The following is a 144,179-nucleotide window of genomic DNA, read 5'->3' as shown; positions in this document are numbered from 1 at the left end:
GTAAGTTTCAAACAATTAAAGAAAGCTTTGCATCAGTTAATTCCAGATATGTCAAATTAGTTGCTGTTTTTAAAGTGGGACTTTATTGAGTATTTGAGTGTAGTCCTACTCCGTGGGGAATAATCACAAAGCTCTGAGTTTGCAGTCTGGCAGCAGCCAGCATCTGAAAGAGGACCGATTGAGGAATACATTTTCACAATCTCTTAATCAAATGACAAAAAAAAAAGACTTTACTGTGAATATTATCAAGTCTTTATCATACATTTCCATCCTTTGCAACAAAATAAAACATGCTACAAACTCATTTCAAATAAATAAATGACTGAAATACAAATTAAAAGGCTATAGCACTATGTTATCTTAAATGACTCTACAATGTTAGGGTTTGAGTTTTAGTATGGCTTTGTCTGGTTTATAAAAAAATATCAAGATATTCTGATTAAATTGGTCCTAATAACAAATAGCAGCCCTAGAGTTATCCTGTCTGCTAATAGTTGGTAGGTCATTCGAAGCCACTGACAAACGGGACTTTAAACCATGCTAGCAACTTTAACTGTACTTTATTTACACAAATACATTCCTGTCATGGTGATACTTGTTAAATCTGGAGACATTGCATCACATTTATAGGTAGTATAAACCGACTTCTTTGGGCCAAGTCAAACAAAGGGCGAACATGTGTTTTGAAGGATAAAGCAATTGTGTGGGTTCATAGATTTAACAAAAGATCATGTTTTTATGCTTCTGGATAGTTACCCAGATCAATCACAATAATGTGCTCACAGCTCTATTTATTGAGCTGTAAATGTGTGAGGATGCAAAAGAATTAATTGTAGCGTACAAGAGCAGATACTGATGTCTTTCAAGTATTAACATACAGACAACACACACGCACCAATACCTGTAAATGTTTATCTGCTCCAATCTGGCTTTGAACTGATATAAGCTTAATTCAGTGTCTTAATAAGGTGCGTATGGAGACAAAACATTGTATATCCTCTGGATTTACAAAGTGAAGCATTCAGACTCACATCTGGAACACATCTGGATGACATTAACCACTTGCCCTAACACCCCCAGCTCAGTCCCCATCTCTATTACCCTCACATTACCTGCCTCAACCGGCAAAACATGGTCCTCACAGGACGAGCAGTGCACTAGGGTACACCCTTCAGGATACAATCGGATTGAGTTCTTTGTTTTACTCTTAGCAAGCTGGCATTATATTAACAACAAAAAAATTGTTGTTTTCATAGCCCAAACAAAGCTAAAAGGTACAAAGTCTGGAGTCAAATTATAAATGGAAAAGAATGTCTGATTTGGTTGATTTTGTGTTTGCTCTTGGAAACGTTTGTGCCCTTGAAAGAAAAGCTGGTATTTATTTATTCATGAGTTTGTGTCAAATAAAGTATATCACAAAGCAGGATACAAATGCATATTAAAAAGATTTATTATTTAAAAAATCAGTTTTAGTCCCACATAAACAAAAAGAACCCCCTAACTATTATATGCAAATGTCCAGTTCACATAAATGCAATGAAAATTAACTGACTTTAGTATTCTGTGACATTTTGCAACTGCAACTGCAAGAGCTGATGTTGATATAATTTGTGTTAAAAATAAACAATTTCAAAGTCAGTTTTGCCTAATATGTGGTTTAAACCTTTTATAACAAGTACTGTCATCAAAACTATCAAAGTTTTAGCATGCTTACAGATTTTAAGCACAACATAGACTTTTTTTTTTTTACCCCTCCAGGGGATCTTTTTGTGGGCTCCAGTGTCCCTTATATGATAGTAGGCCGACAGGAAACGGGGAAGGAGAGGGGGGAAGACATGTGGCAAACGTCGCCGGGTCCGGGAGTCGAACCCGCAACGACGACTCAAGGCCTCCAAATACGGGTCGCGCTAACCGCTACGCCACCACGGCACACCCAAACATAGACTTTTTATAGGTTTTGTATATATATTTTTTTCCCCAAATGGATCATGGATCTTTGTGTTTTGTTCACACACTTTTTTAAAGGTTTTGTTGACACTTGTTTATCAGTGTTAACAAAACACAGGAAAGTGGGTTATGAGAGAGAGGGAAAATCAAAGGTCATTGGGCCGGGAATCGAACCCATGACAGCCACGTGGAGAATCAACGCCTCCATACATTGCTTACACTTTACCTCTGTGCCACTGTCACACACAGGTTTTGTGTATATTCTGTGGGGAAAAAACAATGTTTTATATAACCTTCTTTTTTTTTAAGAAAAGGAGTAAATTTTTTGAGTTTTGAGTTAGAAAAATTAAGACAATTGCCCTAAAGTCATAAATCCAAGTAGATATTCTGCAGGTTTTACACCAACCCTTAATGTAGAATTAAATAGGGCTGCCATTCATTTAAAATGTATTGATAGACACCATAAAAAACTCTTTTAGCAAGATTTGCATGTCTTTCTAAAAGAGCAAGACATTCCAGATGAGTTCCTTCTGTTGCTCCTCTTTATTTTCGGATTCACATCGCAAACCATAAAACTTACCCGGGGAGAGGTGTGAAAACCACAATGTAATTATTCCAATTAACATGAGCTCAGCAAACCTGCACTTGACCATAAGTGTGAGGTTTTTCACATCAGGAGACTGTTTCTAGAAGCCCACAGTATTGATGTAAAGGCAGATCCAGCGCTGTGGGTTAATCACCTGTGATGTAGTTTCTTATGAATGTTTACAGAAGATTCAAATTCACTCACAAAAAATCACTAATTGCTTGCTGTTTATTAAAAACAAAAAAGGGATTTTCTTTTAAACACAAGACACTGAGAGGCAGGTGAGTAATAATAGTCTCCTGTCTGCTGAACTGTAATCTAGAAGAACCGCTAAGGAACAGCAGTCATCTGCTATGACTTTGTGGTACTTTTGTATGTTCTACTGTGCAATGTTTATGATAAATGCAGGTCAATTACAGATTATTTTCAGTGTTAGAACACTCCTCATGCCTTTGTGTTATTTATTAAATAGTTTAAATTTTATGATACCATAACACCCTGAAAGACACATTCCTCTGCATTAGAAAAAATGCACATATTTTCACTGTTTGTTTCAGCAGAAAATACAAACACTTCTGTGATCAATGTGTCATGTAATGAGGACCGATTGTTTCCAGGTCCAGATTCAGTAGAGAATATGTCTCAGTAAACAAAGAATTTGTACAGAGTGGTGGGGCTTTACATCAGTGTTGTCAAATGATAAAAATTAACTGTGTACAAATTAATGTAGAATTGTGAAATAAAGGGCGTGCTGTGGTGGCGTAGGGGATAGTGCGACCCACGTTAGGAGGTCTTGAGTCCTCGATGCTGCCGTCACGGGTTCGATTCCCATGGGTCTGTGTGTCTTCCCTCTTTCCTGTCAGCCTACTTTCATATAAGGGACACAAAAGACCCCTGGAGGGGAAAACAGCAAAAAAAGAATTGTGAAAGAAAAATGTACATTTTAACTTTTACTTACGAATAAAAACCTGAAATTTGTAGTCTGCAAATTTGTACTTAGAGCTTTTGTTTCAATAATATGTAGAAGAAATTATAGGTGAACATGTATTCCCACCAGCTTTCTACATGGAAAGGCTAACATGTTCATCAATTATTTGTAGATCTGATTGGAATCAAATCAGACAAGAAATCATTTATGAATATCAGCTTTCAACAACTGCCACAACATTTTTAAGATTAAAATTCAATGCCATTCCTCTTTCGTGGATTGTTCAGGGTCAAGCTCAACATCTGCACTAAGGCTTAGTCTAAATAAGAACTGCCTTCATGTTTTCTTTCCAAATTAAATGATATCTCTTTGTCTATGTCAGCAACCCTCACTGACAAGAGGGAAACAGAATTAATATCAATAACAGCTCCCAACCAAGGAACTTGGAGGAAGCGCATCCTTGCATTCTCCAGAGATCCCTCTTGATAGTATGCCTGGATCTGAAGAAGAAAAAATGTTCAATTTGGCTTATGAAGGATATTACTTTCACCCTTCTGATCTTCATAAATGCTTTCACAGACACTGTAAACACAGAACTTGGCCTGGGCTGCACTTCAGTTTACAAAATGAATAGCAATACCTGCACCTTTACTCTCATGGGGAGAACTAAAGTTCAATTATATTTGCAGAACTTGGAGCCTTTTCTGTGGTGTAATTATAGGTGTAAGAAAATTATCATGAACTCCTTCCAGCAGATATTTGCTGATAAGGCTTCATATACTTTGGCAGTTTTGAGACTCCTGTTGACATTTTCTCAGCTGTTCAGGGAATTTCATTGTGAATAACTGAATAAGCAGCGTCTCAACACTGCTATGATTAAGTATATTTATTTAAGTGAAACTTGCTGTAGCCCATTTCAGAATGTGCTCTGCATGTTGAAAATAGTAAATAAATGACCTAGATTACTGCTTTTGATGCCACGGATCATTAAGTTCAGACAGTTTGCTCAGTAGCAGCCAACAAATCAAAGCAGAAATGTTTTAATGAACGCAATCAAGTGGGAAGACACTAGCTGCTATAAATCCTGATGGCAGCCTTTGTGATCTTGCTCACTGGAGAGCGTCTGTGTGTGGACTCAAAACAGTAAAATATGATTTAATGGAAATGCAGCTATTTTCATTGTGTGTAGTTACATTCCAGACTAACCACAGTTGTAGGAGCTTAGCTGAAATTTGAGGTATAAAAAAATACTTCTTCCCCTTCTGTGGTTCAGCATTTGTCATTACAATGGGGGAATAGCCAAGACTGGCTCCCTTGTGTAATCTGACCTTTTTATCTTCTGTGTTTAAATCAAATGTGGCTTGACTCTCTGTGTTAATTCACCAACGGCTTATGATTTTTGATTTCTTCATTGTGGAAGGTCTTTGGACAGTTTCTGAAATAAGTATCAAGGATTACTGTATTGTATTTTTTGACAAGTCTTTGCTATGACGTGTTTCTCAGTTGCAACTGATAATCTACTTTTAAAAAGTCAGAAACAATTGTTCTGCAAGTTGAGTCCAAGGCAGATTTACGGACTTACGCTCACGGGCAACTTTATCTGGCAAATCACCCTATTTCATGGCAACAACCAAATGCCATGTTGTTGCCTCAAATAAATTAAGAAATTTAAACTTGATGATGGCATCTTGCTGAAGCTCAGCCCCAGCATCTGAAGGCAACAGAAGGAGGATCAAAGTGATTTTGTGCCATGACTGCAGGTGCCAGAATATAATGGTGTGGATGATTTTCTCAATACAGTTTGACCCCAGTTTCAGGAAGAATAGTGTTTGTCTTTGAAAGTTCACAATTGCAGGCTGTTGCTTGCTTAATTCATGATTTATGAGTAACAAGAACACCTCAAAAAGGAGATTATTTTAAAGGTTTGTGCTCTGACAATAGGGAATTGACCCATGTGGTTTCTGAGTGAAGGATGTTTTCTTTTGGTCATATTATCAATACAAATGATTTCTATGTTCCTCATTATGCAGATGACACCCAGATTTATTAATTTATGCAACACAGAAAATGTTAGAGAAGTTTTCTTTTCTTTTCATGATTTTATAAGTTGAGTCACTCATAAATTCCTAAAAACCTGTGACATTTTTTTAAACCAGTAACGTTTAAAGATTTTTTTGATTTGACAGAAACACTAATTTAAGTCTCTTTATTTTGTGTGTGTTTTTTAAATGCATCTGATTTACTTATTAAAAACTGTCTTTTTAACATTTCATCCTTGAATGTTTTTGTCAAATGATGGGATTCATGTTTTCCATTGAAACATGCTTCTGTCTTAAGTGTGTTTGCTTTTCCTTCTGTTTTGAAAATTGCTTGCAAGCCCTGTAGAGTTTTCTTATTTCTTGTGTTTTCTTTGCTCTAAACGCAACTTTAAGTTGCACTTCTGGGATATGAGTTGAACTGACCTAATGACCATCACAGCTGACAACTGTATACAGTAGAAAACTTAGACACTGGATCCTCCCAATTTTAGACAATAGCTCCAACGATGCAGGAAATTGTTGACTTGAATGTGTTGCCTTCAAAAAGGGACAGACTTTGGCAGAAGGAAGAGGAATTGTGGTTATCTTCAAGTGGATGACCAGAAAAAGACTGTGCTACATTTGGAGTTTTTCTTCCTTGCTACTCCTCCATCTAAACCAATGCAAACAGCCTCTTCCAGAAATAGACTATGACCAGGTTCCATGTCACAGCAACAAAGCTCTAGTTTGTTTCCCCTGAAGAGCTCTGATCTAAAACATTTGTACGAATTCAAACCTGTCATTTTTTGTCCTGGGATTATATTTTGTTTTCTGCTTTATAATTTTTTATGGCATGTTTTTCAGACTTAGTTAAAAGCTATCTCAATGTGTCAAGACATTCCTAAACAGTCTGCAGTTTACAAAAAAAAACTCAGGAAGAGGATGCTTGTTTGACCTGAGGATGTGAAATCAGGAAAGAGCAGATAATAAGCTAGCCGGGAAAAAGAAATCTTTATCGTCACAGGACGTTGCACAAAAGCATGTGTTGCTGCACGTTTGACCAGGTAATTGGAAAATCATATTTCCACTCCTCTTTCTATTTGCTTTTAATTATATTCAAAACCAAAAAATGTGCTAAAAGTTGTAAAACTTGAGAATAATTCAGAATCCTGCCATTTTTATATCGCCTAACATGCACAGTTATAAGTAGTTGTTTGCTTAGCTGTAGTTTGTATTTTTAAATCTATATAAGCCTGTTATGTTTCTGTCCTAAAATCCCTGAAGGACTATTCTTTTTGTTCATAGCATTTACCAGATTTAATAATCAAAACATAATATAAAAAAAAAACATTCATCAAGTCACTTAGGCATAACCATTTGTGAAAGAGAATGTCTTAATTTTAAGTCTGCAAGGTAGGGCAAGGTCTCCAATGGTAAAATAAACACTTGGAAAAAATGAGTAAAGGTTGAGTCATAGGATATTAAATATGCTGCTTAGAAAGAGATTGACTCTGTTAATAATTCCCTGGTCTGGGAAGAAAATAACTTAGCTAGTAAAGGTCTTGACAAGCCATAAGAAGGTCTCCATTTGTGATTAACCACTGATAATAGCTCCTCCTGTGTGGTCAAGCTAGATTTGGTTGAATCCCTGTGTGAGAAGAGGCCATATGAGGTACTACAGGTGTCCAATAATTTCACTTAACCTTCACAAGAAGGATTATGACAAAAAACAAACAAACAATCAATTCAGAATCTGTTTTTGATAACAGTGAATGAAATAAACTATGGGCGGGGTGGGCGAAGATGAACATCGTAATTTTTAAACGTGACAGAAAATGAAAAATACTCAAAAGACTTTGTCTAGGTATGTCCCAACCGTTCAGTGCCGAAACAAAAGGTCTCCGTGTTCCTCCCATCAGTGATGGGGGAGGGAGGGTGACTTGGAAAACATGTTGGCACAGTGGCTGCTCTGTTTCTCACCCTCCCACTCCCCAAACACTGTCTCACTCAGGCACTGTGTGGAGAGTCAGCAAGATCAAAATCAGCTCAGGAAAGCAAGGGGTCTCTCCTAAACCAACAGCAGCTGGCAGGACAGAGGAGTGTTTCCTAAACAGGAGTATAGGTTAAAAAATACACAGCTCAGCATATTTCACAGCATCCTCCACCTGGTGATATGTACCATGTTATGTAGCTTTTACTAGCAATGTCCTGATCTGGGTTTTACTTTGTTCTGATATTGATCCAAGCCATTTTAGGAATAGCATTTGCCAATATTGTGTCCTTGATATTTTATTAAAATCAGTTCTATGTTTATACTGTTACATATGATATAATGACAGACCATTTTATTGTGAATATGGTGAATTGTAGCATGTTCAAGATGCTGCAGTATTGAGCAGCAAGAAAGGATCCATCTGTTACAGTGTAATAAGTAATTGTAGTGAATAGTGACACTTTAAATTACATATAAAAAGAAAGAAAGAAATGGAATAAATTGACAAACCCAGATGCAGTTTTCTGAAAATGTGAAGTTTTTGTGCAGATTATGTTTTATAAAAGTAACTCAAACATTAGAAATCAACAGATTTTCCTCCAGTCTCATTCTGGGCAGCATACTCTGCAAAAGCCCTGTCCATGTTTGCATTGCAGATGCCTCAGTGAGTTTGTTGCTAATGTAGCTTGACATCTGTGTGTGTGTGTGTGTGTGTCTGTGTTTGTTCTCATCTCAGGGTGGCCAAATGAACTGTTTAGCCTGAAGACCAAAGATCATAGGCCCTGATTCAACAGCAAGGGAGAGAGTGAAAGGACCGAGACCACTGCAGCCTCGCTTTGCATTATGAGTCGCAATTGAAGAATTTCTTTAGGGTTCCATTTTGTGGTGAGTTTCATTTTTAAACTGAACTCTAATGTGTAAATAGGTTTGCTTTTGCTGTGGAATTCTTGCCATGGTTTTTAGTTCATTAGTCGACCGGATTACACATGGTTTACAAATGTGGTTTTGTGTTTAAAGTCCTTTATTTTCCAGAATACATCAACAAATAAGGCTGAGTGTAATATAATTTCCAGCAATAGCTAAATAATGAGAGCGATCAAGCACTGAAGTTCTCAGAGTTTTTAATTAAGAGTTGAAAGCAAACGCAAACACTTGGTTTGTGCAATTCAAGGACATTTGATTGACGCATCGGTATTAAGACATGTGGTTTGACTTGAAGCTCTGTTACTCAAACATTTTTTTTTAAGTATAAAAAATTGCATTTATTTTTTACTAAGGAATAAATTCAAGGCTCCCTTTTGAAAAAATACAGAAAGTCAAAATTTTGATTAGAAAAATTTATGGTTTGCCACCTTCCCAAAACCTGAAAATCCAGTATGGATGCTGAAAGTTTAAAACAGACAGCAACACTAAAATCAGATTTTATTTGCATCTTAGAGGCTTTGTACCTGATTAAATCAGTGTGGTTTTGTTGTTGCTGTTGTTCAACAGCATTGCAGCTTCTGCACACATCAACGTCAAGTAGCAGTACAGAATGAACCAAGACTCAGCATGTAAAACTGTGCAACCCAGATAATGTTTCAATATATAAAATGCAATGAAAAATATTATATATAATGAATGTTATTTATTATTACTGAGTACAACATTTGGAAAATCCAAGCGGATCTCCGAGTTTTAGTGTCATTTCCAGATCAGTGTTCTGACCTCAGATACTAAAAAAAACTCCCCACCAGCAGTTCACTTTTACAGTAATCTTTTGACTGATTTCGGTTTAATGCAGAGATCAATATGTTTCAACAACTCATCCCTTTAAGCTGCGTCTATATATTAGTGCCTCATAGCAGTCAATTAGCTTTGTTTTTTATGTGGTAAATACTCAACAAACTATCTTCGAAATACAAGTCAGTTTGAGGTGACTGTCTGGTAACCTTCATGGAGCAAGATTATGATGTAATCAGGTCAGAAAACTTTGCAAAATGGTGAAGTTTCTGAGAAAATCCAGTCAGCACCACAGTGCTACTGAGTGAAGAAATCAAGGAATAGATCCACTTTCAAAATGATGATAAACAATGATGGTGAATATAACAAACATTGTGGTTTTGAAAGGACAAAATGTACTTCCTTCAAAACACCAGACCAGGATTGCTGGACATTAACATTTGTGCATCAAAAGAGAATGAACCTTCACGACTCCATGGCTTCTTTGTGAATCTTTTTCTTTAGGAGTGAAGACTTCCTAAAGAGTGTTAAAAGTCATGAGAGCACGTAATGAATGGAGACAAACACAATAGAGCTCGCCAGACTGAAAGGCTGGCAGGAAGGATAGACCACTTGAATGTCAGGGACACAACCTCCAAACAATACAACATTTTCATTTCAAATTCATCTTGGAGTCTTATCTGATCCATAGGAGGTCTGTCTGACCACTTGGAAGAATGAACTTTACCTGATTTACTATGTTTTGAAAGTCATTGAATCTTTTGTACATTTTGTCCCACTACAGTCATAAATTTTACTGTATTTTGGGGGAAAATTAAGTGCTAGGCCAACACAAAGTAATGCATAATAGTGAGGCAGAAAAAAGATTAAATTATTTATTTTCTTTGTTATTAAAAAGATGATGGAAGCCACACTGTTTTCTCTCCATTTTAAAGTTATGCACTTCTTTGTGCATAAAATTTGATGAAATGCAGTGAAGTCTGTTCTTGTAACTGGAAAAGTTCAAGGTGCATGAATACTTTCACAAGGCATTGAATAAGAGTCATGGTTCAGAGACAATTTTTCTAAATATATTACAATGATCCCACACGAAGCCACAGAGAAGCTTTTGTTGAAGACTTGGAGGTCTCACACCACCCACCCCCAAGAAGTCGTGGGTTTGCATTTAGGCATTGAACAGAATTCAGATCTAGGGAAAGAGGGAATAGGAAATCATCTGAAGGAGTCCAGGTGATTTAATTCAGATTATATTACAGATTCAGGATAAATATGTTGTGTTTTATGTTTGTTGTTCTTCAGGTTTGAAAAACTGAAGACAAAAACAAAATGGACGTTAAGAAAAAAGAAATGGATCTCCTTAGCAACAGCATTGCAGCTTTTGCACACATCAAAGGTAAGTCACAGTACAGAACATGGAAGCAAAGTTCACTTTACCTGGGAAATCATGACTTGTATGTGTCTCCTCTGCAGCCAATCCGGAGAGCTTTGGGCTTTACTTTGTCCTCGGAGTGTGTTTCGGCCTGGTGTTGACCCTCTGCCTCTTGGTGATCCGCATATCCTGTAAGCCACGGACCAAGATCGCTCCCCCCACGCCTGAAAAGAACCCCTTAAAAGACGTCAGCGTGGAAGACGAGGAAAGCGATGATGATGAGGATGAGGAAGGGGAAGAAGGAGAGGCCTCTGTTCCATTGCCCATCACAGAAATCCCTGTTGGGAATCATACCAGCCAGTCAGACGGCACCCTGAGTGTGAACGTTTTTACTTCAGCTGAGGAGCTGGAGCGTGCACAGAGGCTGGAGGAGAGAGAACGGATCATCCGCGAGATCTGGAGGAATGGCCAGCCTGATATCCTGGGGACGGGAACAGGAACTATTGGAAGAGTGCACTACTACTAATGCACAGAATGCTTCCAGGAAACCTGAGTTTGTGATGGAGTAGACATAAAAACCTTTGGGCCTGGTGTCCTTTCAACTTGAGAGCTTCTTTTTGATCCAAAGTGACTTGTGGGACATAAAAATATCAGTGCCAAATTTGAGGTATTTTGCTTTGACAAAGCTGAACTTTGAGATATTGCACTTCTTATGTAGCATTATGCATTAGTGTCAACTGACTATACATATTTGAACTGAAAGGTGTCTTAATGGCCTCTGTGGAAATCAAGTGGAATGAATGGAGGAACGGAAGGATTTGTGGAGGTATCAAGCTGTAAATATACAAGAGGGAATATAGATACTGAACATGTGAATGTTTTCTCTCAGTTCATATATTCCTAAAGAGGCCATTGATACTAAATTCACACCAGATGTCAGGAACATAAGTAATCCCAACATAAAATGAAATTCAAACTAATTAGTCCATAAATTCCTCTTTTACATACTCTGATACTCTGTTTTTCACTGGATTTTCAATGGATTTTAATTGGGTTCAAGTTTGGTGATTTAAGTTTTTCAAGTGATATGAAGTTCCACTTGTCCAAACATGTTTGGACAATCAGAGTGCTATGTTTTGGTCTCATGTGGCCAGATTCTTTTCTCCCAAGGTTTCATTGTGTTTTACAGATGATCCACAGCAAATTTTAAATGAGCTTCAGGATTTTATTTCAATAATGGAGCCTAGCGCACTTAGTCTATATGAAAGTCATGACTGTTGGGTGCGTTACTTGTAGGTTTCATGTGAAATTTGTGCTTGCTAATTGCTGGTGTTTCTGAAGTTCTTTGTTAGTGGTCCAACTCTCCTGAGTATTTCAGCGACACTTCAGGCATTAACCTTCCAAGGACCACTTGGTCATGTATGTCTTATACTGAAATTATGTTCCTTCCACTTTGGGATTATGGTCCAAAGAGTCCACTGTGGAACATTAAAAAGTTTATAAATATATCTGCAACCAATAGCATCAGTTTGTTTTGCAACAGTTGGGTTACAAAAGTCTTGAGAGAGCTCTTTGCCCTTGTCCATCATGGCATCCTTGGTAATGAGAAACCTTTTTTTAATCGACAACACCAGCAGGACATTAACTGCCACTGTTAGAAATTATAGTTTATTCTGTATGCTTGCACTTTCACTGGTTTCCTGGCTGTCTGTGGCTCTGTGCAGCTTCTTTTCCTCCTTTTCAAGGTTAATTTCCCATTTCATTCCATTTTATTACACATAACTTAATTTGCAGACTTATTTGTTTGGCTTTCCTTTTGTATATAAATTACTTCGGTGGCAAATGACATCTGGTGTCAATTCAATGGCATGCTAAAAGGACCCTTAAAAACACTTACTGAGAAAATTGTTAACATGATCAATACTTATTTTCCCACTGTATTTGGTGCTTAATGTTAAAACAGCAGGTTTGCATATATTAAGCAAAACAATGCAACAATAAAAAATGTAGTTTTTCTCTCCTAAGCTGTTGTTTTTGATATATTTAAAACATATTTAGTAATTGAGAGGCAATTTTAAACAAAAAATGTGAAAACTTGTGACTTTGACCCACAAGCACAACTAAATAAAATCAGCAAGACACATACATTCAATCTGCCTTGTATCAAGGTTTCTGGCTGTTGGTGCAACTTTGGGCCCCAACTGAGCACTGTTTTTATACCACAGCTTACTTGAGTATTGTGCCGACCATTTCCATACCTATATGACCACAGCAACTTATCCTCTGATGATTACCTCCAGTAGGATGATGCACCAAGTCACAAATCTCAACTGGTTTCACATGACAAGAAGTTCACTGCTTCACCACATCGTAAACCAACGGAGCACCTTTGAGATGTGGCAGAAGATTTGCACCAGCCTACAAATCTGCAGTAACTTTACAATGCTAATTGTACAAATTTCTGATGACTATTTATAACACCTTGTTGAATCTATGCCACAAAAAAATGCTGACGGGTTTCAACCTAGGACTGATGAGGTGTTGTCCCCCAAAGTGGTTCATGCGTGTAGATAGTTGTAAAGACTTTATTCCACCTTGAAGGATCAATTCAGATTTTTGAAGTTGGGTTCTATTGAAGGATCATGACCAGTCAATATCTTGCCATGCAAAACTAGAGCCATGTCAAGACAAAAGCAAACCCTTCCAACGTCACATTTGCATAAGACGGCTATTTATATAAAAGTCTATAACTAGTCATATGAAGAAACATGGTAGTTCATGGGCAGCAATAATTCCCCAGTATAAAATACTTCTTAAAAAATAAAACATGTAAAACATAGTCTTTCAGAGTAACTGATGAAAAGCTAAAACACTGTAAAAATCAGGAAATCAGCAAAACACAAGAAATCAAAGACAGCAATACTTCCAACTTAAAGTTCAAATTTACAGTTTAAATTTGTGAATTTTAAATTTGTGAAACACAAGTTTAAAAACATTCTTTCTTAGGTCGGGTGTTGGTTTTGTGAGATACATGAATGTCACTTGAACACAAAGCAGAAAACCTTTCATTCTCCTGTTGGAATTGAGCCACAGAAGTTCTTCGCCTCGGGGAAAAAACGGTATTGGCTGTTTAATGAAAACAACTTTATGTAATTAATGTCTGAGATTTTCTTAGATGCTTGTAAGCTGTTAGAAGTGCTTGATAGAGGTTGGTCCAGATGTACACCTAGATAAGATGTAGATAAGAATTACAAGTAATTAATGACTTCTGGGAGACAATACCTTTATGTTTAATTTGTATTATTTTGTCATTGTTTTTGAATCATATATAAAAACCTTGTTTCACAGTTTTGGTTTTGTTTTTTTACAGAGATTGAATGGGTCCTTTCAGTATATTATTGTGTATATGCCTGCTTCCAAGGCATGAAACAGCATGACTTCAGTGGCACTAGAATATTCTGGTTTTGTGTTAAACGGTCCAAAGTTGTTTTAAAAAAAAGAAAAGAGAGAAATTTGCTTTCCAACAATCAGATTAAAACAGTGTGCTGACCAGGTTGGTTTATTTTGGGTTTATGGGTTTTTTTATAATGTTTGACTGCTCACTCTGCTGTCTGTTTAGCTCAGCATGTCTTTGTCTACTCTTCTGTTCTTGGTGCCAATAAACGATTTTAACTCTTATGCTAAAGTTTATGGAAAGCTTGATTACTGCTCCTGCCTCATACCACTCGACAGTTTCTTTTAATGCATCCTACAAAATAAGTGTTGATAATAAGATAGTGCTGATCACATGATTGACAAATAGATTTTTAAATTTCTTATGCTGGTGCTCATTCTGAAGTTCAGCTCCTGATTACACATTCACAACTGATCACTGGTACAAGAGCCACTGAGTTCATGTTCGTGATTGCTCAGTCTGACACACCCAATCCAGGTCAGCCACAAACAAAGATGATGCTCTGTAAATTTTCCTTTTGTTGTAGCTTGTGAACAGCCCACACATTGTTTCAACACAATGACTTGTGTCAAGCTCTGTAATGTGGTTTTGGGAGGAGTGGGTTATTATCATTCACATGATAATAACCCACTGATGTTCTGAGCTTGGTGGATCCAGGGAATCATGAGGTCAGAACTCTGAAGGCCATTATCACTGAAATGTGACGAATCTGTCCCACGTGAGCAGAAATGATGTAAACTGATGAAACAGCCAATAGACTTGCAGAACCCAGATGATTTGCCCACACTGAACGAATGTTTGCACACAGTTAATCTTCAATGATTTATTGACTTCCAGGAAATGGATTCATGAAGTGTTGGCTCAGCAGCAAAGCCTTGCAAAGAGACTCGTTCACTAAATAATCAGTATATGGTATTTATCAATGTTCTTTCTCTCTGCCATATTGATAGAAGAAAAATGTTTTGTTCTTGCATGAAAACACTGCATGAGTTCTTGTTGTGAATAGGGCATAGTCAAGAACCCGCCTCTAGTCATCCACAAAGTATAGACTGTGCTGAAGGAGCTGCAGAGCTCAGGTTAGCCTTATTGTTCCCTCTTTTGAGGTCTTTCATGTTAGTTTACTGGCATTAATAATGCAGTAAACTAGAGTAGTTTCTATTTTTTATGTAAACATACTTCTAAATTATGTTCTGAATACAAAAGCTATTTCATGTACAATTGCAGCTTGAATTGATTTTTATTTTCTAAATATCTGAAATATTTTACATTTCATCACTGTTTAAGCACCTCCTATAAAGACCATTGCAGTTGTTTAAAATTCCGCCAATGCACCCTGCTCAACTGTCATCCTTGGGGACTTTCAGTATTTCTCAGACAGAGCCAAATATGTGTAAGCTGTTTACTGTGATTTATTGGTGTCCCTGTTGGCTGAACAGCATTCCTTATTGCTGGGAATGTAAAACCGCTTAGAAACTGGTGAAATGTAAACTCCAGGGAGAATAGAGTTTCATAGAAATTTTACTTTTTCTACACATCAACCTTCACAAATATCAGCAAAAAAGGAGCCTTGCAATGATCTAGTCTTTGATTGCAATTGTATAATCTCATGAAAACTCAGCATTTATTGTGAGTATTTAGTTGGGGGAAAAGATCCATGCTGAGGTACAATTGCATTTGACCAAGTACTATAAGTGCCACAGGTTAGTACACTCTTAACCATTTCTAATGTTCAATAAAACTGAAGCTCTCAAGTTGATCATTGTCTAAAACCTTTACTTTGTTAATTTAATGAGATGTAAATATGACTCAAAGAAGATTTCTTTGGTTGATCTAAGTCCAAAATGGCTATAAGAAATCAGTCACCTATTATGTGTCCATATCTACAGTCAGAGCAATACAAAATGCAATAGAGCTGAAACTGACAGAATACACTGAGTAGTTAAGTTAACGCAAGTTAATCTTGTAGCCTCTAAAAGTGAAGAGGATGGGCATCATGGATTTACAGAAATCTTCTTTAGCAACCATTAGATCTCATACACACATTTCTTAAACTTGGAAAAAAATGTTCTCAAACAAATTAATGGGAGATGTGTTGCAAGAAAATAACATTTTAATTACTTTTTAAAAATTTTTTTGTGGTTTTCATCTTTCATAGAGGCAAACAAAGGTACAGTGGTCCTTCCAACTGATCCGCATTTATACTAATTTTCTCCAGGTCTTGTGTGAAAGGAATATGCAGCAAACAATCAACTGTCAACATGGGCTTTAAGAACAGTCTGTTCCTGTGGGCATTTTAGATGTGGTCTGCATCTGATAAGCTCCAGGTGTTGTCCATATGTGCTTAACTTTAGGCAGAGGGTCTTACTTATTGGAGCACAATCATTTCTACCGTTTGGAGCCAAAACCATATCTTTAAAACTTGTGGTGAAGCTGCTTTGGTCCAACTCTGATGTTAGGAAAACATTTTTCCCCATGCTGTTATGGGTGAAAAAAAGAGAAAATCTTAATATTTCTCCTAAAGTTGGAGCTAAAGGTATGACTCACTGATTTATTTTTTCAGAGTCATAAATTGTCTTTTCTCACTAGTCAAAGTTGCAAACCTCCAAAGATCATTTGCCACAGCTTTAGTTTTCAGTCTGTGACAAGATTTAACTCAGCTACACATCCTCTCATGTTACTATGATTTTTTTTTTTTTTTTTTTTGAAAGAATGGTTACCGCTGCAAAATCGTTGCTGTCAATCCGACATTTACTCTGAAGGTCAAAGATTCAGTTTATTGGAACAATTGACTTAGCCTGCCCTCTAGTGGATTTATGCAACATTGCATAGTTGCTTTCTGATATTTCACATAAGAAGCCATTAACTAGAAACACAACATGCCTTTGGCAGTCGTCACACATTTTGAAAAGATTAGACAATTATACTAACCTACTAGTTTTTGTTTAATGACTAAATGATCGGGGATCACAAACTAAACGGACCCTGCAGTATGTTAGACCAACAACTTGAGCCGAATCAAACTCTCGCGGAAACTCTCGCGAGGGCGGCAGTTCAAACGGACACATACACCAGTAGGTGTCCTCAGACAAGAACGGGTTATATTTCACTACAAGATAAATTTAAAAATTACATCTCACTTGTCCTTTGACAGACAAGTGAAGGTTTGAATAGCGTTGACTATATTATTTTTTAAGTATTTACTGAAGATGAATTTGGTTTCTGTCTGAAAAATCAATGTTATGTTTAGACTGAACTCACAAACAGACATTAAGGATTTATCATAAATAATCTATGGAAATTACCTTTGGCATGTGAATTATTTCGTTTATTTTTTACTATGTTTTTTGTCTCAAATATCCGATCTGTCCAATTGTAATTAGGTGATAGTTTACTATTCCCACTATTGCTGTGTATTTATATTGTGTACTAGCTTTAATGGCTATATTTTCAAATTACTTGTACGGGTCAAAAAATGTAAACAGGCAAATGTAAATATTAAAATGCAAACACAGACAAGGAAAATTATAAATCACATAGTTTTGTTTTTGTTTTAAATGCTTTATGGTGCTTATCTAAGGTCTGTTTTAGCTACTGCATATCTGTTGCATTCATCCAACATCTGCCCTGTTAGTGTTGAATGGTAAAAATAAGTAATAATAAAAAAAATAATCATCCAGTTCTCACCCAACTGTCCTTCAGAGCATTTCTATACTTACACAGAGTAGATGAAGTTTCTTTTTGCTGCTTCAATTAAAGTTCATCATGAAGACAATATGATCAAATTTAGTCTGAGAATATTTTTTAATTCCTCAAAACGTGATGCATCTTCTCTTTTAAAGTGTCACATACCTTTAAAATAAAGTACAGCCATGTGAGTTGACTTTTGTTGTCAAGTAGCCTAATAATTTTGCATTTTAGTTTTGGTAAAATGTTCACCCACATTTTCTCAGAAAACATTAAGCATGCTTGAAAAGTTTGAAATTATCCAAGAACAAAAAGTCTTGACAGAGCTAAGCACTCAAAGGCACAGAAAAAAACCTTTAAAAAATAAAAAACGTTATTGAAACATGCCAACAATTACAGAACTTCCCTGTCTCTGTAATTCTCCCAAATTTTAGGATTTTTTAAATTTATTTCTTCTATGTTGCATGCTATAATTATAACAAAAATGAGTGTGGGATTGTTCTGTCACTCTACTAACATATAGAATCACTTATTCCATGGAGAGCTGTAGCTGTGATACATTTTAAACTGAGATGCTGTTTTGCTTTAGTAGTAGCAAGTGAGAACACAAAGACAGGAATGATGACTTTGGTTAGGACAAGTTATAGCTTGAAAGCAAAGCTTTCAAGCCATATGATGTTCTCTTCAAACACAGGAAGTGTGTAACTTTCACAGAGCTAAAACACTTGAAGCTTAGCAGAGACGTTTGAACGGGTGGATCATAATCAAACAGAAGCATTGACTTGTTTACTTAAAATCTGGTCATCCAGTAGGGTAGTGGTTGGTTTTATTTGTGCATTAAAAAAATATTTTAAAACCCTTAAATATTTCTTTTAATGAAGGGTTTAGAACTCTCTTTCTTCACAGATGGTTATAAGCAAAAGTTATTCAACAGTTAGAGTTTTAGAGAACTTAAAACAAAATGACTGAAAATGAAGAAATTCAACCAATCCTATTTACTCAACGCTCTCCCTTCACTGTGCTCCATCCGTGAACCAGGTAAATGGAAAAAAGTATCATCTCCCTTCCTGGGTCTGTTAAGTTTTGACAGCAGTATTTGTTTTATTAACATTCACAATATTTCATTTTTTATGTACAGCTGCATATATTACAAATTTCACAGAGGTATTAAAAGTAGCCTACAGTAAAAAAAAATAGCAGATGCGACAGCCAAAACAGGACATCTAAAAACATTTCTTCCAAGTAAAACCCTTAAAGGACCATCAGTTATGATTTGCAGCATTCAGATGTGTAAATTATCAGCACGTTGTTTCAAAGTCTCTTTGTGAATACTGTCCTTTCGGTCCAGAACAAGTGAGCTTATCCATTACCCCTCAACAACAGTTTCCAGTCTAGACATCACATGTATATTTTCAGTTTAAATGTGTTCACACAATTTCCTTTACTTGGTCTCAGTAGAAAAACAAAACGAACAACAACATTGTTGTAGTCCAAAGGAAGTTCCCAGTGTCTAACAAAGTTCTCAATCAGCATCTGAATTTAATGCTTTGTCTTCAACCTGTTCACTTCCTCCTGCATAAAGAAAATTAGTTAGTTGGAAAATTACAGTTACCTCTAACCACAACTTCTGCATTTTCTTTTCTTGTGGTGACCAGCGAGAAACAGACTGGAGCAAAATATGCCAACTATGCCTTACTGACCTGCAAAGCCTGTCGCTTATTTCTTTCCTCCTTCAGTTCTTCTTTCACTTCCTGCATGTCTCGTCTTGTTGAAAAGGACAGAAACAAAGATTATTGATGTGGAAAGGTCTAAACGGGTTGACTACATAACAATGACGGATCTCGCTTTGCTGAAGATGTTTTGACTTATGAAGAAAGAGCAGATTGTCGATTATCTTTGAACACTTTTCTTTTTAAACAAAATTTTATGTAAGGAGCATGAAAACTACTCACTCTTGTCGGGTTTGCAGCAGCTCCAAAGCCATCCTCAGCTCTTTGATCTCTGCTTGCAGGCTTGCCACAGTTGGTTCTTCGTCTTTATGGTTTGCAGTTTTATTGCCTCCAACCGCTTTTGGAAAAGCTGGTCGAACTGGAAGCGGAATTTTAACTGGAAGCTCAGGCTTCACATGAACCACTGAGGGTTGTTCTGATACCTTTAAAGATACAAGGGGATTCTTATGACAGTGTAAAGATATAGGAACTGTGTTTATGTTATTTAAATACTGAGATAACGTCAAAAGCCCACTGACAAGGCATTACGAAATATAGAGATGGGGTGAAGCCCAAATAAAGCATCAGAATGAGAAAGAGAGGGCATTTAATAGGCAGGTTGAGCATTTCAGAATCTGCCGATATGCAAGACCAAGAGAAAATTTACACTGAACATCATTTGAAAACATCTATTAAACTGAAGACAATTTCCATCCATATGTCACCACAGTGTCGACATCTTTCATAATGGCGACAACCAGCAAGATAATGCACCATGTCACAAATTTTAAATAGTCTCTGACTAGTTCTCTGTTCTCTGTACTCCAAAGTCACCAGATCTCATTAAAGTAGCATTTTGGTACATGGAGGAAGGAGAGATTTGCTCTAAACTTACACATAGATTCTGATGCTCTGTTGGTTTGAGGGGTGCTAAATGTGTCACTGACCAAGTAGTAAGCGGAAGACTGATATGGTCAGAACCTGCTCACGAGTCAGCATGTTTGACTATTAGTAAAGCATTTTATTATCTACATATACTATGACTAATACTTGGGCAACATTTGAAACAATAAACTGAAGATAATCCCACCTACCCAAGCAAAACAGTTGCTTTTTAAGTCTAGTGTTAAAATTAAAGTGTGTGCAAATTGTAGTGAGCCTGAGTGTATAAAGACAGAACATGAAGATGCAAAATGTGCAGATGCTTGAAGAGTGTAGGAAGAAAAGTCTCAAACTGGTTGGATTTAATGTTCAAATATTCAGAATCCACGTCAGTAAATGTTACACACCTTTTGCAAGACAGGCAGTTTGTCAGTGTGGGACATTTTTGCTGATGGTTCTGAATCCGTCTGGTCTGTCGCATTCTGCAAGAGAGAATTAATGCAAAATTCACTCTCATACTTTGCAATCGTAACGAGGCGTGTCGACTGAGTAACCAACTTGAAATCCAAGCGATAGTTCAGAGAATTGTTTTGTTCATTTCCCAGAATTAATTTTCTACCCACAGAGCTCGTGCTTGAACTTGTCGCTCTAAGCTATGAGAATGTTGGCAGCTCATGAAAAGTTGAAGAAAAGACAGCTATTACTGTTCTAATCATACCTTGACTCAATTTTTATTTTTATCAATATTAAATGTTTGTATGAGAATCCCAAAGATAAGCTGGACTGTAAAAGACAACTTGTCCAGTAGAGAAATTTAGAAAACCTTTTCTAGCAAAACAGTCCCTCAAAAAAAAAAACATGTATATCCATGTATAACTACTGACTTTATAAGATGTATAAAATCAGTATACAAAATGGCTGGTAGTCATGCACTCTTCAAATCTGGTCTTTATGAAGGACTGAAAAGAAGAAAACTATTTTGCATTTTGCCACCAGCCATGTTGAGGATACTGCAAACATGTGGAAAAAGGTGCTCAGGTCAAATGAGACCAAAATTAAACTAGTTGGTCTAATTTCAAAACCCAATGTGTAGAGGAGAACTAACTCTGCACAGGGGAAACATGATGGTGGCATTTTATGGTATAGGAGATGTTTTGCCAGCTTAAGGACAGAGAAAACAGTCAATATTGACGAGCTAAACACATGACCATGTTGAAAGACAAAATGAATGGTTCAGGTCAAAGCTTTAATGTACTGGAATGTCTGAAAGTGCAGACTTAAAATAAATTTAGAATCCACAATATTTACATATTTTTGAACAGATTCTGTCCAGTATGACTAAAAAAAAGAAAAGAAAAAAATAATGGAATGGGCATCAATGTCAGTCTCTAGCTATAATTCCAGTGAAAGGTGTCTCTATGAAGTGTATTGAGTGGGATACCTGTAACTCAAGACTTTTACTTGAAAACCATTTATTTAAAATCCATTTATTCAAATGGCTTATTTTCACAACAAATATTCTGATTTGGAACCAGTTAGCTTTCCATTAGTGCCACAGGATGACATTAAAAAAAAAACCTCATAAATGGTAACATATTGTTCATCATCACTGATACGTTAAGAAAGGTGATAATATTAATGGAATGTTTTTGCATCTGTACAATTTGTCTAATATGGAACTCACTTGTAATGTGGCACTCAGGTTTGTTGGTGGCCTCCTTTGTGGAGGCTTGGCTCTATTAGCGGTGGGATGAGTCAGCTTTTCAGTTTGCACATCCATCCCATCAAACTGGTCGACCGCCTCCTCTTCTGGCTGCTTTTGTGAGATGGGAACTGCATCCCCATTGGTGCTACTGAATACAGTAGATAAAGATTTAAATAGTCAGGTTTTGTTTGTATATTCAAAGGTTTAAATATAAAGTCTGAAATAATAAAGAGGACAAAAATGTTCACAACGTCATCATGTTTTCAAAGGAAAACCAAACTAACTTGAAAGACATTGTTTTTGCAATCTGCAGGTGCAGAGCATATCAGCTGAGGTTCAAAGTGCATCTTGCTTATTCTTGCACATCTTGCTCATGTGGTTCAGATTCACTGTATGCATGTGGTTAAGTTTCTCTGCAGGCATGAAATAATTGCTACTCAACTTATCTGATCCTTAAGCTCGTAGATTCATCTGATCAGATATTAAAAATAATTCCTCCAGAATGTACAGACATTAAATGATAGTCAGAAAATACTAGAGGATTCTTAAAGAAATAAAATGATGTATTTTTGTGATGGTTTCCTCATAACGTCTTCAAGGCAGAACTAGTTTTCTTTTGAGTTCAGCATGTGTGCCTGTTGTGTTTTGTTCAGGAAACAGGAAATGAGCCGTTCTCATCTGTTTAGGTCTGATTTGACTCAGCTGTGTTTCCACTGAGCCACTAAATGGCAAGCATCCTGGCATTCTTCTGTAAGGACTCCAAGGCAACTGGTGGTGGCCACCAAAAACCTGCAATGGGATCTAAAAGCAGGGACTCTGGTGCCAGACCAAAGAGCAGAATGGCTTACTGACATTTCCTAAAATGCCAATTGTGCTGCGGGGAGGCTGAAAACAACTAGCTATTTTTTTCTGCAGAAAGTCTCCAGCAGCTTAGCACTGAAATTAGCAATGGAAGAGAATGACTTCTGTGTTACTTACACTGGTAAAAGCTTGTGAGGTTTTTCTTTGACGGGCGGCGGAGAGGGTTTGATTATTGGCAGCTTTATTTTGGTTGGAGGATTGCTTCTCAAGTCTTTCTTCTCCGGCTTATCATCTGTAAAAAGACATATTGTAATTGATCTATCAAAAATCATGTGGGCTAATCCTATATTAGCTGAATTTTCAGTCACATGTACCTTTTGTATTTGTTTGATCATTTTTATCCATTGCAGTTGCTTCTTTTTTTGCTGGAAAAATAAAAATAAAACCCATTAATTTACCTGGAAGGACTCAAATATCAACACTGCAGATCTGAGCTGAGATTCAACATTGGGCAGAATTTAATTTTGATTTTCCTACAATACACTTTCTTTGAAAACTATTCCCTATTTAAAATCATTTTGTTGCTAGCAGTTATTTCAAAAGTATTTCTCTGCCAGCAGCCAACTTCCCAGGTGTGTTTTTGCTGTGCATGCACAAGCAGATTTGGAGGACAGCATTGCAACGGAGCCAACATTTTCAGCAAAGAGGTCACAGAATGCTGCATAGTGTTTCCCCATTCTTCCTGTGAGTTAACTGCTTTAATACTGTAAATGTCTGAGTTGCTAAAAGTCAGCATGAGAATTGTCACTTTTATAGGACAGGAAACCACAGGGCAAGTACCTTGCAATCCAGGCTTAACCCCCCTTCACACACATACACACACCATCGAAGCTATGCACTGTTAACCTTGAAATAACTATAGTGATGGTATCTGAAAACTTTCTAAATATGTATCATTGATTCCCTATTTTTCCCTTTGGTGAATAAGATTATCAAACAAGGCACACCATGTCACATCAGTATGATGTGAATCTTACCTCGATGGTAAGATTATCAGGTTGTGCACTGCCTCCCTCTTGAAGATTCTCTACTTTTTGGGTTTTCTTTTGTTTTGGCAACTATTTTTGTAATGCACTCAGGTGTTATACTATAGGGAAGACTTATTTTCACGAGTACAACCAATATAACTGAGAAGATTTTCTGAATGATTGACTCCATTTATTTATTTATTTTTTAAAATCAAATCAAATTTTATTTGTACAGCACATTTCAGCAGCAAGGCATTTCAAAGTGCTTTACATCATATCAAACACAGAAACACAACGCAACATAGAATCAACAATCAAAACACGACATTAAGTCAGGTTCCATCAATAAATTTGCAATTGATTGCGTTTCAAATACAATCCTAGACAGGTGGGTTTTTAGTCGAGTTTGCATCCATAAAAGGTTTACCTGTTACACTCCTACTGTGTTATATGGAACAAAATACCTATTGCTATTTTTATTCCCACTCACGCTCACAATCACACAGTTTAAAACGATGTAGACAGCATTTTAATGGGCTTCTGGCACAAGGCTCCGTACACCTCTTTCACGGAATTTCGAGCAGGGACTCCGCCGTCCCTCACGGATTTTTGTGCAATTCTATGGTACCTGTTAGTGTCTAGAATTTACAGGGTTTCCGTTACGCGCAATGACCCTCAGTCACTCGCCGTCTTTTCTTAACCAATGAGAACATGCTAAACATTTAGAAGAAAGTCCCCATTGATACCTGGAGAAAAATCTATGCCATTCACATAAGAAAAGGGATTTAATTTTTTTGTAAGTATTAGTTTGTAATTAATGGTGTTAAAATAATTTGGCGCATAATTTGGTTTTCAAGCTCGTCTCAATTTGAGGTCTGTGGCTGGACATGAAAATTGCTGTTCATCGAAATTTGACAGAGCTTGAGTTACTTTGTAAAAAAGGTAAAGAAATAAGATATGTAGCACTGGTAGATATATACGCGAAAAGAGTTGCAGCACGCTTTTCAAAAAATAAATTGCTAAGAAAATGGACAATGCATCCTCTGTTTTACACTCCACAGTTATACACTCACTATTTTGTTTCAAATACTCAACTACACCCCTTAAAAGAATTGCATTCTGGGTAGTGAGCCACATCACCCGCCACTTATACAAAGTATCAGAAATTATCAATCTAAAAGAGAAGAATAAGTTTCAAAAGAAAATATGTCACAACTATTATAATAAATGAGCTATCAAATTGTTAAGTGTGCAAGAACTGGAGGTGAGAACTTAATCACAGGCCTGGATCTATAATGTTAATCTCAAAAGCACAAAAACTGCTGAGCATGACCAAATTATGCTTCATTACAGATAGAACAGTTGAAATAAAAAGCGGACGACTGCACAGTTTTAAGACAAAAGCCCTACCTTGGTTGCTCAGAGCATTGTGCCACATTTCCCTCTCAAGCAAGTCATCCACAGAGCAGTAGTGGCTCAAACGCTGGTTCTAGCTGGATGTAAAAATCTCTGTGACAGAGCTCTAGTCTCCCCCTCCACCCCCTTATTTCCTCCAAGACTCCTGAACTGTGACACGTGATCAGTTTAACCATCCCCCAACCTTACTACAGTCTGAGACATCCTGTGAAATTGTGATACCACCTTGCAAGGTATGAAATTATGATGACATATTAAGAAGTTAGTTGGTAAAACAACTCAGTAACATGCCTCCTAGCAACTGTTTTAGAGAAGATGTCTCCTTTGAATGTGCTACCACAGGAAAAAGTTTTGTAAACAAACATCCTTTTTGATCATGTGCAACTTGTGCTTCAGACCACAGTCTTCAGTTAAATGACACATCCTGCTTTGAGGTACCTTGTGATCCAGTTTGTAGATGAGCTTATTTGAATGTGTCTGACTGTGCTCTCATTACTTGGTTGAACTCACTAAACATGAAATAAAATAATACCCATATAACCTGTTTAAATAAATCAAGTTTGAACATTTTAAAACATTTTTCCACCACAGACTATAATACATTTAATTGGAACTTTGTAGGCTAGACAATTATGTTGTTCATATTTGTGAAATGGAACAAAATGCATGTTTTTCAGAAAATCTGAGCATGGTTTGCTTACATATTGTTGTCAAGTCTATACACAAAGTTTTGCTGCAATTTCAGTACCAAGTCTTTTTGGGTACTTCTCTTCAAACTTTGCACATCAAGAGGCAGATTTTTTTTCCCCTCATTCATGTTTGCAGAGTAGTTCTAGGTTAGTCAGACTGAATTGCGATCATCTGTGAGCAAGAAATCCCAACTATTTCCACATGATCATTTAGATTTAGGATTCTGACTAGACCATTTGAACACCTAAATATGATTTGATCCAAACCATGTTACTGTAGCTTTAGCTTTATATTCAACAACTCTGGTTGTTCTGCTGGAAGGTGAACACCAGTCTTAAGTCTTATGAAGACATAGTTTTGTTCATCTTCTCATCAACACTGAGCAACTCCCCTGTCCCTGCAGAAGAAAATCATCCCCACACTGTGATCCTTATAAGATCATGTTTCTTCATAAGGATGGTATGTTAAAGTTTTTCCTCCGTGTGTAGCATTTTGCATGTAGGTCTGAAAGTTATTTTGCCGTCATCTAATCTGGGTATCCTATTCCACATGTCTGCTGGGGCCTCCCCACATGGATTATGGTAAATTGGAAATGGAACCTTTTCTAGCTTTCTTCCAATAAGAACTTTCTTCTTGTTACTTTTCCACAAAAGTAAGATAAGTGCTGCACATGTCTAATATCTCTGCAGCTCCTCCAAAGTTTTTTTTTCTGTTTTTGACTGGTTCTCTGATTAATGCCTACCTTAATCAACCCATCTGTTTAGACAGAAAACCATGGATTGGCAGGTCTGTAGTAGCTATTTTGTGTTGTTTACCAGATAAATTCAAATAAAATGCATTGAGGTTTTTGTTTGAAATTCTACAAAGTATTCTTAGAAAGCTTAAAGGTTATGAATACTTCTTCAAAAATAAAATAGGGTTTTTGATATCTGATGAATTAATTGTTGGAAGAAAAGTTTATAGATGATTCCAAATAGGAAAGATCCAGATCAGCACAGAGAGCAACATCTTCAAACTTGCACCACTAAGTTTCTCTGCACATTTATAAAACATCATCTCCTAGGAGAATAAAGGAATGCAATAATTACTTTAGTCAGGACTTGTTCTACAGTCCTGACAAACTGTGGCTCTTGCTTCCAAGTTTAACATCTGCTCAGAAAACAGTTCAACCAAGTCCAAAAGAATAAGCCCACAGTCAGACCAAAATATTCAAAAATATTAACGCCAACTCTCCAAAAAAGTGTCAAACCTCATCTGCTGTTTTGCAGCAGAGTTCTATCAGAACAGAAAACATGCTGTTCTCTTACCTGGGAGTTTTATAGTGTTTCCTCGTACAGGTGGTTGGTTTGTGATTCCAGACTAGAAGATAAGAAACAGAAACTTAAAACGGGGTTACTTCTGCATCTTTTAGTTTATTAGAAGCAGCTGCACAGTTTTTCCGCAGTGGGAATTTCCAGTGAGTAAGTGCAAAGACGAGCCTGAGTCATAATGGGCTGCAGTCCTGCTAAAGCAACTCAATGGATGAAAATAAAGAGATTATGCACCAATTGCAAACAATAAAACGTATTACTATTAAACATGTCCATGGTTTCATGCTGATACAACAGGATGTTTTAAGCCCTTCTGGCTAGACGAGGTAAAAAAATAAATAAATAAAATAATCCACACCAGCTGTGATCTGTTTGCTGTGGTGGTGTGTTCACTCACTTGCAGAATGTCTTTTGGTGGTAAAATCATGACAAAGTTGTCAGGAAAGAAGCCGTGGCGGCCGTTCAGCTCCCCCTCCCACCAGCCATCATCTTCCGTTTCCTTTAGAACAAGATTAAAGTGACACATTAAAGCCCCAATGTCCTTGGGGAGGTTAAATCGCTGAACACAAGAGTCCCAAAAGGTCAAACAAAATACAACTTCCTTATTATTTTATGAGACGGGGAAAAAATCTACTTTGCTAACTGCTTTGTGTCAATAAGTGTGTTCTGAGAAATCAGTTCCAGTTGTCTATATAATCTAAAACCCGATCTAAATCTGTGTAAGGGCCCTGTTTTTTTGTTTTTTGTTTGTTTTTTTTAAACAACATTACATACTATAATATTTCTTGGTATTTAAGATGTCAGATTGGCTCTTGCTCTGGCTGACTCACGTGAGTGTCCTGAACTAAATTAAAGTTGCTCTGCACCATTATCCATTTGGAAACAGTGAAATTATAGGACTGCACTATAATTTCACTGTTGCCAACTGCTGTATGATTAGCCAAGCAAAAGACAATTGTCTGGTTGCTTTAGAGAATCATAAATAACAAAACTACGATAAGCTCCTTATTAAGTCCAGGAAATCAAAATGTTAATTTTCGTAAATTACATAGATTTTAATGCGTTAAAAATTTTAATATACTTTTACGGAATTTTTTTGTTTTATTTTTTTACATACAAAAGTCCCAAGCTGAAATCTGTTTATTGTGTTTCAGAGAGGCCTTTAAATCTGATGCCCAAGTTACATCCATAAACAATGGCAATGTACAACAAAGCTGCCTTTCTTGGCACACTGGGGATTAAGTTTTGCTTCGAAAAATGATAGGACACTGGAAAAGACTATTGTCGTGTGCAAGTTGTGCAAAACGGAGTAAGTGTATCATAGAAGATATTCAGGCCTAAAATACTATCTCAATGCTGGACATGTTGCAGCAAGCATAGATGTTGCCAGCGCTGATGTCAGTATCCACAACAATTTCTTAATAAGTATTTTTTTTCAGAGAAGTTGCATAAAAAAAATCTGAGATTCCTGAAACTCTTACTCCTGAAAACTTAATAGATATAACAGTACTTTTCACTAATCTGGGGCATAAATAGCCTAAATAACAAATATCTGTTTTTGAGCTCAGATGGTAAACTATTCAAAAATTTAGCAGTAAAAAGGGTTTTGAATTGTTTATTTGACTTTTGATTAAATACTATTAAATAAAGACCTATTAGCTTGATTAAAAATTTTAATCAAGTCCCACCACATTTTGTTGATAAAATTTTAAACAACAGCACTGTCTCCTCTTCTCTCAATGATTTCACATTATACTCTGGCAAACATAGTGATACACCAGTACCACCATTATAAAACAAGTCCCACAAATGTGGGCAAACACTTTTCTCTGTTTAGGAAATAACATTTCTTGTTGCTTCTCATCATTAGACCCATGTCATTGATGGATGGCCACTAAATAGTGGAGTGGAAACACTTTGACAGTCTTATGAGTTTTGTCACCATGGGAATGCTGAATAATATAAGTGAGAAACAGAAAATAAAAAAAATAAAAGTATCTGGAAGTATTTTGTGTCTTCACATAAAGACGACATTCACTCTTTATGGAACAAGTCTGTAATAAAATTAAAAAAATTAATAAAAAAAAGAGAAAAAAAACACTTCCCAACATGTGTATGCTTTTCCATATTTGGTCACATAGCAACCACAAACTTAAATATATTCTCCTCTATTTTATATGAAAGAAAACACAAAGTAGCACCCTTCTGTAAAGTGTGTGTGCATGTGTATTTATTAAATAATTTATTACACAGAATTATATTGAAACCTACAAAGACTTGTTTACTTGTCTTTACCTCATCACAACTTCAGTCTGCAATGTTTTCCTTTTTTATATAACGGTTCCTGTAAATTTTTGTAAAATTTTTAGAAGAATTGCCAAAAATATGAAAGTACTTCAGTTATGAAAGGTTACAACCTAAAATGATTTCAGTAAGTAAAAAGTCTTAACACCTGCTTATTAAAACAGAAACTGTTTTTATCACTACAATTTTAAACTTGGTGTTGTTTTGCTTTATCTTATTTGTCTCATCACAAGCTTGTCCCCCGCCTGGGTGTGAAGATGCCATGTTGATTTCCTTGAGAAAGAAAAAACTGGTTTTTCCTGTTCAACATGACAAGTGATGATAAACACAGCAGCTCCCACAAAGGAAGCTACATTGCAAGGAAGGGGGGGACTGCAGGTACACCGTGTGAGACATTCTGCGAGGAAAAGGACACAACATTCAAACCTTGTTCAGTATGACTACAACGTCCCCTTTCTTCAGTTCCAACTCATCTGCTGCTGTGGCCTTATAGTCAAACATAACCTGGCAATGCTCCACACCTTGGAGAGAAACACGAGAGATAACATGATCACAAATCTAGGAAGCTGAGAATTATTTTAATCATGTGACAGGAAATGACGGCTTCAACAGAGATGACTGATTCCACCCGCTCCCGGAATCATGACAATAACAGTTCAGGCAGTAAATGTTGGTGACTAACTGATGATAAAGGTCATAAACCTTCAACCTCTCTGATATTTCACTCTGTTTTCTATTCTGACAAATAAAGGCATGACTCCACCTAGATCACACATGAGTGAAGTCATTGTCAAAGTTGGTGTCTGACTAAAAATAACCTGTTGAGCTGCTTTCAAATGGTGTTTAAAATAGAAAGCGTGTTAGCCACGTTTATGGACAAAAAAGCCTTCAGGAAGCTGGGAAGATTTAAGAAGGGTAGGAACTCACGGTTCTTTGCCTTGTTTCTCACACTGGCTCGCTGGGATGTCTTTATAGGAAAAGAAGGAATATAATAATTAACAGAATGACAGTTCACAAATGTTTGAGTGATCTTATTTGTGGTAGACATACCTCTTTATTAAACACAGCCTCTGACAGTTTAGGCCTGGCCTTGGCCTCGTTTTGCTTTGCGTCTGTTGGAAAAATATTGAAATTAGATTGGGAGCATACGTTAAAAGAAAAATCATAGTAAATTGTTCTACTACAAACCTTTGGGAGAAACAAAAATTTCTTTGACAAAATTTGATGGAAATGCTCCCATTTTGCCATTTTTCCGGCCCATCCACCATCCATCTTCAATCTGTCATTTAAAAAGAGGAAGAAAGGGAACAGGTAAATGTTTTTGATCAATCTTACATACCCACATTGATGATAAATATCTTGTGTGCATTCCAGAGATTAAAATCTGTCCTAGCAGGTTTGTCTGATGATTCCCAGAATTGATTTGTACAGATTAAGTTTGTAAATGTAAAAAAATGCTTTTGACTTAAGAATACAAAGTATGAACTTTTAAAGCTGTTACAATACAAATACATAATTTCTTATGTTATAATCAGTATAGAATTGCAAATAAATTTAATAGACATACATTGAGCTATTTTAATACATTGAATCTATCACTTTTCAATCTTAATTATTGCCACTTCATTGTTAAAGGATTTACTTATTTACATGCAGCACTTTTGGACTTTCATAGAGAAAATAATTGACTGCTGAATACCAGTGACATTTGACACACCATTTAAAGGTTTCATAAAACCATAAAACCTGTTAGGATTTTGCTTTAGGAACTCACTTGATGATTGTTCTTTTTCTGGGCAGCTAAACAATAATTAAAGAGTTGCAGAATGTTTTATCCACTTAAAAATATCTTTCAGCAAAGGCAGGCTGGGCTTACAGCCTAAATGAGTCACGATAGTAGACATAAAATATCAGTATACTGTACCTCTCTGAGGATCTCCAAGGTTTCACCAACTACCAGCTCCAACTCGTCTTCATTTTGGGCATTGTATGCATAGGCGACCTCACATTTCCTGGTCTGAACCACGTTCTTTGCTGAAAGAATAAATACATAAATAAACAAGAAGCCACATCAGTAATCATAGATTAATTTTAAAAATAACCCTTCAAAGTTGCGGCTTGTTTTCATCTCCTCCATCCTTCTCTATACAGTGTGCTGTAGTTAGCCTTTGTGTGAGCGGTTGTGGCTGCATGTATTTACAGATGGCTTACTATCCTCTCGGTATGACTCTCTTCACCGCAGCAACCACAGTGTTTAACACGTCTTTTTTTAGATTACAAAAGACAAAACTAAACAGCTTTACTGCTTTTTCATCTTGGTTTATTTTAAGTTGACTGGTGTACAAACTTAGACAACTGGCATATTTTGGAAAATCAATAAAATCTTTCAAAACTGTCCGAAAGGGATAGTTTGGATGTTAAGTTAGGTTTTGTCAAATTATCACTAATATTTCCACTAGATGCCACAGAGGGCTTGTAGTAAAGGCAATAAATCCTTGTTTTAGAATATTTTAGTATTTAAAACAATCTGAAGTGAAACACAAGCTATACTAGTTAATATCAAATATCTACACTTGACCATTGTAAAGTTTGTAGTTTTCTCTGCTGAACGTCTGTGTCACCATTAGTGCCTGAGGCGGTCGGGTTTGTCTGTCAGCCTGGTCAGCTAATTGTCAGTAGGCTACTCCTAGGTAGTTTCCAAACAAAGAGATTTGTAACAGCACAGGAATGCTCCATCCTCAATGCTTTTGCATTTGACTGACTAGTCTCAGTAAACTAGGTGGATAAATACAGTCAGAAGCCTTAACGACTGATCTGTTTGACTAAACCCGCTGGGTGGTAATTCGAAAAACAAAAATTAGGTCACCTGGAGCTCTGCTATCAACTTCAATCAACAGTACAAATAACTTCAATTGTTTGATTCACTATGAAATCAAAAATGAAAGCAGAACATCTTGTTTTGGCAGCATGAAAATGCTTAACCAAGAGTAAATTTGGATTAAGCAAATATTGCATTTCTTTCAATATGTTAAGCTTTTTTTGTCATTTGACAAAACAGAAGGGGAAGACACATGCTACCTGAACACACCAGAGAAGTGATACAGTCATAGGTCCTAATTTTCATGCTTCAAAACAAGGATATTGGGCATATCTGTGTTTTTATTGCAATATCTTTCATTTTTAAAACATTTTGTTTGTAACTCAATGTTAGTAAAATAGATCAAAAGGTTAAAAAAGCAAAGTATAAAACTTAAAGTCAAAAAAAGCCATAGATGCTTTCAGAATCACTAAAAAAAATCAAAAGTACTTTACAGAGTACTTTTTAGATACAGAGCTTTCTTGTTTCTTGTTGAGGGGCAGACAGATCAGAGGAGAAACTTTGATTTTGGTTTGACTATTTAAAAAATATTTAAAACAATAAAGCCGTAAGTAAACAACAAATTGAGCTTTTTTCTTATATTTGGATGCCCTCTTTGCTTCACCCTGGACATCATTTTCAATTTCTAAGTAAAAAGTTCTTGAGATGGGTCTCAATGCTACTGACAAAAAGCAGGATTTTTAAAATTGCTCCTTGTTAAAAAAAAATAAACATTTAGATGTTTTTTTAATGTTCTACTTTATTTTTGTCCTGTCATGAAGATATTTATGGAACAATGCTTATTGTGTGTACAGAATAAATACACAACTATTGTGGTATTGTAAGCTTAATTAGGTGATTGTTAGGAATGTGAAACACTGCTAGAGTGTCTCATATTGATCATTCCAAATGTAAAAGACAAACATACAAATTTTAATTTACTGCTCATCTGTTTTTGACCATAGCAAATATATGTAGACATATAATTTTAAAGGGAAAATCAATTAACCATTTTCTATTTTTCTCATTTTTAAGTGTTTACAAGAAAAAAGTAGAAAAGTTTTATCTTATACGTTTTCTGATGCTTCGTGGTTCCCTCATGCTGTCTCCCATCAAATAGACAGGTATATCCTGCATTAGAAAAGACAAAAATGAAATATTTAGTACATGTGCAGTTAAAATCACATGCACACAAAATGACAGTTCCCAGTGACTCAACATACTTTAGCAAAGGTTGCTGGGAAAATGCCTCTCTTCCCCCTCAGCTCTCCTTGAAGCCATCCATCTTCGTTGGCCTTGGTGACGTTTGTGACCACTTCGCCCATCTTCACTGTTAGCTCGTCACTCATGGTGGCCTCAAAGTCGACCAGCACCAGCACCTCTGTAGAGACTTCACAAATGGGGCAGAAAATTAGAGGCGTCTCACAATGGCTGGGGCCTCACAACTGATACGTCCTGACACTTCAATATCTAGACAAACCTCTTTAAGCACTCGAGGTTACACAGGAGTCACTGTGGAGTAGTTGACAGAATTTGTAGGCTTCTACTTTTTTACTTGCAAAACTCACTTTTAATGTTAGTATTCTCCAGCAGCATTAACAAAATTTTATGGCAAATGACACATTTAAATACTAAAACATATCAGTGAGAATGATCTTTGGTATGAAGCTTTAAGAAACGGCAAAAACAAACAAGTACATTGAGGTAATGCAATGAGGTGTAGTGACATTTACCTACAGTTTAAAGACTTTAGTTTCACTTGCAAGTCAAATTAAAGTACTTATCTTTTATGAGCAATATTCCTAAAAGGCACAAAGCAACTTCATTCTTTCATTCCTCAACTGTGGTCTTCCATGCTTAAGGTTCCACCCATCCCCCAGGAAAAGCAATCCACAAACTATTAAAAAATATATGAAATGCCATCGGTATAATGGCAAAACTGACTCACCCATATTGTCTTTTTGTTGTTCTCCTTGAGACTGAACTGTATAAATCCTTCACAAAGCAGCAGCTAAGCAAAAGCAGAACCGAAAGGTTGTGGTTCTGGTGTCTGACTGAGATAAATGGAACTCCAGGCCCTTCTTCCGCGTTGTCAAACATTAACATTGAGCAACTTATCCTGAGGCCAGTCATGACAAGTCAGCAGCAAGGAGTAGGACGGCTTTCACATGGGGCTGTACTGGAGGAGAAAAGATAAGACAAACAGGTACAACTGGTTTACAGTAAAAAAAATAAAAAGACAGAAGTCATATGGGCTCCATTCAATGCATGACAATAACTTGTCTAGGGCATCTAAAATTTTAAGGCCATGAAAGAATAGGTTCTTGTATTTTACTCAACTTTCAGATAAAATTAAATGAATTCAGGTGGGATAGCATTTAACTAGGTGCTGAAGCAACACTGCAATGCATGAGATGACATAAAATTGTTTTTCAAAGTATGTTTTAGTTTTCTTATAAAACCTCATCAATCTCAATAAACAGATTTTGAGACTTGTACTTCCTTCTTTGATTGTCTGAAGACAAAGCCTAGATTCCCTAGTTTGAAAAAATCTACTTCAAACATATCTGTATAAACTGCCTGTAGTTGAGAAGCAACAACTGTTTCTCCAATTGATGATCCTTTTGATCATTGGTATTGTATCACAATTACTAAAACTGGAAAACTGCCACTTCTCTGGCTTTTATAGGTGTGGCCACACCTGTTGATGATCATCTAATCAAATGCTTCAATTAGCTCCACCTGGTCGCTGCTTCCCTTTACTGTGAATGAGAGCGTGTCACGTTTGACCATTTACTTGCTCTAATTGTGTTTTTTCAGGTCAGTTAGAAAAGGGATTGCCAGGATATTAATTCTTGCCCAAGTAACCTTCTTATTCACACAGGCAGGGTTTCCAAAATGCCCAAGATTTTAATGTATTAGGAACTTGCTAAGTGATGTAGAAAACAACTGCATGCTATATGTCAACATTTTACTTGAATGATCTTATTTTATTCATTTAGAAATTGTTTCAAAAACTGAGCTGTTGTAGCTGTAAATACATGTGGTAAACATTTGAAATGAATATGTGGTTTTATTATATAGAATTATGACATATTTGCAACTTTATGAAAACCTACGGAGCCCCTAAGGGGACATGGAGAGAAAAAAAAAAGGCAAGAAATCCCGACTTATTATCTCGAGATCCCGACTTATTATCTCGAGATCCCGAGATCCCGACTTATTATCTCGAGATCCCGACTTATCATCCCGACTTATTATCTCGAGATCCCGACTTATTATCTCGAGATCCCGACTTATTATCTCGAGATCCCGAGATCCCGACTTATTATCTCGAGATCCCGACTTATCATCCCGACTTATTATCTCGAGATCCCGACTTATTATCTCGAGATCCCGACTTATTATCTCGAGATCCCGACTTATTATCTCGAGATCCCGACTTATTATCCCGACTTATTATCTCGAGATCCCGACATCAGTACATAACGACCTAATCACAGTCGTTATGTAGATCTGTGGGGGTAGATATATAGATTTTTATTTCGAGCTTGGGCTTGAGTATAAACACATTAAATCAGCGCTTGACAGCAGACATGGATTTAGTATTAGTGAGAGACATCTGAAGAGAGTTTTCAGAGCGCGGGGACTCATTCGGCGCAAGTCCTTTTCCGACTTGGCAGTTTTGATAGAATTCATTAATAACCAGCTACAGTCCTCTGGACAGCTTCACGGTTACCGATGGATGTACGCTAAATTGCATGTGCATGATATCCTCCTCTGGGACATCTCTGGACCGCAGAAAATGATATAAGTCGTCCTCCATAATCAATGTAGACACACTCCCCCACGTTTACCGCATAAAAACATGCCTTTCCCCCCAAAAAAAGTAACTCGCGATTTTTCAGAAATGTCGGGATCTCGAGATAATAAGTCGGGATCTCGAGATAATAAGTCGGGATCTCGAGATAATAAGTCGGGATTTCTTTCCTTTTTTTTTTCTCTCCATGTCCCCTTAGGGGCTCCGTACCTTAGGGGCTCCGTAAAAACCACTTTAATCATGAGAATGGGTAGAATTTTGAACTCTTTTTCCAGCTGTGCTCAGGGTTGTAGTTGACAGTTCTTTTTATTGTTGTCCAAAACCTACAAGTGGTAAACATTTGTGAAATCGAGCAAAAAGAAGCTGAGAATGGTGCTGAAAGTTACCAAAGAATGATGAGTTTATGTTTGAAATACCAAACTCACTCCATAACATAATATAAACTGAACACAAATGTGAAATGTGAGAACAAAGTCTGCAGCTGCAGACATGAGATCATAAAGTGAAGATTTGCATGGCAATTTCTCCAGCGAGGAAGAAAAAGTCAGAAGAAAAGTCAACTGAGATCAGCACAAACTGGCAACCTTTGGGGAGATTTAAAAGCGTTCTGTTATAAGCCATCAATACTCTAATTCTGAAAACTAAAGTTCTGGCTGCATTTTGATAGCTGGTTTTGACTAGCATTGTTGCACAGATGTGCAACAGCATAATTGGGCATGTTTTTTCCATTAAAAATAGCCAGAAAAGCCGACATCACACTATCGAGTCATGCAGGGACTGTGCAAGTCACATTTTTCCAGGTAATGTCTATTTTGCTGCTTTATTCTGCTTCAAGGTTGACTTAAAGCAGTCTGCATACCTCAACGGACATTTTGCACTAATAAAGTACACAAAAAGTAAAAACCTTAGATAACTGATCAAATTTATGTTTGGAAACAACTCTGGCTGCGGGTTTCTGTCTGTTTACCCTCTGGTTATGTCCTGAACTGAGTTGTCCTATTTCCAGTTGTTTAAAACTCCATGAGCAAAAAACCCACACCACATTTATTCTTCATCATTCACACTAATTTTTCAGAATACTTTAATATGTATTTTTCTATGTAAAATGTATTTATGTTGTTCTTTCTTTAGTAATAGACTGCTAAAATAAACAACTCACATTGAGAGCAATTCATTGTAAGGTATTTAATGAATTAAATTTAGAGGGTTAAAATTTTAGATAGTCTTTAGCAATATGTCATCAGGCCTTATGATAGTCTTTCAAAGAATCAATTGAAGAAAATTTTTATAAATTCTATTAAATGTTGTTCCTTGGAAGATTTTTTTATTTAAATTGATAAAGGCTTGCTTTATAAGCTCACTTTAATAAGCCAAGTCAGCAAACTCACTTAGGTAATCAGTCTCTTTAATTTAGAACCACAGAGGAAAAAAAACACATTGAAAACCAGAAAAAACTGTAATATTATTTAACAAGATCACCTTTAACCATCAAACTGTCATCTAAATCAGTTGGCCTGTAACATACATGTAAGACCGGTGAATTTTATCCTAAACTTAAAAAAGACACAATCCACAGAACTAATACATTCATTCAAGCACTGAGCATTTTTTTTTGTTTGTTACAAACTACAGACAGGACAAATTCACTTGCTTTAATCATATTTAAGTGAGCAAAGTTCACGCAAATTACATATCTGGATATTATAGATTCAATGGACATTCACAAACCATAGAAATATATGAAAGACTTAAGTAATAAAAACTATTTTCTCTATTCCCATCATATTAAAAAGCCAGTCTTCCCAGTTAAATAAACTGGAATTAATTTGCCTATTTTGCAAATCCAAAGTGTTTAAGATCAACCAAAAACAAACTGTAAAGAAATATTTGAAACCATTATTTTCATGGTAAATGTTCAGTACTCCAAGAAAGACTGGTGTAACATTGGTTGGATGTTTTGCCTTGATACTGTGCTATTTAAGCTTTAACCCTGCACAGTTTGGTCCCATTGTCAGATCAGGGTCACATGATGTTCATCTCTGGTTATTTGCAAACAAGATGGGTTTTTTTATCATGATGAAAGTACTGGCAGTGTAATATTTCCTCCTAAATCATGTGCTTCTATTTTTACAAAGACTTATTTGATTAAATTGTACAAGCAATAAAAAAAGCAATGAAGATTTCATTGGCCTGAATGAGAAATGAAATCTTGCAACAAAAAAAGGCGGCATGAAAGAACTCACAAACTATAAATTTAAATGTAATGTTTATAAGAAACCTTCTTAAACAGTGCTACCAATAGTCACAAAGTGCAACCTGAAATAGGAGATGTTAAATGTTTAGTGAAAGCAGGGTATCCTGCTGTCTTAAAATATTTTAATCAGCATCAATTAATCCATTCTAGCTGATGCATATATGGATTCCACACAATTGATTATTCATCTTCTACAGATTTCTCCATCGTTCAAGACTGTCCATTGATTTCTTCCACTTTGTGGTCCTGATCTGCCTCTTTGTTAACAGCCCATCTCGCACTAATTGTACAAGCATTGCCAGTGGGTTTGCGGATGATGAATCGTGTCCTTCCAGGAGGAACAGTTCCCCGACCTTGCTCTTGGTTTTCTACCCACGTAGCTTCATTGCCTCTCTTGTCATGCTACAAAAGTTAGGAAGCAAAGAAGATATCACAAAGAGATATGAGTGATAAAAATAGAGAAGAAACTGGAAGGATGAAGAAGAAACAGAATAATCTTTACCATAAAGTATGTTTTGCTTTTGGGGCTGAACTTGGAGTTCCAGTCTTCATTTTTTGTGTTTATTGCCATGTTCACTTGGTCACTGTGCGAGCTGTTTCCCTGATGGCTGCTTTTGTTCCAGTTCCTTCTTTGGATTTGGATTTTCTGGAGTTAACAAAAAAAAAAGATGAAATCTGGGCAAATGCTGAGCAACAGCCACCCACTAGCCAGTTCATTAGATACACCTTGCTAATCCCAGCTGAGCCTTTAGAATTATAATTTTATTAATGCGATTGGTGTAGACTCTTGAGTTTCTCCACTTGCTTTGTAGTATTGACATCTTTAAATCTGGTTACTGCGGAGGCTGTTGGAGCAAAATAAACTGATTTTGCATATAAAAGAAACTATCTTAAGATAATTTGAGGCTTGTGATGTGGATTATCCTGCTGGCTTCAGAAGATGGGTAGACTCCAGCCATAACAAGACTGATGTGCATTTGAATAATTCCCGCAATGTACCAAGACAATATCCTCCCATACAATTATACCTTCACCACCATGATTCATGAATAACATGCTTTCATGATATTTACTCCAAATTTCGATCATACACCAATTGTTGCCTCTTTGAGAAAGCAATGTGAATTCTGTTACTGTCCATTTTTTGTGAGCCTATTTAAATTGGAGCTCTGTTTCCTGCTGTTACCTGCCAGGAGTTGCAATGGTTGAGTTCTTCTCCTGCTATTGCATTTTGCAGCATACCTTGGTTGGTGCAAGTGGCTACAACTTTTATTGCCTTCTTCTCTAGAATCAGTTGAACTCTTGAAATCAACAATACATTTTCATCCACACAACTGGATATTGTCTCTTTCCTATACCATTTCCTGTAACCTAAAGAGATTGATATACATGAAAATCCCTGCAGATCAGTAGGGCTTAAACCAGTCAATCTGGCATCAAAAGCACAATGTGTTTAATATCCCTTAAAATCCCTGTCTTTTCCATTCTGATGATCAGTTTTAAATTCTGCAAGTAACACTCACTACATCTAATTGATTAAATGCATTGAGTTACTGTCCTGTGATTGGCTGACTTGTTCTTTGAGTTACAAAGAAATGAAATGGTTGGTATTGAGACAATAATTGAAGCCATGCTGCTAAATAAACTCACAAATTCTTCTTGTGCTCGTGCTACTTCCATTGTTCCGGGTGGTTCCCTCTGTCCAAGCCGTGCCTTGCTAAAGATTTCATCTTTAGACTCTAAATTCCCATGCATTAAATCTTCATCATTCTGACAATTGGAGGATGAGGAAGAGGAGGATGAGCTGGAGCGAGAGCGTTTCCTGACACTTTTTCTGCAGAAAGAAGTAAAAAATCCACAAATTCATGAAATGTCGCCTACATGACCAGAATTAAACAACTCTAAAATACAAGGTATCTGCACATACTTTGATGTCTTTTGGTATTTTGAGCAATTTTCCTCTGATTTCTCTTGACCAAAATCTTGGGAATCTCCTGTAACTCTGTCATGCATGGAATATTTTTTACGACGCTCTATGTCCAAACGAAGATCCATTGGGTCACCCTTCAGTTTTTCCCCACCGTCCTGGGCAAATCAAAACAGAGAACAGAACGTCGTGGACAGACTTTGGATTAGCAAGATAATTGTCTTTCTGTTGTCAGTCAATGGGTTGTGCACTAAGTCGTGAGAAAAAGGGGGAGGGAGGAATGCATCATTCACACACAGATGACCTGAATAAGACCAAGCCGCTTCAGAATCAAACTACCAACAAGTGCTGGGTCCAATCAGTAGGAGTACTTATTTTAGCAGCTTTTGACTTGACATGTTCAGTATATTGTGGAAATCAGCTGGAAAAGGGTTAAGATTTGTCTCAGATACACAGTCCATTACCTTTTCAAATCAACTTGTTTCTAGTCAAAGTTTTTTGTGCTTTTATGAATCTTGAGCCATCAAATAGCACCAGTATATCTTCCACACTTCACTCGCCTTACATATTTCACTGTGCTTCCTGATGTTGATTGCCACATTCAAAGTGCTTTGAGAGCAAGTTGTCTGATAAATTTCCTGGTTTAAACAAACTTCACTTTATTTAAATTTGGCTTTCATACTGATACAATGAACTAACAACATTGCTTGTATGGAAGGTGGGGTTTAAATGTAAATGACTGGTTCTGCAGTGTTTCACGAGTCATTTTGCAGAAATACAACCTAAGCATGAATCCAAATAAATACAACTCTGTTCATTATAATAGTGATTAATTTTGACCCAATTTATTCACAATAAGTCAGGCTCTGTTTGTGGTTCTGTTTAAGCCAATAAAAATAAGTCCAAGAAAACACTGTACTCTTTATGCCAATTCAACCTATTTGATCCAATTAGAAAACATAATACTCTAAAAGTTTATGTAAGCTTTAGGAAATCCCACAGTGTAAATGCACAACTCATACAAAACCTGTTCAATTTGTTTTTCCAACTAAAGTAGTTCATGTTTACCCTAGCAATGTTTGCATTTCCCATTTGCAAGCTGACTCAATGTGTCAGAGCACATTGAAAAGGAAATTGTAATCAATCATGTGGAACCAAGTGCAGTTACATTAAGTGGTTACAGTACTTTGCAAAAGTTTCAACTACAAACTACAGTGTATTTTATTGTGACCAAACACAAATGATCACAAAATGGAAGTGGAAAGATAAATGGCACGTGCTTTAAGACCTGTTTTTACAAATATTAAGCTGAAAAGTGTAGCATGCATTTGTATTCAGCACCCTTTATCCTTATATTCCTAAATAGAATTCCCACTAGAAGCACTAACCCTAACCCTAACCCTTAATCTTAGCATGAAAATAGATGCTGTGTAAAAGGTTTGAGTGTTTAGAACTAAATGCATGGGTTAGGGGCTATGCTCTGCTTTAATGACACCAGAATGTTTTGAAGGACTTACTAAATTCTATGAGTGGAGAAAAACAAACATCCTGACTATATCACCTTCACCCTAAGATATGATGGTGGCAGCATCATGCTGTTGAAGTGCCTTTTCTACAGCAGGAGCAGGGAAGCTGGTATTGTTGGAGAGATTTATGTGGATATATGCACGGAAATCTTTAAAGAAAACTGGTTAATCTGCAAAGTCTTGGGTGGATCATCACCTACAATAATGTTAAAACAAAGCCAGAGCCACAATGATATGGTTAATCCAAAAACATGTTAGTTTTATAAGAAAGGTGTAGATCTGAATCTAATTTAAAATCTGTTGCAGGATCAATTGATGTTTAGACAGAAAATCTAAAGTCTCTGGGTGTGCAAAGTTGTTAAAGATATATCCCAAAAACCAGCAGCTGTAATTGCATCTAAATGCTACATACTTAGCAGGACAGATAAATGCATGAAACATTTTCACATTTGTACTTGTAAAAAAAAGAAATAAAACAATTCCTAGATCATTTTCATTCCACTTCACAATTATGCACTACTTTGTTTTGGTCATTCACATAAAAATCAAATGAAATACATTGAAGGTTTGAAGTTTTAATGCAAAAACTTGTGGAGAAGGTGAAAGGATACGAGTACTTTTGCAATACACTGTAATGTTGGTTATTTTAGTTTCTCTTTTGTTATTGTTAATATTTTTTTCATTATTTTTTAGAGCATACTTACAAAGACATTTCTTAAGAGTCCCTTGGACAGGCTTTGGCACGTCCATTCCTGACCATATTGCTTTATTAGCCTCAGTCAAGCTTGTGCCCACAATACAAACAAATCACCATGTGAGGTGATACAACAAACAAAAAGGCCAAAGTGCCTTTTTTTCATTTTTTTTAGACTTTGACCATCTTCCCTCATGGAAAGCCAGGGGCTTCAGGAGGGTGCAGTCTAAAGGCATCTGGCTTCTCGCTTGTCTGCTGCAGTTTTTCCAACAAATGTCATACAGCAAAGTGTTCAGTCACCTTGTAAGTCCCATCCTCTGAGCTTTTCATCGCCTCGAAAAGCTGAGGGTGTTTCTTAAAAGCACTTGGTGAAACATCAATCCGCCTGTGGGAAAGAATCACAGTTAAGGCCAAAAAAAACAAGATGGCATGTGGTCGACACTAGAATAGCCACGAAATAAACAGCAAGTTATGCTAGACCAAGAAAGCAACATAAAATGGAATAAAGAGAAAAAGAATTGTCAGAAAACAAAACTGACGTCCACCAAGTGTGAGAACAAAAAAAGACAAAAATCCATGAAAGTCTGTTGATTATCAGATAGGAAAGATGAAAGAAATACCTGACAGCTGTTAAAAGAGGACGTGAAGCCACAGCACACTGAAGGTGAGAGGGTCACTCAATAGGCGACTCTACCTGTGTATCTCTGGGCTTTTTCTTGGCTTCATCATTTCCTTCTCTGCTGCTTGCCTTTGGTACAAGGTGAATCGCTCGTTTAGAGTCATGCCAGAAGACGGAAAGTGCTGGGCTGAGAGGGTAAAGGTTCAAACAGAAGAGGCTATGGGTATTTATTTCAATTCACTTCTCATATAGTGCCAGTTCACAACAAGGCAAGACAAGAAAGTTAAATCAAAATCAACTCAATTCATTCCAGTGTAATCCAATCACATAGATTCCAATGCCTTTCAACCCAATCCATTATGGCTGTATGGGTTTATAAAGTTGTGATGGGTAATGCAGCTTGTACTGTGTGTCCAGATAAGTCTCCTAAGTAGATTTTTCAACAAAGACCATTGCTGTTTTATGTTCCTTTTAAATATGTTACAGTATTCTTATCTCATTGTTGCTTCATCATGTTCTGAACTTCAATGACTCAAGTAAAATTCTGAAAAAATGGAGCCCATTTATTTTTATTACTTCAAAATTCATACCAGCTGTAGAAACTGTGATAAAATATAGAGCAGACATGTGACTCACCCTTGATGTGGTGAACAATGGTGACAATGTGCTGAGCAAACAGCTCAGATGGGCTTCTCTGTGACTGAGTAGCCTGAACGTGTTGAAAGATGGAGCGAAACTCCTGATGCTTTTTCGATGACTGCACCAAGTCCTGAGACAACTGGCGCTCTTCAGCTAAAATATCTGAAGAGCTGAAATGACAACAGCGCAGTCTATCAGTGCTGTTCTCTATGACAAGGCAGCCCAATGCATCTGACTACAACAGTCTCCAAAAAAAGGAACTGTGAGTAAAGGTTAAATAAAAAAATATATAAGCAATTCAAAATGCAAATGAAAACATTTTTAATCTTTAATTTCAAATCATTATTTTATAGGTTCTTTCACCATTTGTATGATAATTATAGAGGTTTGTGAAGTTACTGGGTATAAGAAAAACTCCCCAAAGTATACTGACCTTTCAGAATGGAACATTGCCATCACTTTTGAGATATACATATGTATTTTTATTAAAAGTCTTCCTTATATATAGTAATTATCCATAACGTTATCACCATCTGCCAAACCATGAGCTGGTTCCTAGGTTGTTGTTACTAAAACAGACCTGACTCATTAGGTTATGGGCTCTACTAAATCCCTGAAAGTGGTCTGACATCAATATATTAATAGCAGATCCTTTAAGTTCACTGCAGACCAGGAACAGCACAAGAGCTACATTTTTGTCACTGCTCTGATCCAGTCATCTAGCCTTCACAATTTGACCCTTGTAACACCCATTCAAAACCATATGCATTTCCATTTTTTCCTACTTTTGACACATCGAGTTTGGCGACAAAGTGTTCACTAGTTGCCACTCAGTAATAGGTGCCACAAGGAGACAGTCATTTTCACTCCCCCTGCCAGTGGTCATAATGTTATGCCTACACAATTTATTTGCATGGGATAGTTACAACAACTAGAATAACCACAACCCTTTTATCAAATTGGCTTACCTGCAGTTCACGTCTCTGACTGAAACCATTTAAATTTCAAACCATGGCAAAGAGATCAGTTGTTCAGAGAGAATAAACATTCATCAGTCAAACACATAATACTTGAATCTGTTTATGGACACTCACCTTATAGGGTCATCTCTTAGAAAATCCATTCTTACATTGCACTTTGGTTCCTGTTTTCTTAATATAAGAGGCTTGTCCTCTCCTCTGACCAAAAACAACTCTCTGTCAGAATTTTGACTCAGTGGTGTTTCAGGACACTGAAAAGAGGGAGATTTGGCTGTCTTCCATATTTTAAAGCTCATTTCTGAAGACAGGTCCTTGAAATCTCTTGCTGGCTCACATTTACCAAGTGCAGCAGCAGTGGCTTCTGATTTATCCAGTTTTCCACTGAGATACATCTCCCTTACCATGGCATCAACCTCTGTTTGCCCAAACTGTGCACAAGCTGCATTTTGCCACTTTTCAAAGAATTTTTGGGCTGAATGAGAGGCCTTGCTCTTTGGCTTTGAAGCCTCATCTCCATTTTGCCACTCTTTCTGGAGTGACTTTAAAGGTGGCCTGATGATGATATTATCATCCTCGTCTTCCAACTCAGCAGACAAAAATGGGGAGGCCTTCAAAAAGCTTCTCAGGGACATTTCCCTGTCAGTGTCCTCCTTGCGTTGTTTTGGGAAAGAGTCAGAGGAAACTACTGAAGCTTTCCCATTTGATTTTCCTTTTTCATTATCCACATCACTGGCTTCTTTGACTTTGCCATTTTCCCAAGCAGATTTAGATTTTTTGGTGTGCTCCTCCAAAAACCTAAGGAATAAAAGAGATAAAACGTTGCATGCAAGAAAAAACTCAATTAAATTAGTAGAAAAGTATGCATTTGATATATGGAACAAAACCAGGTTAAATGAAACATTAAAATGCTTTAACCTCATCAAACAATGCAATCTGTTGCAAGTTTGAAGACGGAACAAAATAAATTTGTGTGATTATGCAGAAAACTTAAAAGATGAGCCTTACTTCTTAAAAGCAATGGAGAGGGCCGTTTTATCTCCATCCAGGTATTCCTCAGTGGTGAAGAAGTCAAAGCTGGAAAGCATGGGATTAAGACCTTCATTAGAGGCCTTTCTGACTGTGGAGGAACCTGATGCCACCTCCGTCATAGGAGAGCCATTCCTGGTGTCATTTGTGATTTTGATGGGACTTGGTTGATTAACAGTTTGGTTGCTTTGCCCAACATTAGCTTCAGTGTTGACAAGGGGACTGCTTCTCTTTGGACTACTGCAGTCTGTCAGGCTGTGCCAGGTCCTCTCAGCTTTCCCACAGCCTGCACCTTCTCTAGCATCTCCTGCCAATAACCCAACATGCTCCACTGGCTCGTCATCTCCCCCTCCTCCTTTTTGGACTTCCTTGGAAGCCAGATGCTTCTCCTTGACATCTTTGGTGTTTTGATTATTCAGCAGCGAGGCGGCCCTACGTTTCGGAGAGGAGGAGTGTGACGAGGAAGAAGAATGCTGTGAGTGTCTGGACAAGGGAGAGGACGATCTATCAGATTGCTGAGAGTGACCCTGAGGGGGACTTCCTGAGCGTTTTTGCACATTGTGTGATCGCCCTCTTGAATGATTGAACTGCTGTTGCTGCTGGTGCTGCTGCTGCTGCTGCTGCTGTTGATACTGCTGCTGTTTTTGAGGGTACTGCTTGAAATTTTTCCAGTACGGACGAAAGTTATTGTTGTTGTAGCCACCACCCCCACGGTGGTAGCGTCCACGGTTAAAGTGGCCCCTTCCTCGACCCCTAAAATTGTAGGGCCTCCGGAAGCCACGGTGATACCCTCTGAACTCTCTGTTGTTCTGGTACGCCCTTGGATATTTCTTCTCCCGGTTGTGAAATGGAGAATGAGATCTTGACCGAGACCTAGAGCTATGAAGAAGTATAGAGAAAAGACAGCATGTGGTAATTTAAAAAAAGCTATAGTTAGAAACATTTTTCTCATGATAAAGATTTTGAACTCTTTGACTAAACAGATTGGACAGATGGGTATACTGGGAGTATTTTCCCAGCTAGGTTTGGATTCACTTATCACAGTAGTCAAGAAAAATAGCTGCTCTGTTGATCAAAATGAACCAGCACTCTTTAAAAAACAAGAATTTCTGTCATGCTGTTCCAAAGTTTTACTGTCATGTAAATTGCCATATAAATTGACACGTTCAATTTGCAAGAGTTATCTGTATCATAAATTAGCATAGCACTGCCCATACCCTACATATTGCTATTAGCTCCTGATCAGATGAATGAAAAAAAAACAAAAAAAACCTCCTGTACTTTTCCACAACCTACACAAAGTACACATTTTGAAAATACTTCTGTCCCGAAATGAATAGTCGTGGTGCTGGAACAAATGGAGCGCAACCAATTAATCTTATAAAGGAAATGCTGTTGCTAAGCCAAAATTGGTAAGCAAAACTCCAAATATAGCAAAATATGATCAAGTATTTATCTTGGTACACATGAAATATGAAAAAAAAAACCTGTCAGCAAGATAGCAGCTTGTTTTGGGTCAATAATTATTGAATACCATTAAAAAGTACTGGTTCCATTGGCATTTTATTTCTTATGACATTGAACTTATTGTTTTCTGTATTTTTAAACTTGTTTTGATGATGGCATCTTTTGCAGTGCTGCAAAAAATAGCATTATTTTTGAGTTACCGCAGAATAAGAGGCATATTTTTCCATTCTGCATAAGAGAATATGTCTCTATTCAGCCGACTGCAGGCTTTGATGGCCTGTCTAATTAACAACCTATCTAATCTAAGGTTTATCTATTGCGCTTTTCTAGTCGTGACTGACCACTGAAAGTGCTCTACAAGGACCACACTAACTTAATTGTACTCACACACATAAACACATTTATACACCGATATATGGCTTGGTAATCAACTTGTGGTTAAGAGTCTTTCCCAGGGGCTCAGATTACAAAACGATTACTCTTCTTTTTGAGCGACAGTCACCTGCAATGTAACTGAATGATCGTATGTAATGGGCATCACACTTTTGAGTGTGCAAAGAGTCAGCCAAAATCTGTAAATTCAGATTATTCACACAGCACCAGCTCCTAACAGATATTATCATAAAAAGGAGCTCTGTTGTAAAGCTGGTTAGTGAGGTTTTATCTTTATGAATTCAGTCTATACCATAACCTGGAGTTGATGCAAACAGACGTGTTGCTCTGACATGTTGGGTTGTTTTTCAGAAATCCTTGTTTTTATTTTACCATAAACATTCTATTCTTAGGGTAGTTAAAGTTTAAGTTTGCTTGAAGAGTGGAAAATTAGATATTTTTTATTTATAGTTCTTACAGAAATCCAACTTAACAAAATTATGCATTAGCACATCAAAGCTTGATATTTATAAAGTGGATACTGCTGACCGACACATCCGTACTCTTAAGGACAACAGCTTTGACAGAAAATGAGTAAAATTAGTCAAATAACAGCTTTAACAGGCTCAAGATGTTTATCATTGGCATGAAAACATAAACACCTTTCCTAAAACTTTAAACTGCAGGATGTACTTAAAATGTGTTGTGTCTACCTGCTGTGCGTCAGCTAAAAGTTATAAAACACATGTTGGTACATAGCATCTGTGTTTTCATGTTGAGAGAAGGTCCAATAGGAGAGAGGCAAAATTCCTCTAAGAAATGCTGCCAAGCCTGGCATGACCACAAGGGGGCTCTGCTGCATTTCCAAATGTGGGGCACACAAACCTGAGGCTTTAACACAGTTTTGGACTTATGATTCTATACCTTTCTTGATATCCTAAAGCAGTCATTTTATGCAAAACATGCTTTTTTGAGATGAAACAACTTTTTTACTCTATATCCGCAACTTTCTAGTTGTATATTTTAGACTATGAAAGTTGCACATTTTACACAGACAGCAGTTTTCTTTAGTGACTCAGAGATTAATCAGCAGAATTTTTTTGTAACCTTTTTATGCCGCTGGAATTGGAAATGACAGCCAAGCATTCAATGCTAAAGAGTTATAATAAGTAAAATCTTACTGAAATTCATCTAAGTCCAAATAAACGCATGCAAGATACAATGTCAAAATGGGCAGGGAAAGCAGATCCACAGAACATGCAAATACATTCTGAATCCATATAATCTGTAAAAGCATATAACTCACCCTGCATGTTTTGTCATTGCAATAGATAGCGAAAGAGAGAAGGCAGCACTCTGAGCAGTACTGCACACTTTACAAGCTACAGATACTCTGGACAGCTGTGGTGGAGCACAGCAGAGTCACATGGACCGTATAAAAGCAGAAAAAAAAAAAAAAAAAACTACTTGAATCCTTGTTTGACTCTATGTGTGCCACTCATAGGCTCCTCAAGTTTTAAAATGTTATTAGGAAAGAATGATTTTTCCACCAAAACTTCTCATGTTTTCTGGATCTTCTTAATGCTTCAAGTTAGTGACGCCCCTACTTGGTCGCTGACTGAAGTGATGGTGTTTAGTATATAAAATTGCTAGAGGTGAGAGTTCATAGTGGAGAGTCTTTTGCCAGCTTGTGAAAATATTTTCACCACACATTTTTTCACACAAAACCCTCTAGTTTAAATGTTTTTTGAACCTGTGGGGGTTTATATATATATATAAACACAGATATTTCAAAAGAATATTTGTTTATGTATGTATTAGTGTTAATTCTGTAAATATTTAACTTCATCCATCCATTTTCAGTTCCTGTTTGTTAAAGCTTATTTGCACATGTGCTATGGTGGCTTGAAGTAGAATAAAGCATGAGATTCCTTCCATGTCTCTTCTTTAGGCTAATTTTAATACAAGCTGCAGCGCTGCCAGGAAATTAGCAACCCTGCCTTTTTATTGCAGTGCCACAGACATTCTGCCAGAAACAGCAAATACATCAGTGAAGGTTCACAGCTTCTTCCAGGCACACACAGCTCACCCTCTTGACTGGGCTTCACTGCTCTCTCTGCTCAGGGAGCACAGACAAACACCAGCTTTTAAATTTAAAGCTTGACAAATATTGAGATTATTCCATCAGTTTAAGTAACTTGCAGATGATTTTCAAAGTCATGCCAGTGTAGCTGGGCCTGACTAAGGGCTTCTATCAGCAGCTAGACTCACTCTTAAATATTAATTTCCTCTTGCTCTGTTCATATTGGAGTCGTGCTCTGAAAATACTCTAAGAAAGTAGGGTCTTGCATGAAAGAAATTCAATATCCGGATAACAAGAAAAGCTACAAATTCAAATCATTTTGCCATTATTACATAAATTACAACAGAATATAAAACTTTAAGCACATAAAAGGTAAAGACGGCATCAGAAAATTTAGTGCACACTTTTTGTGATTCTTTTTCTTAAAATTACACTTAAATCAGTGCATTCTTCATTCATGTATTTAAATGTAATGGTTGTTCTTCACCAGGTCATAATATGTTAAAGCCAATAGCGTGTCAGCACATTCAACAATCACGAAAAAAAAAAGTATATGACCTTCACCACAAAGGTGAAGTATATGACCTTTCATACACAACAGTGACCTTTCATACCTGTACCGGTGCTTCCTGGACCGGGAACGACTTCTGGACTGTGATGACGAACGGGACCTTGATCGGGACCTCGAACGGCTCCGAGATCTCGACATGGATCTTGTCGACCTGGACATCACTGTGATCAAGCTGTCACACAGAAAGATGGTGAAGAAATCAGGACACTCTTTAAATAAAATATCTGTAGAGTTAATTTAAAAGGCCTCTTCACATCTGAAGTTGCAGCAAAAAGAAAATAAAGCATTTCTGAAGATTAAATTTCTTAAACAAAACTTTCAATCATCCAGGTTGCATGTAAAAAGCATGATCTGAAGTCCATGTTGAGCAGCTGTGATGAAGGAAGAAGGCAGTATGTCGAGCAGATCAAACAGAGGCGGTTTTATTTAGTTGCTGATCATTTGCATAGAGGGCCGTCTCCTGTCAGTCATCTGACTCCTTATATTGTTAGTCTACAAAACTTGGAATATGACACGCTGCATGGATTTTGCATCATTTACATTCATTTAATGTTTATATATTTGAATTAGATCTCTCCAGCCTGCCCACTTGTATTGACACTGTAAATTGCCCATTTCTAAAATACTGGTTCAAAATTATAAAAGAATAGAAATATACCTTCGTGTCCCACAGTGGGGAGATTCTGATGTAACAGATGTAACACGTAGGATCACACCAAAGAAAAAGCATTAAACTAACTATATAAACAAAATTGAGAAAAATCCACTGTACAAAATTGCAACATAAATACAGTGCAATTATCAGGAATAACACACACAGATAAAAGGAACAAGAAACTGAGTAGGATCGTCTTTTTAAGTACATGTGTATTTGTGCATTAAAAACACCAGATTACTTAAAATATATTAATATAAAAACAGAGCATTCAAAGAGATGTGCAAATACCAACAGAAATGCTATTTAAAATAAGTACATTTGTGCAAATAACCAGTTTATTTCTTCACCAGTGAATCAGTGAAAGGTATGGCTAGTTAAATGTTTGCAGATGTGGTAAGCTGTTTTGCACAGATGTATGAAAGGAAGTAATGCAAATTACTGTACATTTAAATGTCAAAGTGACAGTTGACAGAATGGGGATAAAGAGGGCTAATATGGTGTTTTGTTTAGCTCATCAGATTAGGTTAAGCTTTACTTTTAAACTCAGGCCTGACAAGGCCACAGGTAAATGTTTAACAGTCCCTTCACCACACCAGTGGACAAGCATTATTTGGTAATGCCAAGTGGTTTCCTGTTAGTTAATAATATGTTATTTAGATATCAGAGAGCAGTTTTCCTGAACTTGCATGCTCTAAGCAAACAGGTCTGTACAAACTTTTCACTATAAAGTTTTATCTCATGGCTTCCCTTTAAGACCCCAAAATTGTAATTTAGTACAGCAAGACTTTCTATTTCTTGCAAATGTCCATGGGGCATTTAATGTTAGGAACAATTGAGAGTACATGCAAGCCAGGGATCAAATAATTGATCTCTTCTTATTAGAGCCATCTTCAGGGATTTTGGAGGGAGGATATTGCAGAATACACGTGATGGGGAATTTAAGCGCATCACGCACAATTGCATGGTGGTCCTGCTGTGCATTCTTGTTACTATTTAGGTAAAGAACTGAAATGGTTCTGTTGTCTCCTGCCTCAAGCTCATGCTCAGTGAATATTCTACTCCTGTTGTATGTTGAGGTTTGTTGTTTTTGGCTCTAGAAGAGCAATTTCCTGCAGAAGAGCCTCAACAGACCGTTTCTTTAGCCAACTGCAGAATTCAAGACAGGCGGTCAGATGTGGCCCTTTGCATTATGAATGGCCAATTTCCAAATTTATGCATTTCTATCTGACAAAGAGGTACATCAGCAATTTATCTTTTATGGACTCCTGTGCATATAATTGTTTTAGGAGGGTCATCATCATTTGGTCTGTTTTAAGCAATTTCACCCTTTGCTATCACCCCTTTTTATACCATTTATATGCCACTAATCAAAAAGTGCTCTCGTAAACAAATACGCATGAGCAATCTGCCCTGTACTAAATTGTGAAACACTTTAGAGTCTACTCTAAGGGAAACTTCACATTTATTTATCTATACATCTTTAATTCTGTCAGACTGAGCCTTGCCATGCTTTTGGAAAATGTAATGAAATAATTTAACAATATCTCATTTTGTGCCATTCAGTAACAAATATTTCTTCACTTACCCCTAAACCTAGTAACTGGTTGTGGCACCTTTAGATATATCATCTGTTTTTAAGCATTACTATCACTAGCAATTGTTTATCAATCTAGAAGTGTTGCTACACTCTTCTTTGTAGAATGTCTTTAATTCAGCCAGAATGAAGAATTTCAGAACTTGAATGACCTGTTTAAGCTTAAACTTCAGCATTTCAGAGAAACTCAGTCATCTCTTGAGGAAAGCGTAGAGCCCATATATATCCATCGTTTTCTCTTATACAATCTTTATTTATTTGTTTAATTCAAATAGACAAAAGTAAAATCAAGAAAGAAAAAAAAAAATAAAAGTTTAAAACAAGTTATCATTCCCAAGTGACATGCAATTTTATAAATTCTGCTCGAAAAGGAGCAGGTAGACGATATAAGATCTTATGATGTCCTGCCCCTTTCATACTCATCAACTTATAATCAATCAAATGTTGAAACACAAAAAAGACATTGTGGAAATTACTTCCACCTTACATGATATTTAAATCTTACATTCTCATCTTTAGATGTACAATTATTTAAATTAATTGTAATTAATTAATTAATTACAATTTTTATATCATCAATAGCATTTATGGACTTTAAAACGCTCATCCTATAGAACATATTTTCCAATGAGCTCCTTTTTAAACAGTTTTTTGAGCTGGTTTATATGTGAACTTTTTTTTTACCCCTCCAGAGGGTCTTTTTGTGGGCTCTAGTGTCCCTTATATGAAAGTAGGCTGACAGGAAAGGAGGAAGGAGAGGGAAAGACATGCGGTAAATGTCACCGGGTCCGGGAGTCGAACCCGCAACGGCAGCGTGGAGGACTCAAGGCCTCCAAACATGGGTCGCGCTATCCCCTACGCTATCACGGCACGCCCCTATGTGACATTTTTTAACTCATCATTCAATCCATTCCATACATCTACTCCACACACCGATAAACAAAAACTATTTTTGGTTGTTCTAATACATTGTTTTTTAAAATCTCCTTCTCTTCTAAAATTATAATATACAAGATCATTTAGGTTGCAGGAACTGCATGTCCCAGTACTGAAGAAGAAGCAAGCTAACAGGCATGTTAGGATGCACATAATGTGGTGTGATTAGAGATGGGAGCTGGTTGATGGAGATGCTAACCAGGTGAGGCAAAGAGAAGAATTATGACACTGCTGTAATTTTCTTAATTGAAAAAAAGCTTTTTAAAATATTCCAATTGTCAATTGTCCAAACTCATCAACATTTTAGACTATGGGAAGCATCACTTTTAAACTGCAGTAAATTATCCAGTGTCAGCTGACTTAAGAATTTTCAAAGGGATGTAAAGATAAAATCCCAGGTATTACCTCTGGGTACTGATCAAGTCCCTTTAGGAAGGATAGAACCAGAGTCCAATCATTAAAAAAAACAACAACACACAATTTCAAATCGCTACTGCTATTTAACTGAAGTCAAGGCCAATTTCATGTTACACAGATGGCAAACTGCAATACAAGTCATGATCATAATAATTGTTCTTACAAATTTGGATTTCCCCTGATAACTTGGATATTTTTTCACCGTATTTTCCAAAGTTCACAATTCAAAAGAGACTGTATTGACTGCTGTAGCTAATGAGCAAAGTCTGATTCTTAACCTGTTCTGCATACTAACAGTCAGCATAGAACAGAGCTGTAGAAGCGTTTGAATTTTTTCAGGGACTGTAAGCAAACTACAGATAGTCCACTTGTACAACTTTTATAACCTAACATAACCATTTTCTCACTTGTCAACTCTATCTAATTGTGTGGAAGCTTGATCAACTTGATTATACTAATTGAAGTATTAGCAACAGGTTTCAAAACATCTGTCAGCCAGTGCTTCAGTCCGACAGCTCCATTGATAACAGGCTGCAGCTGCCTTGGTGCTCCTCCCTGTGTGGTCGGCAGCCTGGTCACTAAGATTTTAGGCCGTGGAGAGCTTTGGTCTTTCATCAGTCACAATTTCTTTTTCAGACACCAATAAGCACACTGACATAGAATTACTTCAGTTATTTGTATTATATGTCTGAGAATCATTCATTGAGGATCATTTTTTTAATTTAAGCACATATTTTTTTTCCCATATCCAAACTCAGATCTTATCACAATGTTGTCCCTTTCCCAGTATCATTTGTTTGTTGAAGAAAAAGCACAAGTGGAATTTGAATGTCAAGTTCTTAATCCTGGTGTTTATTTCTAAATTTGTCATTAACACTATAAAAACATAGAAGGAAGATACAGCCACATGCAAATGCAAAAAAGGAACAAATAACTTTAGAGGAACAAGGTGTGAAACTAGAAAAGCAGGTCTAAAACACAGAGTGGCTAAGCAATGAGCAATCAGGGATGTCATATCTGAAGAAAAGTCAAACAGAGTTGTTTTCTGCAAGATACACTAACACACATTCATACAGTTAATTAGGACTCCCCTCAGAGAAGACAAGAACAGCTGTATAATCCCCATCAGCTGTTTATTTCATGTAAGGGCAAAAACAGCTCTGATCAACAATGACACTGCAACCCGATACGCCTCTCAAAGTGTTTGAGGAGAAATGCTCCACTCAATCAGCCAGCCTATCATTAAGACTGGGATGCCAAAGTGGCAGCTGGAATCACATTTGCTATCTATATGTGCCCCTGAGACACCCTGCTCCCTTTTTCAGAAAAGCCGCAGCAACTGTCACTGGCACAATGTTTAGCTGTTGAAATGTAGCAGACTCTCTTTGTATTCCCTGAAGATGCTTCAGTACATGCTGGAGCTGTTAATAAATAACAAAGCCTCTGGCAGGATTGCATGTGGCACAGTATCATTCCCTTGGCTGGAAATTAATGATATTCTGAGAACAGCTGACATTCTCTTTTCTTCAGGGAGTTACAGTAGCTTCAAGATAGACAACTGGAAGATCAACAGGCGTGTCACTCAAAATAAAAAGAAGTCAGAATTTTCCTTTACCTCAGCAACATTTAGATTGCAGTGAGACAAGTGGATCTTTTACAATCTATTTTCACTTTTATGACAATAATCAAGAGTTAACAGCTACATAGTTTTTTTTAAAGCCCTGTTGAGTGTAACAGAGGCATCCTTACACTGACATACCCCTAAGCTGTCTGTCAGCACCACATTTGCAGATCTCTTCTGCACAGAAGGTGGAGCTCATCGGCTGAAGGTCCAATCTATTTTGGTCTGTGAGGAAAAGTCTGTCAAATTTATGACTTCTATATGTTTCTAAAGCACACTCAGTTGTTTGCTTTCATGTGGCTTGGTCTCTTTTCATAATGCCAGATACACATCATAGTTATTTGTGGTTGTTTAGGAGTGGCATAATTGGCGTATTTAACCAAATTCTTTCACCCTAAAGGAGATAATGTGTTCTGTTAAGAAAGGCTTGCAACTATAAATAAAAAAAGAAAAGGGGATGTAAAATTTTTCTCTAAAATAGCTGTTTGCATCAGTCATCATTTCCTATAAGATACTAATATCAAGTTCTCTCTGAGGTCGTTGGTTAATTTGGTTATTTAAAAAAAAATCACAAGACAACACATAAAAGAGGAGAAAAAGCATGCATGTTTTTTTCAAAAACTGCAAGAAATTAAGCCTTTTACTGACTGATGCCAATTTTTTGTTTTCTATTTAAGGATGGTAACAAAATTGCCACATCTTGCTAAAATCCAATATGCTGATCAAGAAAGAAATTCCAACCTCCAATGAATTCACTGGTACATTGTTAAAGAACAGCACAAACATGGTGAATACTATAGTAGTAATACTTCTACCAGTTTCCCTTTCAAGAGGAAATATTCCATATGCGCTTCCAAGGTGCATACATGGGAAAAATAACTTAAATGAGTTGTGCCATTTCAATGAGCCAGGCACACCCTTTCATAGTGCCTTTGTGTGTACTTTAAATGCAGATGATGTTTGCCAAAGAGGATCAACCTCAAGACCATATCCTGCTGCCTAAGGATGAGTAAAGCTTTCAAATGTTTTCCTCCAGAAGCAGATTCAGCATGGACACGAGGAAACCCAAGAAGATGAGCATTTTATGCCATTTTTGGCTGTCTTGGTTAAGGATTTAAACTGTTCACTGTAGGGGGAGGAAAAACTTATTGAAGCCTGTAATCACAACATTCTTTACTGGGCTAACCACCAAGAACAGCAGCCATGTAACTAGTTAAAATAAACAGCCCATTTTCTTGAAGCTCTCAACTGCATCCTCAAGTGATCAGGCTGTGGAAACTGCTGAATGAATCGTATTAGGGGGCATGCCAAAACCTATAAATGGTTTAAAACGCCTCAAAAATTCTTCTTTGGGGCATTTTAAAGCCAGGGAGGCTAATTATTGCCACAACACCCTGTCATAACCTGTACATAAAATAAACATACTCTGCTAAGGTAGATTCAACTTTTTGTTGTTTCAGTTGTCCCAAAAATCTAACATCCCAAAATATACTGACAAAAATTCATCAAGTGACTGCCTTGCATGAATAATAAAAATATAATGCGATATCTATTTTTAGAGTAAAGCCTATTATTTAACAATACATAATATATATATATATATATTTTACTTTCGTTAAGGAAAGAACAGAAAATTCCACCTACCGGTCGGCGTTTTATCGGTCTGCACCCGCCGCCTCACATTCAGTCCTCCTGGTGTAAATGGTAGAATGGTGGAAATGTGTAAAAAACCAGTTTCTGTCCGTCTCTGGGCGAGTTTGTGCTCCTGAAACCAACTTCTGAGTGTGTCTGACTCGGCTGAGGTCTGCGGTGCTCAAAGAAAAAAGGGGGTGTGACAGTGACAGCTCCTTGCTGCTCGTAGGTTCGTGTTTCCTTCCGCCTTACCCGCTCTTTACCTCCGTCTGACCGCCTTTCTTTCACTGGCGTGGCGCAAACAGCACAGCGGCCACGAGCGTAAGCCACGAGCTCACAATAGATCGGTCCTTTTAAATAAGACAAGTACATAAAAGTAAACCAGAAAACCACAGAAAGAATGTAGGCAATTCAATATGAAAAGAGAGACTGAATAAATAGGTTTATTACACACTTGAAATGCCTCAAGCTTTTATTTACGTTCATTTTTATGATTCTGCGTGACAGCTGTTGAAAACCCAAAACTCAGGTTCCCTAATGAATATTAAATAAGACTGATATGAACAATGATTCTGGATACAAAAAAGTCATATGACTATCACAATAGAGAAGGCTGGTGACTTTACAGTGTCCATAAGTCACCAAGCACTCCACAAGGTAAGGCTGTTAAATAAGCAGGCTGCACATAATGTTGTGCCCCCATACATTTGTTTGAAAATTGAATGAATGAGTGAGTGAGTCAATCAGTCACTGCATAGAGTCAGCGCTTCAATAAAATCATAAAATACTTTAAAACAATTATACAATGACTGTTCCATCCATTCATTTTATATACCTACTTATCCTTGGCTGTATGGACGAAGGCTGTCCAGAGGTCATTGGGGAAGAGGTGGAGTACACCCTGGACAGATCAGACTGTTGGTTTTCATTAAAAATAGGAACGCAACTTCTGCATTTAAGATCGAGGTGGAAAGCCAAGAAATTTAAGATACTAGAGATAGGCATTGTAATGTTTCTATAATCAGCGATGATTTTACGTAGCCTCTGCATCCACTGAGTTTTACTAAATCCAAAATAGGTCTACTAGGAAATTTGAGAGCTCTGCATGCTGATTTCCTTTTCCAGTTGGACTTAGCACCTGTCTACACTTCCAGAAGTACCAGTTCCATGGTTCATAACCATGGTATCATTGTGCTTGACTGGACAGTAAACTATAATCTGTAGAGTGTTATCAAGAGAAAGATGAAACAGAAGACCCGACAAGGCAGAGGGCTCAAGACTGCAATTAGCACTCTGGGCTCCTTTAACATTTCAACAGTACCACAGAAGTAGCACCATGCAGAGATGCAGTAAAATTAGTAAGAAAAGACACTGAAATGATGTGAGCCCAGGTATCTGGGGGTACCCACAGCCATAATGCTAGTTGCATGTACAGTAACTGTAGCCCTTTGCTTCATAAGCAGCTGAATTGAGAAATTACCATGAGTTGAAGCACCAAACCATTAATTTTACTGGAATGTTGTAAAATTTGCAACAAAGATTTCTGAACTTTTGACAAAATTAATTATCATTGAAAATGTCTACATGTTGTATGGTTTTTAAATGCGTCTTCCATTATACTTTTTACAGCAGAGAGGAATTCTGTCATTCTTGAAAATGAATGACCAGAATGAAAATAACTGTAAAAACTGTCAAACGGCAACAAGATTCTGTTTGGATAGCTAAATTCCAGCACTACCACAGAACCTAATGTTCACACAAAAAAAGTTAGTGATGTCTCCAGCTTGAAGTTTAATTCATGAAATGAAGATTTAAAATACTGAGACAAAATTGCCATGCATCTGGAGTCATAAACTCTCTCCTTATTTTGGTTCAGACATGGCAAAACCAAGAAATTGCAGCTGAAGCTAATTATTTAACCCGCAGAAAAACTGACTGGAGAGAGCTGACCATCAGCCATTGTTGCTTCAGTGGTCTGGCTGTTAACTTTCATGGAGTTCATGCATGTTCTTCTATTTTTGTAGGAAAGCATACATTTAATCCTTAAAACCATGACAATATTTTTACCTGTTTATAATTATTTAGAATGAATATTCCCTTTTCTGCTTAGATGTGACATGAACAGTAAATAGAATATAGCAAACTTATTTGAATGGCTAAGCTGGGCAGTTGTTTCCTACACGAAAGGCAGGTGAAAAGAGTCTTCCTCTGTCTAGTGAACATTTGCAATGGAAATCAGTTTCTTTCATGGGCTTTGTGCAGTGGTTGACGTTTGACAAGATATATGTCCTGCTAAATCTACTTATTCAAAGTCAATCTTCCTGGGAAAAAGTACTGAAAGAAATTAGAAAGCATTTTTTTCAGTTAGAGGACAGACAGTGGTGTTATATTACAGAGTATACAGCTGTACTGGCTAAGTTTTTCCAATTAAACAGAGAAAAAAAAATCCCAGTTCTAAAGTCCTTACACAGACTCAGAAAATAGATTTTAAAATACTTCTGTTATTTCATAAATCAATGAATGACTTACCACCAAATTACATTTAAGACCTGTAAGTATTTTAAAATCTATTCTCTGAGCCTGTGTAAGGACTTTAGAACTGGGATTTTTTTTCTGTGTGTCCACTTTCCAAACCTCTCAGATCTTCTGGTCTTAGTCTGCTCTGCATCCCCAGAACCAGAACTAAACATGGGGAACCAGCATTTAGCTTTGTATGCTCCTCTAGTCTGTAACTAACTTTCAGAAATCTGCAAAACAGCCGAAACACTGAACTCCTTTAAATCAAAGCTAGCCGGCCACCAGTTTAGAGTTACCTTAATTTCAACATAACCCAAATATCATTATATTTGATGTATAATTTATGACAATTATTTTTGACCATTTTGATGATATTTGCCAAAATGTAATTGCTTGTTTCATGATTGGTTACTGTGTGATGTTTACATTGTGTAAAATACTTTTCCTATAACTATTATAGTTACTAAAAACCTGGAGATCAAAGCCACATTCGTAATTGCCAAATTAACCAGACTTTCTCCATTTAGATTTGCAGATTGAAATGTTAGATATTGAACAACTTTACTAGATTTGAAAGAACAATAAAAAAAAGGGTGGTTCCTGTCTATGGTTATTACATATGACCTTTATTTGAACCAAAAATTTATGAGACCAATTTTTGTGATTATTTTGGTGGAATACTTCAAACACTTTAATGGTTGTAAAAATACACAGGAACATAAATGGCTCATCTAAGCTCATGGTGTACTCTGTAAATTTTGCACTCAGTTTTTCCTTTTAGTAACACAATCTGTCATAAATTTTGCTGTCCCCCTGAAGTTTAAGGAAACAAATCAACATAAATTGGTAACCATATAAAGAGTATCAGTTACAAGCTGCAGTATTGTATATTGGAGATCAAAATCATGCAAAATATAATCATGCATATTAGAAGAGTTACGCTTTTAACTCCCAGCTTCTTCCTGTTCAGCACAAAAGTACACAGTTCAGTACTTCTAGGAAACTAATACAAAAAAAAATCCACCGGAATTGTCCAGCAATGAGATGAGAAAAGATGCAAAGTTGAGCATTAGTTAGAGGGAGTTACAGGTATTAATGGCCTGTCTCAGATATACTTCAGCCTTTATTTTTTAACTTTTTGTCCCATTACAACCACAAACTTTTATTTATTTAATTGGGTTTTATATCATAGAGGGTTTAAAGAGGTGCACAGTTGTGACATGAAAGGGAAAGGATAAATGAGTTTCAAAATCTGAAAAGTGTGGAATGCATTTGTATTCATTCTCCAACCACCAGATCAATACATTTGTTGAACAATACATTTGTATTTTGTGTGTGGGTCAAAAAGTCTTAGAAATATCTTAATATCCAACAATGCTTTTAACAGCTTTCATTGTTGGTGTTTGTTCATAAATGTTTTCTAACAGCTGTATTTATACTGTAATTTAATTACACACCGAGGAAAACAAACATATGCTACACATCACACTTTTCAAATTTAGTTAAGAAAAATGTAAACTATGTATGTATTTTGCATCTCATTTACTAGTATCCTTTACTTTGTGTTTATCATATAACATGTCCTTGAAATAATACTTTTGTAGATTGTGGTTGTAATGTTGTAATGTGACTAAAAGTTAAAGGAATATTTATACTATAGGTCCTGCATATACCTGAAACATTTAAATGTCTCTGCATTGAAACTAAGCACATTCCTTTCATGCAACCCCTTGTTAATGTCTGCTGAAAGCCTGACATGGGATGGTTCTGCTTTGGAACATGCCTTTTGCCTTCTTCCCATCCATCTCTCACGTAACTCTGCATCATATCGCTGTTGTCAAGACACCGGCTGGGCTATTTTGGGTAATCCCTTTGACACCACTTTCTCCCTCTGTGCCTGGATAAAGGAGTTCAGAGTGCCCCCACTTTTATAACCTCCCCACCTGTTGAGCTATCTGTCTCATTGCTAGCATGCCTGAACACACAGACCTTCAACACTGGTTCTAACAACTGCACTTTAAATCCCCTGAGGTGAAGGACTGTGGAAGATCAACAGTAATGTGTTACTTATACACTTTTGAAGGCAACACAAAATATTTTACTTTACCTATGCTGGATGTGTTTATTTATTTAACTTTGGAATCATTTCATTGAACATAATATATACTGACTGAGGAAAATCACTATGACAAACTATTCTTTGCAAGTTTTCCAGTCACTGCAAAAACACAAAATCTCACCAAGTATTTTGTCTGGTTTCAAGTGCAAATATCTTGGTACACTTGAAATAAGATAAGCTAACTCAAAAGAAACTTTTAAGCAAGACACAGAAGCTTGCGTCAGCTTTTTTAAATTGACCTTAAGGAATTATTGACTTAAAACAAGCTCCTGTATCTTGCTGAAAAGTTGCTTATAAGTTAGTTTTTTCTAATTTCAAGTGTACTAAGATATTTGCACTAGAAACTTAAAAACTAAACCAAAAATACATTTTGTGTTTTTGCGATGCAGGATTACCTGATGAACTCATTTGTGATTTCATCAAATACAGTGAAAAACATCTTGTACATTTGCTGCTATTTATTTAGGATACAATTTGACAATGTAAAAAGCAACTCCATGACCCAAGCAATGCTGTTTGGATAACTAAAGAAAAAAGATCTTTCAGAATATCCCATAATTGGATTACCATATGGTTTCTTTTGTGTGCTGCATATAATGTCAAGGCTATTGAGAATACAGAGCCTGGTTCAGAATTCCAGAACAGGATGAATCCGTGTTAAATCCCACATTAGTTCCAAACTCAGTTGTACCTCAGTCTGCATGTACTGTAAAACCTGTAAATCACCCTCCTTCTCCTGCAAAACACATTTTCACTAAAGCTTGTTTTAGGTTAAAAGGTCCAATAAAGGGGCCAGACCTCCTGTAAAAGAAAAAGAGGGAAAATTTTGCTTTTTATTTTTTGTGAAAGAGTTCTGGAGTTCAAATGTGAATCACTGTTTGGATCTACTTGAGACAGAGACATTTAAAGTGGAGTAAATATTGTTTTATGTTTCTAAGCAAATGTTCAAATACACACAGTAAAAAATCAGAATAAAATGTCATTGGAAAATATTGCGCAGCATTATTTTTTGATGGTAAAACATTTTTTATGTTTAGTAATAGTCCATTCTCAAGAATCCTGTTTTCTAAGATTTTCTATCTTCGATCTGTTTGAAAAAAAAAAAAAAGTCCATCGACTTTTATTCTGAGAACTCCTCATAAGAGTATTTTGGAGAAATCCAACTACTAATGAACAATTATGTACTTTTTACAAGCAAAGGTAAAAAATAATAATACAGCAAAAATACAAAATACCTTTTTTATAAAATGTTTTGTCACTGCTTCCGTACTCTTCTGCAGCAGTAAATAATCCTACCTTAACTTGTGGTGCAGTTCTATCTTCATATTCTATATTTAGGTTACTAAATATGGTAAATATGGTTTGGTATCCAAAATAAGGAAAACCCATGACTTTCAGGTAGGGTTGTGAAAATAATTGATATTAGAAAAATGAATTATTCAAAGATACTAATTTGCATGGAAATCAATCCAAACAGAATCATTCACATTTGCCCAAATTATCGCATTTTCTCTGACAGCAACACTGCAATAACAGAGGAAAATATCAGCTTACAGCCTGATGCTAAACAGTGAGACAGCAAAACAAACCAGTTGTAACTACCCTGCTCTTGTATAGAGTTACTGCTGGAATTTATCTGCCGGGAGCAGATCCTTGTTTACATCGTAAAAAAAAAAAAAACATGTTTTGCATGTTCCAGATTTCCGCTTTGAAACAATTCATTCCAGAATAGAATGATCCTTTATTTGTCCTTCAGTGATAAAATATATTTTTAATAACATCAAATTGACAAACAAATTCAAGCGCACACACTAAAGATAATGAGATATAATAAAACAAAATTACTTCCTGGCTGACTCACAGGTACACTCTTCTGTAAAAGATAATAGAAAACAATAAAATAGAATGGAATAGAAATATCCCAGTTGGGAAATTAAGGTGTGCCAGCAGCAGTTTAAAGATACAAGGAAGCCGGCATATTCAATTTAAGATTTAAACAACATAAAAACAGAATATGAGACTTTGCAGCCTCAAAATTTAAAACAAAAGAAAAGTAAAATTACACAATCTTAGTTTATTTTTTCTGCAAGTACCACAGGTTCTAACAGCGAAACTACCGACAGCTAAAATCTGTCTTATCCACTGATCTGTTCTGTCTCTGTCCACCCTAGGGTGACTTGTCCAAAGAGTGATAAGTGAAATCTGACGCATGTAAAATTATGCAGCATCCGGCAGTAATCCCCATGTGTTAAGTGTACCTGTCTGGAGTGGACACATAGCTCCATTGGCTGCGTTTTAGATACTCATGCATTGCAACAGTGCTACGTTTAAAAGAGAGCCCTGCTTTGCACAACTTGAATTCTGCTGGCAAGTAGTGCACTGTACATTTACATAATTCTACACAAATGGGGAATACTTATAAGTATAGACTTTTTTATACTTATTTAAAGTGTTTAATTAGATTTTTAGGCATATACTGTATATGGCACTGATATTTAACAAAGTATTAAACTCTGTCTCGCCATGTTGATTTGGACATCAAAATTGGAAGAATTTTAAGTAGAGCTTAGTGTTAGTGGATTACACTTCATCAGTTTCTTTAAGGGAAAAAGGATTACTGTTGGCAAGCCACTGGTTGTCAGAGATCACTCAGTAAAACCGATTCATGGAAGATTCTTTTCAGCAGCCGTAAATCCAACTGCACTATTATACCTGTCAAATGCAAGAAGTGTTTACGGTCATTATATTTTAGGATTCAATATACAGTTCATTCTGTTACATCTTTCTCATCCAGCAATTTCCCTATATAAATGTTCCTGTTTGACTGTAAAGTGAAAAGACACTCGCTATGCCACCAATCTCTGCACTGTCCTGTAGTGTAACCATAAATGTCAGGTTATCGGACACCTCTCCTGTGTCTCTCACATCTTGTCCTCTTTGTTGTCAACACAGCAGACCCAACTAAGCCTGAGAAGATGAACATGTAGGCATGACAGCTGCCTGTGCCCCAGAGGGGCTCCATGACCCCTGCCTGGAACCTATTATCGCCTTCTTGATGTTTCTAGTGTCAGCAAGAAGGCTAGAGGTGGGAACCAAAGAACGTTTTATGGTTTCAGAAGATTTATCATGAGCTCAAATTATGTGACAGGATGAGACGTGTTTAGTAGGGAAATGAAGAAAGATAAAAAGTTCTCAAGCTTAAGCTTGGACAGTACTAGTCTGGCGATTGCCTTCCTGCACAGTTCCGCTCGATAAAATCACACTACCCAGCTTAGACTGGACTTGCTCCATTGACTTGAATTGAAATTTCTACAATCAACGAACAGAAAGAAAAGGGTTGTTTTTTTGCTGTGCTGTTTTAGAATTGTAGCCCGCCTGCAGTTTTAGCAATGGCAACAGAGGAAGTGAACAAAGATGTTCAGTCCGTGTTGGCCACGCTTCCAAATATTGAATTAACATTAACAGTCACTTCATTCAGCTCAGTGCTTCTCTATTTGCAGTGGAGGAAGGTTGTTTAGATCAGGTAATTTCCTGTAAGCTTCATAGCATCAAACTAGCGCAATACATACTGTAGATTATGGGCAAACATTAGTGACTGGGTAAAATTTAAAACCTCAACTGCAAGCAATACTTTCTCAATAGCCAAGAGTCCAGACCAACTAAGCAAAGCAAAAAGCATAGAACAAGGCGCTGGTTTTTACCAGGCTATGCCAGTGCTGAAATGGTTAAAATCTGGCCTCTCCTACATTACAGGCAGGTGCAGTAATGGTTGTAGATTTCCCCCAGTTGAAGAAATTAGGATATTTCATACAGATGCATCTAAATAAAGTAAAAAATTAATGAAAACTGCATTTATTTCAGGAATTTCTTTAAATTGAAGCTAAGAAATTATACAGTCCTGGGACAAAGACAGACATATTTTAAGTGTTTACTTTTGTCAGTTGATATGGCTTGCAGTTAATGGAGACTCAACATGAAATTTCTTGGAAAATGATTTAATTAATTTTCCAAACGCAAATTATAAAGAAAAAGATTAGTAATACAGAACTTTAGGCCTGCTGAAAAACATGTTTATTACTGTACTATATGTGACTTTAATTCTTGGGTAGGACTGCTTTAGAGTGATTTACTCCATAAGTGTATCATGACATACATGGATGAGCCTATGACTTGTTAAAGAAATCCAGGCTTTTTTAACAGTGGCCTTCAACTGCATTCTGGGGTCTGGTGTCATCTTATTTTTGAGAACACCACATAGTTTTTCTATGAAGCTTAAGTCAGGTCAGTTTGTTACCCTACTAAGCACATTAAACCAAGTACTGGTAGTTTTTGCAGTGTGGAAAAGTACCATCTCCTGCTGGAAAATGCAGTATTGTCATAAATTCTGTTAGCAGAATTAAGCATGAATATTCTAATATTTCTAAGTTGAAGGCCAGACTGACTTTGGACACCTGGAGATGACAGGGCTCCTTAAATCACCACTGACTGTGGAAACTTGACTTCAGGCAATGTGAATCCCATGCCTCTCCAATCTTCCTCCAAACTCTGAAATCTTAACTTCCAAATAAAATGCAAAAATGTTCCTTCATCTAAAAAGAGAACTTTATACCACCATTTCAGGTGTTTTCCTCTTTAGTCCAGGACATAAAGTTTTAATATGGTCTCAGATACAGAAATGGCTTTGCACAAACAATGGGACAATTGAAGCCAATGTCCTGGTTATGCCTCCATGTGGGCTGCAATTATCCCTTTCTAGCACTCTTTTTCCTTCACTCAACCCTCAATCAGTATGTTTATTTAATATGGTTTAGATTTAACACTCTAAACCACTTTCTTTAGCAATGACACTTTCTTTTGAAGTGTCATTTATAAGTGGCACTTTCTTTTGTTAATGATGCTCTGCTGGACAACAACAACTAACAATTTGTCCTACTATTGTGTAGATTATAAAATAATATTTATGCATATAAATTCTAGTTTCAATAAATATTTTAGCTTTATTTTTACATTTTTTGATAAATGCTTGAGATATATTACTCTGTGTATCTAAGACTAAATTGCCAATAATATTGTAATCCCGTACACTGTTTTAACTTTACAACATTAGATATAGAGACATGGCCATATTATTATGGCACTATGCAGTAAATATTTTGACATTATGTCACATGTTCAAATGATAGTTGCTTAAATCATTAAAGGTAGAACCACGGAGACATAGAGAATTTCATGACAAGAGCGTATGCAGAGAATTCTGGTTTGTTTTACTGAGACATAATACAACAAACTTCTAAATCCCAAATAAACAACCCAACACACACTGTGTGTCAAAACAATACAGCTTCTGTGTTTTAAAGATGTCCTTTGCATTGAAAGCACATGTCCAGGTTCTTTCATGGAAACTTATCTTTCAAAGTTTATTCTTATTTTATCAGAGTGAAACTGCACAAAATCTGAAGTGGCAGAGTCTGTAGCTCCTGAGGTTTCCCTGCATCTTTTGGATGCAACATCCCCAGTTAAAGCAAATTGAAATGACATGGTGAAATCACAGGAATTGGACTGATATTGTTTGTGTACTAAAGAGTAACAAACACACATTTACACACATTAAAATGTAGAATGCTTGGCAAAAGAGACATCAGTGACTCATATGATATATGAATGTGATTAAACACTAAGCATTGTCTAAAACCCAAGCTGCTACCACTCATAGCCTATATATACGGTATATAGGTTGAAACCATCCCATTGTTTTTACTCGTATGAAAAAGAGCAGCAGTCCCAAAAGGAAGATGGACTCCTCCTGTCTGTTTCTCATTCATGCAGCCCGGCAGCACACTTAGATGAGGTTACATCTAAGAGCATCCCGCGTCATAAGGGAGATCATTGGTCAGGTTTCCAATAATATGTTTTTGATGAATCAGTACCTTGGGGATTTGGAAAGTTTTGTGCTAAAAATGAGAGCCAAATAGATGAGAGGCATGAACTGCCAAACAAGCTATTTCAAAAATAGTGGGCTGGCTGGTGGTTGGTGCCAGTTTTTTTTATCTCTAATGGGAATTGATTTATTGCAGCTTCGTTTGTAACTTAACTCCACAGCCGAGGACAGCAGGTGGTAGAGCCATGCAAACAACCAGAGGTGGCAGGAAGTAAACTGAAGGTTTAAGGTCACATAATGCTAACACATGTCATCTTCCATAACATTTCATAGACTAGAGAACAGGATTTGAGCCAAACCTGATTGACTAAATTAACAGCAGGTTTAAGTCATCAGATCAAAAACAAGATCTTATTTTCTTAATGTGGTAATGTGTTTCCTTTAGAAAATCCATGCTTTAATCACCTCTGAGGCATCAAAAACAGGTCCTCTACTTGCCTTTTCCAGATTTGGGTCTGCATGCTTATGAATCATGCTCGGGGTATTTCTGGTCCACATTTAACAAACAAACAAATAAAACACACTAACCTCATTGAAGTTTCACCTTCTCAAATAAACAGGAAGTGTCCCTCAGGGCAAAAAGATGCCCAAAGGATGGTTTGCATGAAAGAGAGCAGCTGAGGCTGCCACTCTCCTCTGAGCCATCTGCACCACTGAGGGGCAGTTCGTCATGTTGTTACTTCAGAAAAAAAAAAATCCAACCTCACCTCGCCCCAGCTACACTCCACAAACCTGTGCATGTCAGAGGAGAAAGAAAGACTCTCATCAAATAAACAGAAAATAAAACATACTACAGGTGAAGTGTCATCACCATGCCTTCTATGTGCATTTGTAAATTTAGCATGCGTGCTAATCCACCCAACCAGCAGTATCTTATCTTTCTAAGATGTCATTCAGTACTACAGGCTGTCAACAGTTTTGCTTACAGTTAGCATTCCCATAGGCTATTGGAAACATAAGAACGGGATTTCTTGCTCCTGTTTATGTTCTTATTATAAAGCATGCATACATGTGTGGTAGTACGTGCAATACTGTTTATGTTTTAGTGTTAATTTATTACTACCAGCTGTATTTCTCCTTGGGGAAAACAAACATACCCCAAGCTTTGACGTTGGTGACCTCATGCCGTGTTCAAACCCAGCAGTAACATCTCAGAAAAGTATATCCTCATTATTTATTGTGCACAGCGCATCACACCACCCAAACTGATAAATTGTGATACACTATGTTAATACATTTAGATATTTTAAAAGAGTCTGGAGGACATTTGCAGAAATTAATCTTTGGGGTTTTTTGCAAATTATTTGGAGCCAGGACAAAATAAAACAACTAGGATTGTTGTACAGAAATTAAAGTAACAGATGAAACGGACATGTTTTGTTTTTTTTTCCCAAAACTTTGCTTGGTTTAAGTATGCATATTTATTACTGACCCCTATAGCGAAATTTATTTTTAAACTATGGTGGAGCCATATTTTCATGCCATGTAATCCTGCTGCTGTGTTCAATGAGAAAGATCAACGAATCTTGTAGCTGCTTTTTGCTTTTTCAAATGTTGCACAACCACTGCATGAAAACAGCAGCCCTCCCTTGGAGTTTGGAAGAAATACAAATGAACCTTAAGTCTTTCTAAACAAAGGCAGATGCTACTCGTGTTGGTCTTCACTTTAACTAGCTCCACAAAAATACTTCAAGCTGATGTAGAGGTTTTTATGAAGGACAATGGCATCAAACATCAGGGATGCCAAAACTTGACAACAAAACAATAATTTTCACCCAATTATATAAAAAAAATATATATTCAGAATAAACTTGTTCCTTCTGCATTTAGCATCCCCTGCAGAAAGGCTATGAGAAAGTGGAGGGATAAAAGAATGCTTGTGAACTTCCAAAGTGAGTGAATTTGTGAAAAAAAAACTAGCTTGCATGCTAATTATGTTTGTTATTATCTCATATTTCTAATACTGTTTAGCATGTAAGCACACGCTAAACAGAAAAAGCACGTCCAACAGGAACACCGGAGATGGTCTTAGAGTACAATGTTACCCTGAGCTGCTGCCGTTCATTCAGTTCACCTTGAGCTTGACATTAAAGCTTGACATTACTTCTAGCCAGAAAATGGGGACTTTTTGACAGCAAGACGGTTTTAGTAGTGACATTACATTAGTGGCATTACATTTTTCACTAAGACATTTTTGTCTGGAGAATGTAGTTACTTTTGCAGGGGCAAACAAGGTCAGTTTTAGCTTCTTATACTTTGGTTTCAGGACTTGGATGTTCTTCTAACACAACACGCAGGTCAGTGCTTGAAGTCTCGCTTAAGTCAATATCATCTAAACAAGTTACATTTTCCATTTATCGTCAAGACAGGAGTATTTGGTTATTAGAGCTTGTGCTAAAAAATGCAATAATGAAGAGCTGGAACATACAGACAACGTTTGCTGTCAAAGAAAAACAGTTGGAAACAAATGATAGTTTGAAGTATCTAGTTTTTCAACATTTAATAGGCATTGAAGATGTATTTTGAAAACTCATTTAACCAATTAAAACTTACGACATTTTGTTTAGTTGATGCTTCATGTGTGTTTTAACAGAGGAAGGACAGTTTGACACCTGCATGCCTTTAATCCTGTCTATAGAGCTGTTCTCAGATGTTGACAGTTAACAGTCAAATAAGAGGATTTATTATCAAAAACATTTTCATGCTTTAAAGATAATGCTGACTACATTTGTTTAAAAGGTAGGTAAGGACACACACACACACACACACACACACACACACACGCCCACACGCACGCACACAGAGCAGGGGAAATAAGTATTGAGCATTGTAACATTCTTCTAAAAAATATACTTGTAAAAAAGGATTTGACATGAATTCATGGTTTAACATTTGTTTTGAATTGGAGCAATATAAATAAACCCAATAGAAATTAAACTGAATTGAATGTTTGTTACAGCCCAAATAATCCATATGTACTATACATATAAGTTACTCTTATTAGTTAAAAGACAACAGTATTTCACTGTGACAGCTATGAAAAACAGACAAAGTAAGTAATGAAGTTGAATTCCTCGATACAAATACATTCACAGAGAAAAATGTTGATGTATTCAGTGCCCTTCACCACAGACCTATGTAGATCCTTTTCACTTACTTTTACTTTTTTAAACATTCTATAATTTGATTGGCCTTGGCTACATTTGAATTTGGCTGTGGTGGCTTTACAGTTTATAACTGTAAAAATAAGTATTTGCTTAAACGCCTCCGTTTCATTTATAGTTGCTGACGGATCTCCAGGCAGGTCCACCCTTAACTTAACCACTTCCTTTTTCACAGGTTAAGATGTAATTAATTTGTGTAGTTCATCAAAGCAATATTTTAAGTGGCATTCATTGTAGGAGCTCATTTTCATTTATTTGTCAATTAATATAAGAAATAAAGTGCACAATTTCCTTGACTTTAGTGTTCAAAGTACAACCACTTTGGTGTGCTGCTTTAAGAACATTCTCAGCTCAGCTCAAAGCGAAAGGCGTCGGTGCTCCTGTTTTGACTACATAGAGGCCAGAAATCAAAGTCAGAAATAACATGTTCTCTGCTAACATTCAGCTGGACTCACTCCCTGCTGTCAGCAGGCTCGCACACAGCAACAGTTGTACCAGGCTGCAAAAACAACGCGGTATAAAAGGTTTTGACAGTTAGGACACAAACCTTCAGTTTATTCTACTTGTAAAGCAAGAGAAGAGGCACATATATATTTTCACCAGCAGGTCAACAAAAAGGTAGATGTATGTGCATAATGGCCAGAACTACATCTAGATATATGACCAGACTCCATACTCTGTAACCTCCTAGCTTCAGGGGAAATGTTGCAAATTGTTTAGGCTTTTAGAAGTAAAAGCTTTTCTCAGCATTTCTGTTTAGTGACAGTAATGAGATCTGTGCTCGGTTAAAATTCATCATGTAAAAACTAGCGTTGCTAGTTCAAACTTCTCAAACAAAAAGGTTAATGGCACTAATGAAAAAAATGCTAGTGAACACATTTATGCACAAAACCAATTCTTACCATTGCTCTTTTACTTAAATCAGCGGCATGAACATTAGCTTTGAGGTGAGCACTTAACCTGACAACCTTTCCAGCAAATAAAACAAAATTGACATAAATAAAAAATTTACTGGTTGTAAATGCTCAGTGTGACTGATGCTTGCCGTGTTTTGAGGAAAACTTGCTCTGCATAGGTACTTCTTTCAATTCAAGTCCTATTTGAAAATATTTAGTAGTAAAATTAAAGTCAAGTTCTGTGTCACATCCTTGGCCTTTGACTGTTTCCTGTTTAACAGCTGTAGCAGAACAGTAAAGCTCTCTTCTTAAAGGCATGTGAGCACATGTCAACAGTAGCTGGTGTAGAAACGGAAAATCTTGCTCATTCTCATTTCTTCCCAGACATTTACAGCCAATTGAAAGATCCAGCACCCAGATGCTCGCAAACCCACATGTAGGTTCTAATGGGATGCAGGGAGATCTGCTGAACTATGCAGGAGCAAAAGTTACAACTGGGGTGAAAGTAACATCAGCTTTTGTTGACTCAATCAGTTGAAAGAGCAACCCTCAAGACATATTTGTCAAATGGTCTCTAAACATCACATCAGTGCTGGAAGTCCTTCATTGCTATCAAAACCTTATAAACTTGCCAGACTAATTTCTAGGTTCATTAGATAAAGACAAAGAAAAAACACAACAAGTCATTCAAAGTATATTTGCAGTGTAGGATAAAGATCTACACTGCAGACACCACTTTAGCAATAAGCTGAAGATGAAGACTGGATGGAGAAACAAACAAAACAATCATCTTTTTAGTCAACAGAGAAAATAAAATCTGTTCTGAATAAACTGCTTGTTTGAGGTCTGCCAGATTGGATATTTTGTGAAAAATAAACTGCAGCATTGAATAGCCATACAATATTTTCTCAACAGTCTTTCAGTCTAAGAAAAAAAGTATTCAATATTCTTCAGTGCCAGGAATTATTTACCTCCCTAAGTCCCTTCAGCTTAGTCAGCTTGACCTCATATAGCCTCGAGTTGGCTGCTGATGACTGAAATCTCTGCAAGGCTTCAGCTGCAGCTTGTAGGAGTAAAACACACTTTAATTGTTGTCATATGGCTGCATGAAGCAAACGCTACTCTCCAGAATTTGAGGTACTGGAGCCTTTTGCCATGGAAGCATGTCAGACCGTTGTTTTGGTTAATTGTTTCATATTACACTCAATATGTGACTCTGAATGCCATGTATACATATTTTTCTTCTGTCTCATATAGACATAAAGCCATCTGGACTATTTCTGTGTTTATGATACCAGTTATTAAAATTATTTTCTTTGGTGTGCTGTCAATGCATAATATTATTAGGAATATTATTGCTTGTGGTCCACAAGAAAACCCCGCATGACGGAACACACTAAAAGGGATTCTTGCTGTTGCCAGTTTCGTAAAAGAATAAATTCTCGGAGAAACTAAAATCATTTAACTGAGCACAAAAATATTGTAATTACTGTGTCACACATGATAGAGTGCGGTACAAAGTACCTTCCGCAATGTACCGTGTGGTCATTATTGTTTGTTCTTTTATACTAATTTTGACCTTTATCCTTTTTTTTTTCTCTTCTGTTCTTTGTCTTTGTCTTTTGCAGCAGTACCTTTGTTTTGCTGATGTAACGACAGATTAGTTTAGTTTCTGTCACTGTAAAGCCCTTTGCGTCAAACACTTCTGCATGCTCCTGATTACTATTACATTATGCATATAAACAGATCAATACAGAAATGCCACAGTTAAGACCTAACGTACATTGCCTCATTGCTCAATAATTTGGACTGTATACAACAACCTTCAATGCTAAATAATTATTGAAAAGTCAAAATGCTTTTTCCTCCTCAACCTGTTTCTGTGAGTAACCAGTCAGCTGTGTATGGGGTCTGAAAGAGGCTAAATGTGAAAACAAATACAACTTTATATTCTCTAAACAAATCCATCAGTAAAAAAAAAAACATACAGTCACCATTCATACTTTTATGAAAGTTCTGTTTTTGGAGCAAACACATTCAACAACATTGTGAAAAACTAGGTCAAGTTTGCAGCCAACAAGTATTAATGCTCATTCAAAGCTTAATGAGCTTTGATATGTGTTAGCTGCAAGTAACTAAGCAAAGACTGCTTATGCATATCATTGAGTAACCTTTGCTTTATTGTTTTTGCAAATTTGTTGCATATTTCAACTTATATTTGCACATTTTGATGCACCAGTTATCGTCATGAAATAAGGAAAAAGGCACTTTACTGCTACTTTCCCTTGCACTATTTGAATAACATCATAAACATTGATCATACCAAAAATTGTAAGCAGTTTAAATTTCATTTTGATACAATACAATATTTAGTTAAATGTAATTAGGACGATACTTATAATATAAAACAAGTTAAACAAAGCTACAGAAACAACTTGCCTTTAACTCCCAACATTTCGAATGAGCAACAAAAGAATTTAGCGGCTTTAAAACTTCCAGTAGTTCACAAACAGCAGCTGATTGGAAGTTGTGAGCACCAAACATAGCACTAGAACAAGAACAGACTTGCATCATTTAGTAAAGTCCCTCTAGGTGAATGACAGTGCTTAGAGCTAACTTTTAATTAGTCTGCAGGGAAATCTTTGAGTTTATCAAATTATTAGTCACAAAAACATCAAGTGCATGCAACAGCGGGAAGGTTGAATTAATTACTGTGGACGCTCAAAGTCTCTGTTGTTTTTGGAAAATGGCTGCTTTGGTAAATATGTTTTTTCCAGGGTTTTTGTTCTTCATAATGTATCTGTCTTGGTTGAGCTGTGTCTGGACATGGGCAGTTTATTAATTCATCATGAGCAGGAATTTTCTATCAATTTTGAATCTTTAACAATGCATTCAGAAACTTCGGTGATACTTTTTTTAGACCAAGAATTGGTCACACAAACCTGCATTATTTTTTCAGTAGGCTTTATCTAAACATCCTCTGTCAAAATTACATATAGGCTGAAATGCAGAAGTACACCACCTATATTTCTCCTTCGATAATAATTTTATCTGGAAATGTTGACCACTCTTCTTTCAGTGTCATTCGTGTTGCATATAAAGTTGAAAATGTTTGCGAGCCTTAAACAAAGTGGTTGAGTGTGTGAATTGTACTCTGTCAAAATGATTGATGTCCTTCAAATTTTCTTTCACAGTTAAAAAAAATAGTCAGAGATGGTAAGTATTCTGTCAGCGAGACCTCTTGTGATGCCAAAGAACTGGTTTTAAACAGTTACTGCCAATTTAATGTCTAATGTCAAACTGATCTGACATTAAATAGCACGTAGAACTGGCAAGTTTCTCATTTGAGCTTTCATCACTGTTCGGAAACTTTCTCAAAAATATTTATCTCAGAATGCTTAAAATACCCAAATGTCAGACTTATCTTTCATGCAGAGCATGAAAAGATAACATATTTTTGGAGGCCTCAATTTTTTATTTTTATTTTATGAAACAGGAAGGTTTCAAAAATGCCACAGGATTTTGGTCAAATAAGGACAACTGAATGTTTATAAAAGGAACAAAAGAACGTTTTAAGGGCAAGCATGATAACAATCAGAACTTCAACCTGATAAACGACATTAATGGAAGCTACCTCTAATTGAGAACAGGCAAAATTTTTGTGAGTTCCAAAGAAAGAAAACCTCTGTTTGGTGATCACGTCTTTTTCCTGGCTTTGGTCCCATCTACTTTGTGCCAGAAACCCGTCTGGATTTGATTCCCTCTCACACTCTGTTACTTTGCTGAGGATAATAATTTCTGAGAGATCTGCTCTTAATGCAAAGTAGATTCAAATAATATTTTGCATAAGATGAGAAGAATTTCCAAAACATGTTCTATGTGACATCTATGAAGGTAGAATGGGATCATCGATAATTCACTTTCAAATATTACTATATTTTCTGCTCTTACCTAAGTTGCATGTTTATATTTCTTTATGAAATTAGAGATTTACCCTTTTTTTAAGAAAAGAAAATCATAATGTTTATTAAAGCTTTTTAAAGGATAGCCTCGAGTTCATGGTTTTCTTTCCATTTAATTATCTCTGATTAAAACATTAGGTCTTGCCTGTTTTGTTTATCCACTACTGTGAGCCCACATTGATAATCTCATGCTTGTGAGTTTTCATAATATGAGAATATGGCTCAATGTTAGTTACAACTAACCAACTAACCATGATGCTGTATCAATATTTATACTAGTAATTCTAATACTGCTGTCTGACAGAGAAACAAAACATGGAAACTGACTTTTTGACTTTTTTTAAAGTTTCTGTAGAGAGATTATTAGCTTTCAGTGTCATACATGTTTCACACAGCTGTCAAAATTGTTTTACAGTTAAACAAAACACAAAGCTGAGGAAAAAGTTGACAGATAGTCTGACAGGATCCAGTTCTAAATGCTCTTCAAAAATGTCCAAAATAGAACATATAAATGCTATTTTATGAACTTTTATTTTTACACGTCTATGGCCTTGTTGTCACCACTAAAATGTCTTAAAGAATAAATAAAAGGTAGGAAGCCCATCTAATGTTGCCCACTTTGCCAATCAAGGCAGTGATAGTACAAAATGAAAAAACTAAAACTGACAACACTTAGACCTAAGAGACCTAAGAGATTAAAAAAAAACCTACAAAACAATCTTCAATCTTCACAATTTGAGAACTGCAAGGACATTTCTGGTCTAAAACTGTCTCGAGAAATTAGCCATTTTTACATATGTGGTGTAAATGTGATTACTAATTTAATGGATCAAGAGGCGTTAATCTAGATTCAATAAGCTGTGATGTCTATGGAACAATCCATTAATCTTCTAATCCATGTAAGATGAGTCTGTCTAAATATGACAAATTGATATTTAAGATGGGATAAAATGTTTTTAAATATTTTTTTTATTGTAGTACCTCAAAATTGGCAGCTTAAAATTGGACAGGAATTGAATGTACTAATAATGCATTATGTCTTAATATTGTATTGTAATTAGTCTCAGACTCACAACTCTAAATTAATGTACCAATATATTCAAATTGCAAGTCTAAACCATATGAAATTTGCATAGTTTTTTGAAAAGTTATGTTTGTTGAATCACCATGCAAATGCAGATAATTCCAGCTCTAAGGCCCATTTTTTTTTTTATTTTAGTTGTCTTCAGCACCTTCAGGCTTATTTATTAAGGACTGTCAGAGTGGGTTTCTTCTGAGCTTTATTGTTCCGTGACTTTAAACATGAGGTTTTACTGAAGCAAAGATGATAAACGACCCTCCTATTATAAAATGACTCACTGTAAGTCAGTCAACAATTTCTTATTCAAAGCCCTGTGAGAACTTTTTTTGTGTTTAACCAAAATCAGACTGTTTCTAAAACTATTATCAAAATGTGTTTGTAGTTAATATAGTGTGGTTTTCCCCAACCTCAACTTTATGTGTTTTTTTTTTTTACTGAAGATTTTGCAGGATGTATTTGTTTGTTTTGTTATTTGGGTTTTTGAAAGCAGTCCAGCTCAGTCAAATATTTACACTGTCAGCCCTCGAGCAATAAAGTAAAAGTGACATAAGAAAGACAGAGTTAAAAGTCTGACTTTATTCTTTTAGTGTCTCTCAGGTGATGGAAACTGCACCAGTTTCCTCCAGAACTAAGATGAAGCAACTCTACTTGGAAAATCTGAGCCCCTGTCAGCTTTAATCCAAACAAATTTGCTTTTACTATTTTATGGTAATACTATGATTTTTTAAAGAAATTTCAAACTGTTAGGTAAAAGGATCCTTACTGCATTTATAAAAAAAAAAACAATCCATTGTCTTCTGTTTTTACATTTTTGATGCAATACATATAGTCTCATTTTACACCCACTCTAGACACAGGCAATGAAAAAAAGGAGACCGCTGTGAATGGAACCACTGTTCTTTTCTGTCCTGCTCAGTCTTCACAGATTCAACAATGCTGGATTCAAAGCTCATTTAGTGGCTTCTGGTGGAACTCCAAGGTTTGGTTAAATGGTATTTCCCCCTTTCCCTCCCCTTCGCTCCGTCTGATCTGTGCTGCAGACACATGCATGGCCTGTCCCTGCACATAATGAAATGAGCAGACACGCTGTAAGACATGGTTCTGTCACTTCCTTTCTTATGTACTGACACATAGACACACGCACAGCATTATCCAGTTCACAAACACACAACAGAGCATCACAAAAGAGCATTTCCTCAGTGATTGCTGCTGTAGAGTGGAGTGGAATCACTGTTGAGGGGCAGAGGAAGTGTGTGAGCGTCATGTCAGCATTGCATCCAAGGCTGTGGGGTTCAGAAAGGTTCAGGAATAGCAATAAGGAAACACAACACCTTTGTAAACTCGTGAGGCACTCTGGGATTGGTCCCCTCATAAACATCTACTAGCTCTGAAAGATGAAATCAACAGGTTTGTTGAAAGGACACAAACTTCTTTTTTTATTATCTTATTCCTGCAACTACTTAAGATATACAGTCAAATGTTGCTGGAGTTTCTTTTGGCTCCATATGTAAAGTGCTTGTCCAATAGCTTTTTTTAGCTATCGCCAATAAATATTCATAGTTGGTGTAATTGCATTTGGGAAAGAAGACTCATAATGTGAAACAGTAATCTCCTCTGTGAAACATCTCATAAATGTGCTGCAATGAGAGACTGTGTGGACATTTCTGTCTTTCCATGGATGCAGATCAATATGATTCTGGTTCTCCTCCAGTTCTCAAGCATGAACAGTTCTCCCATGGCTCTACTGAAACCTGAGATGTTGCACAAGTTGGACATCCTGTCTGAGTCCCTTCAAGTGTTTTGCATGATTGCTCTCTGGGAAATCGGTTTTTATGATCAATGCGTGCTAAAAACGCTCACCCCTTTAGGGCAACTCAGTACTGAAGAAGAACCCTGGCACTGAACCTTTAGGTTTCCGTTTCCATGATGCACTTTGCTTTTTTCATCCTCCCACGACTCCATTGGCTTTTGGGATCTTCTTCAGACTGATGATTTAGTGCCTCTTTCACACCAGATGAAGACCACATGTTGAAGAATGTTGTTTCTCAATTTGATTCTTCTTTTTAGTTAAAAAACAGAAAATATTTTTTATCCACCTATAAGCAAAAAAATAAAAAAATAAAAAATTTTAATCGCTTCTTCTGTATTATACAATCATGTATATGTAGCTTGTGGCTCAGAATTAGGTCAGTGGAAACTGTTTGGGGAAAGGGCAGAAACTTTCAGAAAATTCTTGGCGAGGGATTAGATGAATCATTTGTCTGCTACTGTCTTCTACCAGCCTGTTCACTTGGCAAATCATGTTTAAAGAGAATAAAAACATCTTTCCAGCTCAGAACAAAAAAAAAGTATTATTTAACTCTCTAAGCCTCCCAGTATTGTGCAACAATCATATATTCAATCAACTCCAGTCTTGAACAAAGGTAAGTTTTAATGATTACAAGATGGCTCACTGCCCAGGGCAACACATTTTGAGGGGTTGTCTTGAGCTAAAAAAGTAGTATCAAAATTGGTTTGTTCTGCAAAACTGCAATGGAAACACTTTTGGGTTTTTTTGCATCACACAAGTCACATGATCAACAGCCAGATGTTGCCACAAAGGAGAAGATGACAGGAAGTAGTTGGAGGATCAAAGAATTGCATATTTTTTAATGACTTATGTGAAAAAACTTATTCACATGTAATTTTAACTGGATTTCTTATTTAATGGAAACACCACAATTGCAAAGTTGTGTTTTTTTTGACATTAGCAAAATAATGACAGAGTTTTGCACACATTTGTACGGAAACGCAGCTACTGATGAAGAAATAGGCACCGAAACAGTGGGGCAAGTTGAGCAACTGCTCCCTTATTTTCCAAAAGTTTTAGAAAGACTTTAAAACATCTGAAAGTAGAAATTGAAAATAATTGTGTGATTTAAGTACAATCCTCATGAAACAATTCAGTTCAACTCACTATGTGAGCCACTGTCTGATTCGATTTTAGTTACATCCCCAACTTTCATTCCTCATAACAAAAGACATGATACTCAAAGATACCATATTAAATTACAGGATATCAAATTGCATGTGTTAAGTACTTCACAAAGTTTCTCTGACTCACTGCCAGCATGGATGCAAATGTTTTTAGTGGTTTTTGTAAATGAAAATGTCTCAGTGTTTCACTCTCTGTTTAAAGCTTTAAGAAAAGCTGCAACAGAAGCAACCTTATGCTTCTGTTCTGCAAGACATTAGTTACATATGGTGGCAAATCATGCTGCTCTAGTCTACAGTAATGTGCACAATCAACATAAAAATTGTTGACAGGCACTTTGCGCATTATCTTGCTCCCCCTATTTTTTTTTCTTTTTGACAAACCAATTATAATTGGAATTTACCTTGGATCTGTTTCTAAGGCACATTTGAATATGTTTGTGTAGATAATGTGGGTAGAAGGAGCAGCCCATTGGCTCAAAGCAGCCTGTCTTGGCTGCATGGTTGGGTTTTTTTGTTTGAGTTATGCAAGTTTGCAAAGTAATTCAAGACCAGCGCCATTTTTCACTAACCAGGACCAGCTTACACTTTCCATGCCAGCTTCTCTCCCTTATTAAAGCCAACCATATTTCCTTGTTTGGTAATATCAGGGCAAAAACACAAACCTCTGCAGGACTCATTAAAACTGAGCAGGCTGGGAAACCTAAGTTGGTTATTCAATATACAACTTCGGTTTGCTTTGTTTTACAGCTTAAGCAGAATGCTGAAGGTTTAAAAGTGATGGAGTAGGGGAGACAGACTTTTTAAGGCATTGGGTCAGCTGCCATACTGATGAGCCTTTGAAATGAGAATCTTCACAGGAAGAGGGGATGACAGAAGCAGGGAGCAAATAGATGACCTGGTCAGGAGCCTGCTGTGAGGCTGCATCCATGGAGATACTGTTCTTTACCAAATTACTTTCAAATGCAAAAAGAGGTTGAAACCGATCTTGTTACAGTGAGGTTGTTCTGTATGCAGCTGTAGCTTATTTTTAAATAAGTGCTGGTCTGCAGGAACGAAGGGGAAAATACTTTGGGTTTTAGTAGGTTTTTTAGCCCACCTGAGAGTTTTTTACAGTAGCAGATGGTGCCCTCCCTAATAAGATTGTTTCTAAGGTTTGCCAGAAAAAGAAAACGATTACCAGAACACTTTGTTATTTCTCAGTGATGGTAAATACTGACTTTCAAAAGTGGAACTTAAAGCTGCAGTACGGAACTCTTTCTTTTTACAGACATACTTTTCACTATGTTGTGAGAGTATGACATGAGACACTGTGAAAAAATTAAGCTCCTTTGCTTCCTATTAGTGGCTCTACAGAAATGCACCACGCCCGGTCAGAAACAACCAATCAGAGCCAGGAGGAAAGTCTTGGTTCTGTCAATCATGCTTGTGCACGTGCTGCTTAATGTGCTAATGGCGGAAAAAACTACTTACCCTCACCAGAAAAACTGCTTACCCATTGTCATTAGTTTCCATGCTATTTTGCCTGACCACAATGGTTTCATTGTGGTGAATCAGCTGTTGCCTAGCGGAGTACGATGATTTTTGAATTAAGCCCAGTTTGGAGCTGCAGGTTCTGCAAACCTTGAAGTCATTGAGCTGAACATGACCTTCTACCTTCCAAATGTGAATACATCAGCTGACGGTATGCTTGACGCACGTCTGTGAAATTTGGTAATCTTTAAAAAAAAAGTACCTTCTGACCATAATCATACATAGAACAGAATAACAAAGAAAAGAATAACTCAGCTAAAATCCAGAATTTGTTGAAATCTGGCATCTGGGCTTCAAGGCAACTGCACACAAACAAATATCTTCAAACTTCAATAAACTCAGAATATGTAGTGAAGAAGGTCAGAATGTCTCCTCAGTGATGTGTGAAACTAATTGCATCCAGAAGATCATTTAAAATTCTTGCTTTTTTAATGTGGTTCTGTCTGCTGTGGAATCATTGGGTGGACTGACAAATGGCCTTGGTCCTTGTTTTAATTTTGATTATTTTAAGACACAGACAGGATATGATCTTTTTTGTTTTTATTCTGTAGAAGCCTTTGATTTAAAGAAAAATGTTCTTTCAATTTCAAAGTCAGCCTTTTAAATTTTCATGACTCTTTATATTTGTTGCCCAGCTAAAATGAATGGTGAAAGCAAGCGCTCTAAGGTGTTCAGTTTTTCTAAAAGAGCCCTTGACAACCAGGAAATAAAATACACACAAAGGACTCTTGGCAGAAAAAATGAAGCCACATCACACCCAGCAGCGCCAAACTGAGGACCAAGACAGCTGACACTGACTTCAAGCCCACTTCCTCTTTGCTAACGGGAAAAGGGAGGAAGAAACTAAAAAAACAAGATGAGCACAAAAAAGCTCATACAGTGATTTTCCATTTTCTCTGGATGAGATCCAGCTTGACCTCAGGACTCTACTAGTTAAATTATAACTTCTTAGATCAGTCAGCTATAGAAAATTTAAACACCAATGTTACTCCTCTCGAGTTTAATCAAGGCTTAACGCAGTTCTTGGTTTCTACAGCCATTTATTGTGGACACGTCTTACAAAGTCCCAAAAATGCCGTCAGAACTAAAAACAAAAGGTAACACAAACGTAAATCAGTTCACAATAAATTGAGTATTTACATAAATAAAAGATACAAACAAACAAAACCGTACCTCATTAGCTGCATTGACTCCAGAGGAATAAAGTTTCAGCTTCTTGAGCTTGAATGCCCCATGTGACTCTAAGTGCGCCAGCTAATGTTTTCCCGGGCAACACATGGTCCACGGAACAAAATAAAAAGGTCCCCCCACATTTGAATGTACACTTAACCGAACTTAATGAGCATCAACACAAATTTACTAAAACTACCACACATATTAAACTTAATGTTTAATATTAAATAAACTTTAACTACTGCCACCTTAAACCAAACATCAAAACAATAAACCAGATGCAGTTGTCTTGACAGCAGCTACCACCAATCTGTATTCCTTTATTATTAATGTCATAGACAATTTTAATGCTAAATATTTTCAATAAGTCCTTTGCATCATGTTGGTTGTTGTTTTTTTATGGAAATATATTTGTCCAAGTGCCTTTCCAAATGTTAGCGCTTAATATACAAATGATAATGAACACCAATAAAGGACAAAGCAGATGGGATTGTAGTGTGAATGTTCTACAAAATGTGCATTGTGATACTTTTATCAGTATCACAATCCCTGTTATTTTCTTTTAAAGTTGGTCTGAAGGATGACTTCTTTACCCATTTCACTGAACTATCCCAGTCTGAGGTCAAGCTTGTTTGGAGCAAGCTTTCATTCAGGACGATTCTGTATATTGTTGAATTCATTTTTCTGTCACGACTAATCTGCCACTTCCTGCTGTTGCAAAACATTCCCATAGCATTATGTTGCCACCACCATGCTTCTCTGTAGGGATGGTATTTGCCTGGTTATGGTCCATGATTGGTTTCCTCTTAACATGACACCTGGTATTCAAACCCAAGGTTTGAACTTGATTCTTTAGTCAACTCTAAGATCTGTCTCATCAGATCAGATTTTGTTTCTCATGATCTGATAATCCTCCAGGTGTCTTTTGGTGAACTCCAGATGGGTTGTCCTGTGCCTTTTATTAAGGAGTTGCTTTCACCTGGCCACTCTTCCATACAGGTCTGATTAGGTGATTACTGCAGAGATGTCTGTCCTTCTTTAAGATTGTCTTCTCTCCACAAACATATGGAGCTCTGACAGAGAGACAGTTGGTGTCATGTTGCGTGTTTTTTGTGTCCTTGAGTCTCTTCGTTGTCTCCTCCCGAGACCCCGCCTTTTAGTGCTCCTCCAGAGACTCCTCGTCGCCGCCTCCGGGTGGCCCCTAAAGCTCCTCGCCGTCGCCCTCAGCGCCGCGGACGGCCGCCAGACATTCCCCACGGGATTCGCCTCATTTGTCTCCGCCCACCCCGTGGGTAGTTTTTTTATTGTTTTTGGACTCTTGGCCCTTCCTGCGTCTCTGCCCACCTTGCTGGGTTGGTTTTTTTTTTATTTTGGACTCTGGCCCTCCATCCAGCGCCCCTCCGCCCACCCTTGTTGTGTTTTTGGACTGTTTTGGGGTGTCTGGGAGCCGCCCTTTAAGGGGGCGGGGGTACTGTCATGTTCCGTGTATTTATTTCTGAGTTTTCTGTGTCCTTGAGTTTCTTCGTTGTCCTGTCTCCCCTTGATTACTCCCAGGTGTGTCTCGTTCCCTGATTACCTCCTGTGTAGTTAGTCTCACCTGTGTCTCTGTGTCTTTGTCGGGTCCTCGTCTTGTTCCAGCGTGATTCTGTCTAGCGTGTCGTTCTGTCCACCTGTTTACCAGTTGCTACCGGCGTTGAGCCCTGGCCTCTCCTCAGTCGTGCTGCCTGGGTTTATGTGGACTATTTTGGACTTATCTTCTTCATTAAACTGTCATCATTCATCTTACCTGGGTCTCAAGCGTTTGCCTCACCTCCTCACCACACCACTTCATGACAGATGGATTCTTAGTCTCCTCCCCGACTAAAGCCCATCTCCCTGATTGTTCGGTTTAGACATTTGACCAGATCTACAACAAGCCCTATTGGTTAGAAATTTCTACATTTACCAATGATGGAGCCCATTGAGCTCATTGTTTCTAAACAGCTGGCATTCTTCTGGATCCTTCCCCAGATTTGTGTCTCAAGACAATTCTGTCACTGAGGTCTGCAGAGAATTTCTCTGTGTTTGACCTCTGACATGCACTGGCAACTGCGGGACCTTACATAGACAGGTGTGTGGCTTTCCAAATCAAGTCAAATCAACTGAATTTACTACAGATGGACTCTATTTGAGTTGCAGAAACATCTCAAAAACGATCAGTGGAAGCAGATCATTTTTTTAGCACCATGGCAAAGGCTGTGAATACTAATGTAAATGTGATTTTTTGGTTTTCCATTTTTAATACATTTGCAATAGTCTCAAAAACAATTTTCCACATGGTGATAATCAGATATTTGTGTGTAGAATTTTGGGCAGATTTATTTACTACAAATTTGAATAAGACTGTAACATGAAGTGCTGTGACTTCTTTCTGGACAGACAATGTGCAAATATGCATGATATGAATTTACGCACTCTGACTGCTAAATATCCATCAGAGAGACAGACTGGAGGAAGAAGCTGCTTCTGTGGCAGCTGGTTCCTGTAAATAACGCTCTGTGGCACCGACGAAGGTGAAGGTGAAGATTCTAACTGCTCATGTCCAGGATGTGTGAGGTCTGCAGAGATCTGTGCAAGTCCTAGCTGGAGAGAATGTCAGCCTTGATGATCCTCTCAGTAGACTTGATTGTTTGATGTCATGAGAGCCAAACCACACAAACTAAGAACAGACTGAATAACTGGAACATAGAAGATGACCAGCGGCTCCTGTAGCAGGACGTTCTTGAGTTAATGCTGGAAGTGCTGTCTCTCCTGGGTCTTGTTCTGAGCAGTACCTTTGTTTGAAGGAACCAGAAGTTAGCCACAGTAGATGCATTGTTGCTGAGGATGATGAGGGAAGGATGAGGGCAGGAGTGGGTGTGATCTCCAAAAGTCCACCATCATCTCCACAGTCTTGAGCTGGTTTTGACCGCAACAGTGGACCAGCTGATCCACCTCCTGTCTGCATGCAGACTGTCCTTGACCAGACCAGTGACACTGGGTTCATCTGAAAACCTCAGGAGTTTCACATTCTGATTCCCTGAAGTTCGGTCATGAGTCCACAGCGTTTACAGTAAATAGATGGAAATAATTTTGGTAATCCTAACTGGCCAAAACCATGAAGTTTAGTTTGATCAAAAACATGAACAAAGAAAATTAAAAGGTTGTCTTTTTACAGAGTGTATGCATATATCTGGTTTCAATTGCATTTTGCAAGATATAAAAAAACACAGTGATGCCATAGCTCAAGGATTATTGTTACTGATCATTTTAACAGCAGTAGTTCACAAATATTGTGACGTGATATCTAGTTTCACCCAGATGTACTTTAGTCACCTACCAGTAATAATGAGAGCAAACAACATAAGCATAGCAGGAATGATACTAAACCAGCATTCATGACTGAAACACAAGTGTTTTATGTAAATATCTCAACATTTCAGTCTCTGTTTCACGTACTGCCTCACACCAGGTATGAGTGTGCTTGACCTTTTTCCCTTGTGAAATGTATCAGATGTTTTTCTTTTCCTCCTCTACCTGAATGCTTTCTCTCTCTCTCTCTCTCTCACTGCGCTGACATCTCAGGGTCATTGTTGCATGGCAGACAGCAGTTTCACACCCCCACTCCCTCACCTACATTTTTTTCTCAGCTCGCTCTCTGTTCTCCAGGGTCCCAACGGCTGTTCTCATATATCACACAAACACAGCCTTCCAACGCTTCTTTTTTTTCACGTCTAGCCATGTTTAACGTCCTTAAAGTTCAGCAAGTATTCAAACAGCTAGGAATGCATGTGTATTTCCTTCATTTCCTCTTTTTTTTTTGCAAATGTACATATACCCTAAAAATGATAAGAGTGCTCAAGCAGTACAACATAAATTTGATTTTACTTTGCCTCATGTATAGCCGTGTTGTGATCTTTTAAACAACTTTATGTTATTTTTATGGCACCACAAATTTGTACACAACGGGGAAATATTTGCCTGGGCTTTGAATATCATGCTGCGATATTCCAATGAGTTTCAGCCATCAAGAAATGACATACAAGCACAGCGAGGGGCTACTTACCTACAGTTGGTCCAAGATTGAAAGAAGGTATGCAGCCATCAAGCATTGCTGAGCCAATAATATAATGCATTGAAAAAAAAGTTAAGCTGAAACTTCAGATGTACATTCACCTGGCTTTTTCTTTTACCTTCTAAGAGCTCCATTTTTGGAGTTTTCTTTGAAATGGAATAAGAAAAGTGAGCGATACAAATGCTTGAAATGAAGCTGGCAGGGTGCAACCATCAGGGTCTCATTTTCAGTTATCTCCTCACCCCAACTAAAATAGCCAAGCTTGTGAGCTGGAAGCAAATTAGGCTGTGCATATCCTCTGTTGATATTCACAGGTGTGTTGACGATGGCAGCATTCCTAGTGGAGGAAAGTATTTCTGTTGTGCGGCCTGCATCATTGTCACAGTGTATGGTTGCATTAAAAGAAACCGCTGTGATCCTGTTCAGCAGAAATCTGCTGTTCTGTGCCAAGTCAAGTATTTCTTCAGTGAAAAGCATCTGAGGGTTTTTAATAGCTTCTTATTTTTATTTTTATTTTAACCAAAGTGCTTTGATCATTTTTTATGTGATCTATTGGCATGCATGTCATCTCTGGTAGTTTAAAAAAAAGGAGTAACATGCAAAACTCCTGAGTCATGCCCCTATTTCCAAATTTTCAAAGGAGACTGGCTTTCTTGCAACATTTTAAAGTATGAAGTGGTTTCTATGTGATTTCTTAAAAGATTTCATCGAAAACATCGGAGAAAGAGTTACACCAAACGGCTCTGGCAGCCTTGTAACAGACATGCAACTTGTTTTAGGATTTTTTAGTTAACTCTATGAAATACAGCACAGATGACACAACATAACAAACTGAACATTATGTCTTAGTGTCCACAAAGTAATGCTTAAAGAATTATCAGCAAAAAAATACAAATGCTGTTTTACTTCATGTCACAGCAATGTTAACATTTCTAACATTTCTCTTTACTTAGTAAAGTAGCTAGTGTGTGCAAAGAGAAATGTCAAATTTATCTTGTCCAGCAGATATCAAGGCACAAATATCTTCCTTCAGGTATATGAGATCAAATGGCAGTATGGAGTTGAGCAACACCTTTTGGTGGCCAAGCAATGAAGGAATTTGCCCAGGAAATTCTTAAAAAAGCAATGTCAGTCTGCCGGTCTAAAACAGTGCTCTCAAACTGGAGTCCTAGAGGGCCAGCGTACAGCAACTTTTAGATGTGTCTACATGCTTGAATTAAATGGCTAAACTGCCTCACTTACAAACGGGTAAGCTCTGCTAATGAGCTAATATTGGAGCCAGGTATGCTGAAGCAGAGAGACAACTAAAAGTTGCAGGACACCAGCTCTTTAAGACTGAAATTTGAGACCACTGGCCTAAAACCAATATCTCTATGGTAACCAACTGTGTTCTGGCTCATGGCACCAGTGGGCCCCAGCACTTTGCCTTTAACACTGTTAACCTCTTTTCACTCAGATATGTTCAACAACATCAGGTTCTAGAAGCATGTTAGCTGCCATAACTGCTCCCTCAGTTGGAGTCAGAGCCGTTGCTATGGCGAGGTTTCAACACACAGCACACTTTTATTTGAGGGTGTATGTGTAATCCATCTTCTTTCCAGGGGATGAATATCAGTACATATTTCAAACAGGTCAACTTTAATCTGTATTTGACTATTGGCTGTTCTGCCTCCAAGAACACTGTACTCTGTGCAACCTTACTTGGTCAGATCCAAGCTCACAGTTCCTGTCTCCTTTCATTTTTATTTTTTTTTCATTAAGACTTGACTTTCGCATACTGATTATCTACAGTAGACAGTTTTTAAGGGAATGCACACACACACTACAAAATACTCAGAGTTGTACAGAAAACAGAAAATATCCCTTTGGAAATACTGGATACTGGAAGAGCTAAAAGATAAACTTTTAGCTCTTTTTTAGAGAGCTAAAAGTGAGGCTGCTCAAGACGACTTACACAATATACCTTTCTGCACAGGACGCTGCCCACTGATATTTGTAATGCCATGATTTGTAAGTTATTTGCAATTGCTTTGGACAGACTTATACCCAGGATGCCCCAATTCCAAAATAATGTTTCAGGATGAATGCTGTCTAACTCGTTACGTGGAGTATCATAGATAACCACAATAAATCCTGGACAATTAAATTTCTTTGCTTTTGAAAACTTATATGCTCTGCTTTTAGACACTGATTTTTTTTTTTACAGCAATGCACAAATCAAGTTTTAAGGGATGATGCTAATTTTCAGTTTTAATTTCTGGATTCAAATTCAATAAATAAATGTAGCAAATACTGACAATTAGAGCATCAAGATTCAAAACATTTCAATCTGCACCCATACGTATCTATTTATGCATCAAGGAGTATACCCTCAATCTTTAAGTGCCCCCACAAATGTAATGTTGGTTGCAAAGGTGCTTTTAGACCTGCGGCTTACTAGTTGCAGGTCTCCATAAAAAGAATTGATTTCAACAAATGGCCAGTTGATTGGTCCATTGCTAACTTCAAAGAAGTTTAACAGCATCAACTGTTGACTGTTAGCATCACAGATATTTGGGCATGTGTTTTATTAGCTGTTAAGAATCTCAGACAGTCAGAGTCAAAAGCAAATGCACTCATAAAATAATTTAACTGTCCAATAAATGTCTTTCCACTTTAGCTATGCTTGTTTTTATTTACATTAAATACCGTCAGTTCACAATGAGACGAGTGCAGAAAGCATCAGAGATGTCACCAACTCCTTAAATACTCAAGATTTAGTGAAACATTATACACAGCAGGAAAAAGCTTAGTAAAAGAGCAGCCATATCCAGTAGATGGTATAAATAATCTAACCTGAGGGGTTTCTGGTCACTCTCTAATCAGGCCATCTCTTGTCACAATAGCTGAGAGGTTGCCTTGCTTAGATAGCGTACCAGGATTTACTGAGAGTGCCGTCCATTCTCTGGCCTTTCATTAACGCGCTGCCATCTGAGAGTAGCTTTGACAAGAGCCTGTTGCTGAGCAGATAAAGACGGGAGTGAGACTAAACACTGAGCAGAGGTCGAGCTTTGATGGCTGTGATAGAAGCTCAATTGTAGCAGTGGTGGTCTTATCTGGAGTGGGAGGTTTGACCCCCACATGTTGGTCCCCTTAGTCGTGTTTTAAAAGGCAGCTGAGCAGACGCTGCTGCTGCTTTTCTGAAACATTTGCAGGATTCCTCATAGTCCTCACATGCAGAGATTTATGACAGGAATGGCACTAAGCGCGTGTCCCAGAGGAGGCTGGCTGGAAACGCAAAAGCACAGTTCTGACATTCAGAGAAGTAAAAGAAATCATTTCACTTTCTTTGTATCATATTATTTCAACTTCAACAGGCAGATCTTCTCCTGGTGTGGCAGGAAGTAGAAATGGAGTCAGAAGGGCGACACGTTCTTAGTTCTTCGCATGTTGAGGAGATAATGCACATATAAATCAAAGAAGAGGGAACACAGCAGGCGACGTTAATGGGAGAAGACTAGGGAGGCAAGAATACTAGGGAATCTGGCCACCCCTAACCGGCATAAATCTCCTTTATTTAGTTAGCATTGGTGTGTTTTGGATCACTTTTCCGGCCTACATTTGATTTCACCTCTTTTTGTGAGAACGTATTTAAAACCCTGGCACTACTTGACCTGTAATTGTGCACTGCCCTGCAACACTTCCCTAAAAATAGTGTCCACTAATCCCTAAACCCCCTCTGAGAAGTGCTACACATTACCAGGGATTGGCAAGAACTCTCTTCTAGCAAAGAAGAGGGTTCACCTTTTTTTCTGCTTTTAATTTCAATGAATTATGTAAGTTCCATGACGTGGACAATTAAACATGTGTGCACATATCAGATGCAAATAACTTTAGAGGTATAATCCAGAAAAGTTCGACTACATCCCCTGCATTGATGCAGTGCAACACCCTCTTGTGGGGTGAAGCTGATAGATCACGTTGTTGAAACTCTCTTGTCAGTAAGCGCTTACATCATGCTCAAGGAAATTTCTTTCTATAATTAGCTGTCTTTTAATCTTTCAATGAAACTGATCATTATACACAAAGATTTTAGATCATATTTCACCAGAAGAGTTTAATTCATTTAAGTGCGTTTATTTGCAACTCATTCTCTTCAAGTCTGCCAAATTTGGGCTAATTTTGCTACATCTGATTTTCTTACCAAGTTATTCCATTTAAAAATGATCTCGTTAGGCAGCACTTAGCAAACATATTCACACTGTTTGGCTGTTTTCACATTTTGTTATATTATAACCAAAATGCACTGTATTTTACTGAGACTTTATAATGGATCGACACAAAGTGGTAAAAAGTGTAAGGAAGATGATTTGTTTTTCAAATGTTTTATTTGTCAAGTCTTTTACAAATAAAAATCAGAAAGGTATGAAAGCCATTAATTCAGCTATTTTTAGTCTAATACTCTTCAGTAAACTCCAGTGCAACCCGTTGAATTATTCCACAGTATAATATAGTAGGTGAGATTCTAAAATAATATCCCAAACCTTAGACATCTTATGGATAATTTAAAACCCACCAATGGAAAAAGTTTAGCATAACTGCAAACCTACCAAGATAAAGTCCCTATAAACAAACAGGATGAGTAGGATGTGCATTAATGAAAAAAACAGCCAAGAGGCCCATTGCAACTCTGGAGAAACTGTGAAGATCAACAACTTAGGTGGGAGAATCTGTCAAGAAGAGAGCTAAAAGCTGTGCTGAAAACAAATGTGGCCTTTATGAAGGAATGGCAGGAAAAAGGCTATTTGTGAAGGGCAAGAATTTTAAAATTTGGCACAAGCCATGGAAGCAACAGAGCAAATGTGGAAGAACAGGCTGTTCAGAAAAGAGCAGAATGAAATAAAACATGTTATTCATTACATTCATTACATTTTTCTTACAAATTTTCAGTTTTATTTGTAATATCAACTGATGTTCAAATCAAATGAGAAAGGAAAACAAAAGGAGCTGATCAGAGTTGGATGGAGCTAAATATGGCATAATGCGGGAAAAAAGGAAAAGACTGAGGGAACAAAGAGAAGTTGCACCATCCAGCAGGAAAACAGCCCTAAACATACCAGCGACCAATCTATTACCGGAATGTGGTTCTTCTAAAACATTCAATCTCCAGTTTTAAAACCAACTCAGAATCTGTGGAATGATATTCACAGACACTCTCCATCTAACTTGACTGAGCTTGATCTATGTTGCATAGAAGGATGACGTAAACCAAACAACTTGCAGTTTTCATAGCAGCAACATGTGGATCTCCTGGGATGCCAAAAAGAAACTGATACCATAGTTTCTGGATTTTTATTTTTTCAGGCATTTTAAAACCACATATTGTGCACCACTTTGTGTTTGTCTATGAACTCAAATCCCAGCAATGTGACATTTTGGGCTTGGAAAATGTCCCAGGGATATGAATATTTTAGCAAGGCATTGAACAAGGAGTAAAGGCACTATCCTCACACGACAAACTGTGAACAAGCTTTGGTCCTCTAATCGAGTGGGCAACACCACAGTGATATTTCACAGCCGTTTTAAGACATTCAAATCCCACGAGTTCTACATGATTATCAGTGTGGGATGTGTTCGCGATTGCATGCAGGGGAACATAAATCATGTCGTCAGCTGTCTAGCAAGCTGGAAGCTTTGTGCCAGGCTTGCCAGTGGCCACAAAAATAAAGTGGAATGGGAAGGGCAGAGCTGCAGCGTCACATTCCCCCCCGTGAAGATTTTGAAAAAGGAGACCCAAAGTGAAATGAACAGCTGAGCCAATGCACTTGCAATGTTCATGAAGTTTAACAGCATTTGGTTTTGTGTGGTGGGCAAGATTCCTCCGCAATGCATACAAGTGGTAATACTTCAAATGCAAACTACTTACTGATCAGAAATAGACCAAAGTACACCAATACCTCTGTCAAATTGGTCAAACATGATCAATGTCAGCTTGTTTTCCAAATTGCTCAATTTCAGAGACAGTCAACATCAGTGTATTTTTAGTTCACACAACTAATCCTTTAGGCATCAAAAGCATATTTTAGAATAAAGCTCAGACTTTCCAGGCCACCAACCCAGTTGAGATCGTTATTCATCAGACATCAATCTCCCTTATTTATAAACTATGTGGGGAAACTCCAGTTTTTCCGACACAAAAAATATCTACATGGGGAAAACGGCAAACTGCTTAATTTCATGCGCTGTTTGAGATCTAGTCCTTAATTTGGGATAATTCATCGTTTTGTAATTACAACTCTTAAAACTTAACTTAAGCTTTTAGTTTAAACTCAAATTAGTTTGGATCTTGGCTGTGACAGTAATGAGGCCAGTCTTACTCAAATGTTCTGGTCTCGGTTTTGGAAGATGGTTTCCACACCTAAAACCTAAAATCTTACCAATATGGAGAATAAGCCACAGAAGGTCATTCACAAAAATAGTGGCTGTTCAGAAGGCTGCTTTGAATCATTAAGGAAAAGTTGAATGGGAGGAAAAAGCTTGACAGAAAAAGCTGCAGTGGACTAGTGGAGTATTTCATTTCATTGTGGATGGCCTGAGCAGTCTTTTTAATGACAAGGTGATAACATAGGTGGAATATGTTATACCTACGTTTATCACTAAATAAAATATTCATGACTAAATGTTTTATCTAGTCATAAATTACTGAATCTTTTCAATAATATTGCCTTTGGTTTTCCCTTTGTCCTCTCGGAATCAGGTTGGCATATTAAACTTCTGGGTTCCTTCGCGACATTTTTCAAATCTTTTTTTCCACATGGGCTTTATCATCTGGCTTCCTTCAATCCCCCGTCGTATCCAAGTGGCTGGGGAGAGTGAAATCCAGGCTTCTCTGCTGCCTAAGCAGAAGATAAATGGATGGCGTTTAGGATCCCTTTTGGGTGCAGATGAGGGCTTATTTTATTTTTGTTGTAAGTTTAATAGTTAACCAGAAAAATAGCAGAAAAGAAAGATGAGACTCCAGGGTAGACTGCCTGTCTTTATTAAGACTTCGGATACTCCCACTGACCTTACAACACAGCAAAATCAGAGCGTTTACAGCTTTTCAAAAACACCTACAAGTTCAGTGAATCTCAATGCAAATGAGAGAAAACTGTCATGCTTGAACAAGTGTGGGAGGACAAAAAACTACAGCAGGAGAAACTCCTTCTGTAGGAAAACAACTTTGTTTTACAGCAACAGAGATGGATACTTCATTAGTACATCCAGGGTTTGCATACAATCATTCAAAGCTAGTAGACAGTGAGAAGCAGTTTCTCATCAGCTTGCGCTTGAAAATGTTTTTTCTATTTAACTTTACAAAACTGTTACATGTAGCTTTATACAAACCAGGCTGCAGAACAGCTGGGTTTTGATGAGACTCCCTTTTGTAGAGCTTTAAAATCCTCTGTGGTTCCTCCTTCCTCTGACACAAAGTTCATGTACAGTATTCACAAAGATGTGGCCAGTCCTTTATATACTTCTTTCAGTTAAATATCTAGAGAACAAAACATTATTCCGTAAAATAATTAGTCAGCTGAAAGGATGATGCTGAGTGGTGAAGAGTCCTGAATCAGTGGCATGGAGATCTGATGCATCATGCGATGCTTCATCCTGTGTCATCTTTTTCCCCTGATGGGTCATCATCTGTGGTAACCTTCATCTTCACAGAGCCATGTTTACGTTTGAGAGCTGGATGAAGATTTATGATTGGCACAGGTCACAGGGCTCGCTGTGCGAGCGTTGGCAGAGTTCAGGACAAACTAAGGCGACGTGATCACTCCAACAGGAGGAAGTCACAGGACCTCTGGAAGAGAGGAGCAGAAGGAAAGGTTGAAAAATAAAAAGCTATTCGGTAAATACCAGGTGCATCTAAAAAAATAGGATATCATGGGAAAGCTAGTTTCAGGTATTCGATTCAAATGTGAAACTCATTATCAGCACATAGTGACATATTTCAAGTGTTTATGTCTTATATTTCAAGACTATAGAGTACAACTAAAAATCTAATATAGTTTAATTTAGAATATTTCAAAAGTAAGTAAAATATTTTTTTTTACTTCAGAAAGGTTATGTTACAGTGTTGCTAAGGCCTGTCGGCTCCACTTGAGGACAGTTGTATCAAAGCATTTTAGTGGAAAGTTAAGTGGAAGGAAAATGCAGAAAAAAGTGGAGAATCATCACAGATAACCACAACTTCAAAAGGATTTTTACGATTTTATCCAAGTTATGATGGTCTCTGGGGTAATTTTACAAGGAATCCAACATTTTTGCACTGACTTCAGCTGCAGCTCTCGGCTTGTGAATTTTCTCCTAACTCTTTAAAATAAACAGAAATAGGTGCTTGAGATATTCAACTCTACCTCTAGTGAATATGTTTCACTTTTTAACCTACTAAAATAAATGATTATATTTCTTGATGATATTTAAGTTCATTAAGATGCAACTTTTTAGCATCATATTACCAGAAAAGAGACTCCGATCGGTAGCCACTGTTCAGTGATACTCTGTTGGCATCACTGAACAGGGCAACGATGTGGTGCACAAACCTCTGACCCGTTGACAATACTAACTGCAAAAGGATGCTAACCATGCCGCAGGGGGCAGGTTCCCAATAAATCTTTACTGTCTTGTTTACAAGGATCAAATGAAAAGGCAGCAAGACTCCAAACACATTACAGAGAAAAGCAGCTAACATGTGAAACGCAGGACACATTGTTTTAGAGATATTTAAGACGTGGGGTCAAGATCTGGTCAGATTTTAACCTTCACCTTAAGTTCAGGTCTGAATATAAACTGCCCTCATGTAGCGCTACATTGTGACTTTAGATCAGCCTGGTGTATTAGTCCTGCTAAGACAGTCATCTCACATATCCAGATTTACGAGTGAAGATGAGAAGCCAAATATGTTTAGGTTTTATGACGGAGTTAACAGAAAGAGATATGCGGGACTGAGAATGAGAGAAAGGGAACTGATTGAGATGGTACCAAAGAAAGTCATGATCCATTTTCCTGGCTAACCAATTATGATTTCTGGCTTGTACTTTGGTAACAGGTGAGAGTTAAAATCCAGCAGATATATGGGGGGGAAGGCTGCTGACATTGCTCCTGGGAGGGAAACGAGTGCAGCATTGCACGGTGCTTAATTGCTGCGGAGTCGTGTTTCTAACCCCCGGTGGCGCAGCACTTGTGGATTGGGGCTCCTCGTCGCCTCTGGAATTCCTCTCTGGGCCCCGGTCCGAGTCAGTCGAGCTGGTGAATAAAAGCTGTCAACAGGATAAAGATACCCCCGCTTCTCTTCGACTTTTCCTTCAGCACTGCTTCCATATCCCATCTCCACCTTTTTTTAGTGTAAGTGAACTCTTCGTGCCGCACCTTCCTTTTCTCGGGGGGGCTTCTCGCTTTCACTGTGGTGATGAACTGCATGTTTGATTGAGAGCAGCTTCACTGCAGGGACAGTTCACCCATATTTAAAGACAAAGCGTGCTTTGTCTACTTCAAATACACATCAGCCAAGCTGCAATGGGTTTTCTAGAACAATTGAATTCTACGTTACACAAAATATCCTGTAGAAAGAGTGAGCTAGTTCTACTGAATCCTGCTTTTAGGGGCCAAATATTTATATATTGGAGACTGCTTCCACTGATGAGCAGTGAAGGAGCTGCTGTTCCACATCATCACACTGCCTCCACCGTGCTCAACTCGCAAGTTGATTTCCCTTCCCAAAGTGGCACCAATTGAGAAAAAAATATCCAGGCCCTAAAACTACGTCACCTGTTCATTTTTGCATACTTTTGTTTCCAGTTTTTGTCTGTGTGTCATAAAACATTTTCCAAACTGTGTACCTGCAACGTGCTGCGGCTTCATGGGGCCTGCTTTCTTCATGAAAGACTCCTCGCTTTCGAAAGCGAGGATGGGCTCAGCGGACGTGCCGGTCTCAGAGTTGTCCCGGGCTCCATTGGATGTGTTGTCCTGGTTTGTGAGGTGGATGAAGTCTTCGAAGTGGCCAGCGTCTCCTTTAGAGGACAGACCGTTTTCATGCCTCACCGGCTGGAGCCCATTAACCACTGAGAGGCTACAGAGAGGGAAACATGGAGAACAGCTCAGTTGGCCAACATGACTCAGATCAGAGTGAGTCATTTTGCCATTGCTAAAGAAAATGAGGAAATCAGTTCATTCTTCAACTATTAACACTGTTTACTGACAGCCTGATCCTTGTGGCTTTCTGCTTACCAATAAAACCAACAAATTTCCTGCAAGTAAATTTTGGTAGTTATGTTCCACCTTTGTTTCCTGGCAAGCTTTTCTCCGCTCGTGGTGCTTTGCGAGCAAGAAGAATTGAGCCTTACCTTTCTTTGAAGTTACTCTGTCCATTCTCTGCCTTGTTGTTGGGCAGACCCTCCTCCAGTTTCGCCTGATTGTCAGCAGATACTAAAGTGACACAAAGTAAACAGAGCTTACAGCTGACCCACATTTTCTACCAAAGTTCAACATAAAACATCAGATTTTAGGTTCATTTCAAGCTTTGCTGTTATTTTGGTTCCTGCTGCTTCTTTTGCTCAATGTTCTTCTGAGACTGTGCACATTGTTTTCCTACATGTTACAGAAGCAAAATGGCAAAAATGGTTTAATAACTGGCAGTAAAAATTTTACAAATGATTTTATAGTACATCATAAATTTCCACTATAAAGATACATCTACGCAAGCTGAAATATACATTTCAAGTGTTTATTTCCAGTAATTTAGATGACTATGGCTAACAGTTTATAAAAAAGGACAATTTGGGTTTCATAAAATTATATTAATATATCAGGTAAGTAAAGAATCAGCCTGTGGTTCTGCTGAAGCGTTTAGGAAGTCCAGGATGCTTTAGCAGCTGTCACCATTTCTACATTAGGTCCAGTGTAAAAGCCTGCACACCAGCCTCATCCCACACCTGGTAAAGCTTTTTCCTACCGCATTTTTTCCTTCTGCTAAACTTTCCATTAATATGCTTCGTAGGAGCACTGAGCAGTCATGTTTTTAGTCACGACCTTTTATAGCAGTCTATTGGATAACTATAGAATGAGCTGTCTTACAAATGATTGTGTGTAGGCCACAACATTACATTTTAGTTTTTAAAATATTTTTTATTAGTCTATTGTAATATTTTGATTAATTGAAAAACAGAAGTTGCTTTTGTTCCTATCAGCATCAAAATTAATTGAATATCTTAAAATAATAACATGAATGTAATATGTTGATATGAACTAAAATGTTTTAATTTCTGAACTATACTCAGTGGTATTCTAATTTACTTTAATTGTAAAACTTCAGAACAAATACCATTGTAGACATAAGTAAATAATGAAAGGTTTAATTTTGTTCAGGCATCTTTCGTAAGGACTCGGGGACCCCCCAATCTGAGCTTCTTAAGCATTTGGTTGTGGCTAACAAAAAGCACCAGCCGACCCTGATTAAAGCGGATCCCTGCTTGCCAGACCTCCAACCACATCAGTTCCTGGCTAACGATTTCCTCATTCAGACAAGACTGGAACCAGCAGCCTTTCTCTGAGAACTCACCGCATCCAACTCGATTGTTACATAACAGAAGCAGCTGATAATACTTTCAGATAACATTTATCAAGAACACATTTTTTCCCCCTTAGATCCAGGTTGACACAAAAGTGTCATGTATCAAAAATAGGTGTAAAACTGCAGCAGGCTGTTGCCATTAGCCCACTCTTACTCCCATCCCTCAAGCTAAGGGATTCAACAAGCAGTGAGCACACATGGGTCCCATTGTGCCGCGTAAAACAAGCCTGACTGCAGCTGCACAGGATATGAGGCAGAGATATAATCTAAAAACCCTTTAATACGACAAGCTTCACGGTGAATCCGACTCAGATGGGAGTACATACTGAAGATGCAGCAGATATTTGTGCTTTTGTTTAGTGCCGCACAAAGAGAAAAGGAACATTTGTTCAAAGGTACTGCTTAATAAAAAAAATAATTAAATCAGTAAACTTGCAACAAGATGAGTAAGAGAACTTTTTATTACAGTTTATTAATTAAGGTCGTAAACATCTTTTAGTGGACTCTGAAAACCATCCCAAAGTCTTCACTTAAATTTAAGTCTTTGTCTTAATGTTACGTCCAAAATGATCATTTTCAGCAAATTAAAGGTTGATGGGGAAACAATGTTTTATTTTAATTGATTAAAGACCATCTTTAAAAGTCAGAGGAATCCAATTCAATGTTCTGCTTACCTTTGCTGGTCTCTCCCTGCAAGTCATTGGAGAAAGCGACTGTAGCGGATTTAGTTTCTTTCTGCAAAGGAGGAACTTGCTCACTTACTGAACAGTAAGGGTTTTGCTTCTTGTTTTAGTAAAAAAGTAAAAGTTTACATCTACCTTTTCACCCCCATCAGTCTTGCGTGTCCTCTTCATGATCTCTTCCAGACGCTGACAAAAAAACAAAAAACAAAAACAGAAGTAATAAAGTCAGGGAAACATTTTATTTTGATAAATTTTTTAAATTTGCAGAATATTCTTTACTTTAACATTTTGTAATGCATTGCTGTATTTTATAGCAATGCATAACAGTATAGAAATAGTTGTCCTTGAATAGCTGGGATACCAGTTTCAGTTCTATGAATAGTCTGATGTAGGCAAGTGTCAGTTAATAATCAACACTGGCATAGATTTCCTGTCATTCTGATAAGATGGCTAAGTGATAAATTTAGTTTTTTTCTGGCTGGTCAACTGGTTGAAACATTTCCTTAGCTTAAAAAAACAAAACGGCAAATTCAACTGTTTGGAAGCAAGTCTGGTAGTGAAACTCTCAGACAATCATGGCATTTAAACAAAGAGTGCCACCCATCACTGTTTTTACAGTGAAACTGTTTCCACAGCAGGTCGTCTAATGGAGTAGACTGACTATTAAACCAGCTAATATCAGCTTATTTTTATGCCACTCTCTGTAGCAACTGATAAAAAATTATATAGTGCCATTTTAAACGAATAAGACCAAAAATTGCTTTAACTTGTCAAATAGTAATAAAGTTTTTGAACATTATAAAAAATATCATAAGTACATGACCACTGTTCTCTCTGAACATTACTACAATTCTCCAATATTACAAATTCAGAAATAGTGCAACAAATAATAAAAATGACAAATTTGCCATTCATTATAACAGGAAACTGCACTAACAGCTTCTTTCCCAAAGCGGTCCTAAATATGATTTGTTTAGCTACAGTGACTACATTGTTAAAAAAAATTATTTTGAATGCTGGTTATGCTTGTTTGACATTTAAAATGTCAAAAATGATTACAGTATTGGCTGCTACACTCTGAATAGAAGAATGACAAAATGGTACAAAAACAGATTGAAAGCTACTAAAATTTGTGTTTATTTTGCATTTATGCTTATGCATCAAAGTAACATTTTTTTATGGATAATTTTAGAACAGTCAACATGATGTTACTTCAGCAAGAGCAAAACAAGAATAATTGTTGCTTTTCTGCTTTAAAGAACATATAAAACTGGCTGCTACACTCTGACCAGAAGAATGACAGCATGATACAAAACAGCTTAAAATCTAGTAAACTTTGTGTGTTCTACATTTATAGAGAGGCAAAAAGTAACATTTATAGCTAATTTTAGAATAGTCAATATGATGTTATTTCAGCAGGAGCAACACATGAGTAATTTTGCTTTTCAGCTTTAAAGAAAGCATGGCTGCTACACTCTGAACAGAATGACAGCATGATACAAAAACAGCCTGAAAGCTAGTAAACTGTGTGATCTACAATTATAGTTATGCACCAAAGTAACATTTTCTATGTCTAATTTTATAACAGTCAAAGTAATGTTACTTCAGTGGAGGCAAAATTGTTGCTTTTCTTGCTTAAAAAAAGAAATTACCGTTATGCATTTTTGTTTCAGGGTTTTGTGTAACTACCCAGAGTCTGATGATGGTTACTACTTTAGTTTCTAGTACTTGGTTGGAAACTTGACAGGAATAGTCTGCAAAACTCAGCCTATCAGAGTTTCGGACTGTTTAATTTACAATTTCAGTCTCATGTTTCATTTTCTATTTATTCTTTCTATGTCATAATATTTCTCTATTTTTGTAACTTTAATACTAAACTAGTTATTAGTAAGACAACTTATAATAGATTGTTCTATTATCGACACTCGGTTTTGAGTGATGATGATGATGAAGTGTAACTTGTGTAATTGGCAAAAAATAAAACAGGTATTGGTTGAATTTTGCACAGCTGAGCAGTGAGGTGATGGTGTGGCTGTGCTTTAATAAAAATTAACCCCGTCTGCTTTTCACATATATATGCACTGAAGTTAGACACAAGATCTGACCTTCCTCTGACGCAGTTACACCACAACTGCAGCTGCCGCTCATAAACGAGAGGCATTTTTAAGATCCGGGATTATTTCACACACAGCTCAGACACTCATAGCTTTGGTATCTAGTTTAGCTGCAAAACGTGCTTCCACACTGTAGATTTCTGTTGTCCCAGTAAGTTGCTGATGCTGCTGTAAACCCCAGGGCACTTCAAGCCACCTGTGTGCTTTATGAAGCCGGTCTAAACGGAGCATCTTTGTTGTGGAGGACGAGATGTTCCTGTGGGCTCATTCCTGCTGATTTAGTGACCCCTGGCAGTACTACGTCTGCTGGGAAGAGGCAGCATGCTTACAAAGCTCTTTTGAGATAATGGAAGAGGAACTATTAAGACCAAACAAAACAAGTCGGATAAAAAAAAAAAACACGCATTCTTGCTTTCAACGAAGATATTAAGATATGTTCATATAAGGCATGACATTTTGCTTTGCAAAAGTATGGATGCATTTCAAGCTTCACCACATTTTTCACATCACAATCAGATTTTTTCAATGAATTTAAGAACTTCAAAATTTCTTAAAACATAAAAACAAGATCGGATTTCTGTTTCTTGAAGACGTTTACTGTTCTCATCCAAAGGGTTTCTCCAGGTTCGAACATGGATGGGATATGTCACGCTTCTATAGTTATATCACAGATGCGGACATTAAGGTCACTTGTTTGATCCTTTATTCTATTCAATGTTTAGGGCAATGAGCAGTGTTGGTACTTATCCACACAAATCTGACCTTTTGTCGTCTCAGTGGGACAAAAATTATGTTTTTCTTTGACCAGAGAGCCATATAACTGTTGGTCTTTTCATTGTTTTATTTTTTTTATTGCCCTTATTGTGGTCTGAACAGTGTGTTTATTTTTATTTATCCTCATGTTATGTATACTTACATGTTGGATTTAATATTACTGTATGTTTTGGGGACTACAGGTGGAAATCAGCATTTGTAGCTATAACCTAGTACAGTACATCTCTCCTTCAGTGGTTGATGTATGCTGTACATTGTCCCATTTTAAATAAATTTGAGTTATTGGATGTGCTTCCTATACGACATGTTGAAAGCTATAAGAAAGATTCTTATACCTTTTTCTCTAAAATGGCTCCTCTTTCGACACTCTTCCATAAAAGCAACATTATTAAAGTGCATCACTAATAGTCGACATGTCAACACATTCTCCTTCCTTAGTTATAGATCTCTGCAGCTTTTCAAAACCACCAAGGGGCTCATGGTTGTTTTAATTAATGGTTTCCTTTGCCAGCTTTTCAATTCTGGCAAATCCCCATCTACATAGGTTTGAAGTTGTGCCATATCTTCTAAATTTTTAAGTTTAAATGAAAAGGGTCCAATAAAATCGTTAAAGCTGGAAACACACTCTGCTATATTTATGACCATTCTGGTGTGTTCCTTTGTTCTTCAAGAGGCTGTTTGATCACTTATATTCACTAAAATCCTGTTGGATCAGAAGTGGGGTTGTATTGCACACAGGTGGGCTCTGTAAAGTAAATTGGTGCTTTCTGAAAGGCAGATTGCTGCACTGGGGTTGAATAAAAATGCACGCCATGCTTTTTTAGATTTGTGAACAGGTTTGATCACATCTTTCACTTCATAATTTATACCCATATTTTCCTTTAAGCTGTTTCGTACTGCAGCAGAAACAAACAAACAAAAACAACAAAAAAAACACTGTTAAAAGAGAAAGTCAAGTACAAATTTGTGGTTGTTCTCCCCAAGCGCTTCACTTTAGTTACCATTCTCTCCTCCTTCTGGTCTTATGGCTGACCCAGGGCTGCTGAGCATGAACATAAAGGTCACAGAAGTATCATTATACATGTGCAAAGATCTTCACAAATCCACTCAGATAAGATTGGGGCAGCTAGCCTGCCAATATTAGGACTTATATATAGACACGCACTCTAAAACACAGAGGCACTCCAAGGCCTATTAAATCATGGCATGCAGACAGCCCCTCCAGGATAAGCCAAAAACATCATTCGTATTGGTTTCAGGGACTCGGCTTTCCAGCCTGATTTTTGTTGTGTCAGAGGCCAAGCCTCAGAGCGAACATAACCCAGAATATAAATGCACCACTCATGGGGGAGTGAAGGAGATTTTGCATTAGCTAATTTGTTTCTTAACTTGTAGTATTTTTTGTTTCAATGAACAATGGATTTGGATGCATGCTTCCCTTTAAAGTCATAATGGTGAATATCTTGTTTGAACTCGAGTTACAATCTAGTGGAGAGAACAGCGGTGGGAGAGCAGATGTACAGTCCTACCTTTTTCCTCTCCAGTCTCTCCTGCTCCTCCTTCTGGAAGTGTTTCTCCCTTTCGAGACGCTGCTTCTCCGCCTCCTCCCGAGCTCTCGCCTCAGCCTCTTCTTTCTGAAACACAAACACATGGAAATCCAACCACAACTTCTTTGCAGGCAAATGAACGGGGGGAAAAACACTGCAGCCAAAAAAACATGGCTTTTTTTTTTTTTCTCTTAACGTAACAAGGGTGTGGTTGTTCCCTACTGTTACTGTTTACAACCACAAACGGGATATTTTCCTGTACAAAAAAAAGATCCTTTTTGGACTTTTCCTGTCCTCATGAGGACAATAGAGTCAAAAAAAAGAAAAAAAGAAAGAGGTCATCAAAACAATGGGCTCTGTGTTTGAAAGCTGGATCATGTTTGACCACAAAAACATATTTGGGAATGACCACAAGAGGGCAGCAAAGTGTTACAGCTTATGACACCACAGTAGAATCATGTTATGTGTCTACAAAATATAAAATTAATTGAGAAGTGGATTTTCTGGCTGTTCCTAGCTGAACACACTTCCTCTCTAGTTTCATCCTCACAAACTCCAGCTGTGTTGTTCTAACCAGTTTATCCAAATGACCTGTTTCTGTAAGCGCAGGTTCTCCTCCTGCTCAGCCTTGGCTTTCTCCTCAGCCTCCTTCTCCTCCTGCAGCCTCGTCTCTTCGTCCCTCCTCTGCTGCTCCTCGGCCATGGCTCTCGCCTCCTCTTCCCTGCGCTGTCTCTCCTCTGCCTCTCTTGCTATTCGCTCCTCTCTCAGGATCCTGGATCATACGAGGACAAAACAGGACTTAATATTACATCAAGACTTTCCCTCTTAAATGTGTTTGATCACAACTCTGACTGATCCACATGGAAGCTTTAAATCAGTTTCAGAAATACAAATTTGGAATTTTGTCTGAATCAGTAAAATTACCTTAGATCTGTAATTTGACAGGGCTGTCCCAACACAAATACATTTTTAACTAAATTATGTTGTAGTTCTTTCTGTTCCTGCTGAAATAAAAACATCCCCACATCCCGGTGCTGCCACTACCATGTGTCACTGCGAGGACAGTGTGTTCAGAGTGATATGAAGGGTTTCTGGTTTATTAGTCTTGCATATGAACCAAAAAGTTCTATTTTTATGCCTTATCTGATTAGTGCAAATTCTACTTTATATTGCATATGGCAAATAGAAAACAGGACATCTTATCTTATTGTTTCAACATTGTCTTTTTCACAGTCTTTTCTAAAAGGTCACACTTGGGGAGTATATGGCTAATATACTGTATATGTGGCTTGTGACGTGGGAAAAAAGTCTTGTTATAAGGGAAATAATCTGCCAGTGGAACCGATACTTTTAAATCAACATCTAGGAAATTGTGACTTAAAACAAGCACATATTTGTTGCTGAAAAGTTACTTGTAAGTTAGTTGTGTGCTATTTCAAGTGTTCTAAGATATTTGCACTAAAAATTAGACCAAGAATACTTGGTAAGATTTTGTGCTTATGCAGGGTTATACTGACATTAAATACCACACAGGTGGAATGTGTTAACTAATTATGTGTATTCTAAAGGCAATTTGGTTGCAGTGCATTTTAAAGTACATATTTGACAGATATATATCAAATCCATAAAAAAACAAAAAACAAACAAAAAAAAAAGTAAAGGCTTACTACTATTCTATAAATCAAACCAAGAGCTTTCCATTTGCACATCTACTCTCCCCAGACCGACTGACCTTTCTTTCTCCTCTTGTTCGCGCCGCTCTTGCTCCTCCCTCTCTCTCTGCTCCCGGGCCTGGCGGCGTTTTTCTGCCAGGATGCGGGCTGCCTCCTCAGGGTCATTGGTGCCAGCCATGGGCTTGGCTGACGGAGAAGGTGAAGGCGACACAGCGCGAGCAGAGGGGGTCGAAGCCGCTGGCTCGAGCTGGGAAGGAGTGGGAGAGGGACTGGGGATGCTTGGAGTTTGAGGCGTGGAAGCAGCAGAAGAAACTGTGATGGCAGGAGCCACAGGAGAACCTGAAACACAAGTATTTTAAAACGAGAACCATCAGGTTTAATTGTGTAATATTTGTATATTTTCCGCTACTTTTTCTTCAAAAAAAAAAAAAAAATTCTAGCATAAAAATGGATTAAATGGCCAAGTTAATCAGCACAGTCTGTCTGTACTTAGTGTGGTTCAGACATGACAGATGGTTGTTGATACTTATTGCTTATTAAAAACATTACACAGATGTTTTACATTTATTCTATTGTTCTTTCGAGATATAGACACAGAGCGAGGCACAAGAGAAGAGAGTTTAAGGCAATTATTTAAATAAATGTGTTAATGTGTGCATTAACACATTAAACGTGATAATGGAGATTTTTTCTGTACTTATCCATGTCTGAAATGCTAAATGAAAATGCTGGTGGGATGCCATTCCCAGATCCAAATACTTTCTTCTGAGAAAACTACCCAGCAACATCACTATCAGCTGATAAAACTAGCTTAGTGGACATACCATAGGAATGTTATTGGTGAATTATACTAAGATGTAGCTAAGCTGGACAAAAAGTCTTTAAAGTAGAACATTCCTTCCTCTCAATACACATAATGTCATTAAGAGGTTAATTTATTTCAGTCATTCTGTTTAAAAAGTGAAACTTATTGAGCATATAAAAGCATGGGGAAGAACTGACTTCACATTAAAGAGTCTTTTTAAAGACAAGCGGATACAGAATACATGGTTATTGTTAAAGAAGAGCTCTCAAGTCTATAAATGAAAAGTTGAGTGGAAGGGAAAAGTTTGGCAGAAAAGATGAACAAGTGACATGTACAAGTCTTTACAGGAATGTGAAGCCAAGTCCTTCCTAGAGCTTAGTGGAGATTTACAAGGTATGAATTGTGGCTTGACACAACTATATTGAGTTACTGAAATGTAAGTACTTTTTGATTATTTTATTTATTGAGATGCACCTGTACTGCAATAATATAGTCTGAAACATTTCACTCCAGTTTACACTTCAATCTGAAGAAAAATCGAATCCATTTGTATCCATGTTTGTGTCTACTTCCATGATTAACTCCCAATAAACATTTAATTCATACAAGCTCCCGTTAGAGAAGCACATACTGAAACACTAACTTAAGAAATGCAGCATTTTTCCAGCTTTAGTTACTCACTCCTCCGTCTCTCTGGAGTGGTGGGCCTGCGGGGCTCCTTCACTCTCTCCAGTGGAGCAGGGGAAGCGGTCCGGTGATCTATCCTAGCCGGGGTGCTGGCTCGTTTCGGCCGGGCTTTAGGAGTGGCTGGGGTGCCACGGGTTGATGGGGGCTTTGGGGTGGCAGCAGGGCTTGGAGAGGCATTTCTGCCCTTGGGTGTGGCTGGAGATGCTGGTCGCTGTCTAGATAAAGGACTTGGACTGGAAGAGAGAGACGAGAGAGCAGGAAAATATGAAACATGAAGGAAATTATTGCAACACAGAAAACTAAAAACACAAGATAGCTTGTTTAGGTAAAAATTATTCTGAATAATTGCAGTCTCACTGCAAAATAAACAGGCATTGCCCCACAAACACTTGGCAGTGAACCATTCCTGTCCTTAAAATGTTTTCCCCCTTCAAGCCTGGGCTCAAGGAATTTGATTTATTTTCCCCTTTCACTCTATCCATCTGTTATAGAAGTGACTTATTGTGTGGTCTGGGAAATAGAGAGGAATCTCTGAATGTCCCTCAACACGCGACTCCATCAGTTATGAAAGCAGGTTAATGAAAAGTCAGACCAGCACAGACACAAAAACTCAGTCAGTAAGCAGAAGCAAGCCGGAGGGCATCATGGTTCAATTATTCTAGAGTACAGCATCATTGAATGTTTCTTTACAGGTTTTAAAAGAGCAGATTATTGTACCAGCTCAGAAAGCTTATTGGTTTTTGGTCTCACTCTGGCAGCCAGGTAAAGTTTAAACAGAACAATTTTTTTGTATGAAGAAATATTCTATTTTAACAGTCATAACCACCGATTTTAAGCTGAGAATATAACAAATACATCACATACCTTGGATCAGGTCGGTGTCTCATGCTGGGCAGGGATTGCCTCTTCTTCAGGACCTTCTCTTTACTGATGGCCTTTTTCTCCTTCTCATTCTCCCGTTCTTTGTCTCTTTTTTCCTTCTTGTTTTTATCCATCTGAAATAAAGAGATTTTTAATCAAAATTAGCATTCATTTTGCTTAAAAAGTTTTTGTATTATAGAAATAAAGCTGAAAAGTTTAGAAAAAACAGTTTGCAGATCAGGATACATTTTAATTCAAAGTGTGTTAAAAATCCCAAATACTGGATCTGAGCCACGATCGAGACTTTTCCAGCTACATTCATCAGCCCCTCTGACTAAACTCGACTCCAGATACTCAGCACTTGTCAATTTTCTGGGATTTCATGTCAGCTGCAACTCTAAAAACAAACATGAGACTATTTGCATAGCTAATTAAAGAAAAATCTAAGCCCTTTTTAAGATTCACAACATGCAAAATGTTAATCACAGGAAACCAGATGCTGTATTGCCTGCTGCAAAAAAACAAACTGTCACCTCACCTGGTCTTTGTTCTCAAAAATCCTCTCAACAGCTGCTCATAAAGAACTGAGGCACCTCTAGAGGAGTTGAAACACTACTCATGTCATTTTTGAAGTTCAAAGTAATAGGAAACCATTTTATGTTTTATCAGCACTTGGTTAACTGAATCCCATCAAAGCAGATGATGAAGATGTTCGATTTAGCAAAGCACTTCAGTAACAAAATCCTGACAAAGAGTTCTTGGTAGTTTCAATTTCACCTATTATTTATTTATCAGGTCTAGTAAAATGTATCTACTGCTTTTAACTTACAGGTGTGGAGCTTCGTCTGTGCTGCCGCTGGGTGATGTCCGGTGTGCTAGATGTCACCCTCCAGCGGTCAGAGCAGCGGTGGTGTGGCTGGTGGGCGCACAAGGTTAGGGGGCTGGCTGAGGCCGAACGAGGGCACAGAGAAGAGTCTATGGATAAGAGTTAAGAGATTTATGAATTTATAAAAATTCATGTGTTCTAATGAAGCCCAACTTACGTCCATCTTTTCCATTACTCAGGACACTAGCAGCACTGCGGCTGCGAGCGAGGAACGACAGGGTGGGCGTCATCAGTCGGTCGACTATACTGCTCTCCCATGGAGTCAGTGCAAGGCTGCGAGCTGCAAGAAAAACAAAATATAAAGTTTCGTTCAAAATTAGCCTCAGATCCACATCTTTCCTTAACCCAACACAACAGAGATCCAAAGAAAGTATTCCCACAATTATGAAATAAAGGATTCTGCAGGAAAATACTTTAAAAGGTGTATTATGCAATCAATCAGTGTAATTACTTTTTCGTTTGAAAGGTATTGTGTTTGTTATTGATCAGTCTTTGTTGGGGTAAAATGGAAAGACAGGATTTTTTTGCATGAACACTGAAGAGCAATAATTCTGAGAAGACAAACAATAAAAAAAAATTACTGGAACATTTTGCTTCTAATGTTTCTCCACCTTTGCATCACTTCTTAAACCTCAGCAGACCTTTAAAACATCAATAAAAAGAATTTTCCTTTTAATTCCACAAATTTGATGTCATTAGTAAATTACATAATTGAAGATGTCCCTCATCCAGTGAATTATGATCAGAAGGAACATAAAAGAACCAATAAGGACAGTGCAAAACCCACCAGTAATGTAATGATCATCACCAGACAATGAAAGAATCAAAAGAACAGTAAAAAAAATCCCATAAAACATATAAGCATGCAGAACAATTTTAAGAAAAAAAAAACAAGTCTGGAGTTTCAAAAAACAAAAATAATAATTGTGGTTTTGAAGGATGGAAATGAGTCAACTGTCAACCACCAGGGTGAGGAGAGGTGCTGAAATCAGACAGTGAAAGGGAGCGACTGCGAGGGAGAAAAAAAAAAAAGGACAACGATGGAAGGACTCGTGGGTGTCGCCAGTGGCTGAATGATGGAGAGGTTTAAACAGGCGCAGGCCGTTCCAGATGTAGCCTTACTTCTGCTGGGGGAGTTCCAGAGTGTGGCCGAGGACTTGGAGAGTCGCTTGTTTATAACAGAGTCCACATGTTTGGGCAGGTTGACCGCAGAGACAGAGCATCTGCCTAAGAAGCCAAGAGAGCGCCACACAGATGTTCACAAAGGTCACATAGTTGAGAGGAACAGACGGGAGCAGCTGAGGCGTCATGAGTTATGCTAGGACACATCGACTCTTTGAAGGAGCAACTGCATTAGTTTTGCTGTAGTCATTTCTTCTTTATTCAAACAAGTAAAGGTCACTGAGACACAAAGTCCCATTTTCAAGAGGAACCTGTTTTAAATACATGAACAACAATGTTAAATAGCACAATTTGTACAACACACTCACTCAGTTGTTCAACAGAAAAAGAAGACAGTAGCAACAAAATATTAACAGTATTTCACTAGTATTTTATTAATCAGCAGTTTGTCCCAAATGAATGGATCATTGTTAAAAAATAAAAATAAAAAAATAAAAAATATGTACACTGAAGGAACACTGAATGTAATAAAAGAATAGGTAAATGTAATAATTTACTAATTTGTAAATTAGTTAATGCATATGGAATCTGAGAAACGGCCTTTGAAAGAGAATGTCTATGGACACTAGACAGAGCAGGTTTCAAGCAGGATTAGGTGGTTAATAAATCAGTAAGGTGAACAGAAGGACAGATTAGCTCCAAGAAGCTATTTTAAAAAGGAAACTTTTCTTTGTCAGCCATTCCTTCAGGCAGCTCTTTCTCCGTTTTAACCTTTTGAGCTTTCAATCTCTTACAGTCATGAAGTATGCTAGATTTGGAAATGTTGGCAGAGTTTTGGAAATCCTACAGGAAAAGGTTTATAATCTTAAAAAAAAAAAAAAACAGATTGCTTTTTAGATTTACTAATGCTAATGAGTCCAATATATTTCTTTCTGTTTTAATAGCAAAACAATATGAAAGTAGCAAAAAATATAACTTTTACTTTACTCAAAAGTGAGCAAAAAGGTAACATTCCTTGACAATTTCAGTTTATGAAAACATTTTACCATTTTCGGCAAAAAAACTGCTTACAGTACTTTTCAAAAATAGTGACATGTTCCTCCCTCAGTGTTTCGATTTATGAAATTATCAATGCTACACTTAGGTCCCCATAAAAATATTATTTGGTAAACATTAGAAAAGTTTAAAAAGTTTTGTGCGTTATAGATTAAATCAGTATTTGTTTTGTCAAAATACTGCATGTGGATAAGGATGCAGATCACAGCCCTGGAAAGCAGTAACACAAGGAAACACCATCATCACTCAGAATCTGAAGGCAGTCTAAATAACTAAATATTTCCCTTGTTGTTAAACCAACAATTGTATAGGAAGTTGTTCATATAATTGATTTCATCTCATCCAGACTGAATTATAATGTTGATCCAGATGTGCAGCATGAACTCACTCTCTCTCTGGCTGGAGTTTGGGGATCCCGTGCCGACCCATGAGCTTCTCTGCTGGCGAATTTCCGCCCACGTCTTCTTAGTCGATCTGTGTATAGCCGCCTCGTAGCGTTCCTGGGAAACATGCGTGGAAAGATGGAAGCCGTTAGAACTTATCTTGCTGGACGTCAGTCAAATGAACAGTCCAGATTCATGCACAACGTCTGACTCAGACACTGAGTAAAACTAAATCCTTCCATCTGCAGCTGACTCACTTCATGCTCAAGTTACAGCAAAAAACGAGCTTTGACTTCTCACTCCTCAATGAACTATTGTCTCAACTATTAGAAGACTGGTGATGCAACACTTTCTAAATGTGCTACTTTAAACAAACATCGCCTCCGTTTCCATTCAAACATACTTTATTCTTCTCCAGTTTCTGTTTCTGCCTCTCTTCCAAGGCGGATCGCCTTTTCTCGGCTTTGACGCGCTGCACCTCGAGCTTCCTGCGCCGTTCCTCTAGCTGCTGCTCCCTCAGCTGTCGTGCCTTCTCCTCCTTCTCCAGCCACTGATTCTTTTTGGCCGCTATAATAAGGTAGAGGGCATGGTTAGGGGAGGAAAAGTTTCTCAAAAGCTACCTGTTCCTCACCCCCTCTTAGTGGGAAAACTGTTCCATGTGTGCTCTGTGAAACTGTGAATTTTGGCTTTTGTTTTAATAAATCTTAAATATACTACGGGTTTTATGCCTGCGGTAAAAATGACATTTCCTACATGTTGTGCTTTATTTCTTTCACACCTGCAGTTCGGCTTTAAAAAGTTCTAAATTTGCTGCATAATGGCAAGTTAAGCCAAATGAATTACATCTGAGGTGACATTTTTATAGCTTGGCAATTCCTTCAAGCATCACTAAAGCTACACTTTGATATGGAAATCATCCATTTGTTGAGCAAATAGATGACTTAAGAATTGTGACTTAAGAAGACTTCTTTCCTGTGTACACACATCAGCATTTTCTATTAAACCGCTAGAGAAAGCCTCCATAAAAAATAATCAGTGCTGCTTAGTCTTCCTAATACAACAAAAAAAAAAAAAACAAGTTGTTGTTTACGGAAGACTGTGATGGATAATTGCAGTGATGGTGGAAGTCAATGGGTTTAAAGACACTGTTTATCTTTCATGCAAGAATGGAACAAAAAAGCTGAGTTATACACAGGCTCTCCTTGAAGCAAAGAAAATGACTGCTGCAGTGCAAATCTGTTCTTTGCTGCTTGACATTGAAGAGACATCAGCTCTTCCTTTCAAGAAAATCTGGAACGCAGAAAAACTGGCCCAAGGAATGACCTTAAACGCCAACCAAAATATTCAAGACATCCTTTTATTAATGAATAACCTTCACTCTCGTTAACATGGACACTTTAAAATGAAGACGACAAAATTGGTTGCAAGTACCATACAAGCAAAACTAGTTAATACAAAATGTGAGGGAATTCGGATTTGAATGTTTGAATTTAACTTCCTTTTGTCATCAAAACAAAGATTCTGGATGCAAGAAGGGATAAGAAGCAAATTAGCTTCAGTCTTCAGCCAAACACTACCTGAAGTTAGTCTGATGGCAGCTAAGTGCTATTGATATTTAGCCACTTAGATTCTGGGGCTTTAAATTTTAAACAGATGTCTAAATCTGAAACTGCAAGCTGGTGCATAGTAAACACATAAACAGAAATCAACATTGATTCAGACTACAGTAAGGTCATTAAAAAGCCAGAGAGGAGCTTTGACCTGGAACTTTAAATATTTATATCTACAGCAAAACACAGTTCAACTTGCAAGATAACACACGCAAAATAATTTTTTTAAATGTCTTTTTCACCCTTATTACCACTCAGTTCCTCAACCGGTCATAGTTGGAGAAGAGTTTGATATTGTGATGCACTGGTTCATTTTATTTGGCAGACTGGGATGATTTTCAGTCACATGGTAATAAAAAAAAACTGGGTGAATCAAATTTGAGGTTCCTCAAGGCTTTGTTCTCTGAACGCTTCTAACAAATATCTACTACATGCTTTGCCTAGTTCAGATTATATAAAGCATTACAATGATACACAACTTTTTATCTGTGTCAATACATTACTGACGCCCCCTGCAGTTGAAGAGTAAGGTTGTTCGTAATATCAGTGATTGGAAGGGTGAGAATTTTTGCATACAAAGTCAGAGATCATTAATCCACTTGACTCAATAAGCCTAAAAACCAGAGAGTTAAGTAAAGTACTCAGATGTCAATTTTATCGAAACTCTGTCAGCTACATTTTTCAAATGATTAGCAGGATGAAGGAAAAAGAGCAAAAAAAAAAAAGATTTTCATTAGGTTTGATGTTTATGATGGCGTCTATAAAATTGAATTGAAAATCTGCCATACAAGCCAAAGTATCAGTTCATTTTGTTTCAGTTGTTTTTCTTTTTTCATTTTGTTTATTTTTGTCATTTTGCTATTATTCTTTAATGCCTTCTTTGATCTAAGCTTCTTTTTCCCCCCTTTTCTTCATTTTAAAATCACGGGTAAAAACATTGTGAATAAACAGCACAACACAAGTAAACTTGCCGTTTGCATTTTGTTACTAGAAACACCATCATTTGTGCGGCTGAACCAATACCTCCCTTTAAGCCGACGATGTAAACAAGAGCTTTGGCTGAAGTTCTTCTGTTATCCCAGTCTGACAGTGAATTAGATAAGACCCATACCATCTGGCATGCCCCTGTGATCGCCCAATTACACTGATCCACAGCATCAACTGTGTCAAACACATCTTACAACATTCAAACACTAAGACGGATTAGACAAGGACAACGCATTGCTACAAGTAAAATGATGACCTGTTTTGGAGAAAACCGACAATGCGGAAGAATACAAATCAGTATTATGTAGCACAGTCTATGAGCCATTCAGTTATGCAGCTAAATATGTTTACTTCAAATGCCATAGTTTTTTTTTTTTTGGAATAAATTGAATGTTACGTCCCATCTGGCAACGCTGCGCTGTTTAACTATAATTTCACAGCCAAGCCAAAAGAAGTTGCACGTGTCTCAAAAAACCTTCAATTTCTCCAGGAAGATGGCAATCAGTGGTTCTGTGGTTCTAACATGTTATCTTCTGTAACTGGAACCGAACGATGACCAAAGTTCACACAAAGGGCAGGTTACTCTGCAGCCTCTGTGCATTAAATTAAATCCATTCATATGGATGGTTAAAGGATCACTTTATGATTGCTGTAAAAGATGATGAGAATGTTCACAGAGACATTTAGTAGGGTTCGACAGGTCAAAAAGAAAAGATGGCAAAAATGTTTTCAAAAAAGGACCATTAGATTAAAAATGGAAGAAAAGAATACCCCAGGGCTGGGCAAGATCACCAACATATACAACAACTTGTTAAATTTAAAATCACAATTTTTTGTGCCATAATATATAAACATATATATAATAAGAAAAATAAAATAGATTTTAGGTACAAGCGGATGCGTTATGTCTTCCAACCTTCCATCTCTTATAGTCGGTGTTGACTAGAGCTGCACAGTATATTGAAATGCAATCAATGTAATAAAAATTTCAACTGTAAAGAACGGATTTCAATATCTGGTTGACTATGCATTCAAGTCCTGTTTGTTAATAACTTATTTGGCCATTTGGATGGACGTCACTCTCTTGAATACCCGCATCTGACGATAGTTGTTTGTGAACAAGTTGCTAAATATTAAGAAAAATGCTGTGACCCATATCATAATAAAATATTTTCAACAATAACCTATAATTTCATGGGTTTTTTTAATACTGTGCAGCCCTAGTGTCAATTGTATTTATTGATGTATTACCCAGCTCTAGATAATACAGATGAAAATCATAAGTGAAGACATCCAGCATAAACTGAATGATTAAAAAAAATGAAAGAAAGAAAGCGGAAGGAGGCCATCACCATCACCACAGAAACGCAGGTGAGTGGCTTACCTTGCAACTTGCTGAGCTCTTCTGCAGGAGGAAAGAAGACAGGAGCAACTGTCAATCATGCAAAGCAGTGAGAGGCTGAGTGGAGCAGGGTGATAAAATGCATCAGCCAAAAGTAAAAATCTAGCTAAATAAACAGCAGAGCTGTTGTCTTTAAAAGATGTGAAACTTCCAGATATAATCACTAAAGAGAATATGTGTCCTTTTACTGTCAAGTTATTGTTTTTTTTCATCATGCATGTGAAGAATCTTTTTATATGACTTGGTCGAGACACAGTCGGGTGAGCAGCTAAGTAGCAACCTCAGCAAATGCTGCTTGCAGAAACATGCAGAATGAAGGCCCACTTGGTTGATTTTCTTTAGTTGACATTTTCTGCTTCTGCAGAAGCTCCGCCTGCTCTCATTTTCTCAAAGTGTCTGTGAAGCATGTGCATGTATTCCGCAGCCAGACCAGTGCAGAAAAACAAACTGAACATCCTCCATTCCAACACAAGGGGGAGCTCTCATCACATGTAAGAAACATTTGTATGCCCACTCATTGTTTCTACTTACCCAGATACCTGGCCTTTTCCTCCCGCCGTTCTTTTGCAAGCTTCTGTCTCTCCTCTGACTTTGTAACATCTGAGATAAGAACGATTAACGAGAAAGAGAAGGCAGTGTGAAGGAGAGGAACGACCCTGAATTACATCAAGTTTACTCAACATTAATAAAATTGTTTTTATCTCTTTATGTACTTTGGCTTGCAATAATATTCATACTCCTTAAAGTATAACTCTCATTTTGTCACATCACAGCTACCAATTTCAATATATTTCGAGAAATATGTGTAATACACCAAAGGTTGTGTGCCTTTACAAGGGAGGGAAGAAAAAAAAGATAATTGGCCTTATTTATTTGTTTAATTTGAAACGTGTGACATGCATTTGTTTACAGTCCCACCCTTAACTCTTTTAGTTATTACTTTGTGGAACCACCTTTTGTCATAATTACAGCTTCAGGTTTTTTGGGGAATGTCTCAACCACATAATTGCAGTGTCCTGTACATGGAAAACATGACTTCTTATACCTTCCATTAAACAATGACGTCCTTTAACTGCACATCCAAACAGGCCAGATTGGTTGTTCTTTGATTAATATGCTCTCCTTGCCTGATCTGTCAGGATAGGCGGACGACCACACTTTGGTAGGTTTGTTGTTAAGCCACACTCTTTCAAATTTCTTTTCATGTTCAAAGCTGGGGCTGTTGTTTATATTCTATCCAAGGTTTAAACACTACCACAACTTCAGCCCCAAGTTGTCTGAACTGTTTCTTGGTTTCTATGATGCCGTTTGCACAATCATGTTGTCTCAAACATTTGAGCACTTTAGACAACAGCAGAGACTAAATTTCACACAGGATCAAAGTTGGACTATATAGAAAAACGCAGCATGTTACCTTTTTTCTTCCACTTCAAGAATATGCACTATTTATGCTGGTCTGTGACAGAAAATGCTAATAAAATATACTGTGCGCACTGCAAAGCATTGTGTACAGAGAGCATCAAATTAACAGCTGAGAGCAAAGCTCTACGAATAATCAAACTAGCAAATCCCAGTACAAAGTAGCCAAAAAACATAGCTTATCGGTCATTTGCTTCGTTTAGAAAATGCATAGTTTAGTCAACTCTGCATTTATATTGTCCAGTATCTACTAAATAGCTGCTACATTTGTGTCCTGTTTAATTGAGGACTGACTTTGGCAAGAACAAAGCACAAGGAGTCCGATGAACACAAACACATTTTTTTCTGCATCTCAACAATCAAAGCCAAGAATATATGTCTCCACAAGGAAATCCATGTAGAGAACAGGCAATATGCCACAAACGTCTATTTAAGCATTCATTTCGAATGCATATTCTTGATAATAAAAAAAAACATCCTTCCAGTGAATGGTGCAGAGTAGGCAGTCTCTTCTCTAGAAGAGAGGAGGAAGGTACAGCAAATCTATGTTACCTTCATGTGGGTGGACATTTGAATTTAATATTTAATGCCTGGAGGAGGACACTCGCATCTCCAACCGATCCTCACATAAAATTCCAAATACCTCAGAGGACGCACTCAGTTCAGGACAATGGCGGAGAAAAGCAACAAAAGACACTGAACTATTCCAAGAATTCAAACCACAAACTAACCGGAGCTTTCCAGAGAAAAAATGTGGCTAATGCTGTATTTAATCACAGCCACACTTTCCATGTGTTTATCCAGTTTCAACATTTAAACAGTTCAACACGCATGCAGAACTGTTGCATGGGTGTTGCAACAGTTCTGAAAATGCAAGGGCTACATCAGTTTATTTTACATGAAATTTATAAAGTTAAAAGTATAAAAGCAACACAAGCTTTGCAAACTGATTAATGCCATCAGTCTATCAAATTCAGCAATTTTCTAAAGTATTCAGTCTATTTTGATGCCACTCAGAAATACAAACATTCCCTACAAATTTACAACAAATATTACTATTAACCACAGACTTTAAATACAAAATATGCAAAAACTACAAACTAGATGAAAGGGAGAATGGAGAAACAGATTCAAGAACATATAGATGGAACAACTAAACAAATGATTTGACATAAATGAACAAAAACAAATGGATGGACAGACAGAGAGTTAACTGAGAAAAAGATGTTCAGACAGAAGAACATTTAGATGTTTCTCATCTGTCGTAACACTGGAAACCTTCATCACGGCTGCCGTTGTACATTTTTGTTCTATTGCAGCTTTAAAGTTTATCAGAATCTGAGCACTCACTCTAAAATCTCTCCTGTTATAATTAAATCCCTCACATAAAAATATAGGTCACCTATTTTCTAACTCAATGAGGTCATTTGAAATCACCACTTCATAAAATAGCAATGTAAAACCAGACTCCGTATTACAGAACAGGCTAATGTGATGACTGAAAATAACATGGTCCTTTGGGAAACAGCGGCACAAATAACGTTCTTGACCTGGTTCGAGTCGCAATGCTGCATCATCTCCCTCGGTCTTCATAGCCCAGATGTTGAGAGTCTTCGAAGTGGGAACTCCTCTAATAGGGTGAGGCATGAATCTTGAAATGCAGAAACTATCTGCTGTGCAGTCTCTCAACAACAACAACGGCTGACCCACTTTGATATTTATAGCAAGATGGAAAGTCCATGTGTGCAGTCTTGGTCAGAGTGATGTGGCGCTGTTAGCACCTCTCAGCCACTTTAATCAGAACAATCCTGAGTATAAAGCTTCAGAGACAAAAACAGACCGGCCTATAAAATGCGGCTAGGTAATATATGGGTTTTAAATTACAGATGCATGGCCTTCTAAAAATGGAAACTGTTATTTTTTGTCTCTAACTTATGGGGGGACAAAACAACTATGCAATGTAGTGTTAGGGAGTTTTATTTTGCTATTTTAGGAAAATGCTTCTGATGGTTTAAATTTTGTGTAAGCAAACCATGGGCAGTAGCTAGCAGCTGAACCAGTCTTATCCTTTTATTTCACTAATTATCGGCTCAGAAAGAGCTTTAATTTCCAAACGGGTCAAGGTCCACACCTCCAAAGAAATGAGCTTTACAGACCAACTGGGAAAAGAAAATTGAATGCTAAAAAGAATCAAAAGAAAGACGAGGGGGCCATTTTTGGAAATCTGGAAACTCTCAGATTATGTTGAATTGGATCAAACCTGTCTTGAATTAAAACAAAGCCATCTGCATAAAAGAACTACAAGTAAATAAAAAGAACAGCAACAAATCAAGCGGTTACTAACATTTTAAAGCACGTAAAACAAAAGTTTGGTGGATGAAAAGTGAAACAAAGACAATAATGATTAATTGTTATTGAGGAGATAAAAGAGGCCATTAAAGAAACAACTCTGCCGCCAGGTCAAACTGACTGAAATGGGACTCCTTATGCCATGCATTATTATAGAAAAAGCACATGGCATCTACCCATATTAACCATCCACTTCACAACAGAGAATATTTGTTCATATTAGAGATATTTTCTTTTCTAACTTGATTTAACCTGGAAAAGTTGAGCCACTTTATTCTCTGACAACATGATTAAAGTTTGTTCTTCCTCCTGAAAATTATTATTGGATTCACTCTTTTGTCTGAAAGCCTGTGGTCAATTTTAACCTAGAGACTGCCTCAAGAGAGCCGACCCAACTCCAGCAGAGCGCAGATGCAAGTGCATCGCCACCAAACTGTGCCTTAAGTCAAAGCAAAATCATCTTACAGAATATTTAACTCAAGACAACAGACCTCTAACCAGACCAACCGATTTCTCTGGGGTGTCTAACTTTTACAGATAGCAGCACTGCCACACCTGCATATTTTCACTGCTCCTTTACTATAACAGTATTTACATTTTTTATTTAAAATTTTCCAAAACTTCTGCCAAGTTTGAAAATTTTCTGAAGCTTGGCCAGATTGTGACTTATTGTATCACCTTTAATGAACTTTATATTTCATTATTTCTCTCCATCTTTAGCAATATGTTTCCTTTGTCTATCTTTTTGTGCCACCTTCAAAATGCAGGTTGATCATCTTTTATTCATTCACAGACATGTCAGCAGCACGGTTTCATAATCCATCTGGAACTAAGAAATTAGAATAAAAATGTGGTCATTTGAAAGTTTGAAGGGAGCCGTGCATCAGGTCAAGGAACCCATGTTTTTGTACTTCCGATATCGACACAAATATCTAAGGTATTGCAGCGGTCGATACGGATCCGATACAGAACGACAGTGCTGAACTGGCTTAAAATGTTTCTTTATTTAAACACAGACATAAATGTGCTCAATTACAAAGTTATTTATCAACTCTGCTTCACAAAGTATCAGTGTTTAACAAACATGTAAAACCAACACAACTCTAATTTGTTCAGTCAGTGCAATTAGGAGTATAACAGTCAATGTAAAATAAATAATAAAACTAATAGGTTGATTACCTTGGTCAAATGTGAAAAATAAACATCAAACCTTCTTTCAAATGGTGCAGAAAGTGCAATTAGGAATTTTAAACATAATGTAAAATAAATAACTAAGCATGAAGTCGCTCAGAGCGCAAAGCGTCGAATTAGACTGAATAGATCTGCTCTTATGGATTGGGCACATTATCACCGTTACCCAATCTAGAATTTTTTTCAATATCAGGGCTGATACACATATTAACACCAAATTGATGCATCTCTAGTCAGGACTGTTGTATTGAAGCTTTTGACAAAAACAGTTGAACTGGCTGGACTAAAAAGCTTTGTATCAATATTTTGGCAGATCCTGGACTATGACTCAACTAGTGCAATAAATCCGACAAGTTGGTAACAATCATACCAGTCTGAAGTGCAAGAAAAAGGCAGATTTTAAGACATTTTATCGCAGAAATACCATCAATAAGATGTCTTGCTCGTTTACCTCTTTTTGATCTGGACACCGGTGAAGCAGGAGAGCTGGGTGATCGAGAGATGTTGGGTTTCACGGGGGTCGTCGGTCTTCGATCGCTGTCCTTTTTGACCGGAGACTCCGTCCGCTGGGTGTTGTCCATCTTCAGGGGACAGCTTTCTCCCTCTGGTTCAGGCCTCAGAGAGCTGGTTTTTAGGGCAGAGCAGGGAGCTGGTCGAAATGAAACACACAAAGAAATAACAGGTGAGTGACTGAGGGCGACAAAGCCAACCTGAGTAACAGATCTCGACTTGTTTCTCTTCATTCCTTTCGCAGCTGACTCCATGAGGCAGATCGGCGTGGGTGACGTCAGCCATGCGGCGATTAGGTGGGGCTCATGGCTCAGAGGAGAGAAACCCCCTCTTTTCGAAATGTTGATTTCAGCACTTTTAACAGAATAATGGAACAAAAACATAATCAAAACAGTCTATTTGAGTAACAGCAGATTATCGCCCAATAGCAAAAGCAGAAGGTTCATCTTGTTATTCAGAAATTTAATGAACAGATTAAATGAGAGAAACAGCAACTGAACATAAAAGACAAATGTTTGATTTAGAAACAGTCACCGTTCTTTTTGATGACAAAGATCTAAAATATTTTGTAGATGACTAGCTGATAACTAGGCTGGTTGTTTGGGACTTTAGCTGCAGCATGACTCACTTTTGGCAGTCTGCTGAACTTTTATCTCCGTCTCAAACATTAGTTTGTCTCGGCCTGGACTGCCAAAGAAAGACGGTCCCGGTAGGGACACTTGGCTCCATCCACCCACTACTGTATTCCCTTCATTCCCCGTGGAACCACGTTGGGGCACATTCACTTTTGTATAGTCTGAGGGTAAACACTGGGGCAACATGCTATACATTATTCAGACTTCGGCTTAAACGATTCGGACAGTAGGGGGCTGTCACACTGGAACACTAAAGATTTACTCTGCAGATGCCGTGCTGTTTAAACGCTTGTGTAGAAAACAAATGACCAGCCAATTCAGGGAACTTCAAAGGGAGCGGATTTTTCTTTGACTGTTCCTTCTGTCCATCTGGACAGTTTGGATCCTGGATCTACACATGCTCAATGTCGCTTCAGAGACAGTCTGTGGTCTCCAGGCAGGTATGGAAATAATAAATCATTAGTCTGGGATGTGGAAAAGTTGCTGACTTTTCCACATCCCTCTCAAAGCTTCAGCAATCCCTCTCAGAGTCTCTAAAGGATTTCAGGTGGGAGATGAGACATTATGTTTCCATTGTCCAAGTTTGCCACAATTGAATAAGCATTCCCAGGCAGAGAGGGGCCATTGTTGAGGTCTCTGCATGGCAACGGGACAGCAGCCAAAACACTGCAATGACAGCGAGAAGAGAGAGGAAGCAGAGGGGGATGGTAATGAGATAAACTGTGAGCAGAAGATGAACACTGGAATCAGTACAGGACAACAAAAGGAAGCTCTAAAAACAAAAGCTAATAATTTAAACTGTGGGAACCAAGAATGCAGTAAAAGAACAAGGCAAAGCAACAGCTTTGACCTTTTTCCAGCTGCATTTGTGTGTGTCAGAGAACTTTTCACATGTTAGCACAGCCACATCCCTGAAATGTTTATGCAAATAAGTGATGCAACAGAGCTGCAGGAATTTATCTACTGCAACACCTTCGATGGTGAATCATGGGAGCTTTGTGCTGGAATTTAGAACTATTTCCTCACCGTTCCCGAGGGGCAAATCTGGCACCTAGGGTAACAAGAGCTACAGGAGTCAGAGCAGTCATTACAAACATTTATTTTTCAGACACTTGGGAACTGGACTTGTAGTTACTGGTCATACTATATTGCCAATGATGACGAGAATGAAAATGCAACACAATCTCTGGAATGCAGGTGCTGTTGACAATGAATACCGATGAAATCTGATTCGCTCTGGGAGTAAAACACGATGGGATCAGAGGGAGGACTGCCTCTGCAGAGCTGGAGACTAAAACAAGGGCTGATTGATGCCAGCTCCTGCCTGTACAGCCAGATAACTGGGAGGAGAGAGTTTATGGAAGATGACTTGACTAAGAGATTTTGTTACTTCCAGCAGTGTCTGTGGAAATATTGCATAAGCATTCTCCTCAGTGCACATAAAGGCTGGTTAAGCTGCTGTAAGACAGAGAGGCGAGAGAAAAGCTGAAACTAAACATATATACTAAACAATAGATATTTAAAATGTTTTATGTACTTATGCATAACATCAGTTTAAAACAAATACTAATAATAAACCAAATTTTATTGTTCTTATTACACTAGCGCAGAGTCTCTGATCTTTGTAACTCAGCCAGTTTTATCCTCAAGCTTCCCAAAGAAACTGCAACCACAGGAGAGCTACAGCCAAAAACCATTAGTCCACTCCCCTGTGACATCATTTTACATTATTTAGATCTATGAATCAATGCACATCTACTTCTTCAAACAAGCTGAACTCTACAGCCTGTGTGTGGAAAAGCCATCTAATGCAGATTATTGAAAAACATGTACGGATGAAACAATATTTCACAAGTCACATACAGTCTGAAGGATGCGTTCTTAAATAAAGGGTTTATTGAAAGAACAAAATATTTTTTTCTTAAGTGCGCTTGAAATAAATTTCTTTCAAGATTATTTTTCAAAGAGGTACAAAAATTTGTGTTCTGCTTAAAAGTACTTATATACACAAGATCTGTTTAGACAACAAACAGATTGCAAGAAAACAAAATTTAGATTTAAGAAGATTCAGGAAACTGCTTCATTGAACATCACCTTTAACGGCGGCTCATGCTCTCCCTTTCCATGTAGTTACCACCCTACAGGTATCAGGCAAGGAAGCATACAAATGAGTCCATTACAGTGTAAAAGTGACACTGAAGTTGAGTCAAGGAGCAAAGGAACCCATGCAGAGGTGTGTGGATGTCCTGCATGCCTGAGCACAGCAAGCCAGCAAAGTGACAGGTTGGGAATCAGCAGGTAATTAGCACAAGTCAGTGGCATTTTCATCCTGTAAAGTGGACCAGTGGAAAATCATAGAATAATGTCAGGGCAATTGCAAATTTAATTTCATTGTTTTAATTTAATAGTGTTTGCTGATGATGATTCAAAAGTGCAGCACTTTGTAGTTTAGCTGAGGAGATTTGGGGTAAAAAAAGCCAAATTAAAACTGGGGCGACGAGGAATCCTGCAACACAAAATGGGCTCTAGCCGAAATCCAATTTCACGCTTTAATAATTCTTTGAGCTATTTTATAAATATCCACTCATGTGAGCCTTTTTTTCCATGTAGTATCCCTTGCCATGGATTACTTTCCTAAGTGCAGTCAAGTCCTTCAAGTTTGTTTGTTTTTTGTAACAAAGGGGTATGAATGTGTTTATAAGTGCTGTGCTCATGTTTGGAGCACAGCACTTAGATTTAACTGCACACAGATTTGCTGGAGCATTATCTGCATTTTGAGCAGGTCGATCTGTTATTTGTGTGTTTAGAGACCAAAGGCCTTTCGACAACACAATGACATAATCTGAAGCTCTGAAACTATTTACTGCACTGATCTAATTTGTGTTAGTTTGATTACAGATATTACCTTTAAGTATTACCTATATTCACTTCAAGTGTTTCAACATAAAATTCCCCAGTTTGAGAAATCTGTTCAGACAACCGTGATGCTGTTTTACAGAAAAAATTATTCATCTTGTTCAGATTTTGCTTTGAACTATTATATTTGCAACATATTTCTATGAATGTGTGTTTATGCTGATAACATGAACAGATGTCGCGGACATGGACCATGTCATGTCTTTCTATGTTTAATGTGTGTTAATACAAACAGACAACTTGTCTCGTTTAAAGGAAGGCATGAAATTATGTTGATTTAAAATCTTTTAGCAACAATAATTTTACAGTATTTATATAAAACCTTGGATAAAAATATATCATGAGTCAATTGCTTTTATTTCAAAACAGAGGCAGGAGTCATTGTTACAGCAAGCAGCACAAGGTACTGCTTAATAGAGCTGAAACCATAAATATATTTTATAGACATGTACAGACTCAGGCAAACATTAAGGATAAACACCAGCTAAAGTTAGAAGCAGATTTCAAGGAAACCTGAAGATTCTTATGCTATGTGGCTGTTCTGATCTTAATGGAGTAACACACTGAATCTAAAGAGCTGATATCAGTTGTTTAATATTAAAACTATCTGATCAACAGGTGGTGAATGGGTAGCCATGCATCACTTTGTGCTCCATGAAGATAAACAAAAACCCTGGACAGTCTGGGACTTTCTCCAGCATCTTAAAAAAGGACTTTAAACAGCTGAAATAGCAAGATGTACTTTTTTTAAAAAACAATAGCTGTTTAAAATCTTTGTATAGCTTGATACCAGCAACAGCCTGATGCCTGTTTTATCCAGTAGCAGATCTACTGTTGTGCTGTTGCAGCTGATGTTCATTTCACAGCATCCAGAGAGCTGCCACTGCCGTGCCAAGATACAGGGCAAAGTAAAAATATAGGGCAGCAGATGTAATATTTATGAAGCCACAAGCTTTTCTCTGAAGCAGCTCTATCAGTTAGTAGAAAAGGACTAAATGCAGCAGGACTTCATGCTGTAGTCTACTTATAGACTACAGCATGAAAGAAAGGATTGCTATAAAGGATTCTAAATCACACAAACTGCATAGCAAAACATATTTGAAACATATTGAAGACAGAGTCTAGGAGTAAAATACTGCAAAGGAAACAGGAAAGAGTGCAACTGATTAGGAAGAAAAGAGGAACTCAGGGAAACACACACACACATAACAGATCTGCATCTCATTTGGGATGGAGCATGGGACAAATGAACTACCTCATCACTTACTCCCAACACATCACCCCTCGCACCCGGTTGTGTCCATTAGTTTCCAAAAGGATGATGTAAGAGAGCCAGGGGCCCAGACAAGCAGAGGAAGCGCAGAGTAAACAAGCAGCAGGACTGAGCCACACTGAACTCTGAGCCACTGTTTTCAGACCAAAGGTTTGAGTAGCGATTAGAAGTGGAAACATCATTAAAAGGTAGGAATTGAAAATACTCATCACTGACAGAAGAAAGCTACAAACTATCCTAGTTTAATACAGTGGTACCCAACTAACACTGATGCTGGAAGGCTCCCGTCCTCCATGATGTTCCCATGTTGCCACACACCTGCATTACTGCCTCAGAATAACATCAAGCTCTGAAAAGGTTAGTTATTCAGGGCTGGGCAATAAATCAATTTTACTGATAACATTTTTGGTTTTTGAAGACTTAATTTATGGAACATTTTGAATTTTTTTTCCACCATTGCGCTTTGTTGGTTTCCTTTGTTCAGAGTGATGTCAGCAAACCCAAGTCTCACCACCTTGCTTGACAAGGGAGGCGTCCAGAAGGCATCTTGACCAGATGCCCGAGCCACCTCAACTGGCTCCTCTCAATGTGAAGGAGCAGTGGCTCTACTCTGAGTCCCTCCCGGATGACTGAGCTTCTCACCCTATCTCTAAGGGAGAGCCCAGACACCCTAAGAATCCATCAGCCACTAACCATATTGGTAAAATTATAATCTTTATTCTGCCAATACTATGACTATATTCTCGTAATCACCACAGAGATCAATTAAAATTGCATCTGGCATAAAAAAAAATGAATTGGATTTTATTTTTTAGCGATATCACCCAGCAGTCAATAAACCATTATTTAAAATATCTTAAGTAAAGACCTATAACAGTTTTAATAAACTGCTTTTGTCGGTGTATGATCCAAAATATACAAGATTAACATTTATCAATTACTACTTGGGTAAGACCAATTAAACACAGAAAACATTCCCCACTATAAGGCAGCAGCTTTCAGTAATCAGACTGATCCATTCAGGTAGGTGTGCATACTGACTGACAGGACCAGCATTCCTTCACTGCTGTCCACCAGACCTGTGAATACTAATGTTTTGACTAATGGCTGCAGCAGCTTTCTTCTCATCACCTGGCCCAGACTCATGACAATGCCGGGCATTTAGCCGCTGCTCTCCTCTGAGCCAGTGTGTGTGTGTGTGTGTGGGTGTGTGTGCGCCAAAGCCACCGCACTGATGAAAGGATCCGCTTATCTGAACTAGCAGCAGCTCCCTACGGACCCAGCATCTGCTGCTGCCAGGGAACATGCCCCAACAAACACCAAGACCCAACCTAGATGGCATGTCTAGAGGTAGGGGAGGAAAACTGAGTCAAGCTGCAGAAAATACAAGTTGTGCTCAATGGCATCAGAAGACGAGGGGGATTTCTAGGTCACCGATGCTGCCACATTAACTGGAAGTGATGTAAACGTTATTTTAAGAGGCTGGGAAGACTCTTTTGTTAAATATATTTTTAGTCAAAATTATATCCAACATTTATTCATTTTCTACCATAAACAATAAACACCATGTGTATTTTTTATTATTTATTTTTTAAGTTACTCACTTGATTTGATTCGAATATTAAAACTGTTCAGTACAACAATCAATCAGAGTCTATGTGCTGCTCCAATGAGATTCAGGAAATGAGCAACAGCATTGTGAGGCTTACCGGCTGTCCTTCACAGTTTGTAGAAAACTTTTGCACAGTTCTGAATTTACATGTGCTACCAGCACTGTTTGCTTCTCATGCTGTGGCACTTCTTCAAACATGAGTGACAGGTCAGTCACACCTAAAGTACCTGCACTCTCTGATTGCTAGGAGATTGAGTCCACCTGGTTCTCATCACAAACAAGCAGAGAAGCCGCAGAAAAGTGCAGCAGGGGAGTGGCTACCTGGCAATTTGCCAGAACATAAACTTTACCTATGACAGATGAGGAAGTTCACACAAGGTTGGAAGTTATCAATGCAACACCTACATTTACTCAACAAAAATTAGAAATGCTTCTCCTGTGGCCATTTAATTCATGTTTCTTCTAAAGTGCCCAAACTTGCTGAGCTTCTTGTTTCTTTTCACCTCTGTCCAAGGTCCTTAATGATCACCATATTCAGAATCCTAAAAGTTTAGTTCAATGAAAAAAGATGGTATTTCATCGTCTTTAATCATATCATTTTATCCTCTTTTCTAACACTTTTTCCTGTTTTACTGAACTAAAAGCGCTGCTTAGCAAACAGTTTTACTATTTTATTTCATTTTATTAATTTAACAGGATATTGAGTGATTGGAGCTAGGAATTTAGAAGGATGGGTGGATGTGTGTTGTTTTTTTCCTGTTTGCATGCAAAAGTGTGTATCGCCTGTCTGTTAAATTTCTGTGCAATTATCCAAACATAAGAAAATGAACATTTAATATGACAGTCTGGTGTAAAACATTAGCATCTTAAATGAATATATGCACTTTTGAAATTATTTTGAATAAGATAAGTATTTTGAAGTAACAAATCCCCCCTCCCCCCCCCCAAAAAAAATTGCGTTGAAAACTAAAATATTTTCTGAATCAAACAGATCTCAAACTGAAGTGATCCAAATAGTTAAACTCTTTGATCCAACCAAAAACTAGTACTGTTTTCCATGTAACTAAAAACATACAGAGCTTTTGTTTTTGTTTTCCTGCTTGCCGTTATTGATTTGGGATATCTGGAGTGATATTAGCTCACCATAGTTAACACTAAAACAAGTAGATTCAAATGCTGTAGCTTATACTTGTTTCTTTGAAGCTGATAAAACATTGTATATCAGAGCTGTGTGGTATGCAGAGCATGAATATATATAGCACATCAATTATAATATCCTACCAATAATTTCATTCGGGTATCTTGTTGCAGTGCACATTAGGCAAATTAATAATCCATATCCGTACATTGTGCAGTTCTTTTATATAAAAATGTAATATTTTTATCAGGCATTTAAGCATCCAACACAATAGAGTGTGAAGGACACAGAACTGAAAAGACTTTTACTATAACTAGGTAATCAAGCATTGATAAGTGACCTGTGCATTACTTATGGGCTGCAAACAAGTCATTATAAGCACAAAGATGGCAGCATGCTTGTCTCAGACTTTTTCTGACCATAAAGAGACTAAAGCATCACCTGCTCTGTACACTCACGGACAACGTGGATATTTTCACAAACTTACCTCAAGCTTCAATCTAAGCAGAACTCTTAACACCATGCAATTACAACCAAGAGCCATCATTTGGAGGATTTTTGTCTCCCCACATAAAAACCCAGAGCTTATTTACAGACAGCAACGTCACCTCATGGTTCTTTATGTCAGCTAGCTCCAGCAATAGAAGATAAAAATCAACTCCTGCAAAGTTGTAAAATTTTTAAGCATTTATTTTAAAGAAGCAGAACATGTGCAAGAGATGATCCGTTTACATGGATGTAACATTGGATGTTTGGCCTTTAACTGAGGAGGAAGTGGTCTAATATTAGCAGATAGATCTGGTGACTGGAACTTTCAGATGACCAGAGAGCAGAATCTGGGATATTATTAACGGAGGTGGCAGAAACAACACAATCCAAATCAAGACTTCCTCTATGTTCCAAGGAGGCAGCTGACAGTAAACTTCAGCTTTTTTCACACCATCAACACAAAAGATAAGGGGTGACCACAAAGATCCAACAACTGCATGTGCCTTTTTTCATTTCAACAACAACTTGCTCATTTAACTTTGAATAACCTTCCAATTACCAAATGCATGTTTTAATGATATTTCTAAAACATTATTTTACAGCTTTGACTAGTCAATCACTTGTAAAGTTCAAATGTGAGCGCAAAGAGAAAGGTTATATTTCTTCTCTTCAGCTCAGTGATTGAACAAACGTTCACAGTGTTTGTCTTTCAGATTACATTAAGCTCTGCTGCACTGAATAAATATTGGCAGGACAGGACTACAGTCTGGTGGCCTCTGATATCATTGCAAGAATCTGTGACATTTGGCTTTATAAGCTTGCTAGCCGGAGAGCTTGCCAAGAGTGAAATAAGAAATAAATTTCTCATCATAAGTGAAATAAAAAAAACTTAACCACACACAGGCCAACACTGTAACCTGTATATTTCAGAAGGATTAACAGCAACATATGGACTACTGAAGGGTTTATTTGCAGAGTCCTTGTTGAATTTGAGCTGCCAGGGTTAAAGTTCAAATGTGGGCCTGCTACCCTTTAAAATGATTCATGTTTACAACATAAAACCATTCATATATGCATTTTTTTTAAACTGAGGTTCAAACTTCTCCATTTCTTTCAGCAGCTATCACAATAGGACCAATTTAAGTTTTAATAGAAACCACTTGCTACACGGTTTGCCTTTCCTGCAGGCTGGGATCCACCTTCTATCCCCCTACGATAGGTCAACATCAGGGTGGTGTGATTTACACCAGCTGGGTGTTATAGAATGGACTAGAACTGACGTGACCCTTCGTCTATGTGGGGAGTTGAACTTCAGACATAGTCTGCTCCTCCTTAGAGCATTTTTTATCCTCTAGAAAAATTTGTTTTGGTGCAACTGTCTTAAACCTGGAATATGTCACATTGGCCTGAGTCTTTGTTTAAAAACTCTACACCGCAGTTTCTCTTTTAGAAAGAGGCAATCCTATAGAAAAAAATATATAAATAGGAATCATGATATAACAATCTGAATTAAATATTTTTGGAAGACAGGGCTTACTGAACAAATCGTATTATTTAGATAATTTTTGGCTCTGAAAAGGAAAGTTATGACAATGTATTTACTCTCTTGACTTTTCAATGGATTAAAGCTAAATCTAGTTTTTTTTAAACAACGTCTGTTACATATTTGTTAAAACTGTCACTGTGCCTTGAGAGTATGAGGCATATCATCCATGAAAAAGGAAAAAAAAACAGAGCTGCTGTTGCTCCCTCACACACACCATCTGAGTGCAAACAAGTCTTTTTGTGATGTGAAACTTGAATTGACCAAAATCCTTACAACTGGTCAAAGCTAAAAAAAAAAACCATAAAGTTGTGGTCATTGTATTTCTAAATTTTCCTTGTCAACATATTCAACTGTGTGACACAGTACAATGCAGCATAAACAACCACTAGTATGTCACAGTCCACAAACTGTGCTGTGAGTTCAGACTAAGGACTCACTGCTACAGAGTTGGAGTGACTTCAATAAATTTCTTTGCGACTGATGCTTCTGATCTTCTCACGTCTGTTTCTGTACAGCTTATACGGCTGAGCCCCACTTTGAAATCTGCTGAGTCTGGGCTTTGCATCCATCTTGCACAGCTGGGAACTAGAAACCCTTTTGTAGATGAACGCCACACTATAGCTACGGTGACAATATGTAGGTTTTACAGGTACTTTATGAGCAGTTGTGATGTGTTCAATGTTAATCTAACAAACCATGCATACATGGGAGTAAAAACCTATTTGATCGTACATGAAATGCGTTACATGTCATCCAGAAACAGACTTCATCTTCTACATTTTAAAATGTAGAAGATGAATATGAAAAAATACATATTTTATGTATTTTTATTCGCATCTTTAATAACCCAAATTTTAAGCTCAAAGTCAAGCAATGGTAATGCTACTTACCCAATGGCTTAAACCATACAATTCATATACGGTACACTGTCAAAGTTGAATCTAGCATGTTTCAAACTGCTAGTTTTAGCTTATTTTTTTAAGCCCCACTGCTCAACAAAGACTCATTTCTGCTGCTATAAGGATTTATAATTAGACTGTAAAACTAGGAGGGTCTGTGGGATCCAGACTATTATTTCTTTACAAAGAGATTCAAAGCTGCTCCAAAAATGGGACAATGTTGTATGCTCCCCCCTCCCCGAATTACATAACTCCTGTGGCTGAAAAAGCATAGTTGACTGATCCTGTTTACAGCTAAAGCAGTTCTGACTGCTAAAGCTGGTGGATTCTCCCTCATTACAAAACAGACAAGGATTACACTATCATCCCTTTCTTTACTCTTCACCGTAAGTGTGGCGATGCAGGTTCAAATTCAAGTGAATTATTTTTTTAACTAAAGCACAAATTTCTCAGAGGATGCCAAATACATATGGGGAAAAAGTAGAGTCCCTGCTTATCTTAGCTTGTCATGCCTGGATTGCTCAGGTGCTACACTTAAAAAGAGCAGGTTGCCATAAAAGCAGCAGAAAAAAAAACATTTATGGAAAAAAAAAAAAAAAAGAGTATAGAAAAACGAGGGATTAGAAGATTTGGGGGAAGAAATCCTGACAGCACAGTTTCTCAGGGCTGGTGATGGAGCTTTCAACAGCTCAGGTCCAAGGATAAGCCTTTCAAAGGAGGAGATAAATGAACAATCTTGTGGCTAGGGAGGCCCAGCCCAACTATTTGGAAGAATCCAGGTGTTCTTGCTCAAGCATGTTTTACGTGGGCAACACACAGCTAAGACAAGGCTTTAGAAGATTATTTTTGAATATTCTTACCATTTCTTTTAACGGTTTTCAGAAAACACATCTATGCTCTCATTTGTTAAAGGCTTAATATTATAGCCGAGAAAGCTTCAAAAGGTTTACGAGAAAATAAATGTACAAAGTATAATCAACAATATGTCAGCTGTAGCATTGTATCAGTACATAATCATATCTCTTTCACATTTTTTACATTAGAACCACAAACTTTACTGTTTATTTTGGTTTATGTGACATAACATAAAAACGACATTATCAAAGTGGTAGGAAAAAGATAAAATGTCAGTTTTCAAGTTTTATGTCAAAGTCTTCTCTAGCATGAATATGCTTTCTAAACTACTCCATGATTCTTCCACGACTGATCTGCTTTCAGCTCAGTCCATCTTCATACCAACTCTAAGCAGGTAGCCCATCTTTAAAGAAAAGAAGAAAAACATACCTTCAATGTGATGCTGCCACTACCATGTTTCACTATGGGGATCATGTAAGTCAAGATTTGCACAACTCATAACTGGTCTGTCAATAGATTCTCAGTTCGCAGCTTCACTTTAGTGAGCAAAGTGCACAGTGAGATACTAAAAGCATGGAATTTGTTTTGTAACCTAACATTACTTTAAACTTTTCCACAACTTAATCTCGACAATGTCTACTGTGTTACTTACATTCCATAAACATGTTTTTTTTGTTGTTTATTTTTTTTTTGCTACAATTCTCTAACAAACCTCTCAGGCCTTCACAGAACAACTACACAAAACTGGGTTGTATTTTCCAAATTGGTCACTTCTGAAGAAAACAAGCTGCAATGCATTTCATTTAAGGATACCAGAGTAAATGAGATTGATAAACGCATGCCAAACTGTCAAGCTGTTATCTGTGCATTTTGAAAACAATGCTTTTTTTTTCCCCACTATACAAGTTTTCACAATTTGTGTTGGACTTCCACAAAGACATTTAAATTTAGGGTTGTAATCTGACTAAATGTGAACAAGTTCAATAGGTAAAAAGTTTTCTTTTACTGCATACACTGCATCTTAAAACCTGGAAAACACCTTGAACATTAATAAACATGACTGGCAAACTATACATTACATGAAACTGAAGAGTTAAAGTATCCTTCTCTCTGATGTGAGTCAGATGACAAGATAAATGACCTTTGAGACTTTTAAGGGTTTATCTATTCAGAACGCTCACCATGCAGGCTGTCGTTCAGGATTCCCACATAACAGGGTGGAACACGTCTAACATCCCACTTCATGCAAAGCCAAAACAAGCTAGCCTCCCTCTATGAAGCCCCCCATCAGGAGGAAGGAAGTCTTCTTGTTGTCTGAAGGAGGAGGCTGCATTGTGCTATTTCCAGAAACAGGCAGCATCTCAATGCTCAAATGCTTCAATGTGGAGATCCAAACATCTGATGCCACCAAAAGAGCAGTGGTACTACAAAGAAAGCGTTCAAACTGGCAAGCCTCCAGGGAATTTGCAAAAGCTGAATGAGGAGCATGGCACTGGCCTGGACTGATGAAGTAATCAAGAATTCAGAAACGCATTAAGAAATCTCAGAGAGCAGAGCAATCACTGCTTCAAATAACTCATGTCAACTTGTTGCGTTGGTTAATCAGGTAAAAGTTGGGGTCTACTTGGCAAGTTACAATGGCCGCTTAATTTATTTTTACAGTGTACTGCAGCACACTAAAACAGTGAAATAAAAAAATTAATAAATAAAGACTTTTAACATACAATATCTTCACATTTCATGTCATAAATTTCAGATTATATAAATGCATTTGTTCACATTTTTAATTTAAACATTATACAAGAAATAAGTCATTGTGGCACTTCTGGCACTCCATACCTCTGTCTCCACCTGTGCACTACTGAATATATAAAACATCCTTTGAACAGAGATGGACCCCAGTCTGTAACTGCGTCGTGTTAGTGGGGATCTAATCCCAACATAAGGAGGGGGATGGGATGGGACTGGTGAGATTACCTCATCTACAGCAAATTGTGTTATTATAACCTCCACGGCTTTCTGCGCAATGAATGGAGCACGACACAAAGCGGTTAAAGGGGTGAGAAGGACGGTGTCTTGCTTAGGGAAACTGCTGTTTTATATTAAAAAGTATCATTGTTAGAATATTTTTGCTCCAAAATTTTGGTCCTTATGTTGTGCTAGCATGACACCCCAATGAGTTAGCATTTATAAATGACGTTAACATGTTTATTTTCGACCAAGGCGTTTTGTTAATCTTATTTCTGAACCTCTGCAGGACATAACTTTAAATTTCCTCTCAGTGTGGAAATGTGGGTGACTCACAAAACAGTCGCCAAATCGTTCAAACTGACCAAATTCCAGCCCGTGAGTAAAGACTTACGTGTTGCTCCAGGGAGAGTCTTTTCCTCCATTTTCAGTAGCAGTTCCCTCCGTTTCTGTCCTTTTGTTCGCTCAGACCTGAGAGTTTCGGCTCTTCCTCCCCGGCAAACCTCTCATTCCTCAGGCAGAAACCGGGAGGAGGGGGAAACTTGGTCGAGTCTCTCCACTTGTTTAAAAAAGCCAGGAAATCCTCTGCCAATGAGTCCAGAGAGGTGACAAACACTCTGAACGCGTCTGTAGTTGAACACTGGTAGTTGAGTATGCTGCTGGGAATAAAAATAGCGTTGTCCGAGGGAATTTGGGGGAATAAAAAGAGGAGGGGGTGAGAGAATATCCCCAGTCCAAGACAACCGCACAGCTGATGCGCCGCTCACTGTGATCTGTCTGCGCTTCACATCGGACTTTACCATTATGAAACAGAGGGGAGTCCGCTGCTTTTAAATGACATTTAGTAAACATATACCACGATTGTTTTTCTCTGAAAAGCACAAATCTCACACATATTGGTTATAGGTGTCCTAAATATTGCACAAAGGCATATCTAAATGAGAATAACTCCATTGCTTTCTAATTTAAAGAAACATCACATCCCCCAGGGTTCAGTTTGGTCTTTTCGCCTACAAAACTTCTGGGGCCTCATTTGCGAAGACTTGGGAGTATTTTTCTACTAAATTCTTGCGTATGCTGAATTATTTGCGTACGCACAAAACACAGATGAAACTGTGAAGCTGCACATGTGGAATTTACCAGACACGTACCGCTATGCAAATTATGCCCACCACTTATGCAACTGTAAATTCATACAGAAATGAGGAGAAAGAACATCTAACATGTCCTGTTAGATATGTTTATTCACATAATCCCAGAAAATACATGCTTAAGAGTTTAACAGAATACTGAAACTCCAATCACCAAAAATATGAAGCCACTGTCCAGTCAAAGTCCAGACCTAACTTGTATTGAGAATAAGTGTTAAGGCTTTAAAAGGGATGTTCCAATCTGAGCCAGACCTATTTCACAAAGAAGAATTGGCATAGCCTACATTTCAGTCGCTAGATTTAGCAAGGGTATCAGGATTTTTTTATTGGTAAAAAATGTTTGAAAACCATGTATCATTTTCCTTGCACTTCACATTTACGCACTACGTTGTGCTGGTCTAGAACAGAAAATCCCAGTTAAAAACATTAAAGTGTGTGAGTTTGTTGCAAAATTTTGTTGTGAAGTAACAACAATGCTAAAACTGAAACTAGAACCTGGTTGTAATTAAAAGGAAGCACAGCGAAGGAATTTTATGGGTTACATGAATCACTGCATTCTGCTTGCCAGGTTTTTGTTGTTTGATGTGTTTTCTACACTTGATGCTCATGTTGTGTTGCTCATTAAGTCTTTTTCTCTATTAAGGTGAATAAAATCACTTCCAAAATGGTCTACCCTTTCAACTGATCTGTGTTACGTAACAATAGAAGTCCAGCATCTCCTCTCATCTGCCACCTGTGGATTGCTCAGAGCATCTGCCCGGGTGAATGGGGGCAGGGCCAGAGGCGCCTCGGCACGCTTGAGAAGGGACACCCTATCTAAAGGATACTGGTTGGGTCCTTTTGTGCAGCTGCTGAGTTGCGCTCACCCAAACCCCCACGAGCCACCTGTTGTTGCAACTTGACTGTGGAAGATGGCTGAGGTTTCTGGGGGGTTGGGTGAGTTTTGGGATGGGCGCCTTACTGGTTTAAAAGTAAAAAATCTTTTTAAGCATGTTTTTGTCTCAGAGTTTCCCTCAACTTGTAATCACATGTCTGTCAATTGATTCAGAAAATCACATCACAAATAAGATTATCATAGAAGATTCCAGTGTCATTGATACATTATTATATTTATTAGTAGAGGAGTAAAGTATGGAAATACAAACACGCATAAATGATCTGTTCTTTCCCAATGATTATCTAGACCAGGAAACTATTTTAATCATATTTCCTACTTTTCAAGAATTCATAGTAACGCTGTGGTATAAAATATTACAGCCTGGCCCTGAACATTCAACAGTAAAACTTTCTATTATCAGTCTGATAGGAAAATTAAAGGGCACATAATGAAAGCATGCCTTAGAGTCAGGAAGCATGCCCTAGGTTATCACACAGTGGTGTACTTTACTGTGTTAATGAGCCATCCAAAGTGAGATGCATGCAAAACAGCAGAGGTAGTTCTGTGGGTCCCTAATAATTTCTCTTTAGATGTGTAGAAATGTTGCATGATCTTAGAAAAGTTAGTAGACTGGTATTACCATTGGTCACTGAGCTTTTATGCTATTTCCTTTACTGGCTTTTACTTTAAATTTGACGTTTTCAATTCTTAAAAGCACTGTGTAACTGGGGCTTTTCCCTGCACATTGTTGGAAGAGCCTCTCCATCTCTTCCTAATCACGATAAGACTTTGATCACCAAGAGCAGTTCATTCGCTGACACATGGTCTCTAAAAAGAAGTAAGTAAACAGAAAACATCAAAAAGGGAGCAAAGTGATTGCATCAATGTCCACAAAATATCCTGAAAACAAGGAAGAAGGCTGAAGAGTCAGCGAAAGGAGCCTGGAGAAGATTTAAGCAACAGAATGAGAGAATTAAGATATTGTTGAAAAAGCAAGATATTTTCTACTTGTTGCTCGTTGTTATCTCGTCTTCCCAGGTTCGTTAATGTCGTGTGTAAAAGTGAAAACACGAAGACAACAGTCACTGTTCAACTTCACAATCAACCAGAATTTTATTCAAACAATCCAGTGCATAAAATCACACCAACAGCTCATCATAATTATCAGAAACTAAAGTCACAAAGAAGAAATTAATTACCTTAGAAAAATACAAGGTAAAAATACAAGAAAAATACAAAGACACGCCTTCAGAGACCACTACGTGTGGCAGTTAAGACAGTTCCACCCCAGTGATCTGACTAGTTGTTTTAGCTCAGTTACTTTTATATCAAAGCGTGTTTCTATTGTCTGATGCATCTAAGGTACCGTTTAGAGGTGGTCTCAAACATAAAGGCATAAAAACTTGGATGACTTTTAAGATTCATACTTTAAACTAAGACAAGACGTTGTCGTCTTTGGACCAGCGTATCTGAACAACAGAATCAAAATCCGAAATAAAATTAGAATCAGGATCAACTTTATTGGCATAGATTGTGTGCACAAAAGTTCTGATGTAAAAAATTATGCTTTTCTTTGTTAGTTACTATTATATCCAGAATATAATTTTAAGTTCTCCCTCAAACATAAAAGCCCTTAATATTGAAGTTCCGATATACATTAGCCCTCTAATTGTGTTCCTAACACTACATTTTGCTCTCAGGCTTACTGGTAGTTTCTACAGTCTCTAAATGTAGAGTTTGAGGCAGATCTTTCAGTTTTCAAGTTCCTTTTCAGTGGAACCAGTCTTAAGACAGACTACTTTTAAGACTAGGTTTAAAAAGTTCCTTTTTTTGAGCTTATAGAGTGGCTTAGGTTTTTCTGAGCCATCTCCATACTGCTCTGAGCTTTGACTGCTGGAGGACATACTGACCTCTTTTTTTTACTACATCCAATACTACTCTCCATTTCTTAATTTCTTTGTAACAATTGCTGCCTTTAACTTCATCTTCTTCTGGCTCAATGTTTCTAAAAGTTCATTTCTTCCAATAAGTTACTCAAGAAGATGCAGCTGAGTGAGTGTAAAGTGTAACTAGTTACTACCCGCCTCTGACAATCAATCAAAAAACAACAGACTTATCTCGGGCCACAGACAGTTGTGCCCTCACCAGTCAGTTTGCAGGTCAGCTGCTGTGAATGGTGAGGCTGACGCTCATCCTGGTAATGAAATAACAATAGCTGGAATGTTTAGAATCTCCCTGGACCACTGACCCAGACTATGGTATAGATAACTGAACACACAATCTTGTCCCTTGAGCAAATTTTGCATGTTAAGCAGCATGAACAGGGTAGTGGATTAGGAAAGAATGAACAAAAAATGAATCTACTATTTTCGGTTCCTGGCTGAAATGTTTGTGTGCACTTGCTAGGTCCATAATTCCTCATTGCAAATTACAGAACAGTTATAGGGTGTTTTTGATATCAGCGTTCTCTGTTTTTGTGACGGCAGCATTGGCTTTTGTCAACAAGGCAACAAGTCGTCAACAGCAACTTTAGAAAAGCCTAAAGATTCACATGATTTTTTTTGCTATAATATTATTGGTTTCCTGATGTTATTTAAGTTTCAAGATCCAAGTCCTGTTTCACATTTCCTGCTTATTATTGTGTCTGTAAGTGCTGGTGCAAGATGGGTAGATAAATAATGTGGGAGAGAGGTGTGTTTCTGTGCTGGCTGAACAAATTAAATCCCAATATAAAATAAAATATATTGAAAATGTTGGTCATGATGTTTCAAAAAGTGAAACAGTCCGAGCATGTCCAACACCATTAATGATTAGATTTGATTGTTTTGACTGAAAAAACAGAAATCTTTTCACTTTCAGGATATGATGCATCGGAACTAATTTATGTATCATCAAGGAATAAAGCAAATGAGTTTCAGGGAAAAGCAAGCAAACTGCATTCCAAACAACAGCAGCATTCCATAGACTTGCAAAATCAAAATTTTCCTTTAGACTTAAGAGCTAGATTCTGTTATTTTTATTTATTAAATCATCCCCCCCAAAAAAACTATACTGGCATAAAAATGCATAGTTTCAAAATAGAATTGCATGAACGATGACTAATGTTTACACAGTATTAAAAAAAAAAGAAAAACTTTTCTACAACAGGTGGCATTACCAGGAGTTCATTTTGCAGTCAGCAGTGAAGAGTGTGATTCCTCTGCAGTCTGTCTCAAATAGCAGAGTCTTGTAAGCCATGATGTAATCTTTCTGAAACGTGCTATCAGTAAGAAAACAGGGCCAAAAACACGTGGCGTTGGCTCCTATCGCCGCTAAACCCCCAGGGCCTCTCACTATTTAGCTTTTTCCCGGGACTCTTTCTCTCTCTTCCGCCCCCAACCCATCCACCTCCCTTCTGCTCTGTCGCACTCTCTGTTTATAAGTGCATGAATTGCTCTGTTTTTACAACTCCCAGCCCACTACCAACCTCACTACTGCCTCAAGAATAGATGCCCCCACCCCCAACCCCCACTCTATCCTTATGGGCTTTCATTTCCATGACAACTCACAATAAAAGGAGAGGGAAATAGCAGAGACAGAAAAAATAGAATGAGAGGGTGGTAGTGCTATGCCTTGACCTTTCATTGAATATGTAAAAAGGGAACCCTTCACTTCATGTCATTAAGTTTTACTGAGCTTAAACTGACCAGTCACAATAGCATCAGCAGCAGGAATCCAGACTTGTCAAGGGGAAGTGGAAAATGAACAACAGTAATTAATCTGACTAAATGAAAAACGTGGCAGAAATAATAAAGAGCAGAAATGTCAAAGATATGGATTTTGTTTCATTAGTTTTAATTTAACTAATGCTGCGTGAATTGGTTTGATTTCTAGTCTAGGTCCCTTTTCCATTTTCTCCCAGTCCATATATGGGCTCCCTCTGTGACCCCCAGCTTCCATTCACAGTCCAAAAATATACATATTCATTTCTTAATCTAAATTGTAATTAGGACTGAGTGTGTGTGTGCACATTGTTGTATTTTCAGTTATGTCTGCGTGGTGGCTAATTGAAGACACCGCCTCTTAAAAGAACATATATGTATCCATTTTCTTAATTATGTCTGGTGAGGTCTAAAGGTTGAGTTCTCTGCTGCCGACATCATTGATTTTGTGGCACATGACCGATGAGTGGCTTCACAACAACAGACACCAGTCTCTTTGTAACACATAAACATGGTAATATATAGACAAATACTGCACAAGGGATTATATTTTAATTCCAGATCATAGATTACATTTGGAATTAATTCTAGGTAGAACTGGACAAATTCTGTCCCACTGGAATAGTTGTACATCATAAAAGGCAGACAGCAGTTACTCTAATTCTTTAAGCGACACAATTTAGTTAGTATTGCTCAAAGAAATAGCAGCTGCTCACAAGATATAGTTTTGCAAGCCAAATGAGACTGGGTAAATAACACAGTTGCCTTTCAGTTAATTGCTTGTAAAAGAATACTCTGGTTCCCCAAAGGCAATAAAGATAACTTAGAAACTCTCCTGTGAAATCCAAATAGCACAACACAACTTAACCTCGATGAAACATGACAACATGAGAATAACAATTCACAAAATAATAATTTTAAAAGCATTTCAAAAATTGTCTTTAGATACAGATCTACTTTCAATACAATAATGTATTGAAAGTAGCAATTAGCAGCAACTAGTTATGTAACAACAATTGTACTCATAACATGTCATGTGATCATATTGCTTTCGTTTCTATCTTTGTATAAGAAAATGAATGGCAGGAATGTCTGACCTGCAAAAGTTCTGCAAGGTAACAATTGAATTTGAACTCCTGCAGTGCTGGTATAGGCAAACTAAAGTCCTGCAGGGGGGGACTAAATTGTAATTAGGACTGAGTGTGTGTGTGTGCGCATTGTTGCATTTTCTGTTATGTCTGCGTGGTGGCTAATTGAAGACACAGCCTCTTAAAAGAACATATATGTATCCGTTTTCTTAATCATGTCTGGTGAGGTCTAAAGGTTGATTTCTCTGCTGCAGAAATCATTGATTTTGTGGCACATGACCGATGAGTGGTTTCACAACTCCCAGGGGACTCCCATAAACACATAAATTCTTAGACACACTAAACTACGGTCAAAATTATTATGTCTGCGAAATATTTATGAATGGGCATTAAAATTGGCTTCAAACATTATTTGCTTACAAGTTATAAGAAATGTTTAATTAATTACAATTTATTGACATTCATTTAGGATTTTAAAGAACTGATACATGTAAATAACTAATTAGAAGAAAATATTAATAGCTGTACAGACTCAACTTAAAATAGTTACTTTAATCATGTTTGTACTGGAGTACTAGAACTGGGATACCTTGTTATTAATCTATAGATAAATACCAAGGATTTTCTCTTTCTGGACTCACACTGAAATGTTATACGTCAGACCAAATGAAAAGGTAAGTAAACTAGCCTTGTCTCTAACTCAAAGGTTATGCAAGACAAAAGCAGTGAGTCTCCAGCTTTATCATCATTTTATGGTGATTTGTAATGTCTAGAGAGGAAAGGGAGTTGTCTGAGAGCAGTACCTAGGAGATCAAACAGACCGGTGGCATATCCAGGAGTTTTATTGCACTGTGTGCTGGGTTTCTCTGGCTGTTATTTAGGAAATGGGTAACTGGTGACTCGTGATGCAACTATGACTTAGTATATTGCTGAAAATGGGGCAGCATTCAAGTAGACATCATAATTCAATTTGATTCCAACCAACATTGTTACCATTTTGTCCATAAGCATAGGGACTTCCTTTTCTCAGAACAACTGTGGGGCTAGAATATGCTATGTGTGCAAACTAGGCAGTTATTGTTAAAAGCATAGCAACAGTGAATGGAAACCATTAAAAGTCTCAATTTTCTACATATAATCAGTCATTCTTAAAGCAAGAGAGAAAAAACATGGCATGTAAGGAAATCTCCAATACTAAGTCATCACACAAAGAAAATATTAAAAAAGAATCTAACCATGACCGCATATTTGCTTTAAATGTTTACTAGCTCAGTACAGAATCAGGATTGAGCCTTTGGTTAAAGATAGTGTTAATGCTGCTGTGTTATAAAGCTTATTAAAATAGACTATATAAAACAGGATGTATTCATATTACCGTAGATTAAGCTAAAGCACTTATAACAAGAAACAAATATGAGTTGACAGCTCTTTCCAGCATTACTGCAATAGGCTCAGTGACTCTGTTATTTTTGTAGACTGGCATCAGCAGCTAATTTAGTCACCCTACCTCATAGAAACCTCTCCTAAAAAAGACCCTACAGACAAAATAATTCATTCTAATTTCAACATGTAGAAATCTGAAAACAGAATGTGTTTTATGTTGCTTTGAGCCATAGGCAGCAAGAACTTATGTTTGTTCATCTTCCATTTTACTTATCAAGCATAAGGCAGATAAGGAGCGACTGCAGTGAGTGGAGTTGATGATTCCAAACTGAATTTGGATGGCACCATCTAAGGATTATTTTTTCTCCCGACACCCTCCAAGGACACAAGGGGCATGATGTCTGACATGATTTATGGAGACACCTCCTGATTCGTTCAGCATCATAAACTACTAAATGTGAGAATTAAAGCTGTGCTTCAAGGTGATGGTGAGATGGGATTTCTTTTAGATGTTTTGCAAATAAATCAGCAAAGCATGACTAACCTCTGAAGGGAGAACAGCATTTTTATACTTTTAAAGGCCTTTTCTATGATCACGTAAGGAATCCTGCATGACAATATAGTGTCTAATTACCTTGATTACTTTGGATCGATATCAGATTATTCTTGTCATATATTCCCACCAACCTATGACTATCTTAAGTATTTCAAAATCTTGTATCCAGATGAATAGCTCTTAATTTACTCCTTCATCTAAGTTTTCACCCTCATATATTGGTCCAGTGTGTTGTTCAGTAGACAGAGTCGACATACCAGATAAAATTAGCTGGAATTAACTTTCTCCATAGGGTGAACAATTTCTGTCTTCGATGTGTCCTTGCCCCACATAATCTTAGTTAAATAGCTATATCGTCTCTTTGGCTTCCTACCAATATTTTGCAATAACATGCTAATGACCAATTCATTCAAATCAGGTGTTTTCATGCAGGGAGACATCTAAAACAAGCAGAGCAGCAGCCCTCAAGGACTGGAGTCACTCACCCATGAGACTGTGTAATAAGCACCGTCATCTTGCAGGGAGTTTGGAGTAGAGCCCTGTTTCTCCCTGCAAAGGCTGCCAGATTACATTTCAACAAACCAAAGATGACTGGTGACACTGAAGTTGGTCTCTGACTCCCGGCTTGGTCTGAATTAAAGGTTTAATTTAATGCTTTTAGGAGTCCTGACTGTATTTGATTATATGTGCTCTTCAAAACTGCGCAAAGCTGGTCAGAGGGGATTATTCTCCAAAAAAGGAGAGAAAAAATATGAAACCTTGAAACAGAAACAATGCACTTTTCTTAGCACGAAGACCACCTTAGACAGAGACAAGCATGAAAAGACCAACATATCATTAGTCAGCATGCAGAATTAGTTATTCTATTATGACAAAATACTTTAATCTATTTTCGGTAACACTTTATTTGACAGGGTGTGCATAAGACTGACATGACACTGTCATAAACATGACAAAATCTGTCATGAACATGAAGGAGTTTATGAATTTCTATGACTGTTGTCATGAAGTGTCATTTGGTAAATAATGACACGTTTAATGCAAAGTTCCTTTAAAAGTCCCAACTTTTCATAACTTTGTAAATAATGACAATTTAATGCAAAGTTAGCACTTTTAATGCAACTTTGCAATTTTATTTTATTTTTATTTTTGGAGAACCAACATTATAAAATGTCTTCTTTAAGTCATGTTAACCTCCCTCAGCCAACTTTGCTTCACAATGTCCTTTTTTTCCTACAACACTTTTCATTCCACTGATTTTTCCATTAATCATCTTGGATGCAGCACATTGTGAACATTCAGCAATGGGCTTTTGTGGTTTGCCCTCCATGTAGAGGGCGTCAAAGATTGTCTGCTGGAGGAATGCAAAGTCTGAAGTCTTCCCCATGGTTGAGTCAGCCATTTCATTATATTTAATTTATGTAAAAAGAAAATGATATTGTGTTTTTTGCTAGAAAAGGAACATAGTGCATAGATGGCAGTTACCAAAGCTCTTTTTTAAAAGACAAGAAAGCATTGTATAATAAATCAGATGCTTTGTTTTGTTTCTTCTTTAGTTTTTGAGACAAAAACCTTTTGGTTATGCAAAGGTTTCCAGCAGCCATAAACTACTAAAACTCTCGAACTGCTCTTTTGCGTCCTAGAGGTCTCATAAATATGTTGCTCTGTTCTCCCAATGATGCAGAAACTATACTTTCATAAAAACATTCCAAGGTTTTGAATGCCAGTGCAGAACATTGTTCACACAAGCAAACC

At 37.4% G+C, this 144,179-nt stretch overlaps 4 protein-coding genes across 11 annotated transcripts in view; 1 reads left to right on the top strand and 3 right to left on the bottom strand.

Moving 5' to 3' along the window:
• Nucleotides 1-14,248, top strand: part of LOC102224112 (protein eva-1 homolog B-like) — a 17,217-nt gene extending 2,969 nt beyond the window's left edge. The window contains exons 2-4 of the mRNA XM_005815582.2: nucleotides 8,209-8,357; nucleotides 10,494-10,587; nucleotides 10,665-14,248. Coding sequence (XP_005815639.1) covers nucleotides 10,521-10,587; nucleotides 10,665-11,089 — 492 coding nt within the window. The 5' untranslated portion in view covers nucleotides 8,209-8,357; nucleotides 10,494-10,520 and the 3' untranslated portion in view covers nucleotides 11,090-14,248. The remainder of the gene's footprint in view (nucleotides 1-8,208; nucleotides 8,358-10,493; nucleotides 10,588-10,664) is intronic.
• A 4,524-nt stretch (nucleotides 14,249-18,772) lies between these two features.
• Nucleotides 18,773-34,500, bottom strand: sh3d21 (SH3 domain containing 21). Its single transcript, XM_023331400.1, has 17 exons — nucleotides 34,352-34,500; nucleotides 33,627-33,793; nucleotides 33,477-33,534; nucleotides 31,471-31,580; nucleotides 30,735-30,825; nucleotides 30,597-30,658; nucleotides 30,474-30,513; nucleotides 29,973-30,067; nucleotides 27,640-27,741; nucleotides 27,240-27,291; nucleotides 23,173-23,223; nucleotides 22,976-23,090; nucleotides 21,977-22,145; nucleotides 20,700-20,774; nucleotides 19,654-19,853; nucleotides 19,402-19,465; nucleotides 18,773-19,273 (listed from the first exon to the last, which is right to left on the bottom strand). Exons 1-17 carry the CDS (start codon nucleotides 34,353-34,355, stop codon nucleotides 19,241-19,243), a joined length of 1,488 nt encoding a protein of 495 aa, XP_023187168.1. The 5' UTR covers nucleotides 34,356-34,500; the 3' UTR covers nucleotides 18,773-19,240.
• A 3,111-nt stretch (nucleotides 34,501-37,611) lies between these two features.
• LOC102232002 (thyroid hormone receptor-associated protein 3-like) lies at nucleotides 37,612-59,245 on the bottom strand. 4 transcript variants are annotated; one of them, XM_014472780.2, is made up of 13 exons: nucleotides 58,075-58,541; nucleotides 57,492-57,589; nucleotides 57,252-57,411; nucleotides 50,425-50,553; nucleotides 45,868-46,767; nucleotides 44,977-45,657; nucleotides 43,880-44,052; nucleotides 43,319-43,430; nucleotides 42,925-43,009; nucleotides 40,405-40,562; nucleotides 40,128-40,311; nucleotides 38,980-39,123; nucleotides 37,612-38,879 (listed from the first exon to the last, which is right to left on the bottom strand). In XM_014472780.2, exons 4-13 carry the CDS (start codon nucleotides 50,538-50,540, stop codon nucleotides 38,688-38,690), a joined length of 2,745 nt encoding a protein of 914 aa, XP_014328266.1. In that variant the 5' UTR covers nucleotides 50,541-50,553; nucleotides 57,252-57,411; nucleotides 57,492-57,589; nucleotides 58,075-58,541; the 3' UTR covers nucleotides 37,612-38,687. The 4 variants fall into 4 exon arrangements, 3 of the variants coding, with proteins under 3 accessions (XP_014328266.1, XP_023186752.1, XP_023186753.1); XR_002752550.1 differs by lacking the exon at nucleotides 37,612-38,879 and adding an exon at nucleotides 39,664-39,848 and having other exon boundaries at nucleotides 39,041-39,123; nucleotides 57,252-57,589; nucleotides 58,075-59,245; XM_023330985.1 differs by lacking the exon at nucleotides 37,612-38,879 and having other exon boundaries at nucleotides 39,030-39,848; nucleotides 57,252-57,589; nucleotides 58,075-59,245.
• A 34,445-nt stretch (nucleotides 59,246-93,690) lies between these two features.
• Nucleotides 93,691-134,439, bottom strand: map7d1 (MAP7 domain containing 1). Of its 5 annotated transcripts, none has more exons than XM_014472893.2 (19): nucleotides 134,063-134,439; nucleotides 120,279-120,476; nucleotides 115,400-115,468; nucleotides 114,851-114,871; nucleotides 111,273-111,436; nucleotides 110,875-110,986; nucleotides 109,431-109,535; nucleotides 108,466-108,588; nucleotides 108,252-108,397; nucleotides 107,426-107,556; nucleotides 106,556-106,794; nucleotides 105,129-105,408; nucleotides 103,988-104,168; nucleotides 103,379-103,483; nucleotides 99,097-99,147; nucleotides 98,953-99,013; nucleotides 97,053-97,134; nucleotides 96,549-96,778; nucleotides 93,691-94,510 (listed from the first exon to the last, which is right to left on the bottom strand). In XM_014472893.2, the coding sequence occupies exons 1-19, from the start codon at nucleotides 134,091-134,093 to the stop codon at nucleotides 94,500-94,502; spliced, it is 2,340 nt and encodes a 779-aa protein (XP_014328379.1). In that variant the 5' UTR covers nucleotides 134,094-134,439; the 3' UTR covers nucleotides 93,691-94,499. The 5 variants fall into 5 exon arrangements, with proteins under 5 accessions (XP_014328379.1, XP_023186228.1, XP_023186227.1 ...); XM_023330460.1 differs by having other exon boundaries at nucleotides 108,252-108,367; XM_023330459.1 differs by lacking the exon at nucleotides 114,851-114,871.
• Nucleotides 134,440-144,179: the final 9,740 nt, after the last annotated feature.

Source organism: Xiphophorus maculatus, chromosome 3, assembly GCF_002775205.1.
Source record: "Xiphophorus maculatus strain JP 163 A chromosome 3, X_maculatus-5.0-male, whole genome shotgun sequence".
Taxonomy (NCBI): domain Eukaryota; kingdom Metazoa; phylum Chordata; class Actinopteri; order Cyprinodontiformes; family Poeciliidae; genus Xiphophorus; species Xiphophorus maculatus.
Note: the sequence above shows the minus strand (reverse complement) of the source record. Positions and strands in the feature narration are given on the sequence as shown.

Excerpts from the sequence above, each read along its gene's own strand:
- sh3d21 (XM_023331400.1), bottom strand. Across the intron at positions 22,146-22,975 it reads CCTCACAAGCTTTTACCAGT|TAGCACCAATGGGGATGCAG; the intron begins GTAAGTAACACA and ends TACTGTATTCAG. Across the intron at positions 19,854-20,699 it reads AACTGCCTGTCTTGCAAAAG|GTATCAGAACAACCCTCAGT; the intron begins GTGTGTAACATT and ends GTATCTTTAAAG.
- LOC102232002 (XM_014472780.2), bottom strand. The coding sequence starts at position 50,540 with ATGTCCAGGTCGACAAGATCCATGTCGAGATCTCGGAGCCGTTCGAGG. Across the intron at positions 46,768-50,424 it reads TCCAGGAAGCACCGGTACAG|CTCTAGGTCTCGGTCAAGAT; the intron begins GTATGAAAGGTC and ends ACTTCTTCATAG. Across the intron at positions 43,431-43,879 it reads CATTGTTCACCACATCAAGG|CCCAGCACTTTCCGTCTTCT; the intron begins GTGAGTCACATG and ends TTACCCTCTCAG.
- map7d1 (XM_014472893.2), bottom strand. The coding sequence starts at position 134,093 with ATGGAGGAAAAGACTCTCCCTGGAGCAACAC. Across the intron at positions 110,987-111,272 it reads AGAAACTGGAGAAGAATAAA|GAACGCTACGAGGCGGCTAT; the intron begins GTATGTTTGAAT and ends CATGTTTCCCAG. Across the intron at positions 109,536-110,874 it reads AAACTCCAGCCAGAGAGAGA|GCAGATGCTCTGTCTCTGCG; the intron begins GTGAGTTCATGC and ends TTGGCTTCTTAG.